The sequence below is a fragment of the Garra rufa genome, chromosome 1 (genome assembly GCF_049309525.1).
Source record: "Garra rufa chromosome 1, GarRuf1.0, whole genome shotgun sequence".
Classification (NCBI taxonomy): Eukaryota; Metazoa; Chordata; class Actinopteri; order Cypriniformes; family Cyprinidae; genus Garra; species Garra rufa.
Genome location: NC_133361.1, coordinates 54135168 through 54279346, shown reverse-complemented (window position 1 = coordinate 54279346; position 144179 = coordinate 54135168). Strand labels below are relative to the sequence as shown.

The window sequence follows — 144179 nt, the reverse complement described above, 5'->3', positions numbered from 1 at the left end:
GGGCATAGATTTTTTCCCAATTACGTCAGCTAAATGCACTATTTTTCAGGCTGTTTGAGATAATAGAATGCCTAAAAATCTATACACTATCTGGGAAAATGATGATAGTTAGGGTACTCAGTAAAAAAAAAAAAAAACAAAAAAAAAATTCACCCAGTAGAGCCTACAAGAGGAAATGAAACAGAGTTGAAGTTATTTTAAACAAGTAATAAAAACTCAGTGAGTGTTTTAGCGCAATTTTCTCACGTCATGGGATCACAACACTAAGAGATAGTAAATGTTTTCCTGGATTTTTTTTTGTGCGTTCCCGAGATTAGACCTTCCTTAACATAATGCCGAAAACCCGAAGTCTCTAGGTGGTCTGGTTGAGGAGTAGATAGAAGTGCAAGACTGGTGCACACAGACAGAACAGAAATCATGAGTTAACAATCGCAATTTTGTCCGGTGGAAAATTGCGCTAAAAACCTAAAAGATTCGGGGCTTTTGACAAAACATTCGGGGCTTAAGCCCAATTGCCCCCCCCCTCCCGCTCCGCCCCTGCTTTATGTTAAGTTTAAGTTTAATGAACTTCCAAAATGCAGTTTAAATGCAGCTTCAAAGGGCTCTAAATGATCCCAGCCGAGAAAAGGGTCTTATCTATTTTCTAAAAACATTGACAATTTATATACTTTTTTTATCTCTACACAGAGTACACACAGAGCTGGAAAAGATGAGTATTTGAGGTTAAAAATTATATAATTTTTTTTTTTTTTTTTTTTTTTAGAAAATAACTGATAGTTTTGCTAGATAAGACCCTTCTTTCCTCGACTGTGATCGTTTAGAGACATTTGAAGCTGCATTTAAAGTTCAAACTTGGGGGCACCATAGAACTCCATTATATGGAAAGAAAACCTGAAATGTTTTAGTCAAAAAACATAATTTCCTTACGACTGAAGAAAGAAAGACATGAACATCTTGGATGACAAGGGGTGAGTACATTATCTGTACATTTTTGTTCTGAAAGTGAACTACTCCTTTTACTTGTTGATTTTTCTTAAGTACATAACTTTACGTGAGTATTCACAGGCTGTTTTATTCACGGTATAAATGGTTGGAAATAATATTTAACGATTTTAAGTCCATTCATTATCATTAAGCCTATAAATTCTGTAAATTTTATGATAAAATACAAACACTTTAATTTGCAGTGATATAGCTATATTCGCCAAAAAGATCAAGCAGCATGTGAATCAACGATCTTTGCCTTTTTAATATTTTTGCAGCATGATATAAAAATGAAAAAATATTTGAATGCATGTTAAAAAAATTAATAAACACAATGTTTCATGAAATCGATCAGAGTTTAAAAAACATCAATAAAACATCTTGTGAATAAGTCATAATAATAGTAACATAACATTTAGCCTACCTCAGAAAACCAACAAGCCTATAACTTTGCCAGCACTGTTTTATTTTTCTCATAAATCAGAGTTGAAAAGAGTTGAAGCCTACGTTTTTATTGCGGTTTTTCATGTTAAATTTCAAGACAGGTTTGATGCCATTGACTTTTTTTTGCGGTGGAGTAGAATTTTCACATTAACTTTAGCAATATCACATGATTTTATTACATTAATTCTTTTGTTTTAGTAAATTAAAGTAATAATTTAAAGCATTCTATAGATACATTTATCATGTCTGTGAGGCAAATATTCGCTGAGTTTCGGATCATTTTTGTGAAGTGCTCCGCCGCAAGACAGAGAAAGCAGAAATGCTTTTGTAAAATAGCTTTAGCTTTTGTTGATATTGTAAGTGCACACAATTAAAAGTAGACCTTTTGTGGTTCCAAAAGATGTATTACTCTTACATTTATGAGCAAAAATGATGGCGTATTTTAGGTTTCCACTGTTTTTAAGAAAAAAATGCACGTGACTGCGCTGGCACTTCCAGGTCCTGCAAAGCGCTTTTTGCTTCCACTCTCTGCGCAAACGATTGGATATGCATCTAACAGCGCACATTTATCTAGGTTAAATGTTTAAATTAATTTTTTTTAATGCATCAAGTGTTTTATGTCTATAGATTTTATTTTAGGGAAGGCTAAATTGATCAAACATTCTCAACTCATTGCCGCTGGCCGCTTGGTCAATACTTTAAAAAACGAAAGCTTGCATTTAACAAACATATTTCTAAATTAAATTAATAAAGAAACTAAACAAAATCTAGTCACTTTGCCATTAAAATCCAAAACGTAACTATTTTAATGGCTGCAACACGGGCTCTGTTCTGATAAGTTGTCGGACAAGGTCAGAGCTTGGGCCTGAGCGTTTCGGGACAGGGCTGGGCCCGTGTAGGACTCTATCCTATATGCACCTGTATAACCCTGCATACCCAGAAGCTATGCTAAAAATGATGGCGTATTTTAGGTTTCCACTGTTTTTAAGAAAAAAAATGCAAGTGATTGCGCTGGCGCTTCCAGGTCCTGCAAAGCACTTTTTGCTTCCACTCTCCACGCAAGCGATTGGATATTCGTCTAACAGCGCGCATTTATCTAGGTTAACTGTTTAAATTCATTTTTTGAAATGCATCAAGTGTTTTATGTCTATAGATTTTATTTTAGGCAAGGCTAAATTGATCAAACATGCTCAACTCATTGCCGCTGACCACTTGGTCATTACTTTAAAAAACGAAAGCTTGCATTTAACAAACATATTTCTAAATTAAATTAATAAAGAAAAGAAATCTAGTCACTTTGCCATTAAAATCCAAAACGTAATTACTTTAATGGCTACAACGCGGGGTCTCTTCTGATAAGTTGTCGGACAAGGGCAGAGCTCGGGCCTGAGCGCCTTGGGACAGGGCTCAGCCTGTGCAGGACTCTATTCGTTCCCTCGTTTCAAAAAAGTTCCCCCTTGGCTCGGCGGGCCCCCAATTTGCCCAAGCCCATATGCACCTGCCTACCCTGCGTACTCAGGCACTACTCCCCTGCTTCATACATCCACTAAAAATGAAAAAATGAATAAAAATCCAACTGAATAAAAAAAAAAAATGAAATTATGAAGAAAATGTAAGTTTTGAGGAATGATTCTTCAGCATTTGTTACCACTTGTTTTGAATGTTTAGTCATCTAATGCAATGACATTAGATGATTAATGACATTTCTATGGCCTCACTGTACTGTAGGCTACATTCCTCATAATTATAGGGTTTGTGCTCCCAAAAGTTGGTGTCAGTCATTTGTTTTCTATTAACACAACATTGAGATGGTAAGCTACTCGTGCCCCAATTCTACCCTTAAAAAATACCCACCCCCTAATCACACACACAAACACACACACAGTCGCATTCACATGCAAATGATGCATTAATCTGAGCTCTCTAATAGACCACCATGGCAACAGAGATACAGCACTAATGAGGAAGAGGTACAGGTTAATGGCAGCGTGGCGCATGAGCGATTCTCTCACTCCCTCACACACACTTTGCACCAAAATCCTTATAAACATCAAACCTCCTTATAACACACATCATGCATTAAGAGAGGATGCTGTTAAGAGCAATGTGAAGTGTTAATAGGCCTGTCAGTCTCACCTTGTCACCATGCGTTTGACACTACAGCAGGGCTGACGCTCATTTACAAGCGAATTAAAACCATTAGGCTAATACGTGATTTTGCGAGACTCTCTCACTTTAGACTGACAGTGAGGAAATGCTCATCTGCAGGGTGACACACACACACACACACACGCACACACATGCAGAGATTGCTGTGGGATGTTATCAGTATGTCCTTGAACGGAGAATGTAAAGTGAGGTGTGGTTCCCGCGTTCTGCCCCGTCCAACACCTGCTCTTTACAAGCAACAAACACACTCACATACCAGAACAGAACTGAGTTTAATTTTGGAATAACTGAATCACAAGTTCACAACTGTACATTACAGCTTCACTGGTGAGTCACATGAGGTGGACTGTCAAATAAGAAGTAAAAGTGAGATTTTGAGTTGATTTTGAAAATGAAATATGTATTTTATTTACGTAGATATGTCTACGATATTTCAAATTTGTTATTATTTATTATTCATCCTTATTATTTAGCATTTAGATTCAAATGAAAACTACAATACATATAAAACATTGTATTTAATTAGAAAAACACTAAAAGCAGTCATTTTTCAAAATATACACTACCAGTCAAAAGTTTTTGAAGTGTAAGTTTCTTCTGCTCACCAAGCCTGCATTTATTTGATCCAAAGTACAGCTAAAACTGTACATTTTTTTATATTTTTACTGTTTAAAATAATTGTTTTCCTTTTGAATATATTTTAAAGTGTAATTTATTCCTGTGATCAAACCTACATTTTTAGCATCATTACTCCAGTCTTTAGTGTCACATGATCCTTCAGAATTCATTCTATGCTGATTTAAGAAACATTTATTATTATTATTATTATTGAGTACATTTTCAGGATTTTTTGATGAATAGAAAGATCCAAAGATCAGCATTTATCTGAAATAAAAAAGCTTTAAACTTTATACACTAGTCATTCAAAGGCTTGAAGTATATATTTTTTGAAAGAAATGTTAGATATTAATACTTTTATTTAGCATGGATGCTTTAAATTGATCAAAAGTGATGAAAAAGATGTTCATAATGTTACAAAAGATTTCTATTTCAGATAAATTATGTTCCTCTGAACTATTCATCAAAGAAACCTGAAAAAACTCTACTCTTTTACTGTTTTCATCATCATCATCATCATCATCATAATAATAATAATAATAAATGTTTTTGAGGAGTAATATTAGAATATTAGAATGGTTTCTATTGGATCATGTGACTGGTGTAATGATTTTGAAAATTAAGCTTCAAAATCACAAGAATAAATTACATTTTAAAATATTTTCAAATAGAAAGCAGTTCAAAAACTTTTGACTGATAGTGTATATACATATAATCAATGTATATATAATTTATTTATTAATTGCAATTTATTCCTGTGATTACAAAAATCTATTAAAATAGAAAACAGTTCATTTAAACTAGAATAATAAACGCAGACTTATTGAGTAATATTATATTTAATCATTCATAATAACAGCATGCATAATTATTTATCAAATAGAATTTAGCATGTAACTGAAGGAACTGGAAATTTTCTTGAATCAACAACTATGTACTAAAATGCATTCCTACAAATAATACTAAATACTAATAGTACGATTTGATTTCCAAGCATTTCGATCTTTTAATGTTTGGAGAAAACCAAATGATTGTTTGATGATGATCTGAATAGCCTCCTAATTGGAATCATTACTCGCTGTAATTGCTTTTCAAGACTGTATAATGGTCAAAGACACTTTCACCAGACTAGATGCACACATTGTTCCTGTAAAACATCCTGAACACTCCAGACAGCATTCCGAAAGACTGAAAACAGAATGTCCCTACTCTATACGAGAACTTTTAGTCACTGGCAGTCCTGTAACTAAAGTGTGGCTGAAGTCACGTCTCACCATGCTGGGATAGCAGCGTCCCTCTGCATCCTCCTTTGATGATCAGAAATGAGTTCCAGGTGTTGTCGTCCCACTCGCCGCATCTGTTTAGTTGTGGTTGCCAGTGGCAACGCTGGCATGTGCTCCGAAGGCTAGACATAGGGATGAAAGAGAATGAAGCGAGGGAAAACATGAATGAATGTATGAACAGAAGCCCATACAATGCATTAAAAGATAATGTCTGAAACATAAGGATTAATTAGAATTTTTGGCTAATAAAATGAGACCTAAACAAAAAAAACTAAATAAAATAAAGTTATATATTCTTATTCTTACTCCCAGGGCATCCAAGATTTAGGTGACTTTGTTTCTTCAGTAGAACACAAATGAAGATTTTGAACTCAAACCGTTGCAGTCTGTCAGTCATATAATGGCAGTCAATGGGATCCATGGCTTTGAGAGTCAAAAAAACATACACAGACAAAACCAAATTAAACCCTGCGGCTCGTGACGATACCTTGAGGTCTTAACACACGAAACAATCGGTCTGTGCAAGAAACTGAACAGTATTTATATCATTTTTACCTCTGACCCACCGCAATGTTCAACTGTCCTGAGCACGTTCACAACAGCCAGCATGTGACAAAGAGCAAGCGACCAAAACTTCAGTCGATTAGCCTCAAAAGTTAAAAAGGTGAAAAGTCAACACTCCCGGATGAGTTCACGCAAGCAAATGTAATTTTTTTGTTTTTAATTGGTTGCAACAATCACGATAAGCACAAGTAATTACCATTTTGAGTAGCCGTCGTACCCACAATCTCTCTGCACTGTATAAACAATAAGTGACGTATGCACACGACAGATCGCTTCCTGCTGTTGTGAACGCGCTCAGGACAGTTGTACATTGTGGTGGATCAGAGGTAAAAAAAAAAATATATAAATGTTGATTGTTTGGTGTCTCAAGACCTCAATGTATCGTCACGAGTCACCTACATCTTGGATGCCCTGAGGGTTAAGCAGAATAACATCAAATTTAAATTTTTGTATGAACTATCCCTTTACGACCTCAATGTATCGCCAAGAGCCAGAGGGTTTAATTTGGTTTTGTCTGTGTATGTTTTTTGACTCTCAAATCGTGGAGCCCATTGACTGCCATTATATGACTGACAGACTGCAAACAGACTTGAGTTAAAAATCTTTGTTTGTGTTTTACTGAAGAAACAAAGTCACCTACATCTTGGATGCCCTGGGGGTAAGCAGATAAACATTTTCATAAAAATTTTCATTTTTGGGTGAACTATCCATTTAATGCAAAACATGTTTTACTGTAATCATGGAGGTTCTTTCCAAAACTAGGGTTTTGAAAGGATGAGTTCAGTTGCAGAATGAACATTTCCTGCTAATTTACTCATTCCTATGTCGTCCAAAATGTTCATGTCTTTCTTTCTTCAGTTGAAAAAAAAAAATCAAGGTTTTTGAGGAAAACATTCTAGTATTTTTTTTTTCTATATAGTGGACCTCAATGGGGATCAATGGGTTGAAGGTCCAAATTGCAGTTTCAATGCAACTTTAAAGGGCTCTACATGATCCCAGCCAAGGAATAAGGGTCTTATATAGCTAAAAGATTGATCATTTTCTAAAAAAAAATTTCTTATAAAAAATTATATTCTTTTTAATCACAAATACTTATCTTAAACTACCTCGACCTTATTACATAATTATGTTAGAAAGGTCACACGTTATATAGGTGGAAATTCTGACCCAGTGTTTACAAAGCAAACATGCAAAAAAAAGTCAAAAACCCCTTCAAAATCAGCAATTTTGGACAATTTTGAAAGTAGGAGGAGAAAATTAGTTGTAGTTTTTTGCCCAACACTCTTAAAAATAAAGGTGCTTCACGATGCACCTTAAATGGATAAATGGTTCCATAAAGAACCTTTAACATCTGAAGAACATTTCTGTTTCACAAAAGGTTGTTTGTGGCAAAAGAGGGATTTTCAGATTATGAAACGGTAAGAAAGAGATGGTTCTTTAAAGAACTTTTGACTGAATGGTTCTTTGTGAAACCAAAAATGTTTCTTCTATGGCATCACTTTTGAAGCACCTTCTTCACGATGCCATAGAAGAACCTTGTTTTGTCTAAATGGTTCCATGAAGAACCTTTAACATCTGAAGAACATTTCTGTTTCACAAAAGTTTCTTTGTGGCAAAAGAAGGTTTTTCAGATTATAAAAAGAAAAGAAAGAGATGGTTCTTTAAAGAACTTTTGACTGAATGGTTCTTTGTGGAACCAAAAATGGTTCTTCGTATCACTGTGAAGAACCTTTTGAAGCACCTTTATTTTTAAGAGTGTACCCTACCTTTTTGAACCGAAGTACACAGATGAAGAACTAACCACACATGACCTTTCTAACATGATTAATGCATGAAGTCGAGCTAGTGTAAGATGAGGATTCACAGTTAAAAAAGTATTTACCATTTTATTTTTTATTTTTTTTAGGAAATGATAAGACTCTTACTCCTCATCTGGGGTCATGTAGAACCCTTTGAAGCTGAACTGAAACTGTAATTTGGACCTTGTTCCCAATTGAAGTCCACTATATGGAGAAAAATCCAGAATTTTTTTTCTCAAAAACATTGCTTTTTAACTGACAAAAGAAAGACGTGAACATCTTGGATGACATGAGGGTGAGTAAATTATCAAGAAATGTTTATTCTGGAAATGAACAAATCCTTGCCAATATTTGGACAAATGTGATGAATTCTTCTGATGTATCATACAGAATTTATTTTGACTGAGAGAAAAATTAAGAAAAAATAATCAAAATCCTTAAAAATACTTCAACTAAAATACCTGCACAACATGGTCTACTTATTAAAACGTTGAAAATGAAGCAGACTAATCACACTGAGGAAGGTCTCTGGAGACGGCAGAACTGAAAAACAACGGAAGTAGTGCTGGGGAGGGCAGCCATGTGTGCTCAGCTGTTTGTTATGTGGCAACAATTGCTTTTCCCAGCTTCATTTCAGAAACCACAAATCGTTCTCTAGGCTTTGGACAATCTGTTCTTCCAAGACTGTTTTCTCAACATGAAGTGAGTGTCAGACATCAGATCTTACAAATTACATTTTATCCAACATATGGGGCTTAGTCCCACAGACAAAGACAAATCAATTATTCTGAATCTACATAATACACATTTTGGACCAACAATATTCTACTTACTCTTATCCAAGTTGCAGAAATGCAAGCTTTTATCATGCATTTCAATTTTTTTTGAAATTATACAATACTGAAATGATGAGAAATTGCATCAAAGAAGTTTTTTTGTGTTGCAATTTTGCACTTAGATAACACAATTTTAAAATAGGCTAAACTAAAGTAGTGTTACAAAAACACTTCCTCTTTTACAGTACAGTTTCTAATCCACCGTTGAAATGAGCACACCCTTTTATGGCAAACGCAGAATCGGTTTCACGCCCAAAGTGTGTAAAACACACTAATCCTGTGAACACTGCATTGCTGAAGGAAATGAAACGGATGACAAGAAAAGGCATGAACTGTGGTAAACTCATTCTTTTGCATGTATTATTCACGTTGCTGCGTCACGGAAAGGACGGCAGGTTTTTGCTGGGTCTCAGTGCTGACTTTGGCTCCCTGGAGGGACCACGTGAACAATGATTTACACTGGAACAACAATAATCAGCCGTGGAAGGCTTAGAGACAAATCTGTGCAGATTTGACAATGTTTTGAATAAGCTGAATCAGAAACTGGAACAACCAAAACATTTGCGCTCTGCCAAGATCATCGCATTCTCAGATGAAGAGCTCATCCAATGACTCCGAACTCCATCCCGAATCAGTCAGTCAACAGGCTTATTTGTCTGATTAAGGGTGGTGCTCCAATGCTGTCCTAAATCCTAAACACATCTCAGATATTTTAATGTCCATTAAGAAAACTGTAGTATTAGAGACATGTGTGACCTTGAATTACAGTGGCCTGAAAATGTCTCATGGTCAGTGCAGTGTAAGTAATAAAATATCACAAATGTGTAAATATGTGACACTGGATGACAAAACCAGTCTTAAGTAGCACAGGTATTTGTAGCAATAGCCAAAAATACATTGTGAGATTTGTGCATCATCTGAAAGCTGAATAAATAAGGCCGAGGTACAACTATTTGAAAAAAAATCTGGAATTTGAAGGTGCAAAAAAATCTAAATACTGAGAAAATTGCCTTTAAAGTTGTTCAAATGAAGTTTTTAGCAATGCATATTACTAATCAAAAAATAAGTTTTGATATATTTTCGGTTGAAAATTCACAAAATATCTTCATGGAACATGATCTTTACTTAATATCCTAATGAAGTTTGGCATAAAAGAAAAATCTATAATTTTGACCTATTGACTCTTATGACTGGTTTTGCGATCCAGGGTCACATATATAAGAAATCTGTTCTGAAATCTGCTTTAATTCATAAGAACAGTGTGGGGGAAGCTACTTTGTTATTCATAAGCTTTTACAGAGACAACTACTGTAAACTCATACATTTACTATTTGCTATAAAATAAAAAGATCTAAAATGCCATGTAGGGACATCAGCGAATCTTTCTTGAATCTGAATCTGTCTGAATGAACTGATTCACTAAAATGAGTTGGACTTCCCATCGGTAGCTTACAGATGGAGGACCGTTTAAGACAAACTGATTAACTAGAATGAATCAGAGTACCATTCACTCTCAGAAATAAAGATGTCACTGGGGCAGTAACTTTTCAAAAAGTAGCTTACACTTTTGTACCTATTAGGTTTAGGCCTAATACCTTTAAGGTACCAAAATGGACCTTTTGAAAAGAAAAGAGTAACCGCTTTTGTACCTTTATTTCTGAGAGTGTTGCCTAAAATAAATCAGATCTGTCATGAAAGAGAAAGAACTATTTTGGATGAACCGATTTACTAGATCGTTTTTAGTGAATCCATTTAGGCTATTAGAGTTACTCAGACATTCCAACACTACAAATGAAAGAAAAAGAATCGTTTAGGACGTACCGATTTACTGGAAGGATTCAAACTTTCAGCCGTTAAATAATGAGGGAAAAACATGCACCTTATTTTTCCCAAAAGATGGCCACGTCCATTTTATGGGTCTGGCTTCCAGCCAAATCCATGTTTAGCTATTTTTAACTGTACAAAACAGCTCGTTTTGCTGCTTGATATTGCAAATTGGTGAGTCTTACCATATTATTTTAATATGTTATCTTAATTATGAGCACGGGTTTGTATTCCAAACAGTTTTACCATTCACTGCATGTTGTTATTCTTATTATTTTGGCTAATGGACTGGAAGTCTGGCCCATAGAAGAATAAAGTTGATAGAACGAACCAATTCAATAGAATGAGTGATGAGTCAGACTTTCCAGCGCTTATGAGAGTGAAAGCGAAATGACCATTTAGGGCAAACCGATTCACTACAATGAATCACCTTGCGATACAATACAGTGTGGGAGAGACAAGGCCATATAGGATAAACCGACTGATTAGAATGATTCGTGTTTCAGCAGTACAAGCTACAACAGAGACAACAGTTGAATGGAACGGATTCAGTAAAATAATTTAGATTTTCCAGCACTTCATTAAATAGAACGTGAGTCGTTTGGAACGAACCGATTGACTAAAATGATTCGAACTTTACAGCACAACATACAAGCGAGAAGAGTCGTTTAGGAACCAATTCACGATTAATTCCATCGCAGAAAACAGTGGTTTGTAAGTACACAAGGTGTTTAACGTATAATCTGCCACTTTTAGTTAGTTATTCCTCAGTACTGGAACTTTGAGGTGAACCCTCAGGTGCACCACGCGTCGAATGCCAGCTCATCCAGTAACGTTACGTGTTTCAAATGACTCACTTTACCTCAGATTCCCACTGCATCAACCCCCACAAGCGACTACAGTCACGCTCACGTCCCTCTCAGGGTGTTTTCACGATCTTGCTCTGCTCTACATCGGCACAGCATCGCATTTACGAGCGGTTCGTCGTCATAGAGTGATTTCAGAGTGGTTCCTGACAGAGAGGGGACAGAGTGACTCTGAGTGAAGGTATTTTTCCGACAGAAAGGATTCCCTGTGAGAGGCTCCAATTACGGTGGAAACCCCCGACCCGTCATGAATACAGAAGATTGTGACTCACAGAATCACGTCAATCCTGCATATGTATAAACAAAGATAGCTCTATTTGAAGGAAATAACTCGCATTACCATCTTAGGCTATATACCACGTATAAAGACAATAAAATTAACCTAGAAAATTTGTGTATTTTCTGTTCTGTAACCTACTTTTCCACTGACATCATATTTAAATTCACAGTGACTTTTACATATAATGACATCAACAAACAAATTTTGACCACATAAACAGAGCTCCTCTTTGCATGTCTTGCTATTCTCATTTATTTCATTGTCTTCATTTGAAACTCAAAACATTCAGAAAATAATACCCTTGGCATAAAATATTCCAAAAGAGAAATGTCCTTGGCTATTAATGTTTGTTTCAATTATATGAGTGTGAAGGCACACTGAAACTGAGATACCGTTAAGATCAAAAGTTTGCATCCCCCTTTTCAAGAATCTTCAAAAATAAGGGGAATCATACAAAATGCATGTTATTTTTTATTTAGCACTGACCTGAATAGGATATTTCACATTAAATATGTTTACATATAGTCCACATAAAAAATAATAGTTGAATTTATAAAAATGACCCCCTTGATTTTAAATACTGTGTTGTTACTTGAATGATCCACAGCTGTGTTTTTTTATTTAGTGATAGTTCTTCATGAGTCCCTTGTTTGTCTGAACAGTTAAACTGCCCACCGTTTTTCAGAAAAATCCTTCAGGTCTTACAAATTCTTTGGTTTTCAAGCATTTTTGTGTATTTGAACCATTTCCAACAATGACTGTATGATTTTGAGATCCATCTTTTCACACTGAGGACAACTGAGGGACTCATATGCAACTATTACAGAAGGTTCAAACGCTCACTGATGCTCCAGAAGGAAAAACCATGCAGGGGGTGAAAACTTTTGAATTTGAAGATCAGGGTAAATTGAATTTATTTTGTCTTCTGGGAAACATGTTTTTTGTATCTTCAATTTTGTATTTTCTTTTGTAGCCTCTGAAGGGCAGTGCTAAATAAAAAAAAGTATATAATATTTAGGCCAAATAAGAAAAATCATTATCTCCATTTTGTTCAAAAGTTTTCACCCCCAGCTCTTAATGCAACTTTTTTCCTTCTGGAGCACAAATACACCAAAGAATTTGTGGGACCTGAAGGATTTATCTGAAGAACAGCAGACATTTTTTACTAATTCAACTATTATTTTCTCTTGTGTTAACATCTTTTATGTGAAATATCTTATTCAGGTCAGTACTAAATAAACAATAGCATACATTTCATATATACAATTCCCTCTTATTTTGGTGAAATACCTAACATTTTGCAGATTCTGAAAGGGGGTGTAAACTTTTAACCTTAACTGTACTCGCACACAGTCTCAATGTTCAGAATAAATACCTAATGGCAATGTACTTTGGGGGACAAAATCAGCAGTAACCATTTCACATGAATTTCTTAAAAATAATAGTTTCCTTAAACAAATCACACCATTTCCTGAGAATTACCCCTTTAGAGTTCCAGTGAAGTCATGGTTTGTACTACCACAGTATTGGCATGTGTAAGACACAAGCTTCTGGTTGTTCACACCAAAATTATACCGCATAAGAAGATCATTCAAGTAGACCTTAATAACAGTTTAAAGTCATTAGGCTGGATTTTAAAAAGCTGCTTTTTAAAGTCTTTTCACAGCCCAGAGCCAGGCAGATTACAAAAGCAAAAAAAAAAAAATTAAATAAATAAATCAACATGGTTTCTTCTATCCCTCGTGTGGGTGGGTGTCCTGCAGAGATCTGTGCAAGAGTTCAGTGAATAATCCTTGATAACATCTGTGCGTATGATTCATAATTACACTAAGCGAGAAACAGAGAAAACCTCTTTTCTCCAAAACACATGAGGGGCGATAGCCTGTAGCATAGATTTGTGAAAGACCTAAAACACATGCATGATCCTGAAAAAACACAAATGTGACCCTGGACTGTAAAACCAGGCGTAAGTAGCACGGGTATATTTGTAGCAATAAGCAAAAATACATTGTATGGGTCAAAATGATAGATTTTTCTTTTAAAGATCATGTTCCATGACGATATTTTGTAAATTTCCTACTGTAAATATATCAAAATTTCATTTGGACAACTTTAAAGGCGATATTCTAAATATTTTGATTTTTTCGCACCCTCAGATTCTAGATTTTTCAAATAGTTGTATCTATTCTAACAAACCATACATCCTTTCATATAATGTATGAATCTCAATTTTGGAAAATTGACACTTATGACTGGTTTTGGGGTCCAGGGTCAAAGCATGTGGATGAATTTCAGCCATAATTGAATAAATGTAAATATGACCTTCCTACTGTCAGCTGATCAAGATCTGATCAATCAATAGTAATTGATTAAAAGGGGTTCAGATAGAGTGGAGAGGTGAAGAAGAAGGGTTATGAAAGGTCAGAAGAACAATTAATAACATTCAACTAGACTCTTAAAAATAAAGGTGATTCACGGTCCCACAGAAGAACCTTTTTTTGTCTAAATGGTTCCATAAAGAACCTTTGACATCTGAAGAACCTTTCTGTTTCACAAAAGGTTCTTTGTGGCAAAAGAAGGTTCTTCAGATTCTAAAAAGGTAAGAAAGAGATGGTTCTTTAATAAACCTTTGACTGAATGGTTCTTTGTGGAATCAAAAATGGTTCTTCTATGGCATCGCTGTGAGATTATTTTGTCAAAAATATTATAATATTACAATATTTTCTTCAACAATTGATCCCACTGGAGAAACTCATGAAATATTGCTGCATAATCATAACAACTATTATGTATGGGTGTGTCTCGGTATTTACAAGCCACTTTAACCACTCAAGTGCTCTTGTTTATCTGACTTGTGTTGATCTGGGAGTTAAAAGTGGCTCCCTGGAAACCGTCGCCAAGGAAATAACCAGCTGGAAACACACCAGGACCGCTGGGAACTTTCTCCAGCTTAAATCTCATAAAGATTTGATACGTCTCTCCGCTGTTGAGCTTAAATCTTGTTTATTGAAATTCATGAATGCTCAGGATTTATTTCAAGGCCTGTCCTGTTGAATAATTAAATGTATTCTTTCTAATCCTCTAATGCGAACGACAGAGCGTAGCTCATCATAACAATGACTTTTATGCTTTGCTTCAAGACATAGCAAGTTTGACCTTGATAGTCGTATTAAATGTTTCATAAAACAAATTCTGTGCTATTCTAATAAATCAATGTGTTTTTCAACTATTCCAACTTTGATTCAAGTTCAGTTCAACAGACTGCACTATTGTGACTTAAGTTAAATATAACCATTTTTGTTTTAAGCCATTTCTCACATCTGTGTCAGGGTTACTATAATTCATTAAAATGAAAACCTTTAAAAACATTTTGTTCCACGAAATACAATAAATGTTAACTGAAATTAAGTATTAACTTATTTTATTTCACCTAGTTTTCTTGGAAACATTTCTAATTTTTTCTCATAACTTGATATACTAAAATAAAATGATATAGTAGCCTATAATAAACGTATATTATAAATCCTGCATGCATCCTTTTAGACCTACATTTAACACATTAATCATGCATTCACATGGCAGGCAACAAACTGAAAGAGTGATTCTCACTGTGCTCATCTGATGATCATGATGCCTCTTTATACTCATACTTACTAACAATATGAACTTGTCTTTCTAGTCAACCCTAGCTTTCTGAAAGTTTTGATAAAGTGTAAAAATATATTTTGTGTCATTTTGCTCTCTCAAACACAAATGCACACAAAAACATTTACTCTGTCAGGTAGTCTGGGATTGTATGTTGCTAATAGTATTCATGTAGAACTACTCTTATGCATTAATTAACCCAATCAGGCTGTTTAAACACACAGACCACTGATCTTTTAAATTGCTTTCAATAAATACATGCAAATTTGCAAGATCAGAAATGAAGGCTAAAATTTGCTTAAAGGATTAGTTCACTTTCCTGACCATTTACTCACCCCTATGTCATCCAAGATGTTCATGTCTTTCTTTCTTCAGAAATGAAGGTTTTTGAGGAGAACGTTACAGGTTTTTTCTCCATATAGTGGACTTCAATGGGGATCAACGGGTTGAAGGTCCAAATTGCAGTTTCAATGCAGCTTCAAAGGGCTCTACACGACCCCAGCTAAGGAGTAACGGCCTTATCTAGCAAAACGACTGGTTATTTTCTTTTTTTTAATATTTTTTCGGCTTTTATGCCTTTAATGGACAGGGCAGTAGAGAGATGGCAGGAAATCAATGGGTAGAGAAAGGGGAGCAGGATTGGCAAAGGACCTCGAGGCAGGAATCGAACTCGGGTCACCGTTAGCACAGTTGCGCTATATGTCAGCTTACTAACCACAAGGATATCAGAGCCAAACAACTGGTAATTTTCTAAAAAAAAAAAAAAAAAAAAAAAAAAAAATTACATTTACAATCAAGCCCGAATTCTGACTTAAAGTTACTTTTATTCAACCAGCAAGTTTTTTTTTTTGACCGGAAATGACACAGGCTTCTCCCAAAAGATAATAAGACGATGTACAAGAGGCATCATTGTGGGAAAAAAACAATTCTCAGCTTTTATTTACATTTGAACAAAAAGTGGCATGTCCAAAATTATTCATACCCTTCTCAATAATCAATAGAAAAGCCTTTATTGGCTATTACAGCAATCAAACGCTTCCTATAATTGCTGACCAGCTTTTTGCATGTCTCCACTGGTATTTTTGCCCATTCATCTTTAGCGATGAGCTCCAACTCTTTCAGGTTGGAGGGTCTCCTCGCCTTCATCCTGATCTTTAGCTCCCTCCACAGATTCTCAATCGGATTTAAGTCAGGACTCTGGCTGGGCCACTGCAAAAAATTAATGTTTTTGTCTGCTAACCATTTCTTCACCACTTTTGCTGTGTGTTTTGGGTCGTTGTCGTGCTGAAATATCCAGTGGTGCCCAAGGCCAAGTTTCTCTGCAGACTGCCTGATGTTGTTGTTGAGAATTGTGATGTATCGCTCCTTTTTCATGGTGCTGTTTACTGTGATTAGGTTCACTGGTCCACCGGCTGAAAAACACCCCCAAAACATTAGGTTCCCACCACCATGTTTGACAGTAGGGATGGTGTTCTTAGGGTTGAAGGCTTCTCCTTTTTTACGCCAAATGAAGGCTACATCATTGTGGCCAAACAATTCAATTTTTGTTTCATCTGACCATAAAACAGAAGACCGGAAGTCTTCTTCTTTGTCCAGATGAGCATTTGCAAAGGCCAAGCGGGCTTTTGTGTGCCTTATCTGGAGAAGTGGTGTCCTCCTTGGTCTGTGTCTGTGGAACCCAGCGGTGTGCAGTGTCTGTTGGACTGTCTGCCTTGAGATGTTGCCACCAGCAGAGCCCAGATTCATCAGAATGGCTTTGGTGGTGATCCCTGGATTCTTTTTCTACCTCTCTCACTATCGTCCTGGCCAGCACAGGTGTCACTTTTGGCTTTCAACCACGTCCTCTGAGATTTTTCACAGTGCGGAACGTCTTGTATTTTTTAATAATAATAATAATAATACTTCCAATCATTTAGATATGGTCTTATAGCCCTTTCCTGACTTGTGAGCAGCCACAATGCGCAGCCGCAGGTCCTCAGTGAGCTCCTTTGTCTTAGCCATGACTGTCCACAAACCAACAGCAGAGAGCTTCTGTTTTTCACCTGGTGAGTTGATTAAGACAGCTGTTCCCAATGAATCAGGGTAATTAGGATGCTTTAGAACAGCTTGGACTATTTGGAATGGTATAGAACTTTGGATTTTCCCATAGACTGTGACAGTTTGCAAAGAGTATGAATAATGCTGAGAAATATTTTTTTTTCACAATGATGCCTCTTGTACATCGTCTTATTTGGGAGAAGACTGTGTCATTTCCAGTCAAAAAAACCTTGCTAGTTGAATAAAAGTAACTTTAAGCCAGAATTTGCAAGGGGTATAAATAATTTCGGGCTTGATTATATATAAACTGTCAATACTTTTTTAGAAAATAACTGCTTTTTTTTGCCGGATAGGACACTTCTTCCTCAGCTTCCTTCCTTGAGCCCTTTGAAGCTGTGTTTAAACTGCATTTTGGAAGTTCAAACTCGTGGGCACCATAGAAATCCTATAATGTTTTCCTCAAAAAACATAACTTCTTTACAACTGAAGAAAGAAAGACATGAACATCTTGGATGACAAGGCAGTGAGTATATTATTTTTATTTTGTTATAAAAATGTCCTGATAATTTACTCAACCTCATGTCATCCAAGATATTTATATTTTTCTTTCTTCAGTCGAAAAAAAAATAAAGGTCCAAAGGATTTTTCTTCATATAGTGGACTTCAATGGGGATCAACGGGTTGAAGACACAGTTTTAATGCAGCTTCAAAGGGCTCTACACGATCCCAGACAAGGAATAAGGGACTTATCTAGCGAAACAATCTGTCATTTTCTGAAAAATAATAAAAATGTATATACTTTTTAACCACAGATGCTCCCCTTTCACTAGTTTGACCTAACCATTTTGGAAAGTTCACATGTGACGTAGGCGGATGTCGGACAGTTTTGAAGTTGGAGGAGAAAATGAGATGACTTTTTTTTTTGCCCTACCCTACCTTTTTGAACCTAAGTACACAGACGAAGAACTAACCGCATGTGACCTTTCCAACGTGATTACGTAATTTTTAAGAAAATGACCTGGAATGAAAGAAAAAATCCTGGAATGTTTTTCTCAAAAACTTGAACTGAAGAAAGAAAGACATGAACATCGGATGACATGGTTTTTATTCTGGAAATGTACTTATCTTTTAAAAGAGAGAGAGAGAGAGAGAGAGAGAGAGAGAGAGAGAGAGAGAGAGAGAGAGAGAGAGAGAGAGAGAGAAAAGGTTTCTATCACTAGAATAAATCACATTTTTAAATATATTAAAACAAAAAATAAGTATTTTAAATCTTGCTAATATTTCACTATATTTTCATCAAATAAATGCAGCCTTAGGGCTGATCAAATGTCCAGGGTTTATTTGTACAGCAGTCTGCTGCAGGTGGGCCCGTCTGGTCTTGATAATTGATTAGGGGTAATAACACAGCAGTCAGTGCAGTTTCACTGTAGGGGGCTTTGCCTGCAACCAGCCCTGCCACTTAAAGACAGAGGAGGAGACCCGCAGCGGAAAAACCAAATACTTTAAGTAGGTCAGGGTGGAAACACACACACTCATTAAAATCCACTTTCACAAAGTCAGACATTTTTTTCAAAAAAGCTTTTTGCGCTAATCCATGGCAAATGCAATATTAAATCAGTAATGTTAAGCGAGTACACAGGTTTCATTTAATAAAAGCAACCTGATACTTCTAGGACTACGATCAAAGATGGACGTCAAATGGCTTCGTGTTGTTACCTGCACTGTGTTTTTATCAGATTTAGCTTTCCAGAAATAGCTCGCTCTCAGGAAATGGAAATATTCCTGACTTCCATTATGGAAAGCCAAAGGAAATTAAAGCTTATCCCAAACCGCCGACCTGTATATTTTAACAGTCCATTGGCTAAATGCACATATTAGCTCACAACATCTAGGTCTTTTAGTCGGGTAAGTGTTTGCTTTTAATGTGTGTGCTCGTTCATGCTTTTACCAAACAGAGCGAGTGAGAGACGGATCGCCATTATGTGTTCTGACGTTCGTGCACGTCAATGAAAAAACAGATGATGCAAGCTAATTTGCTGGTTTTGCAAGACAGCAAACCAACCTGCAACTGTACTTCTGATCTAGGCTTTCACAATCATACTGATTATGATCTAATCTTCTTTCTGTTAGACGAACAACAACAAGCAAACGTGAACAAATTGCTTGAAGGAAAATAATTTTCCACAACAAACAACATTTGACTTTTTTCAAATTAAATAATTAAGCACATTTTCCTCACAAATTACTGTAATGCATCTGGACATTTTACCTTTAATTGTTTTTGAAGGCAAGTTCTTATTCTATATATATATATATCAGATGCATATGGATCCCTCGGTTGTCTGCAGTCATTGTTGGAAAGAGTTCAAATACATAAAAATGCTGGAAAACCAAAGAATTTGTGGGACCTGAAGGATTTTTCTGAAGAACAGCAGACTGTTCAGGACAAACAAGGGACTTATATACAACTATCACTAAACAAAAAAGCTGTGGATCTTTCAGGTATACAACACTGTATTTAGAATCAAGGGGATGTAAACTGTTAGTAAATCAGGTTGCGTGATTCATTTGAATACTCTCCACTCATCATTTTCCCCCTGAAAAGGAAACTCCTACCAATGCATATTCGAATAGGTCAGGCGCAAGAATAACTGTGTCCATGCCTTTTCAGCGCTAATTCTTCACTGCGCGTCTTTAGTAAATCCTGACAGTACTATTTTAACGCCAAAAGGCAGTTTGCGTTGGTGCAAGCTGTTAGTAAAACTGTAAGGACCCCTAAAAGGTCCACTGAAGTGCTTTGAAACACAGCGTTATTCTATGTGATGACGTAATTTCAACTCAAACAGGAAGACAGGGCGGGCCATATCAAGCAACCCCGCCCCCTCTTTAAAATAGCCAATAACGTTTCATTTATATAACAGCTTGGGCTAGATCCGTTCAGCTCGGTTAAGTCGAATTTGACAGCATACCACAATCTCATCCGTATAGCTATAAAATATACCATTATGTGTAGAATTCAAATGGGTCCAATGCGCTTTCTGGTCTGCGCCGACTCACGCGTATATGATCCGGTCCATGCCATCATGTCTTTGGACCAGAGTAGACTGTGTGCGTGCTGCAGTGGTTTTCGTAAACCAGTTTCATTCACCCCAATGGAAAGCATATTTACATCTGAATCGTTCCCTATGTACAGAAAATACTAATTCTGTGAACAAGTGACAAGATTTCAGCCGCAGCTTTACAGTCTATTTATAGTGTAGGAGGTGGGATGTTTTGGATTCTAGAGAGCATTTGATTGGACAGAAAGTTTGATGAGGAGCTGAAGTGCAGGGCGATGTCATCAAAATCGTTGATCCAAATTGGCGGAAGTTAGAGACTGTAAGTTTTAAATGCTTGTATCTTCTAAATGCAAATTTTTGTCACTGTTTTGATTCACACTAGCTGACAGATAACTTTAAGGCTGACATATTCATACTAAAAGCCAAAAAATTTCATGGAGACTTTAAAATGATGATTTTTGCATATCAGGCAAGCAGATGTCACGTAAAGAAGCAGCACAAACACATAATACACATGCGCATGTGTAACGGGTGTTTTGGGTTTTGTTTCATGTTCATGTTTTCATGTCTTTTATTATGTAGTCTATTCATGCTGTTGTGTCTTGCTTGCCTTTCCTTGTTGTATTCCTGTCATTGGTCCCTTACGCCTTGTTCAGACTGTCAGCCCAAATCCGATTTGTATGCAAATCCAATTGAAATCCAATCATATTTGTCTGAACAGCAACGAACTACATGAAATCCGATTTGGTCAAATCAGTTTCGAGCTACATTCGTATGTGGTTTGGAATCCTATTCAAATCGGATTTCCGCTTAATGTTTTCATGCCACGTAAAACGTAAACACGTCAGACGGTTTTGTGGAAAACATAACAAACGTCTTTGCAGAAACAAGCTTGTGTTGTTGTGAACTGCAAATCAAGCGGGAAAAGACAATATACAGCTAGTATACGCACCTCTTTGAGTTTTGAATCCAGCAGAGAAGTCAGCACAGAATAGAGTCGCACATTCTAGCTTCCTGTGTTTCTGCCGCTGCTTTAGAAGACGAAATATAATCCAGCGCTACGGCAACGTTGTCATATCGCAAGACATCAGCTATATTGCAAACTGTATTGCTCTTATTGTTGTTTTTAGCGTTGGCATAATAAGCAACGGCATTGCCATAGAAACCAACGCACATTTCGTGAAACGAAAGAGTGCTTATGGACACACAAATCAGATTTGAACAATTGTGATAGGACTGTGTGGACAGTCAGTTATTCAAATCTGATTCCATCCAGATACGGACAAAATCGGATTTGGGCTGACAGTCTGAACGAGGCTTTAGTTCCAGGTGTCATGTTCTGATTGGTTGTCTTAGTCATGTGCCTTGTTTCTTATTGGTTTGTGTCATGTGACCTGTATTGTTTAGTATAAGTAGCCCTTACGTTTCAATTGTTTCTTGTCGTGTATTGATGTTGTATCCGTTGTCTGGTGAGTCTATGTTTCAAGTCAAGTTTGTTTATGTTAAGTTCATTTAAGCCCAAGTCACATCTCTGTTTGGATTTAGTTTTTGTTTGGATAACTTCAAGTCTCTTGTAAATAAAACTGCAATTGGGTTAATCTCCAACTCGCCTATAAGTCGACTATCATTACAGCATGACATCACATTTTTCACAAATTCACATTTCAATAGTGAGTCTCATTTTTAAACCCAAAAATGCCTTTGTCGTTTCAGTGTGGATGAGAAACTTTTGAAGAATGCTTGTAAATGCTAATGTGGACAGAGTTTTAAAATGAAAACTCTGTTTTCAAATGTATCTGGATTAATGTAGATTTAGCCTAAATCTGAAATAAGTATTAATAGTATGTCTCGAGACCTTGCTTTTGCTTTATGCCACCGCCTTACATTTTGCATTTTTAAATGCAAAAAAATGTGTTCTGCATGTTACGTTAATTAGAATGTTAACCCAAAAATGTTTTTTTTTTTCTCACCCTCATGCCGTTCCAAACCTGTAGGACCATAAGACATCAGTGGTTCAACCTCAATTGCATGAAGCTTTAAGAATACTTTTTGTGTGCGTTGTGATACTCTCATGAACGTGTGGCATGGACGAGAAGAAATTGTATAAGTCTATACTACCTTTCTGAGGCTTAAATGTGTCAGTTGCATTGCTGTTTTTTATAAAAATTCTTAATCTTTGTTTTGAAGATCCTTGCTGCAGGCTGGTTGGCTGGTCTTAGCTGGTTTAAGCTGGTTTTAGCTGGTCTCCCAGCCTGGCCAGGCTGGTTTTAGCTGGTGATCTTCCAACCTGACCAGCTAAGACCAGCCTGGCCAATGGAAAGTGGCCAAACCCCCTCTAAAACCAGCCTGATGACCAGCTATGACCTGCTAAAACCAGGCTGTTTTTTTTTTTTTTCACCACGGGAAGGTCTTACAAGTTCGGAACGACATGAGGGTGAGTAATTAATGACATAATTTTCATTTTTGGGTAAACCATCCCTTTAGTTGGGCTCAAACAAACAAACAAACATCCTTTACGAGTCACTTGGTGTTGCTTAAACAGTAGATGAGAGAGCAGACGTGATATTTTCTCTGACGTTAGAAACAGTAAATATAAAACGACCGCGTAATCAGCCACAGCTTTGATGCATAAAAACATCACCGTAAAGCAGCAGCAGGCAGATAACGTAAATGGAAAGTGGCTCAGCACCCTTATGCACATCCTCTAATTATTTCACAAGCATGTCATAATCCCATAACTCTTTTTAGATCCCTCGGCCGAGCCTCAGTGCTCTCTGGGACTTGAGAGAGCAGCAGCCCGTTTGCCTAATGGCTAGCGAAAGCCCATAATGCCCGTCATTGACGGAGACTGCATGTTTAGAGGCAACGTTGGTCTTAAAGAGTCTAATGTTACCTTTTGACAGCAATTTGCCGATACCTGCTCTTAAAAGAGACCCTGGGGAACCGCAAAGACGCCAGGCTCCTTCACGTTCACGCGCGCTCAAGCACGGTGTCTAATCTCTGCGAGCGCGCACTCTCTTTCAACCATTTAACCGCCATCGCCAGATAAACTAATTAAAGTCAAACTCCCTCTTGGGTTTTTGGATTTAAGCTCATTCTGTTCTGGAGAAGAAGATTAAGACCTTCTGCTATAGCTGCAGGTTTACCACATCAACACACAATATTTCACAACAAAAACACACAGAAATGCAAATCGCTTTTTACGTAAATCAGGTAGGTGTAATGTATTTACGTTATTTATTTAATCCAATATCCTAAAATCGACTTAATGTGGCATAATGCTGAACCAACCCTTACGAAAATTTTAGATAGTAAAAGTATTAAGGTGTTTTTTAGTGCATTGACTACCATTTGTAGAACCACAGTTTTACCACTGGGATTAAACTATAGTTAGTGTAGCAAAATCATGGTTAATTTATGTTTACCATGGTTCAACTATAGTAACCATGGTTTGCTTATAGTAAAAGTGTAGTAACCATGTTTTTTGGCGTATTGACTATCGTTATAACCAGTTTCACCACAAATACCATGGTTAAACTATTGTTAGTGTAGCAAAACCATGGTTACTTTATGTTTACCATGGTTTTATTATAGTTAAAATGTAGTCCCTGCTAAAAAAAAAAAAAAAACAGCTAAAACCAGCCTAGGCTGGTTGGCTGGTTTTAGCTGGTCAACCAGCATGGTTTTAGCGGGGTTTTGGCCATTTTTCCAGCCTGGCCAGGCTGGTCTTAGCTGGTCAGGCTGGGAAACCACCAGCTAAAACCAGCCTGGCCAGGCTGGGAGACCAGCTTAAACCAGCTACTTCCAGCTTAAACCAGCTAAAGACCAGCCAACCAGCCTAGGCTGGTATTAGCTGTTTTTTTTCAGCAGGGATACCAGCCTAGGCTGGTTGGCTGGTCTTAGCTGGTTTAAGCTGGTCTCCCAGCTTGGCCAGGCTGGAAAAGTGGCCAAAACCCCTCTAAAACCAGCCTGCCTTCCAGCTATGACCAGCTAAAACCAGCCAACCAGCCTAGGCTGGTTTTAGCTGTTTTTTTCACCAGGGGTGACTGTGTTTTATTGGCGTATTGATTACTATAACCACAGTTTTACCACAAATACCATGGTTCAACTACAGTTAGTGTAGAGAATTATAGTAAAAGTGTAGTAACCATGTTTTTTTTGGCGTACTGACTAGCATTAATAACTACAGTTTTACCACAAATACCATGGTTAAACTATAGTGTAGCAAAACCACAGCAACTTGTTTACCATGTTTTTTTATAGTAAAAGTGTAGTAACCATGTTTTTTTTGGCGTACTGACTAGCATTAATAACTACAGTTTTACCACAAATACCATGGTTAAACTATAGTGTAGCAAAACCACAGCAACTTGTTTACCATGTTTTTTTATAGTAAAAGTGTAGTAACCATGTTTTTTTTGGTGTACTGACTATCATGACCACAGTTTTACCACTAATACCATGGTTAAACTACAGTTAGTGTAGCAAAACCATGTTTTTTTATGTTTTTCATGGTAATTTATGTTTACCATGGTAGTACTCATGTTTTTTTAGTTGTATTAGTAGTAAAACCATAGTTAATTCATATTTATCATGGTTTAACTATAGTAACCATAGTTTTATTATAGTACAATTGTAACAACCGTGCTTTTTTGGTGTATTGACTACCATTATAACCAGTTTTACTACAAATACCACGGTTAAACTATAGTTTGTGTAGCAAAACCGTAGTTAATTTATGTTTACCATAGTTTAACTGTACTTACAATGCTTTTATTACAGTAAAAGTGTAGTAACCACATTTTTGAGTGTATTGACTAACATACCAAAAATACTATGGTTAAACTATAGTTTGTGTAGCAAAACCGTAGTTAATTTATGTTTACTATGGTTTTATTAAAGTAAAAGTATAATAAATACTTTTTTTAGTGTATTAACTACCATTATAGCCTCAGTTTTACCACAAATACCATGGTTGAACTATAGTGTAGCAAAACCAAGGTTAATTTATGTTTACCATGGTTTAACTATAGTACCCATGTTTTTTGGGGTTTTATTAGTAGTAAAACCATGGTTAATTTTCGTTAGGGAAAAAAAAACAACAACTCATGATAAGTGAAAGATCTTATCCCATCTATATATCATCATATTTATTGTGAGGATATGAAAGGCATAGATGATCATAAAACAATGTTGTGATTTCAGAGACTTCATTTTGGCTGATTGTTTGATTCATAATTGAGAATGTCACACAAAATGAACAAAAATATGCAATCAAACCCAAACTAAACAGAATAAAGAGTCCTTCGACTGTGGTAACAAACCACACAAACATTAACACATGCACACATTGTAGACATAAAAAAACTAAACAAAACAAAGCCAAAAATATTCTGAGATGTCGGTCCGCACAATGTGACTTCATGAAAGATTTACTCTTGATTGTTTGTGATAATTTTCCTTGTGAATTATTGATGAAACACAAGTTGATGAAGTTCCTCAACCTCCAAAAGAGGTTGTCAACATTGGTACCCTATATGCACAAGGCAGTGTTTCATACCAGACACAATGGAGACCTGAAATGCGGCTCAAAGGCTAAGCCTGGGCTATGGGTGTTCCTGAGGCGTGCTCGAGTCAGGAGTGCTTGCGGAAAGTGAAAATGTCTCGTGTCTTGGAGCCCCTCTTGCCCTCGTTGGGCTGGTTGGGGCTAGGTAAAGGTGGGCTCTCGGGGGTGGCGGTGCCTCCATAGGGGCAGCTCTGACAATCAGGATGCTCTCCAGAACATTCGATGGCAGGGATGTAACGGCTATCCCACATTCCGGGCCCGCACAGCTTACACAGGTCATGCAAGCTGCAGGGAATTCTGGGAAGAAGGCGGAACTGATAGAGCAGGCTACGTGCCTAGGATTAGAGACAATGAGAGAGAGAGAAAGACGGACTGAGAATTAGAAGGAAAAAAAAAAAACCAGGAAAAACTTACTTACATTACAATTCACATTTAGCTTTTTCATTATTTAACAAAAGCATTCTTTGATGCAAGTTGCTTTGTACAAGTGTCTGCCAAATGCATAAATGTAAATGTCAATAAATAAATGGTGCAAAATAAATAACAAAAACTGCAAAATAAATAGTGCAAATTAAAAAAAATTAGCTAAACAAATAAATAGTGCAAAATAAAAAAAATGAAAACTAAAATAAATAAATAAATTAAGATCAATAAATTAAATCAAAATAAATAATATAAATTCAATAAATAAATCAAAATAAATAATAAGTGGAAAATAAATAAATAAAGAGTGCAAAATGAATAAATTAATTATAAAACAATGCAAAAACAAATTAAATCATGAGATAACTAAAATAATTTAGTTAAATAACAAAATTGCTAAACAGATAAATAGTGCAAAATAAATAAATAGAAATAATAAATGTAAAAAAGTGCAGAATAAATAAAACATCACAAATAAAATAAAAAATAAAGTGCAATAAATTAAATAAAAAGTAAATTCAATAAATAAATCAAAATAAATAATAAATAGTTGAAAATAAATAATGCAAAATGAATGAATGAATGAATGAATGAATTAATTAATTAATTAATTATAAAACAATGCAAATAAATGCATAAATACTGAAAAAAATCAATGTACATATAAAAAAAACTAAGATAACTTATTTAGTAAAAATTTAGTTAAATAACAAAATTGCTAAATAGGTAAATTGCAAAATAAATAAAACATAAAAACAAAAAAAAATGTAATTAACGTAAATACAATAAAAAAGTGAAAAAAATCTAAATTAATTAATAATTATAAAACAGTGCAGAATAAATAAATAAACCAAATAAAATAAATAATACATAGTGGAAAATAAATAAATAGTGCAAAATTTCATAAATTAATTAATCATAAAACAATGCAGAATAATTAATAAATACTGAAAAAAAAATCTACATGTCAAGAGATAACTAAGATTATACTTATTTAGTAATAATATTAGTATATAAGATAACAAAATTGCTAAATAGATTAATAGTGCAAAATAAATAATACAAAAACCATAAATTAAAATAATGTAAATATAATAAATAAATCAAAATAAATAAATAGTGGAAAATAAATAAGTAATGATTTTATAAGTAATGACTAAAAATTTATTAATTAACCTATTTAAAAAAATGCAGAATAAATAAATAAAACAACAAATTAAATAAAACAAAGTAATGTGTATGTAATACATAAATCAAAATAAATAATAAATAGTGGAAAATAAATAAATACATTTTAAAACAATGCAGAATAAATGAATAAATACTGAGAATAAAATTCCAGATCAAGAAATAACTGAGATAACTTATTTAGTAATAATTTAGTTAAATAACAACATTGCTGAATAGATAAAAAATAAAACAAAAAAATTAATAAATTACAATAATCAAATTAAATAATGTAAATACAATAAATAAATCCAAATAAATAAATAGTGAAAAATAATTAATTTATAAATAAGAATAAATAAATACATAAAGTAAAATATTAAAGAAAGTGCGATAAATTAAATAAAAATAAAAATGTAAATTCAATGAAAAAAAAATAGAGGAAAATAAAGTGAAAAATGAATGAATGAATGAATTATAAAACAATGCAGAATAAATTTTAAAAAATACTGAAAAAATAATCAATCTAGATGAAGAAATAACTAAGATAACTTATTTAGTAATAATTGAGTTAAATAACTGCTAAATAGATTAAATAAAGCACAAAAAATAATCAATAAATTAAAATTAAATAATGTAAATACAACAAATAAATAGTTGAAAAGAATTAAATAATAATTAATTACAAAACAGCGCAGAATAAATAAATACATAAATAAAACAAAGTAAAATATTAAATAAAGTGCAATAAATTAAATAAAAATGTACATTCAATATATAAATCAAAACAAATAAAGTGGAAAATAATTAGCAGAAGTGGAATTAATTAATTAGAAAACAATGCAGGATAAATTAATATATACTGAAAATAAATAAATCATGAGATAACTAAGATAATTTAAGTAATTAGTTAAAAAAGCAATTGCTAAATAGATAAATATTGCAAAATAAATAAATACAAAAACAATAAATAAAAAAATCTAATATTGTAAATAAATCAAAATAAACAAATAGTGGAAAATAAATAAATAATGCAAAATTAATTAATTAATTATAAAACTGCTAAATAAATTAATAAAAACTGAAAAATATAAATAAATCTACTTACTACAATAATTTATTCAGTAATACTTTAGCATCTCGTTATAAAGAATAATTTGCTTAAAAATGAGTAATGTGTCATAATTTACAACAATTTCTGATATTACTGCCTTATTTTTTTTTCCTCTGTGGAACACAAATGATACATTTTAAATTGGTCTCAACCTTATCTTTTTTTTAGCTTCATTGACAGTTCTCATTAACTTTTATTTAATACATTATCAGTTGCTCAACCTAATGTTTGCTGGTATGATGACTTTAATGCCAGGTTGACCAAAACAGGTTGTGACTGCTTCTGTCATAATCTGTCCGGTACAGTTTTGATTTCGCAAGATGTTTCTTCAGAGATGATAGCATGCATAGCATACTAACTTTTGTTGCTGTGAGCAACATATGTTTTGTATGCAACGCTAGAAAAGATGCATCACTTCTGGATGACACAAAGACACAGCATACATAACCATGAGGAGCTCTGTCAGCGTGTGTGTGTGTGTGTGTGTGTGTGTGTGTTTGTACCTTCCTCAGCACCAGCTCTCCATTCATGTGCATGGAGAGGTTACTAAAGTGCAGCAGCATTTGATCTGTAGCGAGCTGCTGCTCTGTGACATCATCGCCATACAGCACGATGATGGCGACACACAGGAACAGGTGGAAGTAGTCCGTCTGTCACAAAACATACACATACGAACACAGAAAACATGTAATTGCATCCCTGCACCAAACACTGAGCCAAAAAGCAGCCAATAAAAAGACAGATTCTAGAAGCTAGACCAATCACAAAGGGCCAAATGCATACAGAGCCAATTAAAAATGGGTAATGCTGATATGCAAATGAGGGGGCAACGAGGAGACAAACCACTTTGCTCCCCAAAATCACCTCGTTATTACCATGCCAATGTATGCAAATGGATTCTGTGGAAACCTGATAATTAGCATCTCATCTTCATTAGACACTCTGCAGATCCTTAAAGTGATACAGACACCCATTCGTTTATCTAAAGGGGAAGAATTTGCATTTATCCAGCGAAAGTGCATTTAGGGAACAACTTGGTCTTGGTTTCCATGGCTTCAGAGATTTCTACATCATGCGTCGGGTTGAACTTTCACCCAAAACCTCCTTGAATTTTTATAGCAAGAACCATGAACAAGTCAAAATGAATAAAGGAAGTCAAAAAGAGAAATAAACTTCTGTTGTTATACAGTTAGTTTTCATTATTTTCGACACATAACCACACATTTAACCCCATAAAGGCTTTTGTACGTTTGTATGCACATTTTAATGTGAGATTTAATTTAACAAATCAGAATGTGAGTCAAAAGTATTTGAACAGTGAGATTTTTAATGTTTTTTTGTCTCACCAAGCCTGCATTTATTTGATCCAAATTACAGCAAAACAGTACAATTTTCAAATATTCTTACTATTTGAAATAACTGTTTTCTATTTGAATATATTTTAAAATGTAATTTATTCCTGAGATTTCAAAGCTGAATTTTTAGCATCATCACTCCAGTCACATGATCCTTCAGAAATCATTGTAATATTCTCAAAAACATTTACTATTTTTATTATGTTGAAAACAGCTGAGTTTTATCAGGTTTCTTTGATGAATAGAAAGTTCAGAAGAACATAGAAATCTTTTGTAACATTATAATAAATGTCTGTATCAATTTAAAGCATCCTTGCTAAATAAAAGTTTTACTTTCTATAATTTCTTTCTAATTACTGCAGTAATGCTAAAAATTCAGCTTCGAAATCACAGGAATAAATTACATTTTAAAATATATTCAAATACAAAACAGTTATTTTAAATAGTAAAACTATTTCAAAATCCTACTGTTTTTGCTGTATTTTGAATCAAATATATGCAGGCTTGGTGAGTTCCTTCTAGACTTTAAAAAAAGATTTTGACTAGTAGTGTATATATAAATTTTAGTGCGTCCACTGAAGGAAAACATTTGAAAAATAATTTTCCCCAAGGTATTGTTATAAAGAATAAGTTGAAATAATGAATCTGTAATGTTCTGCATCATAAGCAATTAAGGGGCCAAGCGCAACAGAGGTAAAATGAAGACCTAATTAGCTGTTTTTAATTACTCCATAAAGACCAGGGTTCCCCAACCCTGCTCCTGGAGAGCTACCTTCCTGCAGACTTCAGTTCCAACCCTGTCTGTAATTAAAGGGCGCCTATTATGCAAAATCCACTTTTACATGGTGTTTGGACACATACATAAATGTGAGTTGGCAGTGTGTGAACACAACCACCACCCTACAATGATAATGAAAATCCACCCACTACTTATTTTCTCCTTTTTTTTTTTAATCTCCCTTAAACCAAACCAGTCTCATTAGGTATGCGGTTTTAATTCTCAAAGCAGTGTGATGTCACATTAATTAGGCCCCGCCCACAGCCGCTGACTGACAGTCCTGCATTGCCATATTTTTCGCCCTCAGCGAGTTGTCTTTGGTTGTACGCTATCCTCCATTTTCTCTCTTTCTTTTGCACATGTTGTAATAAAAGATCTGTGGAGTATTTTCAGATGAAACTTCACAGACACATTCTGGGGACACCCAATATTACATCTTGTAAAAAGGGGCATAATAGGTGCCCTTTAAGCAGCCCTGAACACTTTAATTAACTGGTTCAGGTGTGTTGGATTAGGGTTGAAGCTGAACTCTGTATGCTAGGGTTGGAGACCCCTGTTGAAGACATGTTGACAACATTTTACTACAAAACCCAAAATGGCTGACACCCAAAAAGGCAGACACAGGAATTGATTCATCTCCAATGAGATCAATCTTATAATTTTTGGTCAAACTGTTCAGAAATTATAAACAAAAACGTCAATTTTTTTCTATATCTTTTGACCAGTAGGTGGTGATGTGCCTAAACCATGTGCCCTCAGGTCATGCTTGGTATAACCAAAGTCCCTTTAAGATCTTATGATTTAAAGTCATATTTAAAAACACCAATGAAATTTGAGAACAACAAACTCATAAAGATTGTTTCATAGGTTCAAATACCATTAAAAAAAAAAGCTTGTTTTTGATGCTAGACCAGCCAATGCGCAAAAATTTGCGAACGCTGCTGTTACTATAGGAGCTTCTACACCGCAAAAAATGCTTTTCTTAGATTTGTTTGTCTTGTTTCCAGTCAAAATATCTACAAATTTTTCTATTTTCTGGACGAGTACATTTTTTTTCTTGTTTTCAGAAAAAAACAGGTCAAAATTAAGTGGGTTTTATTTCAAACAGAAAACAAGAAATTATTTTTCTTATCCCATTGGCAGATTATTTTGCTTGTTTTCAAGCAAAAACGCACTTGTTTTTTCAGAAAAATCTAATTTTCGTCTAATTTTCGCTCGCCTAGAAAATACTTCCTGATGTAAGAACTTTTTGATATTTTGGCTGGAAACAAGACCAAAAAATCTAAGTAAGAAAAGCATTTTTTGCAGTGTAGCAGCAGCTGCAGCGACTTTACTAATCAATGACTGGCTCTTTTATTTAGAAGGCGGGGCTTATTCGCCATGTTGGGCGTTGCACTTTCTCCTATTTAGAAGTAAAAAGTGAAGCAAAAGCGTCTCAATATGGCCGCTGCCATCTTGGGGGAAATTACGTCATTTGGAGCCAGAGACTGCGCATTAGAGATTCGTTTGGAGCCAGAGTCTGCGCAGTAGTGTCGCGAGGCGGAGCCGCGGTATCAAAGTCCCACCCAAACTCTCGCAGACCCAATCGCAAGATCACAATCATGACACCACACTTCGTTTTTATAGCATCAAATAACTGCCTAAAAGCGAACTTATTAGAAAAAAGAACACTTGAACATGAATCAGCATTATAAGAACTACCTCACACGATGGAAACCATCTTTGGAAAAAAGTTATTTGAAGTGTAAATCGATTATTTAGTTTGTCTCACGTCCCATTAGATTACATGGAGAGGGCAGGGTTTATGACCTATACTGCAGCCGGCCACCGGGAGGCGATCGAAAACTCTTGGCTTCACTTTTCGGGACTCGTGCGGCACACTTGGGTATAACGCATACCAAGTCTGGTCAGAATCAGCTAATGCATTGCAAAGTTGTAGCCTCATGTCCATTTTTGTGTCAGCTCGTCAAATTCGCTTTACACAAGAACAGTTCGGTCTATTGAACTCCTTTAGAAAACTTTTTGCCAGCATTGTCTGAAGATGATTTGAGCCTATTTTGGTAAAAAATTGTCTAGGTTGAGTTCGAAAAAGTAGTTTAGTAAAATTTTAAATTGCAAAAAGTCTTGACTCATTGAAATTCAAATTTTGGTATGCATTCGACTCAACATGAGCCAAGGAATTAGAGGAAAAAACTATTTTGCTTTTAGACCTTAATAAGGCTGCCCCTGTAATACTTGACTAACTGTTAGTCGACAAGAAGAGGCCAAAATTTTATTAGTCGCAGAAAATAAAAAAAAACACAGGAAGTGGCCAAGTCATGCAGTCCATGACAGACAGATCTTTAACGGCTGGTCTATGTAAGGGATAATCAACGGTTTGCCGTGCGTTTAAGGATTTTAAATGCACGACGTGGAGGCTAATAACCACCCGACGCGAAGTGCATAATGTGTCCCATGATTTGTTCCGGAGTTGTTTAATTTGGTTCATTCACAGTTGTTTTCCGGAATCTGTGCGTGCTTTACACACAACCCATAAAGACATGTGACGTTTGGATGTGAGATGTAATGCGACACATATGTTTCACTATACTGAAATTAACCTGAACAAACTGTGCTTCAGCGCTGATAGTGCGGAGCTGGCTCTGTCTGATCGCCGCTTCATTCCACTTTGCACGTATTTTTTCGTCGTGAAGAGTCGCATGATAACGTGCATCATCACTATAACACTGCCTTTATGGTTCTGGCTTTTGTTCACACAGCGCTCTTTCCCGTAATTTTCCAGAATCAGCGCGCATTGTGAAAGGGGCTTTACTAAAGCAACAGTTATGTAGCTTACTGCATTCGGTGTTTGAAAAAGAAAAAACATTAATGATCGTTCTGAAATATCCTGTTGAGTATCAGCAGGCTAGGCTCTCTCTATGGCTCTGGGCTGGGCTAAAGCATACATGACCGTAGTTACCTGTGGTTGGCCTGGCTGTGCGTCACTCAGAAAACAACAGGCCAATCAGAAGAGAGGCTCATGAATATTAATTAGATGGACCAAAATCGACCTGTTTTTGACAGAGCTCCTAAAAAAGGAGCTGTAAAAATATACTGAGATGGATTTTGGCACTAATACCGCAAATATATATTCTTAAGGACATCAACAACTAAAATAAACCTCCAGAAATGTGTACAATATGGGACCTTTAACCTACAAAACCAATTAAAAGTTATATATTAGATTCCAGTATTTGCACAAAACATGCCAAGAAGTATCTGTTTCATGCACAAGCCTTTTATAGCAACAATATTAGTATATGGGGGATCTTAACTAATACCTGAGACATATATAGTTAACAAATAAAGTTAACAAACCTGATAATGTGCCCAGCAGGCCTCCCACATGCGCAGGGCTTCAGCATCAGGGAACTCACGCTTGAAACACAGAAGAACCCAGCGGTGGCAAAACAGCAGCTGAAGGCCGTCCTCACCCAAGCGGGTCAGATGCTGGTGGAAGCGAGGCAGCATCAGCCGCAGGAGCTCCCTCAGGTACATCTGGACACATACGTACATGGCAAATAACATGCAAGATATTAACACTACCAACATTTACGAATTATTATGAATTATCCATTGACTAGGCACTTGTAGGGGAGATATCCTCACCAGTTGCCTCTCCATATCCTCATCTCTAGGAGAGCTGATGAAAATGGTGTTTTCCATGAGACCCACGAAGCACCAGAACGTGTCGCTCTCATCCTGGATCTCAGTCAGAAGAGGAGCCACCAGGTCTGACATGCCCTGACAGTAGCCCATGTCTGGATTAAACACAGCGTAGTTCAACAGGATACGTCTGGGAGAGAGATGGAAAACACAACTTTGGTAAACCATATTTAAATAATTAATCATGTAAAACAAACACGGGCTTTTTGCTGAATGAATTAATATTATGTATTATTAATGGAATGGCACAGATTTATTACATAATACACTGAAATAGACATAACCAAAGGAGAAAATACTCATCTTATCTATAGCCACAGTGGCTTCAAATGGCATTTGGATACTTCAGATATCCGTAGTAATGTATAAATGTCAACTGAATTAGATAATAATGAAATTATAAATTACTCTTAATGAATATTTACAATAACATAATTATTTTAATATAATATAATGACATTTGAAAATTTCTTTCAATTTTCATTTTTTCAAATACCAGTAAATCTTCAAAACGAAACATTCATTAGTATTAGTAAAATACAAATTTTATATTATATTAATATTATTAATATCAATTACTATTATATAATATACAATGCCATTTTAAGTGTGCCTTAGTAGCATACATTTTTGTTTTCAATTTTCTGTTTTTTTCCCCCCCAAATAACAATAGATTAATAATTCATTAATATTATTAAAATAACAAATTATTATTATTAATTACTAATAATAACATAATTCATATTTACAATAATATAATGACATTAAGCTTCAATTGTTTTTCAATTTGTCTTTTTTTAAATGACAATAATTCATTAATAAGAATAATTCATTAGTATTAGTAAAATATCAAATTATTAATATTATAAAATTTTCAGATTTTTCCCCAAACAACAATTCATTAATAAGAATCATTTATTAATATTAGTAAAATAACAAATTAATTATTATTATTATTATTATTATTATTATTATTATTATTATTATTATTATGTATTACTTTTAATTACTATTAATAATACAATTCATATTTACAACAATATAATATATATGACATTAAGTGTGACTTTGTGAAATAGTTTTTCCAATTTTTAAACAACAAAATAGAACTATTATTATTATTATTATTATTATTATTATGTATTATTAATCACTATTAATAGCAATCATAACGTTCATATTTACAATAATATAATATGATATAATATACAATGCCATCAAGTGTGACTCGGCAGCTTCAACTGTTTTTCAATTTTCATTTTTTTGCAAATAACAATATTTCATTAATAAGAATAATTCATTATTAGTAGTAAAATATCAAATTATTAATATTATTATACAATTTTCAGATTTGTTTCCCCAAATTAACAATAATTCATTAATAAGAACAATTCATTAATATTAGTAAAATAACTAATTATTATTACTATATATTCTTTTTAAATTACTATTATTAATAACAAAATTTCTATTTACAACAATTTATAATATGACATAATATAATATAAAATGACATTTTAAGTGACTTCAATTTCTTTTCAAATTTCAATTTTCAGCTTTCAAACAACAACAATTCATAATCATCAGAATAATTAATTAATATTAGTAAAATAAAATTATTATTATTAATTACTAAAATTCATATTAACAACAATATGGTACAATATGGTACAATGCCATTTTAAGTGTGACTTAGTAGCTTAAATTTTCTTTCCATTTTATTATGTTTTTCAAATAACAATAGATTCATTAATATTATTAGAATAACAAATTATTATTATTATTATTATTATTATTATTATTATATATTGTTAATTACTATTAATAATAATAATTACTATTAATAATAATAATATTATTATTATTATTATTTGTAGTAATACTTTTTAAATATAAATATAATAAAACTAATTAACAAATAAAGTATTACAAGTATAAAATAATTAAATTAAATTATTATTAGGTCAAAAAATAATTTACTATAATATAATATAATAAATTGTAAGCACATATTTTTATGGGAAGAATGACATATTTCTGGTTGAGTGTTAATGAATATGTTTCTCTAACCTCATGATTTCTACATTGGGGTTGTTCTCTCCTCTAAAGAACATGTTGCTTCGGTCAGTTCTGACTACATCTTTATCAACAGTGAACTGGACTTTCCTCCAGAACTCACTGTGTTCCTCCGGACTCATGGACAATCTGCGAAGGGAAATGGAGAAACGGAAAAGATCAACCACTATGGAAAAGAGGAGAATGTGAAGAAAGAGGCCAGTTATGAAGAGTTACGACAAGAAGCACAGAACAAAACAACAAAGTGGAAGAAAAAAAAAGAAAGGAAAAGAACAGAACATTAGAGAACAGAACATGAAGCACCATGTCTAAGGTGGTAAGTAACATTCCCATCCTGAAACATGATGGCGGTCCCTCTGGCTACAGACATTCTCATAACAAGCAGGTGGGATTTCATTAACACTGTTTGTTTTGCTGGAATTGCTGCCAGACCTGATGCAACTTCATGTAAGTGTTTCGAGACCTGTGTTTGTGTGAACTATTCCCACATCGCTCTCTGACTCCCTCTCTGGCCCCTCGAGGCTCAGAGCTCTCACTGCTCAGCAACACCCTTCACACACACAAACACTTTCAACTTATTCATTATTAAAACACCCACGAAAATAATCACAGAGTGTTGACATTATGGCCATAAAATACAATCATTAACTCACTAGGAACAAAGAAATACTGTACATATTTTTAACGAGTTTTATACCATATATATTTACTTTATCCAGATAGTTTTGTTATATAAAAAAAGCATAATTATAACCTTAATAAACATATACGATAATACACATTGAAATATATATTTGCTTTTCTTTTCATATATATATATATATATATATATATATATATATATATATATATAGACAGATAGACAGATAGATAGACAGATTTTTTCTCTTTTGTTATTTTCTTTTCTTTACTGTGGTAAAATTCATGTCTATACACACAAACTATAACCTGTTTATTATTAAAATAAAAATAACTTGCAATATAATATCTCTTTACAACATTAATTCATGCAATTCAATGCCTCAATGACACTAATAATCAAAAAGGAAATACTTTACATATTTGTACTGTATATATTTGACTTTTTCCACATTTTAAATATATATTAAATATAATAATGTTTTTTTATTACAATTTTCATTTTTAATTTAATTTCATTACTGTGTCTCTTTATCAAGCTCTATATGCTCTATATATTTTACCACAGCGAAGAAATAAAAAATATTGTAATAGTAATAAATAATAATAATTTTAACAATAAGAAATAATTGTTAATAATAAAAAATAATAATAATTTATGCACATTTGTATCAATACGAGGTTGTTTTGTGTCAATTTTGTGATTGACTAATAGCTAAAACTAATGGGTCAAAGATGAAAAAAGATTCAAGAATAAAAACAAAGTGTAACACCGCTTTAAATTGTTGTTGTTTCAAAAAAAAAAAAAAAAAATTCTTTAAAATTCAAAATGTGTTTTTGTTTTTTGAGCAAAAAATAATAATAAATATCATACATTTTCCCTTAATTTACAGAAGACACCCACTAAAATATATCATTCAGTGTAACAATCTTTTCACAGGCATATTTACAACAAAAATCAATTTCTGACATTAAAAATTTGTTGTAATTCTACATTTTTCAAATTTGCCACTCTCCTATTTGTCAGTATTTTTTTTTTTTTACTCAATTAAAACACATTTTATTTGACCTTTGACATTTTATTCTTCAAAAACGTTTTTGAAACCTTAAAAGTAGACACTTTACTTACATTAAATGTGCTTTCTATGGACATAAAATCACTTTTGTACGTTTCTTTTGACGTGGACATCTGAACGTCTTTGACCCACATGTAATTTTATTTTATTTAGTGATTTACTAATGTACTGTTTTTAATTTTTAAAAGCGCTGTAGTATGTGCACTACATTATAAATGAAGAATGCAAATGTGCTTGAATCTGAAACACGAGCATTAGGCTTCAAAAGTGTTCTGTCAATGGCTTGACAATGATTTAATTGATTAACTTAATTATTTCCTCGGAAACTCATTAAGCCCCAGAGCGCATATATCTGCACACATTTATTGATTGGTTATGACTCGGCTGTTAAACAATCCTTTAGAGACTCAGAGTGGGTATAAAGACTTACTGTATAAAAAGACTAGGTACAGCCATGCATGCAATAATCACTTTCAAACGGCCATGCAATAAATATAACTCTACCTACAGAGTAGGAAAAATAGACATTCGTTGCCAAGACACAACAGTTCTCAACAAATCTGACTATTTCCAGCCGAAAAGTGCTTATCCAGACATTTTCATAAGATTGCAGCAGAGATGTGACTGAAAACAACAGCAGGCGGTTAAAGTGGTTAAAGGTGTATTTAGCCACTGCCACATTGATTTCATGTAATGATCCCAATGCTCTGAATGATTCACCAACCGCAAACCTAAACACCATCTAGCTAACTAGAAAAGCTGAAGGATCATCTAGTCTAATGTGTCACAACAGCTCAGTTTACATAACAAATCTCCAGTTTCAGACTCCAGAAATATCACATTTAGTAAACAACAGGTTATGTCAACCAGCCAATTCAAACAAAAGTGAGCCATCTAACAACTGGGTGTAGCTCCGTATTTTTAACATTGCATCACCAGAAGTAAGAGGTAGCAATGGTAAGTCACAGAAGTTACAGTGGTGACATTAATGAAACGTACATGAATAAGGTTTTACATTAAATACAGTTTAGGTTTGGACAGAATTATATGGTAGCTAAATTAAAATTTTAAACTTGACACTTAAATCCCTAATGAAAACATTAAAAAACAGGTTTCATTATCATTTAATGATAATAAACCATTTTAAATTATATAGTTGAGGTAAAAAAAATGTACATCCTCCTTTCAGAATCTGCAAAATGTTAATTATTTTACTAAAATAAGAGGAATCATAGAAAATACATATAGTTGTTTATTTAGTACTGACCTGAATAAGATAATTCACATAAAAGATGTTTACATATACTCCACAAAAGAGTTTTTTGCTTGGTGATAGTTGTTCATGAGTCCCTTGTTTGTCCTGAACAGTTAAACTGCCTGCTGTTCTTCAGAAAAGTTCTTCAGGTCCCATAAATTCTTTGATTTTCCAGTATTTTTGTGTATTTGAACCCTTTCCAACAATGACTGTATGATTTTGAGATCCATCTTTTCACACTGAGGACAACTGAGGGACTCATATGCAACTATTACAGAAGGTACAGAAAGATGATGCACTAAGAGCCGGGGATGAAAACTTTTTGAATTTGAAGATCAGGGTAAATGTAACTTATTTTGTCTTCTGGGAAACATGTAATTATCTTCTGTAGCTTCCAAAGGGCAGTACTAAATGAAAAAATATGATATTTAGGCAAAATAAGAAAAATGGACACATCTCCATTCTGTTCAAAAGTTTTCAGCCCCCGGCTCTTAACGCACCGTGTTTCCTTCTGAAGCATCAGTGAGCGTTCAAACCTTCTGTAATACTTGCACACGAGTCGCTCAGTTGTCCTCAATGTGAAAAGATGATCTCAAAATCATGCAGTCATTGTTGGAAAGGGTTCAAATCCACAAAAATGCTGAAAAACCGAAGAATTTGTGGACCTGAAGGACTTTTCTGAAGAACAGCAGGCAGTTTAACTGTTCAGGACAAACAAGGGACTCATGAACAACTATCACTAAACAAAAAAACCCATCTGTGGATCATTCAGGTAACAACACAGTGTTAAGAATCAAGTGTATGTAAACTTTTGAACAGGGTCATTTTTATAAATTCAGCTATTTTCTCTTGTGGACTATTTGTACATAAATAAACAAAACTCTTATTTGGTAAAATAATTAACATTTTGCACATTCTAAAAGGGGGATGTAAACTTTGGACCTCAACTGTATGTGACAAAAATATGCAAAAATATACACTGAAACAGATGGTCAGTGCTTCAGACATGCTTCAGACAACATGATATTTTTTGCAAAATAAATTATTTTTATAAATAATTTATATATTTATAAATATATTTTTATAAATAAATTATTTTTATAAATAATTTATGATTTTAAATTATGAAAGCTTGTTTGTTTCTGACCTATTCAACAAAATTTAATTTTGTACCCAACAAATAACTTAATAATATGTTCAGAACTTAAACATATTTTTGGAACTGATTAATCATCACTTTAAAAAAAAGAAAGAAAAAAAAGTATGTATATTTTATAATATTTAAACGCATGTTTTTGTATGGCAGTCATTTTTTGACCAGAAATGCATTATTAAAATCAAAAGTTGTGTTTGTTAACATTAGTTAATGCACTGTGAACTAACTATGAACAACTGTATTTTTGTTAACAAATGACACCTTATTGTAAAGTATTACTAATAAAAAAAAAAAAAAAAAAAAAAAAGTTTTTGTTGTTGTTGTTATACCCTGTGTGAGGTAATTTCAGAGAGTTTTAGGCCAAAGCGACAACATTACCTAGCATTTTTGGGAAAAAGAAAATCCTCTCTGGGTCAAAATGACTGAAACATTTAAAGTTAAAATTAAAATAAAGGTGAAAGACATAAAATGCCAACTAAAGTGAAGTCGGTACTTTTGACAACAATAGTAGGAAAACCAAGCCAGACTAGTAAGGTTCAGGCAAAAACGGTGTGGAACAAGCTTCTAGATCAGCACTAGTCTCTCCACTAACCTCCTCTGCTGGACCTCCTGGTACTCCACACGCTTCTGCAGTCTCCAGGCTTCCCGCTCCTCAGACGTGGAGTCGTAGCTGTAGTAGTGTAGCAGGAAGGGCCATACTTCACCACGGATAGATGGGTCAATGCCCCCGAAGAAGATCGCCTGAGAGAACAAAGACATTGGGTCAGTTGAAAGGCCTGTCAGAATGAATCCCATCATAACAGAACCTTTAAACATGACCTAAATAGTACAACAGTATGCCATTCAAATATAAAGCAGCTGAAAAGACCAATTTAGACAAGTAACGTTGATTCTTATTTGATTGACAGCTGTCAGTCAGTCTGACCTTCCTGAGCTTGTACTCCTCCACCACCTGTCCGTTGTTGTTAAGATGCCGGAGCCAAGAGCTGACGTCCAGCCGGCGATACAGACGCTCCTCTGGGTGCATCTCGGCAGACGGTAACGTGGGTCTACGGATGGAAAACTGCATACATGACTTCTCATCCGACACCTGGAGTGAGAAGACGGCGATACAGAACAGGAAAAACTGCATGAATAATACAGCCTACATAAATGATACAAACATATAATCACACGTTTAACTAACTTAACTTTTAAGTTCATTTCCAGAATAAAAATGTCCTGATAATATACTCACCCACATGTCTTCCAAGATGTTCATGTCTTTCTTTCTTCAGTCGAAAAGAAGATTTTAAAGGAAAGGATTTTTCTCCATATAATGGACTTCAATGGAAATCAACGGGTTGAAGGTCCAAATGGCAGTTTCAATGCAGCTTTGAAAAGCTCTACATGATCCCAGCTGAGAAATAAGGGTCTTATCTAGCCAAACAATCCGTCATTTTCTAAGAAAAGTACAAATTTATGTTCTTTTTAACCACAAATGCTCATCTTGCACTACCTTTTTGAACCAAAGTACACTAACTAACCACACATGAAAAACTAACCACACATGACCTTTCCAATGTGATTACGTAATGCTTGAAGTCAAGCTAGTGCAAGACAAGCATTTGTGGTTAAAAAGTATATAGTTTAATATTAAGATAAGACCCCTATTCCTTGGCTGGGATCGTGTGGAGCCTTTTGACGCTGCGTTGAAAATGCAATGTGGACCTTCAACCCGCTGATTCCTATTGAAGTCCACCATATGGAGAAAAATCCTGGAATGTTTTCCTAAAAAACCTTCATTTCTTTTTGACTGAAGAAAGAAAGACATAAACATCTTGGATGACATTGTCTTAGACTTTCTAATATAATAAAACTATCTGTTCTCTATAGCTTTTGTGAGGGCTCTGTTGACTTGGGGTGTTGTATGTGCAACACCCCAAGCTAATTCTGTTTTTAATACAGTTTTTAAAAAGATTAATTGTGTTTTTTTGGACAATTTTGTTCCCCACCATCAAAATAAGTGATTTAAAACAGCAATGTTGAATATGGGTTGAATAATTATGACATAGCTGTGTAATAAAAAAAATCTTATAACTCAAAAACATTACATTATATATTGACTAGGGCTGTCCCCGACTATGAATTTTCATAGTCGAATCAGAATTTTCGAATCTTTCTATAGTCGACCGATAGTCGAATCATCTAGGCTTATGTGCGTGTGTGAATGGGTTGGGAGGGGCACGACACTATAGTCAGCAGGAGGGTAAAACTATTTTTATTTTATTTTACACACTGCACACAGCAACAACTTTTAATAAAGCGACCAAAACTGCCTGCCAACTGACAGACGAACTTATTTAGGTTTAAATAAAAACACAGAACGCGTCTTTTAGTTCTAAAAACGCGAGGCGCACAGCACTGCCTTTTTTGGTGACTTTTAATAAAAGATCAGTGTGCTGCGGTCTTTTTATGTTGCTAAGCAACGACCAAAACAGCTGTCCTGTCAGTCAATTCAAAGGATTATAGCGCGAGCGCTCTAAAATCTTAGTTTTTTTGCTGTTAAGTAAACTGTCATATTAGCAGAAACCCTAAATAATACAGCTCCGGGTTACCCACGATAGACACCAAAGGTTTCTCCTCCATTTCTTGCAGTCTCCGGACTTTTTAAGCAACGGTAAACTTTCGCCATCACAACAGAAGGCCCGCCTCTCCATTCATTCGATTGGACAATGGAAAAGAACGCGAATGACGTTGGGCGTTTTTCCGCTCAGAGTTGATTTTTTTTTTCAACTTCAGGCGCTCAGAGCGCTCCTGCAAAAACGCCAGGCGCAGCAGGCGGCAAAAACGCGAGGCGCCGGGGGTGCATAAACAGCGCGTGGAATGCTCACTGCCAACAGAAAACCATTCAAAAGAGGCGCCTCAAACTGCAAAAACGCGTTCGGTGTGATCGCGGGCTAATCCCTGCCGTCAAGATGGTCCTCATCTCGTCATGCATCAGGGAAAGTGAAAATTAAATTTGTCACAGGGGTGGTTGGAATTATTCACAAACACATTAAAGATATTTATTGAACGCTTCTTTCTTTTCACTTTTGTTTTTACTGCATTATCATAATCAAAGGCTGTATATAACTTAATATAACCGTACAAAACCAGTAGTTCTGTGTGCAATTAGACATTGAGCACCCCCATATTGGCAAAATGGTATGATGCTCGTTTCACCCGCGAAGATTCGACTGTGAGATCGGTGGTCGAATCAGGCTCCGCATATCGATGCATCGAATCTTCGACTATTCGGGGACAGCCCTAATATTGACATTATCATCATATTTCAGGATCTTTAGAAAAGCTTGTATTTGTAAAGTACTGCATTCTCTGGGGGGATGAATAATTTCGATTTCAACTGTATTTAATCAAATGAGCATAAGAGACTTCTTTCAAAAACAAACAAAAATCTTTTGAGCATATGTGTATATGAGAGTGTGTTCCTTGCAAATAAATGTGTCAAACTGATAACAGGTGTGTCAGACTCTCCAGACCTGGTCTTTGAGCTGCGTCTCCCTGCAGCATTTCCACTGCTGAAACACCTCGGCCAGTTTATCCAGCCCCGCGTGGTGGAAGTGAAGGATCTTGTACTGGCTCTCTCTGCTGGCGATGACCAGCTGTCCACACGTGCAAGCCTCATCGCTGGAACACACACGAGAAACAAACATTTTCACAAGGCTGGTCTGGACACTAAAAAATGAACAGTGATATGAGTTCACTAAAAGACCAGGATGTGCTTTTCTCTCAGTAATGACATTTGTTATATTGCATTTCCTCTTCATAAAAGAACTATTAATGCATATTTTCCCTAAACCCCAGAAACATTTGAATTTTATTCACACCATAGAAATATTTTAATATCTTGAACAAAATCAGCCTGGGGTTAAGGAATAATGATTTATAACCTGCAGCTATGGCTATAACTAAATTCTCTAAAATGAGAACGGTGATGTAAAACAAAGAGGTGGATTAAATTTACGAGGTGTTTCATAAAACAAAGACTTATGAAAAAGATTTAATACAACAGTGTAGAAAAATAATAATAAAAGCCAGAGGCTTTTCAAATAAGGTGACATACGTTTCAAAGAGGAGAGATATTAAAAAGAATTGTTTACTGAAATAATCTCTGAACTCTTATAGGATCTCGTCTGACCTGAAGAAGAGACGAAGTGACCTCATGTGACCCAGGTCAACCCTGAACACCCCACATAGGTGCTCTAACGCCATGACTTTCTGCTGCTCCTCCCACCGAACTCCCTGTGGTTGGCTGCTTTCAGAGGGGGCGTGGCTGTCCAGACTGGAGGCGGAGCTTGCAGAGTGAGCCATGGGTTCATCGCACTCCCTGGAAATAATGGTATTTCTATTAATATTATTGCAATAAAAAGGAGAAAACTTAAAAGACACTCCTTGAGAAAGCTGTATATAATGCAAAAAGTCTATTATGAACAAATTTAAGATAGGTGTAAGTCACAATTATGAAAAAACACTGCAATTTACGGAACAAAAATATAAAATTTTCTACAAATAGAAAGTAAAATTCAAAAGCTAATTTGATTTGATGAATCTTTTCTATCAAGTTAATGAACTGTTATCTATCTGAAGCCTTTTTGATAAGCTCTACATGACAGCTTAATTCAGCTGGTCTCTCTACTATAAACCCGCACATCAATTCATTCGTTCTGCTCTGTGTTTCTAGTGTGAAACTCGGCGACAGCTGTAGGTATGGATACGCACGCATGTGAGAGAGGACACTGGAAGTGAAGAGGAATGGAAGGAATGCTGGGAGGTTATTGTGCTGGCAGGAGGCGAGCAGAGACACAAATCAAGCAGCCAGGCAGCCAATTTCCCCTGACAACCCTCCTCTCTCTCTCACTGTGAGAGATCTCCCTGTAACTGTCTCTCGACCTCTCATGTAGCCAGGGCTGTAACCTGAACCGTGGGACCTCTGCTTCTCTCTCACACTCGTCATTTTCTCTAACAGAGCACGTCTAACAGGGCAAAAGCACCTCCAGACACGTCCCCTGTCACAGATCCACTGTGGGAGCCGAAGGTTTATGGGTCATGTGGTATTTGAGAGGTCTCTCTGAGTCCACACTACAGCAGGATCACACACACGAGGCCATATGGCGGGCTGAGGCCGTGACAGACAGCGTGCGGTGCTAAGTTACATCTCATGTTCTTTACAGACCCTTGTTTTCTATTCGGTGAGCCTCACGGTGGCTTTACAAAACAGGAAAAATAAGGTGACTAAACTTAACTAACCAACTAGATGGTTAGATGGATAGCCACATAGATGTTTGTTAGGAACTGGAAAAAATATATATACTGACTGAATCTAACTAACCAACTAGATGGATAGTAAGGTTGGGTGATTAGTTAGTTAGATGGATAGGCACACAGATGTTAATTAGGAACAGGAGAAAGTACTAAACCAAATGTACTAAACTAACCAACTAGATGGATAAAGTTATTTGGTTGATTGGTTGTTTGGTTTTACAAAACATGAAAAATAAGGAATAGCTAAACTGAACTAACCAACTAGATGGATGGATGGAAGTTATAGTTAGATGGTTGGATGGATAGCCACATTGAAGTTTTTTAGGAACAGGAAAAAATAGTAAATGACTAAACTAAACCTACTAGATAGATAAAATTAGTTGGTTAATTAGTTAGTTAGATTGATAGGCACAAAGATGTTAGTTTGAAACAGGATAAACAAAAAAAGTAAGATAAATGTACTATATTAACCAACTAGATGGATAAAGTTAGTTGGTTGACTGGTTAGTTAGTAGTTCAGAACAGGAGAAAATATAGGGTAACTAAATTGAAATAATCAACTAGATGGACAGGTAGAAGTTGGTTTAATGGTAAGATTGTTGGATGGATAGCCACACAGATGTGTGTTAGGAACTGAACTAAACTAAACTAACCGACTAGATGGATAAAGTTAGTTGATTAGTTATACAGATAGGCACAAATATGTTAGTTAGGAACAGGGTAAACAAGAGAAAGTAAGGCAAACTAACTAAACTAACCAACAGGATGAATGAATTTAGTTGGTTGATTAGTTAGCCAACTAGGTGGACAGATATAACTTAGTTGGTTCAATGGTTAGATGGATAGCCACATAGAAGTGTGTTAGGAAAAGGAACAATTATAGTTCCTTATAGAAGTTAGTTGGTTCATTGGAAAGATAGATACTCAAAGTTGTTTCTTAGGAACAGGTGATGGTACCTGAATTGAACTAACCAACTAGATGGATAAAGTTAGTTGGTTAATTAGTTAGTTAGATAGATAAAAAGAATGTTTTACATGTTAGTATAGGAACATGATGAACAGGGGAAATTAAAGTAAATGTACTAAACTAACCAACTAGATATATAAAGTAAGTTGATTAATTGGTTAATTGGTTAGGATAAATGTATACCCATAAAGATGTTAGTTACGTATAGGGGGAAATATGGTAACTAAACTAACACAACCAACTAGATGGACAGGTAAACATTAGTTGGTTTAATGGATAGATGGCTGGATGGATAGCCACATAGATGCACGTTAAAAAACAAACTAAACTATCCAACTAGATAGATAAAGTTAGTTAGTTAGTTAGATAGATGGATAGACACAAAGATGTTAGTTAGGAACAGGACGAACAGGAGAAAGTGTGGTAAATTGACTAAACTAACCAACTAGATGGATAAAGTAAGTTGACTGACTGCTTAGTTAGTTAGGACAATAGATAAATGTATACCCATAAAGATGTTAGTTAAAGGTTGTATCAGCGATTTCTAGCCTGAAACATAAAGTGTCAAATTCAGCTAACCTTTCTACACGATCCGCTCGCTGCCTGCCCCATAAATTGTCTGTGAAAAAACCGCGTCTCTCTGGTCAGCCTAGGGTCCGAGATATGCCAAAAAAAACAATCGGCACTACCAACCTTTCCACACATAAACAAACAGTGTTCCAACCAATCAGCGTCAGGGGTTTGGTGTTGTGGACTTTCGCTCCGCCTCCCTCACATCCCTGCACCAGTAGGAAAGTCCACAACACCAACCCCCTGACGCTGATTGGTTGGAACACTGTTTGTTTATCTGTGGAAAGGTTGGTAGTGCCGATTGTTTTTTTGGCATTTCTCGGACCCTAGGCTGACCAGAGAGACGCGGTTTTTTCACAGACAATTTATGGGGCAGGCAGCGAGCGGATCGTGAAGAAAGGTCAGCTGAGATTGACACTTTATGTTTTAGGCTAGAAATCGCTGATACAACCTTTAAGAACAGGAGAAAATAAGGTAACTAAAGTGAACTAACCAACTAGATGGACAGATAGAAGTTAGATGGATAGTCACATAGATGTTTGTCAAGATAAATTAAGTTGATTAATTGGTTAATTCGTTAGGATAAATGTACCCATAAAGATGTTAGTTAAGAATAGGAGATAATATGGTAACTAAACTAACCCAACCAACTAGATGGTTGGTTTAATTGTTAGATGGCTAGATGAATAGCTACATATATGCATGTTAGAAACTGAACTAAACTAACCAACTAGATAGATAATGTTAGTTAGATAGATGGATAGGCACAAAGATGTTAGTTAGGAACAGGATGAACATGAGAAAGTAAGGTAAATGCACTAAACTAAGCAACTAAACTAAGTTGACTGACTGATTAGTTAGTTAGGACGATAGATAAATGTATACCCATAAAGATGTTAGTTAAGAACAGGAGAAAATAAGGTAACTAAAGTGAACTAACCAACTAGGTGGACAGATAGAAGTTAGTTGGTTTAATGGTTAGATGGATAGTCACATAGATGTTTGTCAGGAACAGAAAAAAAATATGGCAACTGATTTTAACTAACCAACTAGATTGATTAAGGTTAGTTGGCTGATTAGTTAGATGAATGAGCACAAATAATTAGTTAGGAACAGGACAAGGTAAGGTAAATGTACTTAACTAACCAACTAGATGGATAAAATTAGTTGGTTGATTGGTTAGTTAAGAAGATAGACGAACTTATACCCATATAGATGTTAGCTAAGAACAGGAGAAAATAAGGTAACTAAACTGAACTAACCAACTAGATGGACAGACTGAAGTTAGCTGGTTGAATACTTAGTTTAATAGATGGATAGCCATTTAAACATTAGTTCGGAAAAGGAGAAACATGAGGAAATAAGGTAACTAAATTTAACTAACCAACTAGATGGACAGATAGTTAGTTGGTTGATTAGGTAGAGGAATAGATCGGCAAAAAGGTGTTAGGAACAGGAGAAATTAAGGTAATTAAACCGAACTAACCAACTAGATGTACAAATAGAAGTTAGTTGGTTGAATGGTTAGTTCAATAGACAGATACATAAATGTTAGTTAGGAACTTGAGAAATATGAGTAAATAAAGTAACTAAATCTGAAGTAACTAAAGTAACTAAAACTGAACTGAATCCACTAATTCAACTAATTGAATCCAACCAAATGATAGGTGGGTAGATGGATAGGCAAGTAAGTAAGGAACATTAGAAAATAAAGTAACTAAACTGAAGTAACTATGTGGACAGGCAAAAGTTAGTTGGGTGATTTTTAAGTTGGATGGAAAGCCACATAGATGTGACTGACTGAATGAATGACAAAATAACCAACTACAGCTACTCAGAATCAACTAATTACATTTCTGTGTGGCCAGTGATCCATCCATCCATCCATCTGTGTTATGAGTGGTAACGCTAAGAGTTTATACTAGTGTGAGGTGAGGGAAGTTTTTCCAGGGACTAAACTCCCACAGAGACTACAGCCACTACCTCTCAGGGCCTGTTTATTACATCACACTGAAACAAATGCCCCAGAGCCAGAGCTGTCAAACACAGTTAACACATTACTATTACATCATCCTCAAGCAAAACATGACCTCAATGGGACTGGATCTACAGTTTTGTATGGCATGGTCCAGCCTTGAATTTTCCTTGATTTTCTTTATTTACTCTAACAAAATCTAGACAGATATATTGAAAAGTAAGCTAATTTCTCATACTAAGACCCTAGCCAGTCATAACACAGATCATTTACATATTTCATATAATTCTAAAAATCTGAGGCGGGGTGGAAATGGTCATAAAAAAAAACAACAAAATCTCTAAAGGTAATGAATATATAAAACAGACACCAAAGGTGTCTACACTGAGCCAAACCACGACAAGGAAGAAAAAGAAAAACAACAGAGAAGGAGGGAAAGAAAACATCTAGTAGAGAAAAAAAGCACATGAGTGAGAAGCGAAGGAGGAAGAATAAAAGAGAAGTCAAACATAAACACTGAAGGATCCAAAGAGGAAGTGCAAGCCAGAAAACGAATGGCAATAGAGAGCGTTCTCCAACCAAAGGAACAGAGAGGAATGAAGCTGTTCATCACAGACTCAGTCAAACACAAACCACTGATATTTATGATCCGATGGGCAGCTCATGTCCCGGCCTCACCCCCGCAGCTCAGGCCAAATAACAAAGGGAGGAAATCATGCTGAAAGAGGGAATGTTAGATGAAGCAGCTGGGGGAGGGAATCTGGAGAAGATCACAGACTCTGAGACTCTCACTGCCAACCTGCTGAAAGCAGCACTTTCTTGCTCTCTCTCACGCATATCGCCTTGTAATGTCTCCACCTTGTGGTCACAGTGGAGCATTACAAGTATAACATTCAGAGTGACAATATGTGACCCTGGACCACAAAACAAATCATAAGGGTCAATTTTTTGAAATTGGAGATTGAAAATCTGGAATCTGAGAGTACAAAAAAATCTAAATTTGAGAAAATTGCCTTTAAAGTTGTACAAATTAAGTTCTTAGCAATGCATAATACTAATCAAAAATTAAGTTTTGATATATTCACCATAGGAAATTTACAAAGTATCTTAATGGAACAAGATCTTTACTTAATATCCTAATGATTTTTGGCATAAGAGAGTCATGTTGGTATTACATTACAAACACTGATTGTGAAATAATGTCGTTGACAAAGCGTTATATCATTACATCTGTGGTAACACTTCTGACGGTCTGTGATCACAGGATGCTGTAGAGGTTCAGAACAGGAACACATGATGCTGTGTAATAAGGCATGCTGAGCTGATCTATGAATTATGAATAAGCTCTAAGCAGCTCCTCTTACAACACACAGACCTGCAGCAGCACAGCGTGTACATGACAGAACCATGCTAACATTAACATCTACTCAAAACACCTGCTGTAATGCAATGCTACATATGTAGTTCCAGTTTAAAAGGTTGCATGCTTATAGTTTTTACTGTTTTACTATTGCAAAAATCATAATATTTAACACAGTTCAAACGTTTAAGGTCAGAAAGATATTTTTTTTGAAAGAAATATTCAGCAAGGATGCATTAAAGGGATGTTTGACCCCAAAATTAAAATTCTTTCATTAATTACTCACCCTCGTGCCTCATTTGAAACCTGTAAAACCTTAGTTTACCTTCAGAACACAAATTAATTTTTGATGGAATTCGAGAACTTTTCTGACACTGCATAGACAGCAACACAACACAAATATCTTAATTTGTGTTCTGAAGATGAATGAAGTTCTTATGGGTTTGAAACGACAGAATTTTCATTTTTTGTGCTAGCCCTTTAAATTCATCAAAAGTGCTTTTTATTTTGTAACTCATGCATAACTGTTTTCAACATTGATAATAAGAAACATTTTTTTGCAGCAAATCAGCATATTAGAATGATTTCTGAAGAATCATGTGACTGAAGACTGGAGTAATGATGCTAAAAATTCAGCTTTGCATCACAGGATTAAATTACATTTAAAATATATATTCAAATAGAAAACTTTTTTTTTTTTAAATGTCATTATATTACAGTTTAAGTATTGTTGATCAAATTAATACATCCCAAAAATACACTTTTAAATCTTTGTGACTCTAAACTTTTGAGTTTTAGCATACCATATTGGATGTTTTTTTCTGTTCTTTATCAAAAATATTATATGTATTATTAACAATAAAAAAAAAAATTGTTAATAAATGCTATATCTGTCAGCTGAGAATAAACGGCTAAAAAAAGCAGTTATGCAGCTCAGATTTTTTTCTGAAGAAAGCTAAATGTGTGATAAAGACCAAAATATTAAATGTCATGGATGAATATTTACTGAGTAATCCACTATTTTGTTTTCAAGCTTTAGAAGAATAATAATGTTTATGGCACTCAAACACATTATCAATACAGCCATCTTGACAGAAGGAAATGAGATATATCTCTAGTTTCAACATTATTTGTTCTTCAGACATTCCTCTTTAAAAGAAAATCAGTCTCATGTTTTTACAAACTGACCCACATTTGGTTTTTGACCACTGAAAATGTGTACAATTTAATGATTTACTCCTGGAGCCACACAGGTCCTTAAAAATAAAGATGCCAAAATAAAGTCGAAATGTTTAGAGAATAAAGTCAAAATTATGAGAATTAATTATTAACAATTACAAAATTAAAGTTATAATATTTTGAGAGTATATTTTAGCCTATTGCGCTCAAAATATAACTTTAATTTCTACAATTTCCATTCTCAAAACATTTCGACTTTATCCTCGAAGCGTTCCAACTATATCCTTGAAGCGTTCAGACTTTATCTTCGAAGCATTACAACTTTATCCTCGAAACGTTTCCCGACTTTATTCCCATAGTATTCCTCTTTTATTCTGGAAGTGTTTCCCGGCTTTATCCTCGAAGCGCTCCGACTTTATCCTCGAAACATTCCAACTTTATTCTCAAAACGTTTCCCGACTTTATTCTCATAGTATTACGCTTTTATTCTCGAAGCGTTTCTCGACTTTATTCTCGGAGCGTTCCGACTTTATCCTCAAAGCGTTACGACTCTATTCTTAAAACGTTTCCCGACTTCATTCTCAAAGTATTCCGCTTTTATTCTCAAAGCGTTTCCCTGCTTTATTCTCGAAGCGTATCCTGACTTTATTCTCGAAGCGTTTCCCGACTTTATTCTCGAAGCGTTTCCCGACTTTATTCTCGAAGCGTTTCCCGACTTTATCCTCGAAGCGTTTCCCGACTTTATTCTCGAAGCGTTTCCGACTTTATTCGCGAAGCGTTTCCCGACTTTATCCTCGAAGCGTTTCCCGACTTTATCCGCGAAGCGTTTCCCGACTTTATTCGCGAAGCGTTTCCCGACTTTATTCTCGAAGCGTTTCCCGACTTTATTCTCGAAGCGTTTCCCGACTTTATTCTCGAAGCGTTTCCCGACTTTATTCTCGAAGCGTTTCCCGACTTTATCCTCGAAGCGTTTCCCGACTTTATCCTCGAAGCGTTTCCCGACTTTATCCTCGAAGCGTTTCCCAACCTTATTCTTATACTATTGCACTTTTATCCTCGAAGCGTTTCTCGACTTTATCCTCGAAGCGTTTCCCGACCTTATTCTTATACTATTGCACTTTTATCCTCGAAGCGTTTCCCGACTTTATCCTCGAAGCGTTTCCCGACTTCATTCTCATAGTATTCCGCTTTTATTCTCGAAGCGTTTCCCGACTTTATCCTCGAAGCATTTCCCGACTTCATTCTCATAGTATTCCGCTTTTATTCTCGAAGCCTTTCCCGACTTTATCCTCGAAGCGTTTCCCGATTTCATTCTCATAGTATTCCGCTTTTATTCTCGAAGCCTTTCCCGACTTAATTCTTGAAGTGTTTCCCGACTTTATTCTCGAAGCGTTTCCCGACATAGTATTCCGACTTTATTCTCATAGTATTCCAACTTTTTTCTCGAAACGTTTCTATTTTATTCTCTTAGTTTTTTGACTCTATTCTCGTAGTATTTAGACTTTATTTTCATAGTATTCCGCTTTTATTCTCGAAGCGTTTCCCGACTTTATCCTCGAAGCTCTCTGACTTTATTCTCAAAACTTTATGCTCAAAGAGTTCCGACTTTATCTTCGAAGCATTACGACTTTATCCTCGAAACATTTCCCAACTTTATTCTCATAGTATTCCGCTTTTATTCTCGAAACGTTTCCCGACTTTATCCTCGAAGCCCTCCGACTTTATCCTCAAAACGTTTCCCGACTTTATTCTCATAGTATTCCGCTTTTATTCTCGAAGCGTTTTTCCCGACTTTATCCTCGAAGCGTTTCCCGACTTTATCCTCGAAGTGTTTCCCGACTTTATCCTCGAAGCGTTTTTCCCGACTTTATCCTCGAAGCGTTTCCCGACTTTATCCTCAAAACGTTTCCCAACCTTATTCTTATAGTATTGCTTTTTTATTCTCGAAGCGTTTCCTGGCTTTATTCTCGAAGCGTTTCCCGACTTTATGCTCAAAGTATTCCGCTTTTATTCTCAAAGCGTTTCCCAAATTTATTCTCGAAGCGTTTCCCGACTTCATTCTCAAAGCGTTTCCCAAATTTATTCTCGAAGCGTTTCCCGACTTCATTCTCAAAGCGTTTCCCGACTTTATCCTCGAAGTGTTTCCCGACTTTATCCTCGAAGCGTTTTTCCCGACTTTATCCTCGAAGCGTTTCCCGACTTTATCCTCAAAACGTTTCCCAACCTTATTCTTATAGTATTGCTTTTTTATTCTCGAAGCGTTTCCTGGCTTTATTCTCGAAGCGTTTCCCGACTTTATGCTCAAAGTATTCCGCTTTTATTCTCAAAGCGTTTCCCAAATTTATTCTCGAAGCGTTTCCCGACTTCATTCTCAAAGCGTTTCCCAAATTTATTCTCGAAGCGTTTCCCGACTTCATTCTCAAAGCGTTTCCCGACTTTATTCTCGAAGCGTTTCCCGACTTTATCCTCGAAGCGTTTCCCGACTTTATCCTCGAAGCGTTTCCCGACTTTATCCTCGAAGCCCTTCGACTTTATCCTCAAAACGTTCCCCGACTTTATGCTCAAAGTATTCCGCTTTTATTCTCAAAGCGTTTCCCAAATTTATTCTCGAAGCGTTTCCCGACTTCATTCTCAAAGCGTTTCCCAAATTTATTCTCGAAGCGTTTCCCGACTTCATTCTCAAAGCGTTTCCCGACTTTATTCTCGAAGCGTTTCCCGACTTTATCCTCGAAGCGTTTCCCGACTTTATCCTCGAAGCGTTTCCCGACTTTATTCTCATAGTATTCCGCTTTTATTCTCGAAACGTTTCCCGACTTTATCCTCGAAGCGTTTCCCGACTTTATTCTCATAGTATTCCGCTTTTATTCTCGAAGCGTTTTTCCCGACTTTATCCTCGAAGCGTTTCCCGACTTTATCCTCGAAGTGTTTCCCGACTTTATCCTCGAAGCGTTTTTCCCGACTTTATCCTCGAAGCGTTTCCCGACTTTATCCTCGAAGCGTTTCCCGACTTTATCCTCGAAGCGTTTCCCGACCTTATTCTTATACTATTGCACTTTTATCCTCGAAGCGTTTCTCGACTTTATCCTCGAAGCGTTTCCCGACCTTATTCTTATACTATTGCACTTTTATCCTCGAAGCGTTTCCCGACTTTATCCTCGAAGCGTTTCCCGACTTCATTCTCATAGTATTCCGCTTTTATTCTCGAAGCGTTTCCCGACTTTATCCTCGAAGCGTTTCCCGACTTCATTCTCATAGTATTCCGCTTTTATTCTCGAAGCCTTTCCCGACTTTATCCTCGAAGCGTTTCCCGATTTCATTCTCATAGTATTCCGCTTTTATTCTCGAAGCCTTTCCCGACTTAATTCTTGAAGTGTTTCCCGACTTTATTCTCAAAGCGTTTCCCGACATAGTATTCCGACTTTATTCTCATAGTATTCCAACTTTTTTCTCGAAACGTTTCTATTTTATTCTCTTAGTTTTTTGACTCTATTCTCGTAGTATTTAGACTTTATTTTCATAGTATTCCGCTTTTATTCTCGAAGCGTTTCCCGACTTTATCCTCGAAGCTCTCTGACTTTATTCTCAAAACTTTATGCTCAAAGAGTTCCGACTTTATCTTCGAAGCATTACGACTTTATCCTCGAAACATTTCCCAACTTTATTCTCATAGTATTCCGCTTTTATTCTCGAAACGTTTCCCGACTTTATCCTCGAAGCCCTCCGACTTTATCCTCAAAACGTTTCCCGACTTTATTCTCATAGTATTCCGCTTTTATTCTCGAAGCGTTTTTCCCGACTTTATCCTCGAAGCGTTTCCCGACTTTATCCTCGAAGTGTTTCCCGACTTTATCCTCGAAGCGTTTTTCCCGACTTTATCCTCGAAGCGTTTCCCGACTTTATCCTCAAAACGTTTCCCGACCTTATTCTTATAGTATTGCTTTTTTATTCTCGAAGCGTTTCCTGGCTTTATTCTCGAAGCGTTTCCCGACTTTATGCTCAAAGTATTCCGCTTTTATTCTCAAAGCGTTTCCCAAATTTATTCTCGAAGCGTTTCCCGACTTCATTCTCAAAGCGTTTCCCAAATTTATTCTCGAAGCGTTTCCCGACTTCATTCTCAAAGCGTTTCCCGACTTTATTCTCGAAGCGTTTCCCGACTTTATCCTCGAAGCGTTTCCCGACTTTATTCTCATAGTATTCCGCTTTTATTCTCGAAACGTTTCCCGACTTTATCCTCGAAGCCCTTCGACTTTATCCTCAAAACGTTTCCCGACTTTATTCTCATAGTATTCCGCTTTTCGAAGCGTTTTTCCCGACTTTATCCTCGAAGCGTTTCCCAACTTTATCCTCGAAGTGTTTCCCGACTTTATCCTCGAAGCGTTTTTCCCGACTTTATCCTCGAAGCGTTTCCCGACTTTATCCTCAAAACGTTTCCCGACCTTATTCTTATAGTATTGCTTTTTTATTCTCGAAGCGTTTCCTGGCTTTATTCTCGAAGCGTTTCCCGACTTTATGCTCAAAGTATTCCGCTTTTATTCTCAAAGCGTTTCCCAAATTTATTCTCGAAGCGTTTCCCGACTTCATTCTCAAAGCGTTTCCCAAATTTATTCTCGAAGCGTTTCCCGACTTCATTCTCAAAGCGTTTCCCGACTTTATTCTCGAAGCGTTTCCCGACTTTATCCTCGAAGCGTTTCCCGACTTTATCCTCGAAGCGTTTCCCGACTTTATTCTCATAGTATTCCGCTTTTATTCTCGAAACGTTTCCCGACTTTATCCTCGAAGCCCTCCGACTTTATCCTCAAAACGTTTCCCGACTTTATTCTCATAGTATTCCGCTTTTATTCTCGAAGCGTTTTTCCCGACTTTATCCTCGAAGCGTTTCCCGACTTTATCCTCGAAGTGTTTCCCGACTTTATCCTCGAAGCGTTTTTCCCGACTTTATCCTCGAAGCGTTTCCCGACTTTATCCTCAAAACGTTTCCCGACCTTATTCTTATAGTATTGCTTTTTTATTCTCGAAGCGTTTCCTGGCTTTATTCTCGAAGCGTTTCCCGACTTCATTCTCAAAGCGTTTCCCAAATTTATTCTCGAAGCGTTTCCCGACTTCATTCTCAAAGCGTTTCCCGACTTTATTCTCGAAGCGTTTCCCGACTTTATCCTCGAAGCGTTTCCCGACTTTATCCTCGAAGCGTTTCCCGACTTTATTCTCATAGTATTCCGCTTTTATTCTCGAAACGTTTCCCGACTTTATCCTCGAAGCCCTCCGACTTTATCCTCAAAACGTTTCCCGACTTTATTCTCATAGTATTCCGCTTTTATTCTCGAAGCGTTTTTCCCGACTTTATCCTCGAAGCGTTTCCCAACTTTATCCTCGAAGTGTTTCCCGACTTTATCCTCGAAGCGTTTTTCCCGACTTTATCCTCGAAGCGTTTCCCGACCTTATTCTTATAGTATTGCTTTTTTATTCTCGAAGCGTTTCCTGGCTTTATTCTCGAAGCGTTTCCCGACTTTATGCTCAAAGTATTCCGCTTTTATTCTCAAAGCGTTTCCCAAATTTATTCTCGAAGCGTTTCCCGACTTCATTCTCAAAGCGTTTCCCAAATTTATTCTCGAAGCGTTTCCCGACTTCATTCTCAAAGCGTTTCCCGACTTTATTCTCGAAGCGTTTCCCGACTTTATCCTCGAAGCGTTTCCCGACTTTATCCTCGAAGCGTTTCCCGACTTTATCCTCGAAGCGTTTCCCGACTTTATTCTCATAGTATTCCGCTTTTATTCTCGAAACGTTTCCCGACTTTATCCTCGAAGCCCTCCGACTTTATCCTCAAAACGTTTCCCGACTTTATTCTCATAGTATTCCGCTTTTATTCTCGAAGCGTTTTTCCCGACTTTATCCTCGAAGCGTTTCCCGACTTTATCCTCGAAGTGTTTCCCGACTTTATCCTCGAAGCGTTTTTCCCGACTTTATCCTCGAAGCGTTTCCCGACTTTATCCTCAAAACGTTTCCCGACCTTATTCTTATAGTATTGCTTTTTTATTCTCGAAGCGTTTCCTGGCTTTATTCTCGAAGCGTTTCCCGACTTTATGCTCAAAGTATTCCGCTTTTATTCTCAAAGCGTTTCCCAAATTTATTCTCGAAGCGTTTCCCGACTTCATTCTCAAAGCGTTTCCCAAATTTATTCTCGAAGCGTTTCCCGACTTCATTCTCAAAGCGTTTCCCGACTTTATTCTCGAAGCGTTTCCCGACTTTATCCTCGAAGCGTTTCCCGACTTTATCCTCGAAGCGTTTCCCGACTTTATCCTCGAAGCGTTTTTCCCGACTTTATCCTCGAAGCGTTTCCCGACTTTATCCTCAAAACGTTTCCCGACCTTATTCTTATAGTATTGCTTTTTTATTCTTGAAGCATTTCCCGACTTTATTCTCGAAGCGTTTCCCGACTTTATTCTCGAAGCATTTCCCGACTTTATCCTCGAAGCGTTCCGACTTCATTCTCAAAACGTTTTCCGACTTTATCCTCAAAGCGTTCCGACTTTATCCTCAAAGCGTTCCCGACCTTATTCTTATAGCATTCTGCTTTTATTCTCGAAGTGTTTCCCGACATAGTATTCCGACTTTATTCTCATAGTATTCCAACTTTTTTCTCGAAACGTTTTCTACTTTATTTTCTTAGTATTTTGACTCTATTCTTGTAGTATTTTGACTCTATTCTTGTAGTATTTCGACTTTATTCTCATAGTATTCTGACTTTAGTCTAGTAATCTTAGTTTTTTTAATGTGGTACTAAAAGGTTGTCATAGTCTACACACTGCTAAGAAACATTTATATGTGAACACAATGTAAAAGTGAATTTTGCATTTATCTCACCTGCTCTCATTATCCAGGAAGACGGAGCTGCTGCTCTCACCCAGAGCCTCGCTGACTGGCGACAGACAGAAGGGTGAGGAGAAGGTGTCCGAGTCCGAGCCGAGGGTGCTGTCCCGACTCACCTCGTCCGCAGAGAGCTCGCAGGAGCCTTCATCGCCCTCTTCCAAAAGCTGCTGGTTTTGCAAGGCCGGCTCCGGCCCCTCTTCATCCTCCTCTTCCTCGGGGGCTGGCGCAGGGCGAGAGTGGCTCCGGTGGGCTCGGCGTCGAGGGTTGCGGCGAACGGGTGAACTTTCGGGCGTGATGTAACGAAGCGCCTCCTCGTCCTGCCGCTGGATGCGAGAGTTGGGCACCCAGGTGAGGATGAGGGTGGAGCCGAGGGTCTCGTCTTTCTCCAGGTGTACACAAAGGTAACCTGAAAGAGAGGAAAATTTTGCAATTTTAATATAATAACATATAAAAGAGTTTTTTTGTAAAATAAAATAAAATAATTTTACAATCATACTGTTTTTATAGAATACATTCTTTCCAAACATTAAAAAAGTATCACGGGAACATCACAGGAATAAAATAAAATAAAATAAAATTTTACAATTATACTGTCTTTTATAAAATAAATTATTTCCAAACATTTAAAAAAAAGTATCACAGCTTTGCCATCACAGGAATAAATTAAAATAAAACATTTTAATAATAAATAATAATTTAAAATAATTATAATTTTATTTTAATTCTTCCTTTGAATGCAGCACTGTTTCTGCTAAAATTCAGGAATAAAATAAAATAAAATAATTTTACAATCATACAGTTTTTTTATAGAATAAATTCTTTCCAAACATTTAAAAAAGTATCATGGCATTGACATCACAGGAATAAACTAAAATAAAATAAAATAATTTTACAATCATAATGTTTTTTTATAGAATAAATTCTTTTAAAAATATTTTTTTAAAGTATCATGGAATAAATAAAAATAAAACGTTTTCATAATAAATAATTTAAAATAATTAATATTTTAATTATTTCTTTGAATGCAGCACTGTTTCTGCTGAAAATTCAGCTGTGCCATCACAGTAATAAAATAAAATGTTACAATCTTACTGTTCATTGATTAAATACATTTTTTCCAAACATTAAAAAATATATAAAAAATTATATATATATATATATTACATATTAAGCAGCACAGCGGTTTCTGCTGACAATTCAACTTTGCCATCACAGGAATAAATCAATTTAAAATTGATTTAATAAAATAAAATACAAATTATTTTGCAATCTTACAGTTTTTTAATCTAAATACATTTTTTCAAAAAAAAAAAGAAAAAACTTAACCAAGCCTAAAAGTTTTTTTTGAAAGGTAGTGTATCTAAGCAGTGCTCAACATCATTCATATTGGATGTTTTAAAGCTATAACTCAAAACAAAAACATTCATAAAGACATGAAAAGTGAATGCAAAATCTTACAGTATTGATATTCACATAACGTGTGAATAACTAAAGTGTATTTCAGTTCATGGGTGCGTGGTACCTGGGTGATGTTCAGGCAGTCCAGGCAGGGGCTCAGCCGGGTGCACACACACATTGTTCTTGGAAAAGATGATCTCTCCATCCAGCACGGTCCTTGATCCTCCCGTGCCCACGTTAAACGTCAAAAGGTCAGAGGCTTTGGAGGATGCACGTCGCAAGAGTCGACCGAATGACATCTCCTCCAGTGACCGCTCACTGCTCCCATCCTCTAAAGGAGAGAAACAACAAGGCAACCTCCAATCAGGTGGCTTCTTACTTTTCTAAGCAATCAGGTTTACAATCCTCACTTGCCATACAATAAAAATGATACAATGAAAATGCAAATCTTACTTTGGAGACATTCATAATTGAGGCGGTTTCATTTATGAAAAGTAACGGTGATAAAACTGACCTAATTGATCTAATCATGACAACATATGAATAATTTATGAAAGTCACAGTCGATCCATGTCACCTTCTTCAAACTAACTGCATGGTTATTCATGACTAAGTCAAACATAGGCACACCTTAAAACAAACACATACTCACACAAATGTGCCAAGTCAGAGGAACCCAAAGCTGCAGCTGTGTGTGCCATCCGTTCAACAGAGCGTGCCAAATGTTATAAGTAAGGACAACGTTTGTAAAACACTTTGTGGTATATTCTCTTTTACTGCCAGAGTCTAAATAATGTTTAAATGCTAATAAGCCATTCAAGAAAGGCCAGCTTCACGTGGCATTTCAAGCAGTTATATTTTATCTAAATCTACTTTAGACACAATTGTCTAATTCTTGTATAATTATACATTCATGTTTTATGACCTATCGAATACTGTAATTAGACATGTCACTATCGAGTAATCAGTCGATCATTCTGATGATCAATCAAGTAATCAGATAATTATAATTATTTTTTTGTGGTAGAAAAATAGACCTCAGTGAACAATATCCTTTGAAATGACTTTAAATACATATGTAATAGCAATGAGGCAGTGACAATGAGTTCAAATAAAGTATCAAACGCAAGTAATCATGGTTTCATTGAACAAAACTACTAAAATACAAAATATATTACAAACAATAGAGCTAATGTATATTACGCATTATATCGACTGCAGAGGGCGCCAACGGCCTGCGCGATTTAATCCTTGTTTAATAATATTTACTAAACAACATTTAATTCTAATGTCCACTTAATATGTAATATTTGGACATTTGTTTGTGACAGAAATGCTACAGCCGTTGTAATTTCTTGAATATGTGAAGAGAGAGGGTTTGAGCTTCTATTTTGAAATCGCGATAAACACTTAGCATATTGAGAAACATAACGATGTATTCGGCTGTTTGTGTAGGTTTATAAACGATTTACCTTATAAATCTGATGAAATGGCGTTCCCAGATGAAAAAAAAAAGTTATAACAGACTCAAACTCACAGTAAAAAACAGAGGTGTTTGAGACGCTCCACACATGTAAATGATATCAGCTCATGTGGAGGAGCATTCACTGTGAAAGCACGTATGCATATATTAAACCTGCATTGCATACATTTATTTAATTGAATCATAGTGTTTGTGAATTCACAGTAGCATTATGCTTATGAATTTAAAAAAAAATCCTTAGAAAACGGCCTAATAATTCCTTTCATGGATTCTCGTCAGTGTAATAGTCGACGGCTACTGGACGCGGTCAGTACAGGATTTATTTATTTATTTTAAATCGAGTAGCCTACTCGAATTAAACTGATGAATTGTGACAACCCTAATTGTAATTATATTTTAAAAACCCCACATCCAAAGTACTTAAAGTCAGCGACTTGTTCTGTTTGTGCCCCTGATACCACAGTTATGCTGCGTTCCAGGCAGGTTTTTTAACTGGTAAATCACCACTTCAAACCACGACTCACGACTTTGTAGCGTTCCAGGCAAGTCACGCCAAACTGCCTGGGCACATTTATGAATTACTATTATTTTTATATTATTATTAATTTGATTGCAATGTTATATTGTCCTAAGCTCTGTTTTTCCACCGTGTGCCACTTGCATGAACACCGCACGCATTAGGGCTGACATTTGTTGTTTCGCGGGCTATGTGACGTCAGAACTCGTAACTGGGAGTACATCGATCTAGTACGAGTTCACGAGTGGGAAGTCACGGATTTGACTGCCGTTCCAGTGCACTTTCACGGGTAGAAGGTTGGAAAACACGGGTTACGGGTTGCCTGGAACGCGGCATTAGTTTTACATACATTCTATTTCATAAACATCTTATGCTGATGATACACGGGGCAACTTTTTGAGCAATTTTATCAAGCAACTTTTTTTTTGCAATATTGTTTGGGCACTTTCTCATTGAAAATGGGTAACAGATTTCTATCTGGATAATTTAGATCAATCGTGGGCCCTGTATCTCACCTGGTTGCCCATTGACAGCAACATTTGCCAAAGTTGCCCGGCAACATTGCTCAAAAAGTTGCCCAGTGTATCATCAGCCTTAAAGACATCTAATAGACGTCTACAGGAAACATCCAATAGACTTGCAGATGTAAATGCAACATCCGAGATGTTCATGCTGAAAAAAAAAAAAAAAACAGCTAAGGTTTTAGAGGGGTTTTGGCCACTTTCCCAGCCTGGCCAGTCTGGTCTTAGCTGGGAAAACACCAGCTAAAACCAGCTACTTCCAGCTTAAACCAGCTAAGAACAGCCAACCAGCCTAGGCTGGTTTTAGCTGGGGGTTTTTCAGCAGAACATCTCGGATGTTGCATTTACATCTTACAGACATTTGTACACAGCAGATGCTTTCCAGATCAAGAGATCTTTAACAGACATCTTGCAGACGTATGTGTGCTATCTGGGGCTAGAGTCATAAAAAAAAAAAAAAAACTAAAGCCAGCCTAGGCTGGTTGGCTGGTCTTAGAATGTATTCAGCTTTCAGAGTGTGCATAAATCTCAATTTAAAAAAAACAAAAACTGACCCTGACTGGTTTTGTGGTCCAGGGTCACTGGTTTCCCTGCTGAAAAAACTGCTAAAACCAGCCTAAGGTGGTTGGCTGGTTTTTAGCTGGTCAACCAGCCTGGTTTTAGCAGGTCATAGCTGGTCAGCAGGCTGGTTTTAGAGGGGTTTTGGCCACTCTTAACTGGTCAGGCTGGGAGACCAGCTGGAATGTCCAGCTTAAACCAGCCAATCACCTTAGGCTGGTTTCAGTTGTTTTTTTTTTAGCAGGGAAACGTGACCCTGAACCACAAAACCAGTCATAAGGGTCAGTTTTAAAAAAAAAATTGAGATTTATGTATACTCTGAAATCTGAATCAATAAGCTTTCCATTTGACTTATGATTTGTTTGGATAGGAAAATTTTTGTCCGAGATACAACTATTTGAAAATCTGGAATCTGAGGGTGCAAAAAAATCTAAATATTGAGAAAACCAGCTTTAAAAGTTGTCCAACTGGAGTTCTTAGCAGTGCATATTACTAATCAAAAAATTAAGTTTTTATGTATTTACGGTCAGAAATTGACAAAAATATCCAAATATCAGAGTCTGTTAAACATTCATATTTCAACATTCATTTTCAAAAAGCATATTTGTCAACTACTAAAAACAAAGTATGCAACATTCAGAGTCATCCATCACTCGTGACACCAACTTCCTCAGTCAGGACGGATGTTTTGTTTCAATCTACCTCTTCTGTCTCGTGATTTTATTTTTTCCCTTCCCTTGTCTTAATTACAGAGAGAATCTCAAACCTTGTTAAAGGCTTAATTATCAAATAACCCCAATACTACTGAATTTAAGAAAGGAACAGGTTTGTCCAGTAAGTCACCTTAGGACTAGGAGTTCAATTTACCTTCTGTTTTACAGTGACTATTCAGCATGGCCTCATGTATCATATGGCTATAATTGCAGCGCAAACATGACTCCAGTGAATAAACATGCCACATCACTGCACTGAACTAGCAGACTCACAGGCCAAATCAGGAGAAAGTGAGTTCTATCAGAAGCAGTGTACTAAGAAGAGAGAGTGTCAGTAGTAGAACCATGTGTCGCTTCTCCTCGGAGCTGTCAGCACTGCTGCAATCTCTCGCTCTGGCAGATATCAAGCTCCATACAACAGAACAACAACTTCACCAGGAATGCACACAGACGATAATCTGCTGTTCAATTCTTGCCATTCAATCCTATATTCATTACAAGCACAATAATACTACTACACTCTAAAAATGCTGGGAGGGGGGGGGGGGGTTTATATCCCAAATGCTAGGTTCAGCTGGTTGAAAAGCGATTATAGAGAATGGTTGAATACACTTAAATTAAAATACTATTTTTAAAGGAGTAGTTCACTTTCAGAACAAAAGTTTACAGATAATGTACTCACCCCCTTGTCATCCAAGATGTTCATGTGTTTCTTTCTTCAGTCGTTAGGAAATTATGTTTTTTGAGGAAACATTTCAGGATTTCTCTCGATATAATGGACTTCTATGGTGCCCCCGAATTTGAACTTCCAAAATGCAGCTTCAAATGGCCTTAAACGATCACAGCCGAGGAAAGAAGGGTCTTATCCCGCAAAACGATCGGTTATTTAAAAAAAATAAATGAATAAATAAACAAACAATTTTTTATACTATTTAAAAATTTATATACTTTTTAACCTCAAATGCTCGTCTTGTCTAGCTCTGTGTAGAGATTAAAAAGTATATAAATTGTACATTTAGAAAATATGCGATCATTTCACTAGATAAGACCCTTCTTCCTCGGTTGGACACCATAGAAGTCCATTATATGGAGAGAAATCCTGGAATGTTTCCTCAAAAAACACCATTTCTTTACGACTGAAGAAAGAAACATCTTGGATGACAAGGGGGTGAGTACATTATCTGTATGTTTAAAAATATAAATATAAAAAATTCTGTGTGTGATTTTTAATTTTCCAGCCCACTTTAAGCCAGCAATATAATACATTTTAAACAATAGTTAAATAAAACAACTCAGTATATTCGGTACAAACATTTAGCCCATGAATAACCCAGCATGTGTTCTGTCCAATATTTACCCAGTGCTGGGTTGCCAAATAACCCAGCATTTTTTTAGAGTATAAATGAGTCTCAGCTCACCCCAAAAAATAAAAATTTCCTCCAAAGATGACTTTGAATCTTAAACACAAATGGAATTCTAAAGAATGACCAATGTAATGATTTAATTGCACTAGGCAAGATATGACACGACACTTGTCTTTTAATAAATCAGTTGACGCATATCAGAAATGACAGCACATTTGGTTGCATTGGTCTAGGCAAAGAGTGTCACCTCTTTCAGGATCTGTCACTGACTACACATATTGTTTGCCAACTAAATGGATTAAAAATAAATTAATTCAAAATTTAAAAATACAATACTTTTTACTTACATTGAATTAACATGCTAGATCATTCTAGATCATTCCAGCCCAAAATTATTTTATTGTCTCTTTTTGCCATTTTTGGAGCTTGAAAGCCCCTGATCAAAAATGGTGTCGAAACAATGTTCACAATTACAATAACACAGAAACAGCAAGACATTTTCATTTAAAATTTTAAATTCTTTAGTAGAAACAAAAGGACGCTTTTTTGAGCAGCAAATAAGAATATTAGAATGATTTCTGAAGGATCATGTGACACTAAAGACTGGAGAAATTATGCAAAAAAAAAAAAAAAAAAAAAAAATCAGCTTTGAAATCACAGGATAAATTACATTTTAAAATATATTTGAATAGAAAGCAGCTATTTTAAATAGTAAAACTATTTCAAAATGTTACTGTTTTTGCTGTGCTTTGGATCAAATAAATGCAGGCTTGTTGAGCAGAAGAGACTTAAAAGGCATTAAAAATCAGACTATTTTGCATAAGCAACATAGCAAACAGCAAAACAGCAAAAAATGGTGTAGGATTTCCTTCAAAACAACGTTCAAAATTACAACTGCACAGAAACAGCAAGAAACGCTGATTTAAAAATGAAATTCTATAGTAGAAAGAATGAAAGTATTTCTTATAAAAACTTGGCACTGGCAGTCTTTTGGTTTATTTTGTACTTTTTCCAAAAAAAAAAAAATGCTTCATTCTGGGAAACATCTCTTTGGGGTCTACTTTATACATTATATATAATATTATGAGTGTCTTTAAATATTGTTTACTAAATTACTGTTCATTTCAATAATTTGATACAGTTACATGTATTTGCATTGCACTGTGCATACAAACTGGAAGCTTATTTTGTGTTCCACAAAACAACGAAAGAAAGAAAGAAAAAGAAGCGTGTGTGAACGTGAATAAATGATAGAATTTCATTTCTGGGTGAACTATTGGTTTAAGAATTGTCATAAAATTATTTACTTGGGTAAAAGCACATTTTGAAAAGTTACAAGCCTTCAAGAATAAAGTCTATGCATCTCCTAACATTAACATTACAGCAGGTGAATACAATTAAAAAAATTGGATCATGTCCAGGCCTGTATCAGCTATTTTGTCCTTTTATCAGGGAGACTGACCTGTATCAGTATTGTATTTTAACAGACGAGCCTTTTTGTCCCACTTTGAGGGATCAGGTATCTCGTGTGAGGATTGATATCAAACGGAAGTCGCGCTTGCGTCCCGTTATATCTGCTATGATAGAGATATACAGTATGCACTGCCTGCTGTACCCATATGGGACGCTAACTAAACTACTTGCAATGATGACAGCCGCAGGAATACATCTGCAATCGAAAAGCACACATGTAGCGGTCTTACCTTCAGTACCAGAAACGATTACAACCGTCGCTACACGTCCATATCAGAAGTGGCGCGTCCGACTCCTATATTACAGATCCAGGCTACGCTGAATGACGCCTATGTTTATTGGTGACACTTCACTCCGCACGCCGCCGTTGACGCCAGACTTCAAGGTCCGCCCACTGACATTCCGCTGCTTCCGGAACGACACTGCGCTTCCTCTGAATGCAATGCTCGAGGCAGGACTTTTTCGCCCTATTCATAATAATAATCAGTGGAGGACAGAAAATACAATAGATACAAGTTTCTGATGTTAATGAGTTGGAATTAGCATTTATAAAAGTATATAAAATGAAACGCTCCTGTAATAATAATAAAAAAAAAATCATACAGACGAAACAAAAAACCAAAAACAAAATCTTATTATCATACTTTTTTTAATTTATAATTTATATATAATATATAAATTTCATCTTAATTTTAAAAATGCAATGCAATTCATTTTTATGCAATGCCCTTAAGATTATGAATATTTTTATCTGTTTAGTCTAGACCAAAAATAATTTTTTTGAGCAGCAAATCAGCATATTAGAATGATTTCTGAAGGATCGTGTGACACTGGAGACTGGAGAAATGATGCAAAAAAATCAGCTTTGAAATATATTCTAATGGAAAACAGCTAGTAAAAATATTTTAATTGCTTTTTTTTTTGCTTTGCTGTGGATCAAATAAATGCAATCTGACAAAAAAAAAGACAAATAACATTTATTTTTCTAATATCGTTCTTTACATAATTTATATATAATATATAACACTCATCTTAAATTAAAAAATGCAATGCAATTAATGTTTTATGCAATGCCGCTATATGAATATATTTATCTGTTTAATCTTGCAAGAAGAAGAAAAAGAAGACCAACAACAACAAAAATAATATATATATTTTTTTATTATTAGTTCTCTGACATTTTAAAAATAAAGGAAAAACTTATGGGTTATGTGAAATGCTGATTTTTCTGATTATTGTATCAGTGTCACACAACAAAACATTAAGAACATTAAATAAGAATAAAAACAAATTATATTTTAGAGCAAAAACAATATTTAAAGGGCAATATACAGCAGAAACATTTGACACTTTACCAGTCAAAAGATTTTGAACAGTAAGTTTTTTGATGTTTTTAAAAAAGTCTCTTCTGCTCACCAAGCCTGCATTTATTTGATCCAAAGTACAGCAAAAACAGTACAAATATTTAGAAATTTTACTATTTAAAATAACTGTTTTCTATTTTTGAATATATTTTAAAATGTAATTTATTTCTTTGCTTTCAAAGCTACAATTTTCAGCATCATTACTCCAGTCTTCAGTGTCACAGGATCCTTCAGAAATCATTCTACTATGCGGATTTGCTGCTCATGAAACATTTAATATTATTATTATCAATATTTAAACAGTTGAGTACATTTTTCAGCATTCTTTAATTAATAGAAAGATCCAAAGATCTGCATTTATCTGAAATAAAATACTTTTGTAACATTATACACTATACCATTCAAAAGCTTGAAGTCTGTATATTTTTTCTTCTTTTGGGAAAGAAATTAGAGAAACTAATACTTTTATTTAGCAAGGATGCTTTAAATTGATCAAAAGTGATGATGAAGACATTTATAATGTTTAAAAAGATTTCTATTTCAGATAAAGGCTGTTCTTCTGAACTTTCTATTTATCAAAGAAACCTGAAAAAAATAAATCTACTCAGCTCTTTTCAACATAATATTAATAATAATAATTTTTTTAAGCAGCAAATCAGAATATTAGAATGATTTCTGATGGATCATGTCACTAGAGTAATGATGCTAAATATTCAGCTTTGAAATCACAGGAATAAATTACATTTTATAATATGTTCAATAGAAAACATCTATTTTAAATAGTTAAGATTTAGTTGCAGAAGAGACTTCTTAAAAAAACAAAACATTAAAAATCTTACTGTTCAAAAACTTTTGACTGGTAGTGTATGCCATTGCATAAGCAACATATACACAACAGTAATTTCTCATCAGCTCCACTGTACTGTGATCATGGCTGTCATGGGTAAGTCCAGACCAGGCACTGTAAGAACCTGAAACACATACATGAAATACACAACTTTAACACAGCACCTTTATTAAAGATTCATATTAAGAATCAATGTGAAACACTTGTTGCATACCTTGGTGTCTGAGGAGTAAGAGAAGTCATGAACCTTTTGCCCATTGGCCCACACAGCATTAGGTCGAGTCTGAACCCCAAAAACACGTACTTCCCCGAGGACCAAATGATCGAGAGATCCATTTAACTTGACTGGCTTACTGACCACATAAGACTACAGGGAAATATTAAAAAAATCAAATAAACAACAGAATACATTTCAAATGAACACACATATTGACCATAACTTTTGAGTACTCTTCTAAAGTCCATTTGTTTGATGGGTTTCATTCAACTGTTCATCTGGAGTTTGATTGACAGGTGATCTGGCCAATCATAATGCCAAATCTAACATTTTGTCCAACAAACAAACCAGACAAAAGAGTTTGCTACAAATTTCCTCACCCTCAGGCCATACAACATGCAGATGAGCTTGTTTCTTCATCAGAACACATCCTGAGAAAGGCGTTTTATCTTTAAATACTCACTTATGACCATTTTGCTCCTGTTTCGGACACACTTTTTGACAAGAGAAAGCAATATTATGGATAGAGGATTCGTATTTTAGCCAGAAGCAATGGATTTAAGTTAAAGATTTAATTAGTTTTTTTTTTTTTATTACAAACACACAGCTTTTCACATTACAAGACATTATCTTACGGACTTAAGTCATTGTGAATAATTGTTTTGCTTTTATCAGCTGTTTGGACTCTCATTCTGACGGCACCCATTCACTGCAAAGGATGCATTGTTGAGCAAGTGATGGAACGCTACACTGCAAAAACAGGCTTCTCTTACTTAGTATTTTTGTCTTGTTTTTAAGTCAGAATATCTAAAAATTCTTAAATTAAAATGCATTTACTAGATAAGCAAAATGACACAAGATATTTAGTCTTTTTCCAGGAAAAAAATTTAATTAAGCGCAGTTTGCTTAAAATAAGTAAAATGATCAGCCAGTGGGGTAAGTAAAATTCTCGTTTTAAGAATATATTACTTAGCCTACTGGCAAATAATTTCACTAAATTAAGTACATATTGCTTAAAACAAAACTAAATATCTTATGTCATTTTGCATCTAGTAAATGCATCTTAATTTAAGAATTTTTAGATATTTTCACTAGAAACAAGACAAATATACTAAGTAAGAGAAGCCTTTTTTGCAGTGTAAAAGTCTCCAGAACTTCTCTACATCTTGGATGGCCTGAGGCAGTGTTGTTTTCGATGACGAAGTGATTTCGTTGACGCAACTTTTTTTCATGACGATAACGAGACGATGACGAGATAAAAATGGCTCGTTGATGACTAAAACATGACGAGACGTGTGTGAGTTTTCGTTGACGAGACGAGAATAGACGAAAATGTTAGTGGGTGGTCCGTCAGACGTTTAAAATGCACAAATTTCTGCTTATTGTGCATGCCAATTAAAACTTAAAAATTATCTGACGCTATGGCAAGCCGTTTTAGCATTAAATACTATTTGCCATACTAGTATGGCAAGCAGTTTTAACATTCTATCCTTGTTTGGTTACGCCCACCACATGCTCAACATGTCACATTGTTGTCACTCAGACAGATAGACGATTAACCATGATGGCGGCAGTTTGCACATTATTTCAAATATATGTCTTTTATGTTCTAAAACATTCCTTCATTGTTGTAATTATTGGTGAAAATAGTCGATCCGGAAGCTCACATTGTGTTGAACTATAGATCTGCTATTTTCACAACTTATAAGTGACACTACCCAACAGCAAAATACTTACTGACCTACATTAATTTGTTAAAAGACTACTTTTCCCCCTTTTTTTGACTAAAACTAGACTAAAACCTTTTTGACTTTTCGTAGACTAAAATTGGACTAAAACTATCACATATAGAAGTGACTAAAATTTGACTAAAACTAATAAGCATTTTAGTCCAAAAGACTAAGACTAAATCTAAGATGGTTGTCAAAAACAACACTGGCCTGAGGGCAAGTACATTTTTAATCAATATTACATTTTGAATTAAATATTCAATGTAATTGTCTTTACTTCCACAAACAGTGAATTAAACCATCTTTCAATGCTTTGGCAAACACAATCCTTGCTGTTCTCCAATTTTAATACCCCATGAAGCAATTCACTTTGGTTTGCTCCAACGCGGAACAACAATGGGAAACAGATGTTCAATAGAAAAATCCTCATCCAAACCATTCAAGGCAACATGAAAATTCAAAATTCACCCTATTTTGTACCTCCTTAGCAAAGAAGAGAACATATGAATAATTTCCATGCTCAAAAGTGTCCAGACTTTCTCCATCGTCCCAGAAAAGCTCTCCTTTAGCCCAGTCTCTTTCAGATAGTGCCACGATTAGGGTGAAAGGGTTTCTGCGAGATGCTGTAGTCGTCAATGCAGGAACCTGAGAAACAAATAAAAGAGAAAAAATTCACTTGATAAGCAGCATAAATTAAATTGGATCAAATAACAAATAACAAATCTCGCTAGAGCTAGGCTTTACTCCACCTGCTGTGGGATGATGCTCCCCTCTCTCACATGAACGTTTATGGTGTCTAAAGGAGCAGGGAACAGAATGTATTGGCCTTTACTGTAATATACTTCACCCTATATGAGGAAAAAAAACAAAAGATTCAATCTCACATAAAGAGTCATAAAGCAGTCATTTTAAAAGCTTCTGAATTACATTGTATGATAACAACACACTGTAGCTTTGTAAACATATTACATTGTGAAGCAGGCTTAAAATTTTTATTATTATTTATTATTTAATGGGCTGGAGCTAACATGAACTAAAAACAGTTAAAAATGTAAAATAATCAGTAATTTTATTATATTCACCATTTGTGCTTTAGCATTCATAATAACAGGAAATGTTTCTGAAGCACCATATCAGCATATTACAATGAAATTACAACTAAAATATATTTTAAAAGAATACTATTCTTATTCAATAAAATTATTTAAAAAAATACTATTAAAACTAATATTTGTTTTATTTTTTAACTTGATTAAGGCAATAAATAAATAATAAAACAGTCATGATAAATGTGCTTTTTTAAGAGTGCATAGTATCAGAGAAAGTATTACATTGTGCAGACTGTACCAAGTCCCCGGGGGAAGATAGGCTGTCACCTCCAGCGCTCCCTCTTCCAGAACAGGACTGATAAGCAGTGAACTCCCCCACAGGAACTGCTTGTCAATGGTCTGGCAATTTGGATCAGTGGGAAACCTGAAAGAATGAGTCAGTAAAAAGGTCATCGCCGAGCTCAGATCGCGAGATATCGAGCTGAAAGTGTTTGAGCGTGTGTACTCAAGGAAGAGAGGACGGGCCACGGTGCTGCCGGAGGTGTGTGCCTGATGGAGCAGTGTGTAGAGGAAGGGCAGCAGAGAGTATCGCAGTGTTATCACAGTCCTCATGGCATCCTGGGCTTGTTGGCTAAATACATACGGCTCTTGGGGCTGGGAGAATGGAATATAGAAAGAAATATTCATGTTCTACTAATATTGTATCATATTTTGATCACACTTTAGTTTGCAGACCAGTTTTTACTATTAACAAACTATTAACTCAGACTTTTGCGTCAATAAACTCCCTATTTGCTGCTTATTAACAGTTTTAGTAGTAAGAAAAATACAAATTCTGTCATTAATTACTAGCTCTCATGCCATTCCAAACCCTTAAGACCTTCATTCATCTTCAGAAAACAAATTAAGATATTTTTGATAAAATCCAAAAGACATCAGTGCATCTGACACATTCAAGACTATGTGACAACAGTAAGGACATAATGTCCTTACTAACTTTCTGGACCTTGAACATGTCAGTTGAGCTGCTGTCTATGCAGGGTCAGAGTCAGAAAGCTCTTGGATTTCATCAAAAGTATCTTAATTTGTGTTCCAAGGATGAACAGAGGTCTTATGGGTTTGGAACGACATGAGGATGAGTAGCTAATGACAGACTTTTTTTTATGGATGAACTAACCCTTTATGTTTAGGTATGTGGTGGAGATTAAGGGATGTAAAATATGGTCATGCAGAATAAGCCATTAGTATGTGCTTTATAAGTACTAATAAACAGCCAATATTTAAGTAATATGTATGCTAATAACCAACTAGTTCATAATTAGAACTGGTCCCCAAACTAAAGTGTTATATTTTAAATGTAAAAAATATATACAGAAAATGTCCAGAAAATTATTAAGCAGCACACTAGTTTTTAACATTAATAATAACATGAACAGTTATTTGAGCACTAAATCAGCATATTAGAATTAAAATACAATTAAAATGTATTAAAATGTAATATTTCATAATATTACTGTATATATTGCACATTATTATAGTATAGTAGTTTTGATTAAATATAGTAGTTTTTATAGTATAGTAGTTTTGATCAGCCTCAGAAAACACAAAAACATTGAGAAATATTACTGATCTTATGGGTTAAATACATTAAAACAGCATTAAAACAATAAAAGTTTAATACATCTTAACATTTTAAGACATTTATCATACATTTTTACTAGTGCTGTTCAAACAATTAATCATGATTAAAAACAATCCAAAATAAAAGTTTTTGTTTATATATGTGTGTGTACTGTGTATATTTATTATGTATATATAAAGACACAGACATACAGTATATACTTTGAAAATATTGACATGCATATATTTAAATTCATATAATTCATATTACATATAAATATATTTAATATAAATATATTTGTGTGTATTTATATATACATAATAAATATGCACAGCACAAGGGACAAAGTTCAAGGGACAATACTATAGAAATGAAACTTGGATATATTTTAGCGTAGTCAATTTGCAACTTGTATAGCAATATAGTTTAATTGTCCTCTGAAAATAACTCAACATACAGCCAACAAAAATTGTTTAACCATGCAAAGCCACATGTCCTCTGCATCATGTGTTAGTTATTGGCTGCTTGACAGGACCATACAAATTTGTGTATCTTGTATTAGAGCAGTTAAAATTTGGTGCTTTAAGTACAATTCTCTCATACTGATCACTGGATGTTCAACATGGCATCTCATGGCAAAGAACTCTCTGAGGATTTGAGAATTAGAAATGTTTTTCTCCACAAAGATGGCCAAGGCTATTAGAGGTTCAGTAACACCCTGAAACCGAGTTAAACTACAGTGGTCAGGGTCATACAGAAGTTTTCCAAGATGGGTTCCATTCAGAACAGGCCTTGCAAGAGTCAATCAATGAAGTTGAGCATTCGTTCTGTGCGTCAGGTGCAAAACCTGGCTTTAAAAAACAGATGCATGAGTGCTGCCAGCATTGCTTTAAAGGTTGCAGAAGTAGAAGGTCAGCTTGTCAGTGCTCAGACCATACGCCGCACACTGCAACAAGTCGGTTTGCATAGGTGCAGTCCCAGAAGGAAGCCTCATCAAAAATGTGTCTTGCCTACAGTCAAGCATGGTGGTGGTAGCATCATGGTCTGGGGCTGCATGAGTGCTGCTTGTACTGGGGAGCTGCAGTTCATTGAGGGAAACATGGATTCCATTATGTACTGTACTTTTTTTGAAGCAGAACATGATGCCTTCCCTCCAGAAACTAGGCAAAAGGCAGTTTTTCAACATGATAACGAGCCCAAACACACCACCAAGATGACAACTGCCTTGCTGAGGAAGATAAAGGTGAAGGTGATGGGGTGGCCAAGTACGTCTGCAGACCTGGGGTCGGATTCACAAACATCTTCTTAAGAAATAAAGATAAATTTTAAGAAGTTCGTAAGAATGTTCTTAAGTGCAATTCTTGAAGAATTCTTAAGAAGTTCTTAAATATGTTCTTAAGAACATGTATAATTTTTTTCTTAAGAAGAAAATTATACATCTATCTGAGTAAATACATGGCTGAAGACGCATTTATAAACTTGCACTTCAAAGATTGTCTTTTTTTGCAGTTTCTGCAGATTATCCTAATAATCATAATAAGCACGCATACTATTTTCATCACGACCTTGACTGGCGCTCGGCTTCACGTTTTTAATGCACTGTGTTTTTGAACAGTTACTTTTAAAAGCTCTACCTTAAGTCTTGCGATCTTAATTAATTTTTGTGCTGTTTTTGTGCCCTCATCCAAATAAATGCTTCCGGTGTGTTTAATTAAATCTCCCTATCTGACTCGTTTTTGTAGAGTTGCTGCTGAGTTTTGACATCAGCAAAAAGTAAAGTACATGGGCTAATATGACCGATCATTGTTTACGTTATCAGTCATCGCTGTCACTTCAGAGAACTCATGCTCATCTCTATTAATAGTCCTAATATGTATTATATGTAGCTAGTAGAGTTGCAATGCTTAAATATAACAATTAATTTGAAATACCCCAATAAATTCATTAAATAATTCTTACTATTTGGGATTTAAGACAAGTCTCGGGCTATCCTAACTTTAAGTTATTTACGATGGTTTTTAAGAAGATTCTTTTCAAGAATTTGAATTTTCTTAATTTTTGTCTTAAGAACAATCTTAAGACAAATTTTTGGGAATACAAAATATTCTTAACTTTTTTCTTATTTTAAAAAATAAGATGAAAATGGCAGTTAAGAAGAAATTTCTTCTTAAGAAGGTTTCGTGAATCTGGCCCCTGAACCCTATTAAGCACCTGTGGGGCATCCTCAAGCATAAGGTGGAGAAGCACCATGTGTCTAACATCTAATCATTATAGAGGAGTGGAAGAGGATCCCAGCAACAACCTGTGCAGCTAAGGTCAATTCCATGCTCAGGATGATTAAAGCAGTGCCAGATAACAATGGTGCTAACACAATATATTGAGACCTTGGACAAGTTCACTTAGGGTGTACTCACTTTTGTTGCCAGCTATTTTGACAATAATGGCTGTATGTTGAGTTATTTTCAGCGGACAGTAAATCTATACTGCAATACAAGCTGCACATTGCCTACTCTAAAATATATCCAAGTTTCATTTCTTTAGTATTGTCCTTGAGAAGATATACTAAAATGGTTGCTGAAATATGAGGGGTGTACTCACTTCTGTGACACAATGTATTGTGACCACAAAAACTTTTTTGGATGTGATTAATTGTGATTAATCATTGCCCAGCACTCATTTTTACCATGATTTATAGAAGATACCCACTAAAATTACCCTAGAAATCCAGAGGTCTCGCGAGAGCACAATTTAAATTGTCTCTGCAAGACACTCTGGCATCGAGCAATGATGCAGGTTACTGCAATACGTAAGCAATTGTGGGAACCAATCAAATCGGTGTATCTGATGTAGGCGGGCCAGAGGCGAGCTAAGCTGATGATGACAGCACTGCGACGTCCAAATCATGTAGTAAACTTTGAAAGATCGCTGTCTCTACAGATGAACACAAGTTGTTTGAAACGGCTTTGGCCGCTACAATGAACGAGTTAGACTTGGCTTTCCATATAAAAGAGGAACAGAAAACCGAAAACTCGAATCGTTCCTTTGCAAGAAGGACGTTTTTGCTGTTTTGCCGACTGGATACGGCAAGAGTTTAATCTATCAGTTCACGAGTTCACGCTTACATATAATTAGCCGGAGAATAGTAGTGCATGTTTGGCGTGCTGTCCGGTGAAGGGCTCCGAGCTCGGGAGTGGCCCGAACGCAGAGTACGTTACCCCTCAATAGGAGTAGCCAGAACTCGGAGTGATGAGATGGGGTGGTGGAGGTTTACTGATAAACCATCGAGTGAATTGAGGTGAGTCAGCTGTATTTAAACCTATGGCGCTGATTGACTTGTGATGTTTACGCTAAGCATCTGACGCGCTTCTCCCGAACTTTGTTAATGAAACATCATTTAGCTCTGCTGGTAGCTAAGCGTGTATTGTTGTGATTGGTCGTGGCTTATCCAATTGTGTGCAGTGAGAGTTTCAAATGCATGCTTGGTGCCGCCCCTCGAGTTAGGCAGTTTTCATTGCTCGATCCCAGACCCATAATCTTAATAGATTAGGGTCTGGATTTTTCCAGGCTACACTAAAATGTCATTCAGTGCCAATCTTTTCCAGTCTTGGCCACCATCGTTCAAACCAATTTTCGTTCAAAAGGTTTTACCCATTTAGCAAAAAGAAGCTTTTAGTTATTTAAAATCTAATAAAATTTAGTATAATCACTTTTCCTTTTACATTTACAATTCAGAATAAGTGTAATATGTTGTTTAATTTTTACATAAATACTGTGTCTGTTACGCTGAATGACAATGGAACATTACTTCACCCATATCTTATTTTCACACAAGTTTATGAAACATTAAAGTAGATACTTTACTTGCATTTAATATGCTTGCTGTGTATATGAAATCACTTTAGTGCATTTAATTCAATGCTGAAACTAAAATCGGATGTCTTGTCTTTGATCCATGTCTATGTCTATCTCTATATATACATTTTCTAGCTGGCTTTAAATTGTTGTTTGATATCTCACCGCATTGGGTTTGTCATTATGGTTTCTCATAAAGGGGTAAAATGCTCCAAGTTGCGTCCAGCGCACACATAGCTCTTCAGTAGTGTCTCCACCAAACCCACAGATGTCAGCTCCCACTAACGGGACACCAAAGAGTCCAAACAGCAGCACACCTGGTACAGACAAAGAAACACAGCAATAAGCAAAGAACAAAGACAAAACATGCTTTGCAAGCATTAGGAATAAAAAAGACGTGAAGATGTGAAGGTCAATTTTCAGCTCATGTTCTATAAAATTGAAAATCCACACATTTTCAAAAAAAAAAAAAAAATCTAAATACTTACCTGGGTGGCCAGTTGCATTTTGAACATTAGAATTTCTCTATATAGTACACTCTAACTTTAAGGAACATTAGGAAAAAGTAAGAAACATTTTTTTAGCATAAATGGATGTTAGAGCAAATACTAAGTAAAATTGAGCATGTGTGATATTTTCTCTTTCTGGTGTTTTCTCTCACCAGGTATTGAAAAGTGCAATTGTTCCCAGTCGCTCCGCACATCTCCAGTCCAGTGTGCGGAGAAACGGCCCAGTCCTGGAAAAGACGATCGGGATAGGACAAATGGCCGAGTACTCTTCACTTTTAACAGTGCCCTGAAATATAAATGAGTGCAATGCTGGAAATAATATGAAAAATGCATCCCAATGAACGTCAGATATTTCCCTGTGCCATGTGAGATATATATAGTGCTTTTATGAACTGAAGGGAGATTTCTCTGACCTCTGGGTAGCAATGGCCTCGGTCAGCCCATATAGATTATGCAGATTGTAATGATTGGACACATACTGTTGTGCGGACATACACAGAGTTCCTGAGTTTAACTGACCTCCAATCACACCTGTAAACCCAGACAGATTTCTTCATGTAGGCCACATCAAATCAATAACAGTCATTTTAAAAGAGTATATTTAGGCCCAATCCCAATTCTATTTTCTACCCCTTCGCCTACCCCTCGCCCCTTCCCCTTGTCCCTTGAAACAAAGTGTAAAGGGGAAGGGCTAAAATATTTCCCCTAAGAAATGGGACACCACTACAACACTGTGATACGTCATCATACGTTGTCGCTAGTTCCTAATGTTACGTCAGAGGACATGCGCAGATGTTTATCACTCATTCCAAGATGTCAAAATGTTGTCATGTTGCAAAAAGTACAAATGTACGGTGTACGCACCGTTCATTCACATGTGGCCGTAAGCAAAACAAAGAACGCATTATCACATGCGCGGCAAATTGCTAATCAGTGTAGTGGTGCCTGGAGAAGTATATATGCTTCATTTGTGAATTTCGTTTTCAACTTTCTATTTGAACGCGTTCGTTTTCTGGATCCTTGGACTAAAATGTTTACAGGGGTTCACTGGTTTAAGAAATTTCTGATCGTAAAAATCAGCTTCTTTTTATTTGTAAGGTATCGTTTTTATTATTATGTACTGATTTAAATTACTGGTGCGGTGAGCGGGCGCAGGTGCATTAGGCGCAATCATCAAATACATTTCAAAGCAAGCCGGCTCCACGGTCCTGACTGCATCATCACTGCCTTTATTGGGTGTTTTGAGCGAATATTTACATTTATTCACATGACTGGATGTGGTGGACTGCCATGATTTTGGCGAATGCAGGACACTACTGAATAATGCGCATCAGAGGGGATTTAAAAAGTGGAAGTGTGTATACACCGTATACCTGCGTACACCCTCCACTACACCACCGTTGCAAATTGCCGTGCCACTGGTCTTTCATGTTTCTAACATGCAGTCAAGTGTATATGACATAAAAATATATTTTGTAATATCGTGTAATCAGTGCTATCTGCTAGCAAACTTTAGCGATTTTTTTGCAAACGTTTATTTACAAAACAACACCATAAACACAAACACAAGATTGAAGGTAATATACATATAATGAAACATTGTCATCAAAATCCTTATTAAAGGCAAAAATTACTTATATTTACGAGTCTGCTTGCTCGAGTGAGCAGCCATGTTGGAAATTTCTCTTAGCCCTTCGTTTGAAGTGAGGCCCTTCCCCTTACCCCTACCCCTCCAACCAAAAGAGAAATGAGACACCCCTACCCCTTCACGTGAACGCGCCAAACGGAGGGGTAGGGCTAAGGGGTAGAATTGGGATTGAGCCTAAGAGTTTACTATTCTGACCTGGAGTATAAGGTGGTTTCTCCAAGTCAGAATCAGGACATCCATCCACAGAGCCCTGCACAAAATTTGATGGCTCATTCATGTCCTGTGAGGAAAAAAAGGCCACTTTTTTTTAACAAAATAAATGGCAAACTGGGTCAAATTGGTTACTAAAGGTTACTAAAAATGAAAATAAAACTTCAAAAAAAAACTTTTACTTGTTTTTAAAAAATATGCCAGTTACACATATTAATCTTAATGTTACACTAGAAAACTACAAAAAATATTTAAAACATTACAAATATATTAAAAGAAATAAGAAATAACTTTAAATAATAATAAAAAAAAATTACATTGTTGCCCCTTTAAAATCATACATTGATGTTTTGTTGCCTTACCCTTTATATATTTAAAATGTAATTCATTAGTACTTACTATCCAGAGTCCATCCACAGGTACCTTGTTGTGAAAGACTCTGATACAGTCCATCCACCAGTCCTGTGTTGTAGGATTGGTGAAATCTGGGAATGCAGTTGGACCTGGCCATACCTGGTTAGAAATAAAGATACAAATCCTTTACACTCCTTGCCATATTCTATAAAAAACACAATACTGGTAATGATGATACAATGGTTTAGGAAATAATACATGATGCAAATGGCATTTTTTTCATGTGTGGCACTAACCTTTCCAATAAGTATCTGTCCAGTGGAGTTTTTGATAAACACTCCTCTCTTCAGCCCTTCATCAAAGGGTTTGTATGAACCAGGAGGACTCGCACTGCTGATGCCTGGATCCTAACACAACACCACATACTATTCATTCCTGATTTATGTGTATGTGTGTGTGTGTGTTTTATTATTATTATATTTTTTTTTTTTTACTAAAGACACTAATATCACAAGCATCCAGCACAAACAACACCAGGCGGAAGTGCTTCGATAACAAAATATCATCCACGTACCAGAATGAGCACATACTTCATGCCCAGCTGATGGAACTCCTCAACCATTTGGGGTAAATCTCCAAACCGTTGCGGATCAAAAGTAAAGATTCTTCTTTGGTCTGCATAATCAAGGTCATTCCACTGTACATCCTACAAAAGAAGATAAATCTCCACTTCAGTAACATTTACACACAACAAACGTTACGTTTTTATTCCTGTCTATATTCTGAAGGTTTTTACAGAGGGATTTGTTCATATATAATTTGCTTGATCTTATACAACATTTTATTCCCCAAAAAATATTAAAAAAATACACAGTTTTCTATCTGTGCTAAGTTTTTTATGAATTATGGAGTGACAATATGGGACATCCAAAATCCCCTCTGTAAAACATTTGATTCTAATATGTCAAAACAATTAAACAAGAACTTTGAAACTGACTTCATATAGTGTTTAGATTTTTGTACTAAAAATGTATGCAAATTAGTGCATATTTTATTAAATAATGCCTAATTTGCATAATTAAACCTAAGATTTCAGAAAACTTGTAATACAAATATTTTTGCAATTATTAATGTAATCAATCATCTGGATAAGTAAGGTGATAACTATTAGTTGTTTTTTTTACCCTATACACCTGCAGTGTTCCAACTTAAATGAAAAAAGTATTAGCTGTATGCAAAGAGACCCACATTTGGTTTTTGACCACTGAAAATGTGTATAACTGAACAATTTACTCATGAAGCCACATTGAGATTTCTAAAATTTAACCAGACATGGCTTTAAAAATTAAGTTTCCAAAAGAAAACTTTCATCAAAAACCTCACTTGTTCCCATTTGTGGTCTCCATTGGCACATAATGCAACAAGTGAACATATTTTACTAATAGGCCTGCGGATCTCTGAGTAAAAATAAAATTTGATATAAGTTAGTTTGCCCCTCCTGTAATTTAGCCATTGCTGTCTTACAAAATAAAAAATTTAGCAGGGGATGTTTCTGAAACTTGGTTGATTTGACATGGAATGGCCCTCTAACATTTAACATATAGACTTCTAACTCCAAGCCCCCCTACAACAATATTCAAGAAATATTCCATATTTAAAATGAAAAAAAAAAAAAAAAAAAATCCTCACAATTTCCATTAAAATATATTAGAACAAAATGTATATTAATCATAAATGTAGTTTTAAGATTTTATTAATTGACAGGATTTTCAAAAGTTAAGTTCTTTTTTAAATGTTCATATGCGTTTTCTCGTATTTGTCAAAATTTGTCACGTACTGAATGTCACGGTGGCTCTGAATCGTCAAAACACCTCTTAAAATGCTTACTACAGATGTGAAAAACGCAGAAAATTTAACCCGATCCAAATTTTTTATGAAGTTTTGGAGGCAGTTTGTTCAAATTTTTTGCACGTTAAAAAATAAATACTCAAGTTGTGTCAGTCACGATTACAAACTGCCTCCAAAACTTTCGCCAAAAAAAGTTTGTGCAAAAAATGTGAAAGTTTTGGAGGCAGTTTGTAATCGTGACTGACACAACGTGAGTATTTATTTTTTAACGTGCAAAAAATTTGAACGGAACCTTCCTACTTTCTGAAATGAATGAAAATGTAAATCATTTTAAAAAATCATTTCAAGTAATCTTGAGGCCCACTTGGAAGTTTTTGCCCAGATTTTCCGCAGATGTTGTCACTAGTTGCTGTCTACAGTCTACAGATTTTGAAGTTGACAGATTCTACAGAAAATCGCATAGTGTATGATGGTCACTGACTTTTTTTTAGCTCCAGATTTAGTTTCCAACCAGTCAGAGGATATCAAGCATATTTGATATTTTCAGCCGATTTTAGAACACATACTGTTTTCATTTGACATGCATCTCCTAGCAACAAGGCGCACATTTTTGCATGAGTTTGTTCAGAGCCATTCTCAAAGTCTGGTATCTTGTAATCCTCAGTCGTAAGTTTATGATGGCCAGTTTTTTCCTATTTACGAAGTCGGTAAGTGTATGAGTGTTCAGATTTTAAAAGTCATGTCATGGATTCCAGCCTTAATTTGGCACCTAGATTGAAAACCACTGGTATATACTGTTTAGTAAGCAGTATATTACTTCCAAACAAAGCTATTACTAATTTTATTGACATACTAGCGGGATCTTGGCCTGGCGCATGAGCTGTACCACGGTTCTTGTTATGTTGGTGGACGTATAACCCCAGCGACAGAGGTGGAAGCCCAGTGACCAGTAGGGTGTCATCATAGGATAACCTTTAAGTGACAAGATACAACATCATAAGTTGCCCTGTGGGAAAAATGCAATTCTAACACAGCATGTAGACTGTTAAATACCTATAACCTCATGGTACTGCTGAATCACATTCTGAGGACTTGGGCCTAAGAAGATGTAGAAGTCCAGTATTCCTCCGATGGTCACCCATGTTAATGCTGGAGCGGGCTGCAGAAACACTTCTGCAATTGGCAAGTTATAAAGACTTTTAGTCTTAAAACGGAAACTCACATAAGAAGCCATTTTAGACAACAACAAAGCACATACCCATCGCATTGCTGTTGAGAAGAAAGACTCCATGTGCCTGTCCATCACCTTCTTGGACCAGGAAGAAAGGGTGGGAGCCATACAGGTTGGCACTTCTCTACAAAGGCCCATATAAAACATTAAATACAGATGTGAGTAAAAGGAAGGTTAAAGAAGAATTTGAAATGATGCGAAGCTCTTACATGTGGTGCCATGTCTCTGTTCCATAATGAAACAGAGCTCCAGTTGAGATCCAGCGTGATGGAGGTGTAATGTTCACCCAGTCCAGATATCACAGAGGAAGCCATGCTGGTGGAGAGCTGTAGATACTGATCTGCAAACAGGAGGGGGCCTATCGTAGTATTCAGACTAGGAACAAGAAACATACAGTGTATTTATTTAATGTTGTGTAAGCGAAAAGAACACAACTTTTTATCATATGCTTCCATGGGCTGTCACTGACCACCAGTCGGAAACAAAACAAGTAAAATAAGCAGAAAACTTACACATCAAAGCAAGAAAAGAAAAATGGTCACTTACAGAACACGGCCATTGGATTTTCGCCGTACAATAAATCCAAATGGATCTGGTTGGAAGTCAACATCATAGAGCAGGTTTTGTTTATGTTTGTTGACCTTGCACTGGGATGTCACAAAGGGGACCTCATATCGTGGAGATGCTGGATTCTTTAGCTGTTTTAAAGTGAAATTGGTAAGGTAAAGTAAGATTAGGTAATCTGATAGGTCACTTACAGTTGCGTAAGTATTCATACTCCTTTACTTTTTCACGTTTTGTTATGTTGCATCCTTATGCTTTAAATAACTTTCCCCACATCAATTTACACTCCATACGCCATAATGACAAAGCACAAAACAGGTTTGTAACCAGTTTGCAAATTTATTAGAAATAAAAAACTGAAATGATTCCATTGCATAAGTATTCATACTCTCTGGGAGACTTGAAAATGAGTTTAGGAGCACTAATATTGCTTGTAGAGTTCAACTGTGGCAAATTCATTTGAATGAGTATGATTTGGAAAGGCACACATCTTTCAGAAAAGGTCTAATAGCTGAAAATGCACATCAGAGCAAAAACCAAGCCCTAAGGTAAAAAAAACTGCCTGTAGAGCTCAGAGACAGGATTGCGTCAAGGCACAGATCTGGGGAAGAGTTCAGAAAAAAATGCTGCATTGAAGCTTCACAGAAGCATGTAGCCTCCATTATCCATAATGGAAGACGTTTGAAACAACCAGGACTCTTCCTAGATCTGGCCTCCTGGCCAAACTGAGCAATTGATGGAGAAGGGCCTTGGTTATCTTGTGACCAAGACAAGAAGCTGATGGTCTTGGCCTTGGCTTGAATGCAATCAAATATTTCTGGGGAAACCTGAAAATGTCTGGCAGCCCCCATCCAAGCTGACAGAGCTTGAGACGTGAAGAGGTGAGGAGAAGAATGGCAGATAATTGTCAAATGTTGATCTGCAAAGCTTGTTGCATCATACCTGAAAAGACTTGAGGCTGTAAAAGTGCTTCAACTAAGTACTGAGTTAAGGGTATGAATACTTATGCAATGTACTTATTTCAGTGTTTTAATTTTAATACATTTGCAAAGTTGTTACAAATCAGTTTTTTGCTTTGTCATTATGGTGCATGGAGTGTAAATTGATGTGGGGAAAAAAGTCATTTAAAGCTGTTTAACATAAGGCTGCAACATAACAAAACGTGAATAAATGAAGGGGTATGAATACTTTCGCAAAGGCACTGTATGTCACTTCTGAATAGATTTTAAAACACAAGGTACTCGATAAATGGTTACAGCGAAAAACTAGCTATTTCACACTTTTGGCAGGTTAGTGTTGACTAAGTGCTTTACAAAGTATACAGTATTATAAAGTGAAAGGAGGTCTTTCACCAATTTGGTCACTTGTTGTTCAGCACTTTAAAGTTAATGTGAAAGACGTCTGTGTTTAATTGTAAAAAAAAAAAGAAAGAAAGAAAAAAAAGTAATTTATTTTGTCTACATGTTAGAGAATGAAAAAGAAATAAGAAATAATTTACAAAAAAGCTAAGACTGTTGTTAATTTGAAGAACTGATGTGATGCTAAGACATTTCTCATTGGATGGTGAAGATCTAGTATTTATTTTTTGGATTTGCTCATTAATATTTTCATAAAGTCAAATGTTGGAAGAAGAAATTATTCTAATATTCTGATTTGTTATTAATGTTGTTGTTTTTTGGAACTTGTGATACTTTTTCAGGATTCTTTGATGAATAAAATGAAGGAACAGCATTTATTCAAAATAGAAATCTTTACTATTACTTTTTATCAAGTTAACACATCCTTGCTGAATAAAAGTATTAATTTCTTTTCAAAGAAAGAAATAAAAAATGTACTGACCCCAAACATTGAATGGTGGTGTATATTGTTAGAAAATATTTTTTATTTTAATTAAATGTCGTTTTAACGTTTTATTCATCAAAAGAATCCATTAAAAAGTTTCACTGGAAGACTGGAGTAATGATGCTGAAAATTCAGCTTTGCATCACATGAATAAATTGGAAATTGACTAGGAGACAAGAAAGCAGTGGATTTATTGATTTATTTACTGTATATCACGCTGCTGCCACACAGATCTAATATAAACATGTGATTCTTTCCCAGCTGTTTACCTTCACAGACATAACCGACTGTTTTTGTAACTCTTGTGTGCTTTTAACATAAACTTGTGTGTATTTGACAGTTTAAGCGCAATAAGACATGAAAGAGAACTTAGAAGTTATATATCAGAAGTTTAAACTAATATGGTTTAAAACGCAATAACAAAGCAAAAAACACTATTTTAAATCGCAGTAATATTTCACAATATTACAGTTTTTTCTGTATTTTTAATCAAATAAGCACAGAGAAATACTTAAAAAAAACATTAGAAAATCTTACAAATCCCACACCTTTGTGTAATGTATTCCAACCTTAAAAAAAGATAAATTAAATAATAATAAAATTGATATTTCTGATGCTAATTTATAACAGATTCATGTGTTTATATTACCTAGAATTTAAGGACAGATCATGTGACTGTACTAAATTCCTCCACAAATGACAACATCTATATGATTTGTAATTGAAATGACTGAAAGAATTTCTCACAGTGAGATGAAGACGACCCAAAGTCTCAGCCATCACATCTAGTTGCAGTGTGGGGATGTCCCCGGGCAGATATGAGGGTGCAGAACGGGTCAGGGTGGCTCTTTGGCCCTTCTCTGTGGGCAACAGAGGCCCCATTTTATAGCCAGGGTAACGGACTGGATAGAAACACCATGGTGGTCCTCTGAATCCAGACTGAGGCAACGGCACATAGCAGCATCCTCTGCCCTCACAATCAGCCCGACTCAAAGATCGATCACGGCCACAGTCGATGCGGCCCTCCACAGCTATACTACACTGATCTCTGACAGAACTAGTGTGAGTGCTGAGATCAGCAGTAAAATAAGCATTATTGCTCAAGGAGTTTTGGAACTGAACACTCCTGTATGAGATGTTTGAACTACGCCGCCATTCTGCTGATGGTGAAAAGGCAAGTGAAACATACTTGTCCTTGTGCACTAAGATAAGAAGTACAGAAATCAGTAGTGCAAATGTGTGCAGGGGCCCACAACAAATACAGGCCATTTAAAGGAGTTAGTTTGACTCTTCCTGCATTAAACACGGGTTAACCAAGCTGCAGTGAGCAATATAATAACTTGGAAATGGCACAGAAAGCAAACAACTCCACTGAACCGAACAAAACTTGCATATTTTGCTGATTATTTCTGCTGAAAATGGTCAATTATCATCATGTTTTGGGCTGTACTAACTGATCGGATCGGGGGAAAACATTTGAAGTACTACAGACTGCCAAAAGTTATAACAAATAAAGTACAAGAGTGCAAAAAACGGTCAACAAAAGGCGTTTGTATTTGGCCAAACTAAATCAGAATTTCCAGGACAAGAATCTTGTCAACATTCGTGTTTGTTCTATTCATTTCCAGTCATGTAGGTGAAATATTAGGCTACAGCTCAGATGTATCTTTACCACCTAATAACTTTAGTTTGTTAAAATATTGTGCCCTTTCCTGCTTACTAAGTCCAACCATATATGATTTAGCAGCTTTTTTTGGCAGCGTGGTTAAAACAGCTTAAATTACCAAAACAACGTATTCAGTTTTCAGTATTGCTGTTTACATCCGGGAAACTGACCAAATCGTGACATGAGTGCAAACCCTTTAAAAATCGCACCCCTTCTTCAAAGCAGGGAAGAAAATAGCGCATGCGCAGTTGCGCAATCACAAAACTTAATAAATGAGTTTACAAATTCGACATGACGATCCAGAGTTGCTTTAAAGACGCATGTAAGATTGCTCTCTAAGCGCCGCCATGTTCCCGTGACGTCACGAAATCGGTGTTTCCTCATTTATTAAAACGTATTTTTGTCTTGTTGTATCATGTAGTATTTATTTACATTTTAGTCGTTTTCTGGTTGTGTTATTAATTGGCTTTGTTAATGCTACATTTATATTGTTCAATTTTATGTGGACATAATTGTTGCAAACAATGCAACAATTTTTTTATTGCATTCCAAATTTGTAACTGTTATATAGACTCTTTTTGCATTTACGTGTGTAAACATACAAATTTCATTCCATATATTTTTGTTTCAATTAAATGTATTGCTACAAGATAATCCCTCTTAGATTCTATTCATTTGAATTTGGCCACAGTGTCCCGCTGACCGAAAGATCGTCACTTCCTCATTGTAGCGCTGGCGCTGCGGAAGTGTTTGAAAGTGCCATTACGAGAGACTAGCGTGAGCTGCACGCTAGACCAGCAGATCGATAGGCCTCCACACGCGGCATGTGTAAGTGAACACGACCTAGTTTTCATTTTTAATACTATTTACGTACTATAAATATATAGAGAGAGAGACTTTAACGCAGTAATAGTTCGTAGCATGGATTAGAACGAGTATGCATGCTAGATCATGTACTAAGATATACACTTCTTATGTGCGAATGCTGTTTTGTGCGATTCGATGGATTGGATTTACTTGTTGCTGTAGGATTTAAAGTTTCGCATGAGGTTTTTCTTTTTATACAGGTCTTATTATAAGGTTATTATTGTGTATTAATGCAGATCGTGTCTGAGGTTTTCAAACTAACGTACACTGTTGCATAAAGTGAAAGACAAGGCCGCAGCATGGTATGCAGGCATGACCATGTGCACTGCTTTCTTCTTTATGCTTTGATGTCTTTACTTAATAACGAACAATCATTTGGTCAAACATTGGATAAACGTTTTTTAACAACTTTATGCAGATTTTAGGACTGTTATTGAATTGCATAAACTCTATGTATAAATTCTTAGTTCGCAAAGTACCGGTTTGTCAATGAATGCTTGTAGATTAAGTGCGCAACAGATTATACGAGTTGAATCGATTTTAAACCGATTTATAAACCGAATTTAGTTGATTAATATAAGTAAAGGCTTTTTATGCAAAGTGTTTTTCTTTTAAATAAATAGAATGCTTTTAGGAAATAGATTTGATACATTATTTCGTTTTATAGGACAATATTTGACCGAGATGCAGCTATCTGAGGGTGCAAAAAAAATACTAAGAAAATCGCCTTTAAAGTTGTCCAAATTAAGTTTTTAGCAATGGTAGAAAATGTACTAAATATCTAAATGGAACATGGTCATTATTTAATATCCTAATGATTTTTGGCATAAAAGAAAAATCAATCATTTTGACGCATACAATGTATTTTTGGCTATTGCTACTAATATGCCTGTGCTACTTGAGACTGGTTTTGTGGTCGAGGATCACATACACAATGTGAAAAAAAAAAAAAAAAGTTTGCAGTGCACAATATGCAAGATCGTAGTAGTGGACTAAATTGCTCTGCAGAAGTACACAGACCACAAAGTGGAAAAAGTTGTTTTGCACTCATAGGTGTTGCAAAATAGTTCTATATGAGGAAGTATTTTATTAAGTCATGAGGATAGAGAATGTAATTGTGTCTTTATGCATAGGATGGAGTGGCAGCCGGATGAACAAGGCCTCCAGCAGGTCCTGCATCTCCTGAAAGACTCCCAATCTCCAAACACAGCCACGCAGAGAGCTGTGCAACAGGTATCCTCATCTAGAAAGCCTAGTATTAGCTGGCAGTTACAGTGCGCAACTTTTTTTTTAATACAGATAACAGTGTGACAAAGATGTTTTAGTAAATGGAAATACTGATGTCATTACATAACTTTACAGCTTGGTTTATTTTAAGAACTTGTGAACTGTAAACCGCCAGGTTTCAAATGCACTCAATGGTTATCAGGCTTTTTCCACAGTGCAGTAATATGTTTAAATACCTGTTAATGTGGCGTAACATGGAAAACAATTATCACCTGTGGGTCTTTTATTGACCTCTAGAGATTTATACATGAATAAATAAAAGAAGCTGAATAAATGAGCTTTCCATTTATGTATGGTTTGTTAGGATAGGACAATATTTAACTGAGATACAGCTATTTGAAAATCTGGAATCTGAGGGTGAAAAAAGTCAAAATATTGAGAATCACCTTTAAAGTTGTTCAAATGAAGTTCCTAGCAGTGCATATTATTTATCAAATTACATTTTGATATATTTATGGTAGGATATTTATTAAATTTCTTAATGGAACATAATCTTTACTTAATATCCTAATGTTTTTTGGCATAAAAGAAAAAATCATTTTGACCCATACATTGTCTACACAAGAATAGTTTTGTGGTCCAGGGTCACATATATACTATAAATACATTTTCATCTGCTTTACCTAAGTAGCATTAGTATACATGTTGAACTGCACCTATTTATCTACAGTCAGTTACCATTTTTAGTACAGTAACCATGTGGTAATGTCATTTATCTTAAAGGAGACCTCTTATGCCTCTTTTTACTATATGTAATCTAAGTCTCAGGTGTCTCTAGAATGTGCCTGTGAAGTTTCAGCTCAAAGTACCTCACACATAATTTGTCAATTTGAAAAAGCTTATTTTGAGTGGGAGCAGAAACGTGCTGTTTTTGTGCACGTGTCTTTAAATGCAAATGAGCTGCTGCTTCCCGCCCATTTTTCTAGAATTAGGCTGTGCCTTTACAGCTCATGCTTTTAATTGTCCAGTGCGCTGAAATCATGCGTTTTAAACCATATTGGTTTAAACATCTGATATATAATTAAGTTCTCTTTCATGTCTTATTGCGCTTAAACTGTCAAATACGCACAAGTTTGTTAAAAGCACACAAGAGTTACAAAAACAGTCGGTTATGTCTGTGAAGGTAAACAAACTGGGAAAGAATCACGTTTATATTAGATCTGTGTGGCAGTAGCGTAATATACAGTAAATAAATCAATAAATCCACTGCTCTCTTGTCTCCTGAGGCTGGGACTCTAAATAGTGTTCAGTGCTCATCTGTGCAGCCAAAGGCAGAACCGTTAGCATGCTTTGCTCAAACTTTTGCCATGGTGTTAGAACTGGTACATCGTTGTCACTTGCGAAAACAAAACGGCGGCACTGTGGGTAAAAACATGCAGATTTAGGGTGCGGCAATTGAGATCTCTTACCGCATCCTTTTTCACATTGTCTGTTCGTACATGCACTGGGGACCTGGTTATAGCACTTACAAATACATAAAAGGTCTGACTTTTATTTGTCAACTTTAATTCTCTTTCATTTTAACTCGCAGAAACTAGAGCAGCTGAACCAGTTTCCCGATTTCAACAACTATCTCATCTTTGTCCTGACGAGGCTGAAAACTGAAGGTGGGTGTCTGGGTTTATTTTTGTGTGAAGATCATCTCATAGCATTTGTTAAATCGTATTACTCATGTGGGTTGTTCCGTGAGGGTTTCAGACAGTCTTTATGTATGACTGATTATGTAACTGTCTGTTTCCTTTCTTCATGCTTCACAGATGAGCCCACTCGATCGCTCAGCGGTCTGATTCTGAAGAACAACGTGAAGGTTCACTATCAGAACTTCCCTCCTGCAGTCGCACACTTCATCAAGCAGGAATGTTTAAACAACATCGGAGACCCGTCTCCTCTCATCCGTGCCACTATCGGTGAGTCTCTCAGCTTGGCCTAGAATAAGCCAAGCATCTCAATGAACTCGAATGTTAGTGGCTAGAAATTGCATTTTGTGAACGCAGTCTTTATAAAAGGGATAGTTCAACCAAAAAATGAAAATTCTGTCAAATTACTCACTCTCAAGTCGTTCCAAACCTGTAAGCCCTTTGTTCATTCTCAGAAGACAAATTAAGATATTTTTGATGAAATCCAAGAGCTTGCTGACCCTGCAAAGAAAGAAACACAACTGACACGTTCAAGGGCCAGAAAGGTAGTGAGAACATTGATGAAATAGTCCACGTGACATCAGTGGTTCAACCAAAATTTTATGAAGCTGCAAGAATATTTTGTGCAAAGAAAATGAAAATACGTGTTGTGGTTTTTTTGGTGAACACACGTCGAAGACTAACAGTGAAGAGAAAGTTATTTTTGTTTACTTTGTGCACAAAAAGTATTCTCGTATCTTCATAAAATTACAATTGAACTATTTATAGTGGCTATTTTCACTGTTTTAACAATGTTCTTACTAGGGCTGCACGATATTGGGAAAAAATTACATTGCGATATATTTTTTTCTTGCGATATATATTGCAATGTGTAAAAATTCATTTGTTCATCAGGTTGTTTTGAACTGCTTAAAAATCAAATAATAATTCAAGAATTGGGGTAATTTTGTAAGCATTTTCAAAGAATAAAAAATGTAAAAGTACAGTAGAATCAAAACCCTGAAATAAAATACTTTTTAAAGCTTATTTTGGGTGGTTTCATAAACAGTTTGACTCACCTTATTCACTGTCAATTCAGGCAATTCAAGGCTCTAATATGAAATTAATAATGAATGTTGCTTTTACCCTGATGAAAGGGAAATCAGCTTCTTCCTTTCACGAAAAACATTAAAAGCTTAGCCAAGATGGAGGAACAGCTAGCCGATCATAGCTGTTACAGGGATAACATTTTTTAGCAGCAGAGCTACTACAAGCAATTTTTAGTTTTGGAAATCCATTTATCTTTGCTGAAACATGGTTGCTTAGCAACGGCAGACGCCACTGGAGCTCAAGTTACAGAGCGCTTTGGAAAGGAGGAGAAAGCGGCGCGCCTAGCGTTTTCCACGCGTTTTTAGGCGCGACATGTGAACGGTCCCTTAAATTCGTAGTGTTTCCGTGAGTTGTGGCAACAACTGCCAGGCACTCCCGACAAAGCACCTGTTTTTGGTCAGCAGCATCCTTTTTTTTATCCAAAATACTTCCATATGACTGTTGCGTTTCTTTTTGCGACCAAATCTTCCATTTCGGCGCTTTTCTCCTGTCCCGCGCTCATTTCGCCATGCGCACGCAGAGACTGCATGCATGAAGTAGGTGAAGCAACGTGTGCATTGTAGTTTTTAAAGAACCCTTATACATGAGTTAATTACTTTATTTTAGACAAATATAGATCCGTGAATAGAAAGTTTAGAAATATAGAAAGTACATTTTTAAATCAGACACACACATTTTTTTTTTTTTGCCCTGCATCGTGACTGCCACGATGTGACTAACGCACATGCGTACATCGCGATGACGATGCTGAAACGATCTATCGTGCAGCCCTAGTTCTTACTACCTTTCTGGGCCTTGAATGTGTCAGTTGTGTTGCTGTCTATGGGTCAAAGAGCTCTTGGATTTCATCCAACATATTTTATTTGTGTTCTGAAGATGAACAAAGGCCTTATGAGTTTGTTTTTGTAACATGTTTTCAGCAATACGTTTCTAACACTTATGTGTTTAGAAACAGTTGTCTGAATTGCCTTTACACAGACTTGCAGGACTGTTTGATGAATAGGAAGTTCAAAAGAACATTTATTTGAAAAAGTAGAACTTGGTAACTATAAATGTCTTTACTGTGACTTTTGATAAATTTATGTGCAGTCAGTGCACATATATCAATTTTATATTTGTAACCTTGACCACAGAACCAGTCTTAAGTAGCATGGATATATTTGTAGCGATAGCCAACAATATATTATATGGGTCAAAATGATTGATTTTTCTTTGGGGAAAAAAATATTGATATTAGGATATTAAGGTCCTACCATAAATCAAAACATATTTTTTGATTAGTAATATGCGTTGCTAAGAACTTAATTTGGACAACTTTATAGGTGATTTTCTCTTTATTTTTTTATTTTTTTATTTTTTGCACACTCTGATTCCAGATTTTCAAATAGTTGTATCTCAACCAAATATTGTCCTATCCTAACAAACCATACATCAACGAAAAGCTATTCATTCAAATTTCAGATGATGTATACATCTTAATTTCAAATTTCCTGTCTCTCTGTGTTCAGGTATCCTCATCACAACGATTTCCACCAAAGGCGAGCTGCAGACATGGCCGGAGTTGCTGCCTCAGCTGTGCAACATGCTCAATTCAGAAGACTACAACACCTGTGAGGTCAGTATGTTTTCTTTTTGCTCTTCACAGCTGTCTTAACTTAAACCTTTCTTTGTTCTCTCACTCTTTTATCCTGCTCTTCCCCTTCTATTTTGTGTACAATTTTCTTACGCAAATGTGTTTGGAAATTATTCAAGACGTAGGCAAAGTAGCCACGATGCTTTCTGAATCAGATCTGCAGATGTCCCTGAGTTGTGTGACTTATCTTAGTTTGTTCTCATGCACACGCAGGGCTCATTTGGAGCTTTACAGAAGATCTGCGAGGACTCATCTGAGCTCCTGGACAGTGACGCTCTCAACCGACCCCTCAACATCATGATTCCCAAGTTCCTGCAGTTCTTCAAACACTGCAGCCCCAAGATCAGGTAAGTCTGCGAGAGAATGGATGGAGTTATTTTTCAAATGTCTCACTAAATTGTTCTGGAACAAAGCGTATGGAAATCGAATGGTTGTTCATGTGTGTGTTTAGGTCTCATGCTATTGCCTGTGTAAACCAGTTTATCATCGGAAGAGCGCAAGCCCTGATGGACAACATTGACCCCTTTATTGAGGTACCTGCAGTTTGAACGTGATTGATTTAATAAATAAATTTGCATGTCACCTCGGCCATGAAATGGCAATTTCTGTGATCCTATGAACTTGATGGTCAAGTGGTCAGTCACATGATCTTCATATGTGACCCTGGACCACAAAACTAGTCGTAAGGGTTTTATACATTTGAAATTTGAATAAAAAAAAGCTTTTCATTGATGTATGGTTTGTTATGCAGGGTTCAGAGAAGGTGCTTAAAGTACTTGAATTTAACTTTTTGAAATTTAAGCCTGGGAAAACCCTTGAAAATGGCAGTATTCCTGAAGAGGTATTTGAAGTATATTGAAAGACGTTGAAAGTGTTTAGAATGTGTCTTTAATATCTTTTCAAGCAAAATTCACACAATTAACAAAAAACAAAATGCTTTTTTCACTTATTTCAATTAAAACTAGTAAGAAAATGCATAAAAATAAAGCTAGCGAGCTAAACCAGTAGTAGCACTGACAATGTCATGTAAACATTGCTGAAGACGTGAAAAGAGGAACAGATGAACTGAATCAATTGAGTGAGTCATTTACACTAGAACCACTCCAGTTGATTCAAACTTGTAACTTTGATCATTCATTTCAAGTGATTCAATAGCAAAAACCGGATCAAATTACAAAAGCCACTGTTGAATTTTGACATTGCTTGTAATGATTTTAAAAAGCATGTACTGATGGGTTTTTCGAAACCACAAATCAGTTAAACCATAGCGTCGCAAAATGATTAACTGTTTCGAAGTGCTCCAGTTGGATCGCATATTGTGAATTATTTGATTTAGACCGGGACTTTGGAGTGGTTTCGCGAATCATTTGATTTAGATTTGAACTTTGGTGTAGGTTCGCAAAATATTTGATTCGGTTTGGGACTTCAGAGTAGGGGTGGGCGGTACACCGGTGTCATAGTCAGCACCGGTGTGACATTGCGCCACGACATGGATTTTCTAATACTGTCAATACCGTAAAAAACAATAATGTGCCTCAAACGGCTGCATTTACATCAATAATAGCTAATTCTAAATTAGCCATAAAATTTTCTTCAAACGTTCAGTTGTGGTCTGAATACCTGTCCTTATACTATATATCTTGTTGTAAATAAAGTAAAACATTCGCATCAGCTTTGCAGGTGGTAGGTAAAAGGGGAGTGGCCATTAAACAACTGGTAAAAAATCGTGAAGAAAAGGTTGGGCCTGTAGCCTATACCAGGGACGGAGTGGCAATCGGGACGGCCGGGACTTCTCCCGGTCAGCCGGCCAAAAGATTTATACAGCGGATCACAAATTGAGCGGGCGCGAGGCGAACTAATATTGTATATAATTTTCGCACTTTTAACTGAGTGCTCCCGCTGTTTACTTTTACTTTCGATTTTTCTTATAATAGATATTTGTCAGTGAGTACAAGATTGCAGCAAATCCTCCAGTCTATTTTTGTCATATCTCTTTACATTCGACCCGTGATCATTCAAATCTAAAGGTCATTGTACACTGAGTCCGATTTTCGTATGCATTTTTTTTTTTTTTTAGTTTTCTCATATTCGCCATCCTTATCAAAATGCTTATGCGAAAATGCAGAAAATCAAACACGATCTGAATTTTTTTTATGACAGACGAAAGTTTCAGTGTGTAAGAGGCAGTGTGTAAACTCGATTAACATAACCTGTATTTTTTTTTTTTAACGTGCAAAAATCTCAGACGAAAATTTGGTACTTGTGTGCAACTCCAGCAGCTCGTGTTGGATGCAGGGTTGCCAAGTCCTCGTTTTTCCCCACAGAATTGGTCTACTTTTAAACTGTTGCCATGGGTTGATTTCCCCCAGTTATTTAAAGGGTTCCGAAACCCCCCTGTTTCAGCACTGGCTACTCTCACCACAGTTTTGAAAAATGCTGCAGAAGTGGGCGTGGCGCGCTCACAGCGCTGCGTGGAGTAGAGGGGAGATCGGGGAGAGAGACCACACAGACAACTTTGGGTTCAGACAGTTTCATTTCGCTCCCCACGAGTTTAAAACACAAATAAATGTGCATTCTTTTGCACTATGCATCGAAAACCTATATATGAACATACTGTTGAACCACTAATAACTATTAAGGCTTATTTTGGCGCGTTTATATAAGCCTTTTGATGGGTTGCGTCAAAGAAAAACTGCTTACACTTACTTTGTGAATGAATCGCGTGTGCCGGACTCTTTCACTCATGAACGTTCCTCTCAGTTAATGTAAGCGATCTCAGAGCCATAGAGAAACAAACGGCTCTGGGCGATCTCATAGACTGAGAGAGACTGAAGCGCCTGCCACAGCAAATCAGCAAGCGCTGTCGTGAATAATTAAGCGAATCGACTTCTCATAGGATAAGAACACGCAGCAGCATGAATATTTATGAGACACCGACGCGTCATCGATGTACTATAGTCCATCGCCGCGTCACAAAAGCTGACGTCAGGACAATGTAGATTTTAAACCCGGAAGATGAAAATAGCGCAAAAAAGCTCAAAATTAACCAGTTATCTCTAACAATTAATATTAGCAGATGCCAACGCTGCTTTCTATGATGTGCAACACAAACACTTCTGCTAAAATCTCAGAAAAAGTTGCCTGGGGTTTCATAAACCTTTAAAGGTTTTAAATTTTGCAGAAATTAAATTTCAATAAAATATTTTTTGTTTTGTTACCACTAATCATCGATCATTTCACTAATTAATCAATAAGCCTTTGAGTTATACATATTCTAGCAAATAAAGGTCACTTCAGTTTTTGAAAATCTTATGTAATTACAATTATTATACAATAAATTGGTAACACTTTAAAATAAAGGTTCATTAGTTAACATCTAATAATAAACAATATTCCCACAGCATTTATTGATATTAATGTTAATTTCAGCATTTACTACTGCATTACTAAAATCACAAGTTACGTGACTGGGCTTTACTGGAGCACCGAACTTGTGCAAACATCTACATCACTTTCACACCGCTGTCAGGTTTTGTTTAGTTCGTTATTGAGAGGAAAGTGGTGCAGCATATATTTACATATTCATCCAAACTCTGGTTGAGGTTTGGCTGCATTTGCTCTGGTTTGCTCTAAAGTGCTGTCTTCTCTTGAATTGCATCAGAATTTACGTTACAGTCTTGCGCTACAGCGCCACACTGGTCAAACCGCATTATTGCAGGCTCTTCCATTAGGTCATGAGATTAAACAACTACTCAACAACAGAAAGATTTGTAGAATAATCATTTCAGCCCAATATCAGCCAAATATGGCCATTACTGCAATTCCGTTGTTTTAATTGGTTTTCCTCCTCGCCTGTTATTCCAGAGTCTGTTTGCGCTGGCCGCAGATGAGGACTCGGAGGTGCGGAAGAACGTGTGCAGGGCTCTGGTCATGCTCCTGGAGGTGCGAGTGGACAGACTCATCCCTCACATGCGCAGTATCGTTGAGGTGAGATGAACTGCCCCTGTCTTGATGACACAGAAGTGGTGTAGATCTTGAACAGTCAGAGATGCTGATGTTGACTGTTTGTGCAGTACATGCTGCAGCGCACACAGGACCCGGATGAGAACGTGTCTCTGGAGGCCTGTGAGTTCTGGCTTACGCTGGCTGAGCAGCCCATCTGTAAGGACGTCCTGTCTGGACATCTCGCACAGTAAGTGACCTTTCCTTTGTCTTGTAAAAGTCTATATAATGGGTTCACTTGGCGCTTAAACGCACCGGGTCAGTTTAATACATGAACATAACAAAATATGTGATTGCAAAGCAATCAGGAAAAAAAGGCTTTACATGCAATTTTCCCCCCAAGTCCATAACATGTAAATTCATATAAAAATGCAAATTAATAATATTGGCCACAAATGCGACCATTTTAGTCGAAGGCTGGAGCTCTGAGACATTCAAATAACTGCAGTATAGCAGAATCTCTACCAATTGACATTTTTGTTTTTGCACGGTATTTAGCAACTGAACTTCCTGCCTGTTGCCATATGCTTTCATTCGTTGCTTAATTGTCAGATGCTTTTATAATTTCATTAACACCCCAGTGACTATTGCATCCATCTACACTACTAGTCAAAAGTTTTTGGACAATAAGATTTTTAATGGTTTTAAAGAAGTCTCTTCTGCTCATCCAGCCCTTTTTTTATTTGGTCTAAAATACAGCAAAAGCAGTAATACTGTAAAATATTTTTACTGTTTTAAATAACTGCTTTTTATTTGAATAAATTGAATAAAATGTAATTTTTCAGAATTCTTTGAATAGAAAAATCTAAAGATCAGCATCTATCTGATATTACAAAAAGCTTTAACATTATACACATTATTTTGTAAAACATTATCTTTCAAAAGCACTTTTTTTTTTTTTTGGAAAGAAATTATAGAAACTTGAGAATTCTACGCCGCTGTTTTTAACAATAATAATAATAATAATGTAAGCAGCATATTAGAATGATTTCTGAAGCATCATGTGACTGGAGTAATGTTGCTAAAAAATCATGAATACATAACTTTTCTATTTGAATACATTTTAAAATGTAATTTTAAATAGTGAATACATTTCAAAATCGTACTGTTTTTGATGTGCTTTGGATTGAATATCAGGCTTGGTAAGCAGAAGAGACTTCTTTAAAAACGTTAAAAATCTTACTTTTCAAAAACAGTTGACTGGTAGTGTATACCAAATATCCTGATGTTCAGTGTTGACTTTTTTTTAGACTGGTTCCTGTTCTGGTGAACGGGATGAAGTACTCTGAGATTGACATCATTTTGTTAAAGGTTTGTTACTTCACTTTACTTCACAAGAACTTCTACACCAGCCTTTCCTTGGGTGTGACGATAACATATCCCTGATTTTCTCTGTGATTTTCAAGTATTCATACTGTCTGACCCACAGCCTTCAACTCAGTCATTGCTATCTAGATTTGGCTGTTCAGTTTCATCACACTGATGTTCTGCTTCCTGTATAGGGTGACGTGGAGGAAGATGAGGCCGTGCCAGACAATGAGCAGGACATAAAGCCACGCTTTCACAAGTCTCGTACGGTCACCCTTCGGCACGAAGGTGATGAAGGCGAAGAAGGAGAGGAGAGTGAAGAGGATGATGACGATGATGACGACAGTCTGTCTGACTGGAATCTACGTAAGTGTCTTGTATTAAAAAAAACAACCTGATTCTGAGGTTTGCTCACATATTTGGTGTTTACTGTGGAGATGATTACACTCAATTTTGTGATTGTCAGTGATGTATTCTACTCATACTGTCTGATCCACAAAAAGCTTTCAAAGCTTGAAGTTGAATTGGAGCTTGGAGAAACATCTAACCCCTATCTATTACATGTGCGTTTCCTCCATAGGCAAGTGTTCAGCAGCCGCCCTTGATGTCCTGGCAAACGTGTTTCGGGATGAGTTGCTGCCTCACTTGCTTCCAGTGTTGAAGGAGCTGCTGTTCCACCCGGACTGGGTTGTTAAAGAGTCTGGCATCTTGGTGCTGGGAGCCATTGCTGAAGGTATGGGACAATGAATGCATGGAGGTGTAAAATTGAACTCTCTTTGCTCTAAATCTAGGCTTTTGTAGGTCAAAAGTTTACACCCCCTTTTCAGAATCTGCAAAATGTTTATTTTTTTTTTCCAAAATAAGGGATCGTACAAATGCATGTTTTTCATTTAGTGCTGACCTTAAGATATTTCACACAAAAGACATTTACATATAGTCCACAAGAGAAAATAATAGGTGAATTTATAAAAATGACCCCATTCAATGATTTTTAATACTGTGTCTTTACCTGAATTGATCCACAGCTGTTTTGTTTAGTGATATTTGTTAATGAGTCCCTTGTTTGTCCTGAACAGTTAAACTGCGCGCTGTTCTTCAGAAAAACCCTTGTTTTTGTGAATTTGAACCCTTTCCAACGATGACTGTATGGTTTTGAGATCCATCCTTTCACACTGAGGGCAACTGAGGGACTTGTATGCAACTGCACCTTATATGCAAAAACAGTCACTGATGCTTCAGATGGAAACACGATGCGTTAAGAGCCGGGGGGGGGGGGGGGGGGGGGGGCTCTTTTTGAATTTGAAGATCAGGGTAAATTTAACTTTTGCATCTTCTGTAGCCTCTGAAGGGCAGTACTAAATGAAAAAGTATGATTTTTAGTCAAAATAAGAAATGTACACATTCTGTTCAATAGTTTTCACCCCCAGCTCTTAATGCATAGTGTCTCCTTCTGGAGCATCAGTGAGTGTTTGAACCTTCTGTAATAGTTGCATATGAGTCCCTCAGTTGTCCTCAGTGTGAAAAGATGCATCTCAAAATCATAGTCATTGTTGGAAAGGGTTCAAATACACACAAATGCTGGAAAACCAAAGAATTACTGGGAGCCGAAGGATTTTTCTGAAGAACAGCATATTTTCAAATGTAACTTACTCCTTTGGTGCAAAGCTAAATTTTCAGCATTCAGTCTTCAGTGTCACATGATCCTTCAAAAATCATTATAAAATGCTTATTTGCTGCTCAAGAAACATTTCTTATTATCTGTGTTGAAAACAAATCTTTATATGGTAGGATGACTACTCTAAACTCATCCTCTTTATTGTCCTCAGGCTGTATGCAGGATATGGTTCTGTACCTGCCGGAGTTAATTCCTCACCTGATCCAGTGTCTCTGTGATAAGAAAGCACTGGTCCGCTCCATCGCCTGCTGGACTCTGAGCCGCTATGCACACTGGGTGGTCAGCCAGCCGCCAGACTCCTACCTCAAACCCCTCATGACAGAGCTGCTCAAACGCATCCTCGACAGCAACAAAAGGGTCCAAGAGGCCGCCTGCAGGTACGTTTGGTGAAAACCACCATAGATAGATTTTTGTGGTGCTTTTCAATCTTTTTCTTTCAGTCTGGATGGTGTTTGTGAAGATTTATTGGCATGTTGAGCTAACCCTGGGGTTTTTCCTTCCATCAGTGCATTTGCGACTCTGGAGGAGGAGGCCTGTACAGAGCTGGTTCCCTACTTGAGCTTCATTCTGGACACACTGGTGTTTGCCTTCAGCAAGTACCAGCACAAGAACTTGTTGATCCTCTATGACGCCATTGGAACTCTTGCTGACTCTGTCGGACACCATCTTAACCAGCCGGTAAGATCACTGTGCATTTGAGTGTTTAAAGATGAAAATGTTCAATATGTTTCATTATTAAATGTAACCGTTTTGTTTAACAGGAATACATCCAAAAGCTCATGCCGCCTCTTATTCAGAAATGGAATGAGTTAAAAGATGAAGACAAGGATCTGTTCCCTTTATTGGAGGTATAGTTTTACGACTTTGGGAATTTCATGCATCAAAATCTGAAATGTTTAAGAATTTGTTTTTAAGTCACTTTTTCTTCTTGTAGTGTCTGTCTTCAGTAGCCACAGCACTACAGAGCGGCTTCCTGCCCTACTGTGAGCCGGTTTACCAGCGCTGTGTCACCCTGGTTCAGAAGAACCTTGCTCAAGCCATGGTCAGTTGACATCAACAGCTGTAGCATGTTGTCTCTTTTTTTTTGCTTCATTTATTTAGATTTTGATGTTTTTTCTGTTGTTGCAGATGTATACTCAGCAGCCTGACCAGTACGAGGCCCCTGATAAAGATTTCATGATTGTGGCCCTCGATCTGCTCAGCGGTCTGGCTGAGGGACTTGGAGGTCATGTAGAACAGCTGGTCACTCGCAGCAACATCATGACCCTGCTCTTTCAGTGCATGCAGGTATGGTATATTAAATCAATGCATTTTAAATATTATAAATATAATATTTCAGTAATAATGATGATAAATATTTGATTTATAACTATCGTTGTTAATAAAATAATTGTGACCCAGGACCACAAAACCAGTCATAAGTATTTATTCAATATGTAAATATTTAATCTATTTTATTTCATATATTTATATTTAAATATTTTCTTGCTCTTTCTATGTATATATACTTTGATCAACTTTTTTTTTAATCCATTTCAAATGTTGACTACTGTAGTATAATTTCATACACTATATTACCAAAAGTATTGGGACACCTTCTAATGAACAGGTTTGACTACTTCCATGAGTACAAATATTAATGTTAAGCATATAATGGTATTCTAGGGTATTGTATGATTTTAATTTTGTAGCAACAGTTTGGACGGGACCCTTTTCTATTCTAACATGACAGTGCATCTGTGTATAAAGCAAGGTTCAAAAAGAAATGACTTGATTCAGTCAGTGTGGAAAAACTTGACTGTTGTGCATAAAGCCAAGTCCTAATCCCAGCTGAACACCGCTGGAGTGACTTTAAATGCAAACCTTGAGCCAAAAACTCATCTCCAAACCCCAATGACTTTTACATGTAGATACAGTCATTTTAGACTCTTCCAAAACAACAACAGAGATGGAAATACAGTTTTTAAATGATTTATGTTTCCATCTTTGTTGCCACAGTTTTAAAAAGTGCCTTTTTCTGTTCTAAAGAAAGTGGTGTCCTAATACTTTTGTCCATATAGTGTATGTACAAGTCATTGGTGTTTGGTGATTAGTTTTTGGCTCAAGGTCTGCATTTAAAGTCACGCCAGAGCTGGGATTAGGACTTGGTTTTACCAGATCAGTCGAGTTCTTCCACACTGACTGAATTAATAGTTTCTTTTTGAACCTTGCTTTATACACAGATGCATTGTCATGTTAGAATAGAAAAGGCTCCTGTCCAAACTGTTGCTATAAAACTGGAAACACAATCCCCTAGAATATTATTAAATACTTAAACATTAATATTTGTACTCATGGAACTTACTAAAGTAGTCAGACCTGTTCATTAGAAGGAAGTCCCAATACTTTTGGCAATATAGTGTATTTAACTTTGATATATTCAAACGCATTTATTTGATGAAGAAAATCGAATTGTCTGCTGTATCAACAAAGCCTAAAAGATTTTTTTCCTGATTATAATTCAAGGACACCATGCCAGAAGTGCGTCAGAGTTCGTTTGCTCTGCTGGGAGACCTGACTAAAGCGTGTTTCCTTCATGTGAAGCCCTGCATCGGTAAGCTGCGCCCTTTGACTCATACTGAGTGAAGTCTGACACATGCCGAGCCGATTTCTCATGCTAGATGTTGCTTCTGTGTGTGTTGTGCTGGTCAGTTTGTCATTGGTGTCCGTTTACCCTCTCTAGCTGAGTTCATGCCTGTCCTGGGCCTCAATCTCAACCCTGAGTTCATATCTGTGTGCAACAATGCCACATGGGCCATCGGAGAGATCGCCATACAGATGGGTGAGCGTTTATGCACTCAGTTATAAGAACACAATGATTTGCATATCTAATATCTGTTCTGTGTAATTTTGAACGGCCATTTGATTTTCTTTTTTGTCTGGGGTTTTTCCAGGTACGGAGATGCAGCCGTTTGTGGCCTTGGTTGTTAATAACCTTGTGGAGATCATCAACAGACCTAATACACCCAAAACTCTGCTGGAGAACACAGGTAAATGAATACAGCAAGAATGCATGCAATCATCTGAGTGAAATCACACTGAACATATGATGAACTCTTTAACAGACATTCGAAATCTGAATAATCTGTGGAAAGTTTTGTTTTCTGATTACTTTAGTGTTGACGAATTTTTAACTTAACTTTAAAACTTTGAAACACACTCATATCCTTTTTTGTACTTGTGTGTGTGAAACAGCTATTACGATTGGTCGGCTGGGATATGTGTGTCCACAGGAAGTTGCCCCCATGTTGCCACAGTTCATTCGCCCTTGGTGAGATTGTGTGAACTATTTCTGGTTTCATGCTATTTTAACAATGAATTTGACTAAACTTCTGAAATAAATGGCTTTTTTTTTTTTTTAATGTGTTCCTTTTTTCAACTTAGGTGCACGTCGCTTAGAAACATTCGGGACAATGAAGAGAAAGACTCCGCCTTCAGGGGCATTTGTGTAATGATTGGGGTAAATCCTGGAGGAGTTGTACAGGTAAGAGGATATAGTGGAAATCATTCAAGATCAAATCAGTCATATAATTAAAAACTCATTTATTATATATTTTTAATATTTACTTGAGTTGATTTTAAACAATAGACAGACATAGTGAGATTAATGTATCCAATCATTTACAATAAATACAATAAAATAACTTTAGATATGATAAACTCTAAGACATTTAAAGGCATAGTTCACCCAAAAATGAAAATGACCTCATGATTTACTTGCCCTCAAGCCATCGTAGGTGTATACTGCCCTCCAAAGGCTAAGTGCAGTAACTACGCGAACAATGAAACTGAGAAAAATGCCTTAAGTTTTTACAACAGCTAGTCAAACATGTTGACACTCTCGTTTCTCTGAAACTGGACAAAATTAAACCAGGAGACTTTGCCACAAGACAAAACAGTTGTCACAAAGTCGATTTTAACCCTTAACGCAATTTTGACCAAATGTATAGTTACTGCGCTTTGCCTTTGGAGGGCAGTATATGACTTCTCTCTTTTCAGGCAAATACAATCAGTTATTTTAAAAATGTTCTGGCTCTTCCATACTTTATAATGTCAGTGAATGGCTGTTGAGATTTTTGAAGCCCAAAAAACTGCATTCATTCATCATAAAAAGTGCTCCACATGGCTCCCGGGGTTAATAAAGGCAGAATCGTTTGCGAATATTTGCGGATATTTTTCACTTTAAAAAGTTTTTATTAACCTCCTGGCGTTGAGTACTTTTTATGATGGGTGGATGCAAAATCTCAACAGCCATTCACTGCCATTATAAAGCTTGGAAGGGCCAGGACATTTTTAATACAACTCTGATTGTATTTGTCTGAAAGTCATGTACACCTAGGATGACTTGAGGGTGAGTAAATCATGGGTAATATCATTTGTGTGAGAATGATTTCTTTAAGGTAAATTGATATTTTAATTTAACTGCATTGGAAATTTGTTGAATTTATAACTCTTATCTAAATGTAATATTCATATTGTATAGCAATATCAGAAACAAAAGCAATATAAATATACAGTGTACATTCTCTGATGTACTTACTACCTAAAATAAAAAATTATATAATTTAGTAAATTTAAAATAAATAATAAATTGGGTTGTTGGGCTAAGGGCTGCATACTGTATAGCAATATTAAAAATAAAAGCAATAAATTAATTTGTGTAGAATTTTCTCTTTATTCTCTTATGTACTTCCACAAAATAGAAATAAAATGTATCTAGTTTAACCAGTTTAAATAAATAATGGGTTTGGATGAATGTTACCAATACTGTATAACAATTATTAAAATATTTATAAAAAAAAATATTATATGAGTTGCTGGACTAAAAGTTACTGTTGTGGCTTTAATGCAACTTCTTTTGGATGCAGGACTTCATCTTTTTCTGTGACGCTGTGGCCTCCTGGGTAAATCCAAAAGACGATTTGAGGGACATGTTTTACAAGGTACATATGGTCTTTTTCTGTAACTAACAACTTTGATTTGATGGGTTTACAGTTGGCCAAGATAGAAGCACAATTGATCTGACCAATCATAACGATTCTGCCATTATTTCCAACTAACAAATCAGACATTAGGGATGAGATAATACACCTACCTCCTGATTCAATACTACCACAATTTTTTCTCTACAAGTATTGCGATTCAATATTGCTATTAGGGCTGGGATGATATGCTAGTCTGCCAATTCAAATGTTCAACAAAATGAGTGCTATGTTACTTTGCAAACTGTTTTAGTCATGTTTTCCTGGCAAAACAAATTTTACTTTGTTTACCGCAAAGTTTATTTTGGTCATCCTATTAAAAATAACATTCAAATTGGATCATTTCAGAGCTTTAAAGTGCTGGAAATAGTTATGTTAAGAGCTGGAAAGTCTTTTAAAAAGGTGTTTGAATATCTTTCTCAAAGGAATACCACAACACCATGGTTCTAGTTCGCATTAATACTTCTGGTTTTCCGGCGTAAGTCAGATCTTTATAACAGAATTCTGGGCAGAATTTGAGTCTCACTAGATCTTACAGCTGCCATTTTCATTTTGTGGTGAATTCAAACACTTCTTACTGGATCTAGCAGCATTGTGCAGTAACAGCGTCACAAAATCAACTTGGCTCCCAAGTAAAGCTTTTTTAAACTTGGACACTTGAGCTGATAAATGATCCTTGCTGTGCAGCTAAAATGTAACTGTTTAGTTTCTCTTTTTTCTGAGGTAAAAGAGGTAATTAATTCTGAGGTAAACCAATTGATTTTTAAATGGTTTCAAAAAGAATTGTGATAGATGATTCTTTTTTTTTCTCCCACCCCTATCAGACAGGAGCATATATTTAACTTCTGTGGACTTAAACTTGAAATATTGTGTATTGACCTCTTTCCGCAGTTGAAATAAAGCATAAAATAAACGTGAATGAACATCAGAATGCATTTTAAGGAAAGAAGAAAAGACAGTTCGTTAATGTGTCAATTGATCTAATAAGGCAATACAGTGATCTGTCACTTTAAAGAGCCACAAAACTGTATTTATTGTTTGAATGTCTTGAAGACAACATTTTAAAGTCTAGACCTTGTTTCATACCAGAAGTAACCAGGGGCGTTTTCCATTAAACAAGTTTACCAAATAAGTCAGGCTTATTTCAGTTAGTCTGACTTATTGTGACTTGATTTGGCTCAACATAAGTCAGACTAACTAAAATAAGCCTGGCTTATTTGGTAAACTTGTTTTATGGAACACCCCTCTGCTCTGTCTTGTCTCTCGATGTTTGTCAGACATGGCAAAAGTAACTAAGAAGGGAGGGTTTTTGCGAAGGGTCAAATGTCTGTTTCAACAATTATTTATTTTTTTTACTTGTTTCTTTTCTAGATTTTGCACGGCTTCAAGGATCAGGTTGGTGAGGAGAACTGGCAGCAGTTCTCCGAACAGTTTCCACCACTGCTAAAGGAGAGGCTTTCAGCCTGCTACGGCGTGTAGAACGCCGCCCCTGCTGACATGGGAACCAACTATTAGGTCAGAATAACCTCAGTGATAAAGTAAATCATCAAACTAAATCAGCTTTGGCCGTTTGTTGAAACTCTTTTTCTTGTTTGCAGGTCAAATCTACGGGAGGGTTACTGGGGAACTCATCCATGTCTGTTTGTGGGAGCTACCTGCTGTTAGAGCCAAAGATGTGTGACGGTTTGCGATCTGGGGCGATCCCGCTTCCTCCGGCTCTGCGAAAGAGGATTTGAAAGAGTTAATGTGAAATCAACCTTCTTATTGTCACAGTTTGGCTTCTGACCTGCTCAGAATGGGAATGAAACCTGAAGCTCAGGGATCTGAGGGTTCGTTCAGGCAAGATTCACCAGCTGCTTTTTGGACAAAACGACGCCATTCAAATAGTCCAGCCTTAGCAAACGCCTGGCTTCTCAGCTAGATGCCAAAAGCACACAAAAAACACAAACTGCAGCGAGCGGCATACACGCTTAAGGCAAAATGTGCCTGAACAAATTATGTTTTCTTAAAGCGACAGATCACCCAAAAATGAAAAGTTTTACACTAATGTCACTCAAAACAAAAGTTATATCGTCTTTAAGATGTTGGATAGCACAATTGCTCTTTTACATTTAACAAAAAGTGCATTATAGCTGCAAAAGTTAAGATTTTTAAAGTAGTTATGCAACTTTTCTGAAGCCATGCAGGGGTTTGTGTGAGAAATTGGCTGGAAGTAGTAGTTATTCGCTAAAAGTCTCACTCAAGTCACTGTCTACTTTTGTGTTGGAGGGAAAATTTTCATTTTTGGGTGTACTTTTGTTTAAAAGTTAATTCTATAACGTTTTTAGTTGGCTAATGACAGAAGCATGCAATCATAATGACGCATTCAGTACATATTTCTGAGTTTTCTGCCTGCTTGATTACTTTCCATGGCTCCACATTACATCGAGCTATATTTTCATTCCATGAACAACCTGCTTGCTTCATTTATTGCTGATAATTCTGCTGTAACCAGTAAAGAAACCATAACGGAGTTGCTGATTATATGATGGTCACGCAATGTTTCATTAAGCACATCTTTTGTTTCCTCATTTTTGCGCATAGCAAGAAAGGCAATGTGGTTTCTTGATTCAGTGACGAGTAATCTTTTTTTCCTTACTGATCGCTGTGATCTGTAGTCTGTATTTAAGCATTATTATTCCTTTTGTGCTGCAAACGTCACGTAAAGACTGATTTAAGAAAGCCTGCGCCAAGAATTCACTGTAGAGATGTTTGCCTCTGCTGCTTTTAAAATAAATTCTAGGGAGTTAAAGAACTATAACGCTTAAGGAACTTTAGTTAGTGGTGTTATTGATATGCACTTTCTCTTATAACGACTGTCGGGTTCCCCCTCAAAGCTTGGGAATCTAGTGTAGTTATGAAGGCCGTTTTGTTAGGAGTAAGAATGCTTGGCTTGTGTAAGGACAATCTAATTAATTATCACATGAGAGAAAAAGCTATTTCTTTAATGAGCTTAAATTTAACACTGAGGAGTATAATTTTAGCAAAGAAAACTAACCTGTGTTAATAGCATGTAATGGTGTAAGATTCTCCAGTCTACAGTCAACACGATATGCAATTGACTAATGAATTGTGGAAAAACATACAGTATAGAATCAGGAGCGCAGTGTTAGTGAGTCCCGCTTAACTTAAAATAGTAAAACAGCATTTGATTTTAAGTATAACGTCATTGGAAGTTTGTCATTCTGTGTCGATGGGGTTTAGAGTTTAGGAAAGGTTTCCCAAATCGTTTTTCCTTATTTTTAGTCGTTTTGATCCTACTTTAGCCGTTGTCGTGGTTTTAAATGCCTGTTTAAGCAATATGCATGTTCATCTCTAAATGACAGTTGCGTCTAAAGGTTTCTTCTCTCATTAAACACTAGCTCTGACAATCTCATTTTTAAAATGTATACTTTTTTTGTAAGCTGCTCCACCCTTTAGGGTTTTTTTTTTTCTTTAATGTTTTTTTGTTTAGATTTATTTCACAGATTTGGTAAGCAACCCTGTTAAACATTTTAATTCAAAAGAATTTAAGTGGATATTGTGGTAAGGTTTTAAAATCATGCTGTATTTGTAAGTATTTAGAATTGGTTATCTATCTAAAACTGTCGAATGGAATAGCGTCACTTTCTAAATGATTAATGCACTGATGCATTTGCTCCTGTTACTGTAATGACAATATGCTGCCAAGCAGACCTGTGTTCCACCAAGACCTTATTTTTTTTTATTTTAATTTGATTTTGTTTTTTTTTTACTTTTTGCATTTTATTTAAATGATTTTAAGTATTTTTGTTTAAGTGTTTAATATACTTTTGTTTAATATATTTTGTTTTGTGCACATGCACAAAATTTTTTTAGACTTTAAAAGTTTTCCTTTTGGTTTCTTTTTGTTTTAAAGAATTTTATTTGTTTTTATTTAGACATTTTGCGATTGAGAAATGCGTTTAGCTTATGATTTTCAGAAAGTCTGCTGATGCATTATGATGTTTTTCTCACCCTTCCCACTCCTCAGTTTCGATGTCGACTTGTTTTTTCACTAATCACCTTTCTTTGAATTCTTTGAATGGGGAAATAAACATTTTCTGTCTAATTAAATCTGTGTGGTCTGATTTTCTCCTTTAGCTGTCTAGATGTTGACATAATGGTCTAGACAGAAACTCAAAATGCATGCACCTAGTGACTTTATTGTTCACTTTATTGCCAAGACATTTCATTCCGTGCTTTACTGCATTCAAGTTTAAGGTATTAGTTAAACAGACTGTTACTGTCACGTTAAGTTCCATTCTAGCAATTGGTATTAATATACTAATTACAAATAAGATACTCTTGAGCTTCCTAATCATCATAATATATACAGTTGAGGTCAAAAGTTTACGTACACCTTGCAGAATCTGCTAAATATTAATTATTTTACCAAAATAAGGTTTTTATACAATTATACAAAATTAATTAACCAACTGTCTTTTCTTATTTCCTTAAAATGCATTCTGGTGTTCATTCACGTTTTTTTAATGCTTTATTTCAACTGCGGAAAGAGGTCAATACACAATACATAAGTTATACAAAAATATTTTTTTAGTACTGACCTAAATAAGATATTTCATATAAAAGATGTTTACATATAGTCCACAAGGGAAAATAAGTTACATTTATAAAAATTACCCTGTTCAAAAGTTTACATACACTTGATTCTTAACACTGTGGTGTTACCTGAGTGATCCACAGCTGTTTTTTTTTTTTGTTTAGTGGTAGTTGTTCACGAGTCCTTTGTGTGTCCAGAACAGTTTTTCAGCTGTTTGTGTATTTTAAACCCTTTCCAACAATGACATGGTTTTGAGATCCATCTTTTCAAACTGAGGGACTCATATGCAACTATTACAGAAGGTTCAAACACTCACCGTTACTTCTGAAGGAAACACAATGCGTTAAGAGTCGGGGGGTGAAAACTTTTGGAATGTGAAGATCAAGGTAAATGTAACTTATTTTGTCCTCTGGGAAACAAATATGTAGCTTCTGAAGGGCAGTACTACATGGGGTAAAAAAAGATATTTAGAGAAAATAAGAAAAGCGTACACATCTTCATTCTGTACAAAAAGTTTTCACCCCCAGCTCTTAATGCATAGTTTTTGCTTCTGAAGCATCAGTGAGAGTTTGAACCTTCTGTAGTGTGAATAGTGTGAAAATAGTGAAAAAAATAATCTTGAAATAATAAGTCATTGTTGGAAAGGGTTCAAATTCACAAAAATGCAGGAAATCGAAGAATTTGTGTGACCTGAAAGATTTTTTCTGAAGAACAGCGGGCAGTTTAACTGTTCAGGACAAACAAGAGACTCATGAACAACTATCACTAAAACAGCTGTGGGTCATTCAGGTAACACCACAGTACTAAATTTGACAAAACATGCCTTTTGTATAATCCCTCTTATTTTGGTAAAATAATTTACATTTAGCAGATTCTGCAAGGTGTATGTAAACTTTTGACCTCATCTGTATTAGAATTAGATGATTTCCGAAGGATCATGTGACACTAAAGACTGGAGTAATGACGCTGAAAATTCAGCTTTGCCACCACAGGAATAAATTACATTTTATTAAAATAGAAAAACGTTATTTTAGATTGAAATTTTTCACAATATTACTCTTTTTACCTTATTTTTGCTTAAACTTGGACTTGATACGCATGAGACTTCTTCAAAAACATTACAAACCTTACTCATCCTACATCCGAGTGTATTGTTCAGATATTTGCAAAATATAAAACTAAATAATACTTAAATCATACACTTCTTATTAAAGTAATGACTATCTTCAGCTTCCATGCTGCAAGCGTCACAAAGCGTCTTTTTCATAAAACGTCACCAGATCCGGCCAATCAGCAAACACTTCCGATCTGATTCGCCCCACCCCTTTCGCAGGAACTGTTTCCTGCTGACGTTTGTGTGCTCTTTAATTTTAATGGATATGTTTTCCCAGAGAAAGGAACTTCTGCAGTCTGTCTTAATGATCCGCGACTAAAACAACGAGGAGGTGTGCACGATGCGCTCCAGTTTGTTATTACATCTCATTTGCTCTCGAGCTGCGTCGCTGATCGTGAGGACGTAATATATATAAGGTGTAATTTATAACGATACAAACCGCCACTTCGCTTGACAAGTCAAGTCGCCTCAAACGGTGACAGGTGAGCCTTAAATATTAGCAGTATGAGTGATTTTAAAAAGTTTTCTCTCGCTGTGGTGAAACAGTTACACTTAAAACATCATAAAGCAGTTGTGTTAAGAAATGTAGCGCATGTTTATTAAATCTGCCATCTCCTTGTGACATCTGCGTGATTATAAATAAACCGTAAACAACGGTTGACGCTAGTCATGTTAACGGTACTCTGGCCTACTTATGTCCCTTTGGCAAAATTGTTGTTCATTAAATACTAAAATTCTGTTTTCTTTCTTTAGGCTGGTGAACTTTCAGTTTTTAGAGTTGTGTTTTTGTCTACGAAGATGCCTGGCGGCATTACAGAAACAGGGGAGCCTTACTCCCCATTTGTGAGTATTTCATTTCACCAACTGCTTGTACATGTAGTAACGTTAGGTATTGATTGACCTACTTTACAAAACAAACTGGTCAGTTTAATTATTCTGTACACTCAGCTCTTTGTCTTGTGACAGTATCAACTGCAAACTATCAGGTCAGGTTGTGTCATGCATGTGACATGGTTTCTGTTGCTTCCTACCGGCATTCATGAAATACTTCAAGATAACCTGTCATTTCTTTAAGAACAGTGATTGACGATAAAACTACAAAAGTTCTGTTTTATAACTAGATCATTTTGATTAACAGTTGACATAAGGGCTTTTGGTGCCTTTATGTCACTGTAAGTCATGTGATTCGAACCACTCACTTTGTGTTACTCATTTAAAGAGGAAATGAAAGCTCAGGGAACAGGAGAAACATGCTTGCACGCTTTAAATCAGCAGAAACCGGCACATGAGCCAGACTCGTGTTTTTGGCATGTTGCCTTGTGGTTTTCTTGAACTCATTTTCCTCTGAAAATATGGGAAATGGCTAGACATTTGTACAGATTAATTGTGTTAAATTTACTAGCAAATAGGGCTATTTTTATAATATATTTAAATAAAACTAACAGATAAAGAGTGAAAACTGTTTCTGTTACGATTAAAAAAATAAATAAAAAAACGTAATCAAGACTTTGCAATTCATAATTTGTATCTTATAATTCTGTCTTTTTTACTCACAATTCGGAGAAAAAAGTCAGAATTGTGAGGAAAAAAGTCTGAATTTGCATGATGTAATCTTGCAAATTAGAGAAAAATGTCTGAATTGTAAAAAGCAGCAATTATGATTTTTTTTTTTTTTTATTATTGTTCTGTAGCAGAAACAAAAACTAAATTGAAAGGCTATAGATTTAGAATTTTTGAGAAAAAAATCTGTATAAATGATAAAATGATGCGAAAAATTAAATAATTAAACATTTTATCTAAACAGGCTTTAGGATACGTTACATCTTTTTTAAGATATACAACTCAAAAGTTCACATACACCTTGCAGAATCTGCAGAATGTTAATTATTTGACCAAAATAAGAGAGATCGTACAAAAGGCATGTTATTTTTTTTTAATGAAGTACGGACCTGAATAAGATGTTTCACATAAAAGACGTTTACATACAGTCCACAAGAGAAAATAATAGTTGAATTTCTAAAAATGACCCTGTTCAAAAGTTTACATACACTTGATTCTTAATAGTGTGTTGTTACCTGAATGATCCACAGCTGTGTTTTTTTGTTTGTTTGTTTGTTTAGTGATAGTTTTTCATGAGTCCCTTGTTTGTCCTGAACAGTTGAACTGCCTGCTGTTCTTCAGAAAAATCCTTTAGGTCCCAAAAATTCTTTGGTTTTTCAGCATTTTTGTGTATTAGAACCTTTTCCCAAAATGACTGTATGATTTTAAGATCCGTCTTTTCACACTGAGGACAACTGAGTGACTCATATGCAACTATTACAGAAGGTTCAAATTCTCACTGATGCTCCAGAAGTGAAAACGATGCATTGAGAGCCGATGGGGTGAAAACTTTTGAACAGAATGAAGAATACATTTATTTTTTCTTATTTTGCCTATATAATCATAATTTCATTTAGTACTGCCCTTCAAAAGCTGCAAAAGATACTTACATATTTCCCAGAGGACAAAATAAGTTAAATTTACCCCGATCTTTAAAAAAAAACGTTTTCACCCCCTGGCTCTTAATGCATTTTTTCCCCCTTCTGGAGCATCAGTGAGTGTTTGAATCTTCTGTAATAGTTGCATATGAGTCCCTCAGTTGTCCTCAGTGTGAAAAGACAGCGCTCAAAATCATACAGTCATTGTTTACTACATAAAAAAACAACATGCTTTTTGTATGATTCATCTTGTTTTGATAAAATAATTAACATTTTGCAGGTTCTGCAAAGTGTATATAAACTTTTGACTTCAATTGTAAAATTAAGCAAAGTATTTTATTGCTGTCAACTACAAAAATATGCATTGGCCTTCATTTGAAAACTCTTTGAAAAGAATCCTCTTGAAGTAAACCAAAATAAATCAATAAGTTTACAGTAGGGTCATAATGTGTCAGTATTAGTGTACAGTACAGTACGTCCATTATCTGTTTCGTTTTACTCGCATTGGTTAATAAGAAGTATTTTTTTAATATAATCAATAAGGGAAGTGCTCATCAGTTTCTAAAGGGATTAACAGTAAATTTTGTAAGTAATGCTCATGACTAATTTACAGTAGACTTTATTGATTTACGTGTGACTTGCACACTCAAGTGGGAGAAAACGCAGGGCATTTCAAATGAGTTATCACATACATCAGCTTATTGAATTGCATGATGGGGAAACATACCAGACACATCCTCTTTGCAAGGAAGTAGAACCGAGAACGTAGACAGCTGATGTGTAATTGTCCCCTCTGTTTGATAAAACTTGAGTGCCTCTTGTAATGCATTTTCTATGCATCTGTTATTTCTGAAAACGGTTTAATCTGCTATAGACATGTTTGTTTTGTGTTTGTGTAGGTTGGCCTGGTGTACATGTTCAATCTAATTGTTGGCACTGGTGCCCTGACCATGCCCAAGGCCTTTGCAGCAGCTGGTTGGGTTGTCAGCGTGTCCCTCATCTCATTTTTGGCTTTTATGAGGTATGTTCTTCCTCTAGGCTTTTTTTAATCCATCACACTCCCTTGCTTCCTCTCTTTGTCACTCTTAAAGGGATAGTACACTAAAATAAAACAATTCTGTCATTTACTCAACCCTCAAATCCTCAGTTTGTTCCAGACTTGTATGAGTTTCAACAAAACAGTTGGTCCCCATTGACTTCAATAGTATTTGGTTCAGATCAAAAAAGTAAATGATTCATTTAGTCCTGGTTTGTGTGCTTAGCATTCACATTCGGTATTTTTTAATACCAAAACTAAAGACACAAAACTATGGAAGCCCATTTCCGTCACTGAATAAAAATAAAAAGTTAATTGGAACTTTTTATCTCACAATTCTTACTTTCCTTCTCAAAGTTGTGAATTTACATCTCACAATTCTTTTTTTCCCTCAGAGAACAGCGTTAAACAAATTGGCAATTCTGACTTTTTTCTCAGAACTGTGAGATATAAACTTGTAATTCTGAGAAATTAAGTCAGCATTGCGAGACAAACTCTAAATTAAAAAAAAAATAAACTTGCGGTTTTGAGCAATGAACTCTCAATTCTGAGGAATGAACTCGTAATTGTGAGATATAATGGCAGAATTGCAAGGCAAATTTGAGAAATAAACTCTGAAATAAATTTGCAGTTCTGAGGAATAAACTCGTGATTCTGAGGAATAAAGTCGGAATTGAGTGATATAAACTCGCAATTTTGAAAAATAAACTCGCAATTCCGAGTAATAAATTGGCAATTTCAAGAAATAAACTTTGAATTTTGAGAAATAAATTCACGATTCTGAGAAATAAACAGTCAGAATTGAGGGATATAAACTCGCCGTTCTGAGAAATTAAGTCAGGATTGCGAGACAAACTCTGAATTTTAAGAAATAATCTCTGAATTTTGAGAAACTCGCAATTCTGAGGAATAAACTTGCAGTTCTGAGGGAAAACTTGCAATTCTGAGGAATAAACTCCCAATTCTGAGGAATGAAGTCAGAATTGAGTGATATAAACTCGCCTTTCTGAGAAATGAAGTCAGAATTGCTAGACAAACTCTGAATTTTAAGGAATAAACTCACAATTCTGAGCAATAAACTTCTCTCTGTGGGAAAAACTCGCAATTCTTAGGAATAAAGTCAGAATTGAGTAATAAAACTCACAATTGTGAGATATAAAGTCAGAATTGCTAGACAAACTCTGAATTTTAAGGAATAAACTCACAATTCTGAGCAATAAACTTCTCTCTGTGGGAAAAACTCGCAATTCTGAGGAATAAAGTCAGAATTGAGTAATAAAACTCACAATTGTGAGATATAAAGTCAGAATTGCTGCTAGACAAACTCTGAATTTTAAGGAATAAACTCACAATTCTGAGCAATAAACTTCTCTCTGTGGGAAAAACTCGCAATTCTGAGGAATAAAGTCAGAATTGAGTGATATAAACTCGCCTTTCTGAGAAATGAAGTCAGAATTGCTAGACAAACTCTGAATTTTAAGGAATAAACTCACAATTCTGAGCAATAAACTTCTCTCTGTGGGAAAAACTCGCAATTCTTAGGAATAAAGTCAGAATTGAGTAATAAAACTCACAATTGTGAGATATAAAGTCAGAATTGCTAGACAAACTCTGAATTTTAAGGAATAAACTCACAATTCTGAGCAATAAACTTCTCTCTGTGGGAAAAACTCGCAATTCTGAGGAATAAAGTCAGAATTGAGTAATAAAACTCACAATTGTGAGATATAAAGTCAGAATTGCTAGACAAACTCTGAATTTTAAGGAATAAACTCACAATTCTGAGCAATAAACTTCTCTCTGTGGGAAAAACTCGCAATTCTGAGGAATAAAGTCAGAATTGAGTAATAAAACTCACAATTGTGAGATATAAAGTCAGAATTGTGAGACAAACTCTGAATTTTAAGGAATAAACTCACAATTCTGAGCAATAAACTTCTCTCTGTGGGAAAAACTCGCAATTCTTAGGAATAAAGTCAGAATTGAGTAATAAAACTCACAATTGTGAGATATAAAGTCAGAATTGCTAGACAAACTCTGAATTTTAAGGAATAAACTCACAATTCTGAGCAATAAACTTCTCTCTGTGGGAAAAACTCGCAATTCTGAGGAATAAAGTCAGAATTGAGTAATAAAACTCACAATTGTGAGATATAAAGTCAGAATTGTGAGACAAACTCGCAATTTTGAGAAATAAACTCTCAATTTTGTGGAATAAGCTTGCAGTTTTGTAGAAATAAACCTGCAGTTCTGAGAAATTAAGTCAGAATTCACTGATATAAACTTGCGGTTCTGGGAAATGAAGTCAGAATTGTGAGAAACTCTGAATATTAAGAAATAAACTCTAAATTTTGAGAAAAAACTCTCAATTCTGAGGAATAAACTTGCAGTTCTGAGGGAAAAGCCTGCAATTCTGTGGGAAAAAACTTGCATTTCTGAGGAATAAACTCAGAATTGAGTGATTTAAACTCACAATTGTGAGATATAAAGTCAGAATTGCGAGACAAACTCACAATTTGAGGAATAAACTTGCAATTCCGAGAAATTAAGTCAGAATTTTGAGACAAACTCGCAATTTTAAGAAAGAAAAACTCTGGATTTTGAGAAATAAACTAAATTCTGAGAAATGAACTCGCCATTCTGAGGAATGAAGTCAGAATTGAGCAATATAAACTCGCAATTTCGGGATTTAAAGTCAGAATTGTACATTTTGAGAAATAAACTCAATTCTGAGGGAAAAACTTGCAATTTTGAGGAAAAACTCAATTCTGAGTAATGAAGTCAGCATTGCAAGATATATACTTACAATCATCACTTCTTCCCTTAGAATTGTGAGTTTATATCTCGCAAATTCGCAATTGTTTTTTTCCTCAGAATTGCGAGTCCATATCTTGCAATTGTGAGTTAAGTCAAAATTTTGAGATACTTGCAATTCTGAGAACATATCAGTCTTTTTTTCCCCTCAAAATAGGACTTTATAGCTTGTGATTGCAAGTTCTGAGAAAAAAGTCTGAATTTTGAGAAAGTCAGAACTGCGAAATTTAAACTTGCAATTGCGGGAAAAAAGTCAGAATTCTAAGATACAAATTCGCAATTGTGAATTTATATATATAGTATATATAGTTCAGTGTGGAAAAAAAAGTCCGAATTGTGAGAAAAAATCGCTTTTTTTTTTTTTTTTTTTTTTTTTTATTCAGTTGCGGAAACGGGCTTCCATAAAAAAAAAAAAAGACATAAGGATACAGTTACAACCTAATTAGACCGCTTTTATGACATATGTTTTGCAAACTAACTGAACATCCAAAACTGTTGTGTGCTGGTCTAAATGCACTCATATATGTATACAAATGATGATATTGTAACAGCTTGTAATTCACAAAGAGCTTAAAAATGTGTAGTCAAACAGCACCAGGATTTTCTGTTGCATACATCACGTCCTGTTTTTGGTTTGTTTAGACACCTTTGGTCCATGCTGCATTTATATTTTAGTCAAAACGCAGTTTGAAAGCTTGTTTCGTGTGCACCAAAGCAACAGACCAATCACACCAGAGTTTGTTTTAATCGAACAAAACCTGTCAAGTGTAAATACACCCTAAAAGTCATTGCAACAAGGGGTCAGAAAGTTAAGCTCTGAGAAAAGCTCTAGAAGCATTTGTTTGCAGAAGCCACTTGGTTTAATCTTATTTTATTTGCCGTTTTCATATTGCGAGTCTTAAGTGCATACCTCGCTGCTAGGCTTGATTATTTGGGGGTTTCACATATCAGGTTTAGGAGGCAGTGTGTATTGGATTTCCTTCAATATTCTTCGTGGTGGTTTGCCAAACAGGGTTAGAATGGGTCTCCAATGTTGTTAGGGCATGAATTTGAGAAGTGTAATTCTCTACCTCATCTCGTCTGCAATGTGTTTTTTTGCATGCTATTTCTCTCCGTCACTCGCTCATCTTTAGCCGACCTCTCAACCCTGTTACCGCTGCTGCTGGTGCTGCGGCCATCAAAACCCATTTATCACCTCTGCCAACCTGCCAGCTGTCTGAGTCACTGACAGAGCCCAGGGGAGAGTTATGAGTGTTTAGATGAAACAGGATGGCGCTGTATATCAGTGAAAAAGCAGAGGAAAGAGACCAGACAACAGTGGTCTTTAAATACTGGTTATAGGAGGAGATGAACGTAATGTGTATGACATACAGTTTTGCATATTTTGCACTAAGATTGAATGATATAGTCTGTGCGTAGATATTGTCAGTTATTACTTTTTTCTTTCTTACCACAACATGTGGTTTGACAACAGTGGGAAAAAAAAGAAAATAATTTAGTCTTAAAGGATTTTTTTTCTTATACCAACCAGTGGCATGTCTTTGTATCATGTTTTCCCTTATTCTTGTTTTCTAAGACATGCTACACGTGTTTTTAACTTTTCTTTTTTCTTTCAGTTTCATGACCACCACATTTGTGATTGAAGCCATGGCTGCTGCCAATGCCCAGCTGCGCTGGAAGAGGAGAGAACAGGAAGAGGTTAGTGACTGCATCAGTTTAATGCCAGCTCTACCCTGAACAGTATGTTCTTATTCAGTCTCAGGTCGTTCCCTATGAAAACTACACTGATCATGGAAATGTTGCACTTCCCACTGCAGGTAATCAAGCCAGAAAGTTGATGAAGCTTTGAACGAGATTGACCTATCAGTGAATGAAACAGGGCAATTTAGGGCAGAAGTTCTAAAATAGAGCCATTATGTGTTGAAGCAGTTTCAGAACGAGGCCAATGCTCAGTATGTTTCTAGTCTGTTTCACCAATACAAATAGAATATAGAAAACGTCTTCTGGCAAACAATCTTGGCCTATAAAAGCTAAAAGTTAAATGTTTATATTTATATTTAATAGATTATCTCTCTTTTTTTTTCTTTTTTCAGCCTTTTCCGCTTCAACATATATAGATTGCCTTGCGCAATTCTTTTTTTTCACATTTTGTTATGTTGCTGCCTTATGTTAAACTGCTTTAAATAATTTTTTCCCACATCAATCTACACTCCCTACTCCATAATGACAAAGCAAAAAATGTTAACCTTTGTCCAAATTTATAAAAAAAAAAAAAAACTGAAAAGATCCCATTGCATAAGTATTCATACCCTTTTCTGGGACACTTGAAATTTAGCTCAGGAGCATTCATAATTAGGCCCATTGTAATTATGATTTCCGTGATGCAGAAACATGGAGGAAAAGCGGAATCCAGTCATAACAACAGAATACTGTATAATGCAGAATATCACTGAATTTGTCAAAGTTTGGATGAATAAATCAAAAGTAGGTCATTACACTTAAATCAAATCACGATTATGGACTAGTATCTGGAAATATTAAGCTGCAAAAATACAATTTAATATGAATCCTGTGTGTCTTTTTATGAATAGCACAGACGTGCGGTTTCGTTTACTACACACATATACTGCTGTCTCACTAAATGAGGACATAAATACATGAACAATAGTCAGTGTCTACTCTATTACAAATAATAATAATTACACATAATTACCCAAAACAGCGAAAATACAAGCTAGACTAGAAAGATATTTAAAATTGCTCTGCCCTTATGTTCCTGACATTGACCCTTTCCAGCAAGCCTTCCAGCTCTTAACGCCAAATGTGCTCTTAGATGGTTAGATACATGATGGGATAATGTAGAAGCAAATAACTTTTATAAAAATAACTTTTAAAAATAACCCTTATTGCATTGCATATGATCAGGGATGACAGATTGATAACCAGACATGCTATGACTGGATGTGACTTTTGGTATACTTTGCAGTAACAGTGGCTGTCCTATTGACTTTGTCCTACAAGTGCGAAAAAATAGTGAGGACCGCTGGCTTACACATGGCGCAGGCCTGATTTCTGCAAATACATTTATTAATTATTTGGATTTCAAATCCAAGCACTGATATTGAGAATGTTTTTTTTTTAGCATTGTGATACATTTTTTTTGTAAATGTACAGTAACAGTAATCTTTCATAGACGAGTTTATTATTCAATGCTTTTTACACTTTTTTTTCTAGATGTATAAATTAGGTTGCTCAAGCAAGTGGCAAAACATTTAAAGTACTTTTCTTATGTTATTAGAAACATTCTAAATTAAAACTTACTATTGACAGAAACAGTCAGTTCTACTGCCTTTTCTTTTGCATTTTAATCTTTATTACAAGCAATCCTGCTGTTAATAAAGAACTTTGTTTTCTTACCTCCATGAGTGGCATCTGTTATTGCCTTGTTTATCTAAAAGTGCTCTTTTCCTTTACACCTAGCCGGAAACCCATATGTGTTGACTGTGAAATACAGTAAACTTTAATTTTATTGCATTTATGGGGTAATTATGAAATTTTCGTGTCAATCCTTGTTCAAATTTACAGCAAACAATGCACTGTCACTTTAATTCTGCGTGTGCAGCGTAGACTTTTTGCAGAAACAAAATCTGCACTGCTGTGCGAGGGAGTGTGCAAGTGGTTAAATGGTTAAAATACTGGAAAGAATTAAAAAGAAATTGCAATTTATAAACTTTAGTGACTATGCAACACTGCCTCTACTGTGCAAGTAACAGTTCCTGTGTCAACTGTGCAGCATGCAGCTCGCTAATAGTCAGATGCAATGTGGTGATTGGAAGCCATTTGCGCACATTGAGAGAGAAAGAGAGAGAGCACTAGGTCATTTACTGAAATTATGTCTCTTATAAGGCTTTCAAATGACTTTCTGAGTTATTTAATGAAGAAATATGAATTGTACCTCACCTTCAGCATTTTAATTGTTTTACCCCTGCCGGACAGAGACTAAGACGGTGCCGCTGCATGTTGTGCCAAACCTCTCACGGCAGGTGCATAAAACTGGCCTTTTATTTATTTATATATATATGTATATATAATTAAAAAAAATCTATTATTTAAAGATGCTATTAAAATTTATTGAAACCATTAAAATTAACACATTTTTACCTATATTTTGTAAAAATATAAAACAGAATTTGAAGAAAAAAATAGCATAGGGCCTTAAAAATGTAACTTGTAACTAATTTGAGATACTTCATTAATCAAAAAGTTTAATCTAACTACCAAAACAAAGTCTAAAAAAAAAAAAAATGGAAAAACGGAATTTGGGAGAAAATTAAAATGGATTTCATAGGGCCCTAATTACTTCACAAAATAGAGTCAATGGGGACGAGTGCTGTAGAGCTCCAAAAACAACAAAAAAATCACCAAAGATGTAAAAAAAAAGCTGTACTCTGCTGATCTAACAGTATTTCAAAATACAATAAAAACAGTAATATTGTGAAATATTATTGCACTTAAATAAACTGCTTTCTATTTTGATATTATTTTAAAATTAAATTTATTTCTCATACAAAGCTGAATTTTCGGCATCATTACTTAAAGGAGTAGTTCACTTTCAGAACAAAAAATTACAGATAATGTACTCACCCCCTTGTCATCCAAGATGTTTTTCTTTCTTCAGTCATAAAGAAATGGTGTTTTTTGAGTAAAACATTTCAGGATTTCTCTCCATATAATGGACTTCTATGGTGCCCCCGAGTTTGAACTTTCAAAATGCAGCTTCAAATGACTCTAAAACATTTCTGTTTTTTCTCTCCATATAATGGACTTCTATGGCGCCCCGGAGTTTGAACTCCCAAAATGCAGCTTCAAAGTGCTCTAAATGATCCCAGCCGAGGAAGAAGGGTCTAGCGAAACGATCGGTTATTTTCTAAAAAAAAAATGCAGAGCTAGACAAGACGAGCATTTGAAGTTAAAAATTATATGAATTGTAATTAAAAAAATAAATAAATAACCCATCGTTTTGCTAGATAAGACCCTTCTTCCTCAGGGAGGATCATTTAGAGCCCTTTGAAGCTGCATTTTGGAAGTTCAAACTCTGGGGCACCATAGAAGTCCATTATATGAAGAAAAAAACAGAAATGTTTTACTCAAAAAACATAATTTCCTTATGACTGAAGAAAGAAAGGCATGAACTTCTTGGATGATAAGGGGGTGAGTACATTATCTGTAAATTTTAGTTTTGAAAGTGAACTACTCCTTTATGTTCTCAGTGTCACATGATCCTTCAGAAATCAATGTCATATGCTGGGTTTTTGGTTGTAAGCATGTTTGCTCAGGGCATAAAATAATTAAATTAACCATTTTTGTGTTCCCAACCATTTTAAGATCAATGACAGCGACTCCAGCTCGGACTATTCAGATGATGAGGTCATTATCCGGGGACGTTCGGAGCCGGTCGAGACGCGGCCCATTCTCTCTGTCCGTAAGTGCTGTTTGTATTGCATTGTGTCTTTGTCGATATAATGGTTTGCAATGTTACCCAAGATCAAAATCTTAAGGTCACTGTTGGTTTTGTCATTTGATGTAACAGAGCGTGCTGCGAATATAGACCACTTTGACATTGTCGAGAGAGTCGAGATGGGACAAATGGCATCCATGTTTTTTAATAAAGGTAAGAGTTCTTGCATCATTATGCATTACAATGTAATCTCCAGTTAAGACATTTAGCTTTATAAGGCTATTAAACAGGCCTTAAAAGATGGCTTGCGAAGGTCAAGTTTTGCCGGAATGTTCAGTCACGGTGAACAAGGTTATTGGCTGCTAATGAGGTATAATTAGAACTAGTTAAATTACTTTTGGTTGTAATCACCTCACTCTAGATCTGTTATCTACTCTAATGTAAAGAAAGGAGAGGCTTGCCTAAAGATGGAGAACCCAGGTAATGAGAATCTTATGATGAATTTAAAGACGACGTGTTCACCTTGAACTACAGACCAAGGTGGCGTTTATACAGATTCCTTTTTTCAGGATTCTTGCCCTCCTAAGCATCATTTCACGAGCGGTACTACACAAAGGCTGACTCAACAGTGCCCAGAGGAGCCTTGTAATATCTCACCAGCATTGCTTTTGGCATCTTTTCTAACCATCTAACAAAGGACGTACATCAGAAATAGCCTGCTGCTCTGTTCCATACAAGGTTGAAAATTTAACTGAGGCTTGGTGCAAAATTGCCACCAAAGTTAACAAAAAATCATCACAAATTCAAGATAAAGGGGTAAAAAGGCTTCTTTACAATTGAACTATATCTATTACAACTGTCGTGATTAACACAAAATGTGACGCAAAATGCAAAGTGACAGTTATGGCATATTTAGATTAGCTCACTGTCAAGCATTAGAATGAATCACATGTTTCTTTTGATCTTGTAAATGTGATGGCCAAACAGTAGGCGTGTCAAGATTATTAAATAACCGTCTGATCGTGCTTATTTCTTCAAACCACGGTCAATTCAGACAACAGTTATTATTGCACTTCTTTGGCAACCACAAAAAAGCCAGCGCATTCATACATAGGCCACTTACACACTAAGTTCCAGGAGTGACAACAGCATTTAAATGCGGGAGCAAAATCCCCTAAAAGTCTCGAAACTGCGAGGATTCACAGCTTGGAATTCATAGCATGCCTTCTCAAATCATCATGACTTGCCTAAAATAAAATCTATAGATATAAAAACAGTTTAAGTATGAAATGATGTTAGTTTAAACGTTACACCTAGATAGATGTGCGCTATTAGGTGCTTATCCGATTGTTTTTTTTGTGGAGAGTGAAAACTGAAGTGGGCTTTACATGCAGGTGCCAGTGTGAACACTTGCATTTTTTCAGTGGAAACAATTTACAATTATTCGTCATTTTTCTCACAAAACTGTAAAGGGTCTACTTGTATTTGTGTGCACTCACAATATCAACAAAACATCACAAACAGAGCTTTTAACAACTTTTAACAAGAACTTTGCAAATTTATTAGAAATAAAAAACGTAAAAGATCCTGTTGCATAAGTATTCATACCCTTTTCTGGGACGCTCGAAATCTAGCTCAGGAGCATTCATATTGCTTCTAGATGTTACTACACTTCGAGTGGAGTTAAACTGTGGCAAATTAATTTGAATGAGTATGATTTAGAAAGGCACACACCTCTCAGAAAAGGTCTAACAGCTGAAAATGCATATCAGAGCAAAAACCAAGTCCTGAGGTCAAGATAACTGCCTGTAGAGCTCAGTGACAGACTTGCATTAAGGCAATGATCTAGGGAAGAGTTCAGAAAAAAATCTGCTGCATTGAAGGTTCACAGAAGCATTATCCATAATGGAAGACGACTGGAACAACTAGGACTCTAGAAAATGTCTGCCAGCCCCCATCCAAGCTGACAGAGCTTGAGAGGTGAAAAGGTGAGGCAAAGAATGGCAGATAATTGCCAAATGCAGATGTGCAAAGCTTGTCACATCATACCCAAAAAGACTTGCGGCTGTAAAGGTGCTTCAACTATGTACTGAGTTAAGGGTATGAATACTTATGCAATGTACTTATTTCAGTGTTTTATTTTTAATACATTTGTAAAATTTGCAAATCTGTTTTTTGCTTTGTCATTATTATGGTGTATGGAGTGTAAACTGATGTGGGGGAAAAACTCATTTAAAGCATTTTAACATAACGCTGCAACAAAACAAAATGTGAAAAAAAAAATGAATTAATAATAAATACTTTTGCAAGGCACTGTATATTTTCCATTTTATGTTGTCCCTAATGACAATCCTTTGTAACAGTTAAATTCACAATGCACATAAAAATCTAGGCCTTTTATTATGATGATTATTTCTTAGACAATTAATCGTCAGCCAAATTTCATAATCGTAACAGCCCTACCAAACAGGTGTTGATATTAGTTGCCAGTGAAGAGGAAATTATCTGAAAACGCAGGATTTAGTTTTGTTTTAAAATGAAATGTGAAGTCAGCATTCATAAATGCATTGTAATTTTAACTGTTCTGTAAAATAAATTGAAGTAAGATAAAAATAATGATAACAGTCATTACACTGCTCTGTCAATACATTTATTATACCATTCTTCTTTGCTGAGCAAAGCTGCATTTATATGCACATTAAAAACACGTGCCTGATTCAAGAAGGGGGTCTTAAAAATGGCCAAATAATATTATTTTACTAACTTATTAATTTTAAGTTAAATTGTGCTTTGTTGATAGGCTACGTCTACTAGAATATTAAAGAAAAGTTCAGTGTTATGTGGATATTTTTAAATTGTTGTTTTGTAAGCAAGACAAAGCTGTAAAAAGCGTATTTGATTTTAATTGCACCAGAAATCAATTCCAGGTGGAAATATTGCATCCTAATGAAAAAGTTCATTTCTGACTATATCCACAGCATGTGATGGCCTACGGCACCCACTAGGTAGCGCACTCGTCACACCTTCCAACAAGCCAATGCTGCACACACTCACTTTTAGTGAACACAAACACCAGCTTAGTGTTCAGCACAGACGTCACACGCTCGCCTTGTCGACTCTTCATTATTCTATTAAGCGTGATGTGTTAAAATAGCTTGCTTTGCCCTGACCTTTCCCAGCATAGACTGGAATGAAGCGGCCACTTTGGAGGTGCATTTGGGAGAAACTAATGACTACCTGAGGAGCATTGCAGACTCTGATCGTAAATGTATTAAATGGAAGCGTAACTCACTGTGAAGGAGATTAGTTTAGTTAGTGTGACTTTAGTATTGACTAGCTTTAAATCTAACACAGGTTTGCCCTCCTGTCTTAGGACATGCTGTCTTTTTAACGCTGGTGCAATTGCTAAACGCAGCCTTCGTAATGGGGGTGATCAATCCATGAGCCGCAAGAAACCGCAGTCTTTTATAGAGCAAAATCAACTGTAGTTAGAGGCTTTAATGTTTGTGAATGGACTTTAGGATTGTCCAGGCAGGTGGGAGGTTGTTTTTAGAGAAAACACAATCAGCCACTATTTGGTTGCAGAAGCAGAATGTGAATCCGCTTTGGTCTGAAATCACTGACGCTTTGGTTGAAAGCCTGGCTTTCAACGTTTCATCATCGGACAGTTTTCTTCATGGCCGCTGGTTTATCAGGGATGTTCACAGTCACTGTAACCTTCCCTCTGACAGGTTGATTAGAAGGCAGCTTCGGATAATGTCACAGAGGAGATAGATTAGTTCATGATTGATTTTGTTTTTAGGTGTGCTTGCTAAGACTATTACTTTTGGCTCATGATGGGGATTTTTTTTTTTTTCAAAACCTCAGTTAACACCAGAGCTGTTAAACTTTGGTGTGTAATTTGACTTGCAGTGTTTATGCCTTATTGAAAAGAGGTATGCTGTTACTTTTCAAAGTGATTGGACTTACTTGTGAGACAAAGTGATACCTGGTGGATAAAACTAGAACCAAATCCTATAGACTTAAGTGAAAAGAAGAACCATAGCCATATTTAATTTCGCACGTGCTAACTTTTTCCTATTTTTTGTATAGTAGTCAACTTTTGAAGTGGATCAAACAAGTTCATCAAAGTTGTCTTTAGACAAGGACATTTGTTGTTTTGGTTTTAGGACAACTTTGTTGAAAAGTTTTGGTCCACTTCATATGTTGACTGCTGTATTTAGATTGCCTCACTTAGCTATGGAAGCCCATTTCCACCACTAAATAAAAAAACTTTATCTTACAGTTCAGACTTTTTTTTTTCTTGCTATTGCGAGTTTATATCTCGCAATTCTTACTTTATTACATGAATTTGCAAGTTAAGTCAGAACTGTAAGATATAAATTATGAGAACATATCTTTTTCCTGTCAGTATTGGACTCGCAGTTGCAAGTTTATATCTCACAATTCTGAGAAAAAAAGTCAGTATTTTAAGAGAAATAGTCACAATTACCTTTTTTATTTTTTATTTAGTGGTGGAAATGGGCAGACATTTGTGAGAAAAAAGTCAGAATTGCAAGTTTTTATTTCACAATCCTGATGAAGAAAAGTCAAAATTGCGAGATACAAACAAATTTGTGTGAAAAAGACAGAATTGGGAGTTTTCAGCTCATTATCAGAATCAGATTTGTGAGTTGTCTCATAAATCAGATGAAAAAATCTGAATTTCGAGGTTTTTATTTTACAATTCAGAGAAAGAAAATCAGAATTGCAAGGTTTTTATTTTACAATTCTGAGGAAATGCAACCTCAAATTTGTGAGAAAAGGACAGAATTGCAAGATACAAACTTGCATTCGTCAGAAAAAAAAACAGAACTATAAGATGAACTCGCAAGTAAAATTCAGAATTACTAGATATAAACTCACAGTTGAGGAAAAAAATCAGAATTGTAAGAGAAAAACTTGCATTTGTGAGAAAAAATTTCACAATTTGGAGTCAGAATTGCAAGTTTTAGTTCATAGTTCTGAAAAAAAGTCAGAATGCGGGATACAAACTTGAACTTGCGAGTTTTTGTCTCACAATTTAGAGAAGAAAAAAATCAGAATCGCAAGGTTTTTATTTAAAAAATCTGAGACACATAAAAGTCAGAATTGCGAGATACAAACTTGAACTTGCAAGTTTTTGTCTCACAATTCAGAGAAAAAAAAATCAGAATTGCAAGGTTTTTATTTCAAAAATCTGAGACAAAAAAAGACAGAATTGCGAGATACAAACTTGCATTTGTGAGAAAAAAAAATCTGAATTGCAAGGTTTTTCACAATTCTGAGAAAAAAGTCAGAATTGCGACAAGCTCAAATTTGTGAGAAAAAAATCTGAATTGCCAGTTTTCATCTTGTAGTTTGGAGAAAAAATTCAGAATTGCAAGACATAAACTCAAATTTGTGAGGAAATAATCAGAATTGGGAGTTTTTATCTCATTATCTCAAAGTTTTCATTTCACAATTGCAAGTTTTAGCTCATAGTTCTGAGGAAAAGTCAAAATTGCGAGATACAAACTTTGTACTTGTGAGTTTTTGTCTCAAAATTCAGAGAAAAAAAAAACAGAATTGCAAGCTTTTTGTTTCATAATTCTGAGACAAAGTCAGATTTGTGAGATACAAACTCGCATTTGTGAGAAAAAAAAAAAGCAGAATTGCGAGTTTTGGTCTCACAATACAGAAAAAACCTTAATTGCAAGGTTTTTAAATATTGAGGGTAAAACACAATTCTGAGAAAAGTCATAATTGCGAGACACAAACCCACTTTTTTGTGAAGAAAAAATCTGAATTCAGAGTTCTTGTCTCACAATTCAAAGAAAAAAGTCAGAATTGCACGATTCAAACTCGCATTTGTGAGGACAATTCAGAATTTTTTTCCCCCACAGTTTTTTTTAAATTCCATTCATCAGTTAATAGCCATAACATGAAAATAATTATTAGTGTATCTAAATCAACCAAAATTTTAGTTATCATTGCATTCCTATTACATTTAGTTGTATATGTCTAATGATGCAAGAAATGTGTTATTTGGTAAACCTCAGTATTTCTATATTTATAGTAACTGACTCACCTTTCCTCTTTTGTCAATTTTGTTTACAAATTTGTAAAATAAGCACTTCACCTCATTTGGTGTTTATAATTTCCCATGTTTTCTGCCACTCATCTTTGTAAAAAGATCTTGAACTGGGTTAAAAATGATATTCTCAATTAACCTCAGTATTTAAAGTAACATGCTCGCTCTTTCTCCTTTTTGCTTAAAAATTTGTAAAATAAGCTCTGCAACTGACTTTATGATTCCCCACATTTTTTGCCACTCATCTTTGTAAAACAAACTGGAACTGATTTGAAAAACTGTATTCTTAATTAACCTCAATATTTAAGATTTATAATATTCCACATTTTCTGCCAGCTTTTCTCCACTCATCTTCGTAAAATGAACTGGAAATGATAGCACCATTTGCTGCATTTTTTGTGGAGGGAAAATGACTCAATTGAGCTTGTAAAAGTGTATTTCGTAATTTTTTTCTTTATTTAAATTTACTTTTAATAGTCTGTTAGCTCTAGTTGCCTTAAGAGAAATTAATGAGCTTGTTGGTCTGTTGGACCGTTCAAGATCCTTGTAGGAGTTTCAGTGATGAATGTGATATTGTAAGCCCATGTGTTTCCTCTTGAATGCTCTCCATCCTTCTCCAACTGCAGGGACTGAGTGATGGATGGATGGAGGAACAGGTGAAGAGGAGTGTGGGGTTAATGAAGAGAAGAGCAGGGGGGAATTTCGTAATGAAGTGCTTGCTTCTTTAATTAGGTTGATTTATACGGCTGCGTTGCGGCTCCATGCGTTTAGTGTTGGGGAGGAACATCAGAGGAATCTTCTAGGGAATGATGCCGCCCATCTTCATGTTCAGTTAACATCTCCACCTGTTTGTATTTGAGGTGATGTTTTATGTAAAGCCATGAATCTTTGGAATGACAAATGCTGGTTCTTTTCGCAGTTGGCGTCAACATGTTCTACATCTGTATCATTGTGTACCTGTACGGAGACCTGGCCATTTATGCCGCGGCTGTACCTGTATCATTGATGGAGGTTGCATGGTGAGTTTATATTGTTCTACACATCAATTAATGAAACATAAGCTGTAATTTTGGAATGTTAATATAGTCCATTAAAACTTGACTTGTTTCTTATTAGTTTCAGATTAAGAAAATTGTTCAGTCATAATTCTCAGCTGATTTCCACAATGTAATTGATATTTTTGACCTATGTCATCTGAAATGTTCATGTCTGTCTGTCTTCAGTCGAAAAAAAATTGAGCTTTTTAACCCTCTGGGCCTCCTCATTAAGGGGTCACACTTGGCTCCCTCGCGGTCAAAAGTGACCGAAGCCTTAAAAAGTAACTTTTTTTTTTCTTCAGGAAAATCAATTAAATACATTTTTGTTCAATAATATTTTGTAATTATTATTTAGAATTTTGAGCATTTTTTGTGAATCTATGCAATATCTATACAGTTTTAATGAGCAATTTTTTCCCAGTAGAATTATATTTTATATTATATTTTTTAATTAATTATGTATTTATTATTTTTCAATAAATACAACATTTCACATTAAAATAGAGTAAAAGCATTTAAAATCCATTTTTTTAAAGTGAAAATTGCACCATCTAGTGGCATAAAAAATAAAAACTTGTGTAATGCCATGTAAACTCCTGTATCTCCCTATATACATATATACAGGGGCTTTGGGATTCCTATTGTTTTTTTCTTTTTACTGTTTCTTCATTTTATTAGGCTTTGCATTTAGAAATATATTCAGACATTCTAAAAGATACATTTTGGCAAGGTTTAGATATTTTTTTGATTGGATAAATATCAGGTTTTGCGTTTTTCTGCTTATTTCTTTGTGTCTGTGTGTGTGTGTGTGTGCGTGTGTGTCAGTTCTGTACTTTTGTTATTTTAGAGTGTCAGTCCTTGCTTGCTGAACACTTCTTTTCAGCACAGTTGCTCATTTGTAGCTTGTATTACCAAAAGATTATCTGAATTATCACATTTTTTCGTATTTCCCATTCATTTCCTATGTTGGTCATTTTTGACCGCGAAGGAGCCAAGTGTGACTATTTTTTTTTTTGACCCTTTAACATATCCGAATCATGTCACTGATTTTTTTTTGTACTCACATAGCTAATGCAACAAAAGTCACCAAGTGTCATCTCATTCTGATGAAGCTACGATTTTTAAAAATTCAAAACATAAAATTTTTCAGTCAAAAATGACCGAAGAGGCCCAGAGGGTTAAGGAAAACATTCCAGGATTTTTCTCCATATAGTGGAGTTCAATGGGAATCAACGGGTTAAAGGTCCAAATTGCAGTTTCAGTGCAGCTTCAAAGGGCTCTACACAATCCCAGCCGAGGAATAAGGGTTTTATCTAGTGAAATGATCGGTAATGCTCTTAAAAAAATAAAAAATGATATACTTTTTAACAAAAAATGCACAAATGCTCGTATTGCAGTAGCTTGACTTCACACATTATGTAATCATGTTGGAAAGGGTAGGGCTCCTCCAGCTTCAAAATCATCCGTCATCGTTTTACCATTTTAAAGGGTGTTTAATTTTTTTTTGGACATTTGCTTTGTAAACACTGGGTCGGTACTTCCACCTATATCGTGTCTGACCTTTCAAATGTGACTATATAATGTGTAAAGTTGAGCTAGTGCAAGATGATCATTTGTGTTTAACAAGTATAGAATTTTTTTAGAAAATGACTAATTCTTTGCTAGAACCCTAGCACCCGTTGATCCCCCTTGAAGTATGGAAAAAAAACCTTGTTTTCTTGGATGGCATAGTGGTAAGTAAATTAGGAAATCAATTCTGGAATGATGTAATCCTTTAAAATGTCATCTTAGACATACTATTGGGAGATATAGAGTGACAACTGACATTTATATGCATTTTAAGTAAGTAGTTGGCTGTTCATTTCGAAAGCTCTCATTGATTTAAATTACAATTTATTCCGAGTTTCATATAAATAATAGGTGCACCAAAGTATTATTTTTGCTCAGTTTGTGAATAAAACGGGTATTTTTTCCTCAAGTGTGAGCACCATATTTTTCTACATTATATATGAGTCATAAAAGCCTAATGTATCCAGTGTTGTTTTCGTCAACGATGACGATGACGAAATCATTTCGTTGACGCCACTTTTTTTCATGACGATAACGAGACGATGACGAGATAAAAATGGCTCGTTGATGACTAAAACATGACGAGACGTGTGTGAGTTTTCGTTGACGAGACGAGAATAGACGAAAATGTTAGTGGGTGGTCCGTCAGACGTTTAAAATGCATGACATTTCCGCTTATTGTGCATGCAATTAAAACTTAAAAAGTATCTGATGCTATGGCAAGCCGTTTTAGCATTAAATACTCTTTGCTATACTAGTATGGCAAGCCGTTTTAGCATTCCATCCTTTTTTGTCTTTTATGTTCTAAAACATTCCTTCATTATTGTAATTATTGGTGAAAATAGTTGATCCGGAAGCTCACATTGTGTTGAACTATAGATCTGCTATTTTCAGAACTTATAAGTGACACTACCCAACAGCAAAATACTTACTGACCTACATTAATTTGTTAAAAGACTACTTTTTTCCCTTTTTTTTGACTAAAACTAGACTAAAACCTTTTTGACTTTTCGTCGACTAAAATTGGACTAAAACTATCACATATAGAAGTGACTAAAATTTGACTAAAACTAAGAAGCATTTTAGCCCAAAAGACTAAGACTAAATCTAAGATGGTTGTCAAAAACAACACTGAATGTATCAAAATGATATTTAAAGGATTAGATCACCCAAAAATGAAAATTCAGTCATGAATTACTCACCCTCATGTTGTTCCAAACCCGTAAGACCTTCGTGCATTTTGGTTCCAAAATGATCGACAAAGTAGTCCATGTGACATCTGTGGTTCATCTGTAGTTTTACAAAGGTACGAGAACTTTTTTTTGCGCAAAGAAAACAAAAATAACGACTTTATTCCACATTTTTGTCTGTACTGTGTAACTTGTGGATGTACATTTATGAGAGCACCACAAGTCCATGACGCATGCATGGTGGCGCCGATGCGGACCCAGATCCAGCCTCGTGTCGTGAACATATGCGTTGTGCTGTGGTTACACGTGGTGAAAGACGCACACTGTGTGAAAGCTATTGAAATATATTGATCTGGGTCAGCGTTGCCACACGTGTCGGGGTACTCACGTAAACGCATCCACAAATAACGCAGTAGAGACGAAAATGTGGAATAAAGTCTGTATTTTTGTTTTCTTTGCGCAAAAAAAGTATTCTCGTAGCTTTGTAAAATTACAGTTGAACCACTGATGTCACACGGACTACTTTGTCGATCATCTTGGTACTTTTCTGGGCCTTGAACCTGGTAGTACCCTTGCTGTCTATGGAAGGGACAGAGACCTCTCGGATTTAATAAAAAGTATCTTAAATTGTGTTCCGAAGATAAAAGAAGGTCTTACGAGTTTAAAACAACATGAGGGTGAGTAATTAATGACAGAATGTTACATTTTGTGTGAACTAACCCTTTTAACAAAAAATACATTTTGGAGGAGGTTCAATAAACCCTTTCAAAAAGTAGATTATTTTGAATGAGAGATCAAAAGGCTAAATTATGCAGATTTATTTTCACATCCACTTTTGCTCATATTTACCAAGGGTGCCAATATTAGGGCACTGTATAAATATATGGTTGTACTTCATAAACTCCTGACATCGATTTTCAGAGGTCAGAAGTGTCTAATTGTTTGCCCTTCCCGCAGTGGGAATCACTCGTGCAGTGCCGGGAGTGTGAAATACAACGACACGGAGTCCTGCTGGGGGCCTGTAAGACGCAAAGACGCCTACAGAGTGTTTCTGGTGAGTGCAGCAGCGCCTGTTAAAAAAAAACACAGTCAAACAAACGCACCTCGTTGGCAGCACTTATGTCTCGGCAGGGTGCTGGACTCACACCGGTTGAAGGCTGAAGGTAAGAAAGACAAACGAGACACTTAATACTTCTGCGTAATCTCCGTGGACTCCTCGCCCCACGCGTATCGGGAGGCTCTTGAGTGCCCTTGAAATTCACGTAGAGCTACAGCACAAGACGCCGGTGTGATTTCCTCCTCTGCTTTAGCATCGCAACAGTGATTGATGTGCTGATTCATTCCGCTCTGCTCCACCCTCCTTCATCTCTGGAAAAGAGGGAAGCGGCTGTCCCGTCTGCCAATAAAAAGCATTGTTTCAGCTTTTCTTTTTTAAATCTCATCGCATGGATAAGCTTCTTATTGCGCGTTAACCAGAGGAAATTATGCTGGTTTTAGAATATGTGCCTATATGTGCTTGCCTTACAGATGAGGAGCTTTTTTCCCCCTTCATGCTTGGTTTGTCATCTCATGATGAGATGTAAGACGAGATCACATGCTGTGACTTTATGTATGTTGTGTATTAGATATAATTGAGTTTAGTTTATTAGATCATTTCTGTACGCAGGCATTTAGGATGTTAGAAGACATAACCCATATCTTCTATTCCCAAACTCTGATAGGAAGGCCATCATTCATTTTGCTACTGGACATGCCCTCAAATAAATCATCTTTTTTTTTTTGATGAAAGATTAATCCACCAGGCTTATGAACCGTGTGTCGCTAGGGCTGTTCTCTTCCTCTCACCTTCACCTCCAACTATCTCCGTTGTTGTGAAAGAAAATTGACCAATTTTGAGTCTGGGGAATGTCCATAGGGCCCAACTGTCTGAGCCACCAACTTTATGAGCTTTATCAGACCTGGTAAATCTGTGCCACAGGGTGTTGTCTTTTTTGGCCATTTAACCAAGCTCTTGGCTATTCTTCTAAAGTAAAATAAAATCTAATTCTTATAACTGTAATATATAAAATGGTACATTAAGTGTTAAATGCATTATTAAAATATTAATGTAATATTATTAATACATTTAAATGATAAAGATTGCTTAGTTGCATTGAGTGTGCTGAATTTGGTTTATTCTGATTAAAATAAAGAAATAATGTTTTGTCTGGAAAGAAGGATTTTCATTACTGTATAAGATTAATGTGAAGAAACTTTTTCTGCATTACAGTAATGAGTGCTTCGGGGCAAAAATGTGCTTATTTGTCATTAACATGAGAATTAAAAAATGGCAACCAATCTTAATGGTCCTAAAAACAGGATTTTTTTTATTTTTTATCTTGTGGTGAAATATGAGCCAGGCATTTTTTGTGAGACTGACCCATAAATAAAAGAAATTCTGTTATTAGTTACTCACCCTCATGTCGTTCCAAACCTGTAAGACCTTCGTTCATATTTGGAACACAAACTAAGATATTTTTGATGAAATCCGAGAGCTTTCTGACCCTGCATAGACCGCAACATAACTGACGGGTTCAAGGCCCGGAAAGGTAGCAAGGACATTGTTAAAATACTCCTACATCAGTGGTTTAACAGTAATGTTATGAAGCTACGAGAATTCTTTTTATGTGCAAAGAAGACAAAAATAACAACTTCATTCAACATTTTCTCACAATTGTGAGTTTATATCTCGCAATTCGGACATTTTTTTTTTCTCAGAACTGCGTGATATAAACTTGCGATTTTGACTTTTTTTTTCTCAATTGCGTGATGTAAAATCATAATTATGAGAAACTCACAAGAAAATTCTGACTTTTCTTGCAATTTGTGAGTTTATATATCGCCGTTTTGACTTTTCTCAGAATTGCGAGAAACTCAGAAATGTGAGAAACTCACAAAAAATCTATTTATATATCGCTGTTTTGACTTTTTTTCTCAGAATTGTGTGATACTAACTTGCAATTCTGGCTTTTTTTTTCAGAATTGCATGATAAACTTGCGGTTTTGCCTTTTTTTCTCAGAATTGTGATATAAACTTACAATTGCAAGAAATAAAAAAGTAACTCACTAATCTGACGTTTTTAATGCAATTGCGAGCTTATATATCGCAGTTTTTACTTTTTTTCTCAGAATTGAGAGATATAAAGTCACAATTAACTTTTTTCCCCCCAGAATTATGTGATGATAACTCATAATTACAAGATAAAACTCGCAGTTCTGACTTTTTTTTTTCAGAATTGCATGATATAAACTCACAATTGCGAGAAACTCAGAAATGTGAGAAACTCACAAAAAATCTATTTATATATCGCTGTTTTGACTTTTTTTCTCAGAATTGTGTGATACTAACTTGCAATTCTGGCTTTTTTTTTTCAGAATTGCATGATAAACTTGCGGTTTTGCCTTTTTTTCTCAGAATTGTGATATAAACTTACAATTGCAAGAAATAAAAAAGTAACTCACTAATCTGACGTTTTTAATGCAATTGCGAGTTTATATATCGCAGTTTTTACTTTTTTCTCAGAATTGAGAGATATAAAGTCACAATTAATTTTTTTCTCCCAGAATTATGTGATGATAACTCATAATTACAAGATAAAACTCGCAGTTCTGACTTTTTTTTTTCAGAATTGCATGATATAAACTCACAATTGCGAGAAACTCAGAAATGTGAGAAACTCACAAAAAAACTATTTATATATCGCTGTTTTGACTTTTTCTCAGAATTGCGTGATACAAACTCGCAATTCTGACTTTTTTTCTCAGAATTGCATTATAAAAGAAAAAAAAGTCAGAAATGTGAGAAACTCACAAATTATTTATATATCGCTGTTTTGACTTTTTCTCAGAATTGCGTGATAGAAACTTGCAATTCTGACTTTTTTTCTCAGAATTGCATTATATAAGAAAAAAAGTCAGAAATGTGAGAAACTCACAAAAAAATGATTTATACACCTCCTGGTCAAAAGTTTGGGGTCAGTAAGAGTTGTAATGTTTTTAAAGAAAGTCTCTCATGCTCATCAGTGCGACATTTATTTAATCAAAGATATAGAAAAAAACTGTAATATTGCGAAATGTTATTACAATATAAAATAATGGTTTCTGTTGTAATATACTTTAAAATTTAATTTATTCCTGTGATGCGAAGCTAAATTTTCATCAGCCATTACTTCAGTCTTAAGTGTCACATGATCCTTCAGAAATCATTCTAATATACTGATTTATTATTAGAATGATCTATATTGGATCTATATTGGATTATATATTGTAACAGTTGCCCTGCAAAGAATTTATTTTGAAATTGTGATATTTTTTTCAGGATTCTTTGATGAATAAAAAGCTCAAAAGAACAGCATTCATTCAAAATATAAATATTTTCTAACAATGTAAGTATTTGCTATCACTTTTTATCAATTTAACACACCCTTGGTGAATAAAAGTATTAATTTCTATCAAAAAAAAAAAGAGTCAAATTTACTGAACCCAAATTTTGACTGGTAGTATATCGCTGTTTTGACTTTTTTTCTCAGAATTGCATGATAGAAACTTGCAATTCTGACTTTTTTTTTCTCAGAATTGCATTATATAAGAAGAAAAAGTCAGAAATGTGAGAAACTCACAAGAAAATTCTGACTTTTCTTGCAATTGCAAGTTTATGTATCGCAGTTTTAACTTTTTTTTTGGTCAGAATTGCATGGTACAAACTTGCAGTTCGGACTTTTTTTCTCAGAATTGTGCGATATAAGCTCACAATTGTGAGTTATAAAGTCAGAATCAAGAGATATAAAGTCACTATTGACTTTTTTCCTCAGAATTGTATGAAATAAACTCAGAATTGCAAGATAAAACTCAAAATTCAGACTTTTTTCTTGCCTTTTTTTTTTTTTTTTCAAAATTTTTTCACTGCATTATAGCAATGAGAATCTTGGGGCAAAAATGTGCTTATTTGTCATGAATTTAAAAATGGCAACAAGTGTTAATGGTCCTAAAAAAAGGATTACATTATTTATTTTTGGTGCAAATTAATATCTTTGTGAGTATAAAAATGACAATTCTCTCAATAATTGAGATTAATTAAGATATTTTTGATGTAATCCGAGAGCTTTCTGTTGTTCAAGGTCCAGGAAAGTAGTAAGGACATCGATAAAATCAGTGGTTCGGCTGTAATTTTATGAAGCTTGTGAGCAAAGAAAACTGAAACAACAACTTCATTCAACGTTTTCTTCTCTTCCATGCCTTCAACGTGGATTTAAGACAGTACCACGATATGCATGTTTACGAAGACTGTTTTATGTACAGTTTTAACAATGTTCTTACTATCTTTCTGGGTCCTAAACGTATCAGTTGCTTTGCGGTCTATGCAGGGGCGGAAAGCTCTTAGATTTCATCAAAAGTATCTTAATTTGTGTTCCGAAGATGAACAAAGGTCTTCCAGGTTTGGAACGACATGAGGGTGAGTAATTAATGCCAGAATTTTCATTTTTGCCTGAACTATCCCTTTAAGACCGTACCATCAAATTTACCGCGTCAGCAAAATTAAACACGCACTGGTGCTTCAGTGTTTTAACATGACCACAAAAATGTCAGGTCGCATTTGCATGCAAATGAGTGACATTTACCTAAATCCACCATCTTTGCACTAACTTTGTTTTCAGTTTCGTCCTATACCTGAGCTTGTCTGAGCAACTTAACTGATGTAAGTTCATTGCTGTGATTGCTTTTTAATCGTGCTGTTAATTAGCAGTTCCTCACTGGCACTCTCTAAACTTCTTTCAAAGCAGAGTCTAACCGAAGTCCTTGTTACTTATCTGGCCTTGCATTCTAGATCAGTGCTGATCATGCAAATCTATCTCCCGTCCTATTAGGGAGACTGCTGCTGAGACGTAGCGCAAATCTATTACAAGCACCATGATGTGAGAAAAATGAGGGGATCTAACAGTTTCACCTGTTATTATATCCTAAATCTTCAGAAATGCAATTTTTGGTTTCTGCTGGAGCATAATGTTTCCAGCAAATATTCCAGATTATTGAATTGCATCTAAGTGCCCCTATGACCTTTTAACATGTCTTGAATATATATTCCTAAATTATCTTACTTTTGAAACCTGGCTTTGAGAAAGTGTGAATTATGACCCTGCAGCTACTATACCGCAGATGCATTAGTTTTTTTTTTTCTGCTTTTTGGTGCGTCTTGACTTTGACTTGATTCTGTACGTGGTCTGCCTGAGAATATTTGAGAGCGATGGTCAGTTGTATCCCCTCTTGGCCGGCGGGATTGATGTTTGACACATTAGTGCAGCCTCATGGCATGAGCTTTAAAAAAGAAAAAGGGAAGATTAAGAGGGATATTATGCTTTCACATAACACTTTGCCTCACTATAATCCCCGAGTGGGTGGCAGACCGTGACACCATTCTTTCTCTACCTGTGACTCACAAAGAGGGATGTTATGGATGTCTTTCTTTAGGGGAATGCGGCCAAAGAGTTTCCTGGAATGGACTGTACTGGACTAAAGATTGTCAAACTGCATATCTCAGCAAAGGCCTTTATAGCTGCTGTTCTGCTTTGTGCTGCTTAACGGCTGTTCACAACTAATACAACACAAGCGAACATTGTGTGAAACGTCCTGCCTCAGCAAAGCATGAATTCAGTGTCTTTATTCTGACATGTTTAGTAGGGATAGGGCAGGATGGATGACTAGGTGTCCTTGTTTTTATTTTATTTTTAAAGTAGTGGTGCTTTAACAGGTATAATGGATTTGGTGATTGGTGCTATAAAACTGGGCAGTTTCTTGTTTAAATTCATAGCTTCAAAACAAAAGCAAATTCAACTCCTAAGGTGTCGTTCCAACTCACAATTCTGGCTTTTTTCCCTTAGAATTGCATAATATAAACTCACGATTTTTGACTTTTTTCCTCAATTGCGTGATACAAACTCGCAATTCTTTTTTATTTATTTTTTTTATTTTTTTTTAATTGCGTGTTATAAACTCGCAATTCTGATGTTTTTTTTTTTTTTTGAATTGCATGTTATAAATGTGCAATTCTGACTTTTTTCCTCAGAATTGCGTGTTATAAACTTGCGATTTTTACTTTTCCCCTCAGAATTGCATTATTAAAAACACAATTCAGATTTTTTTTTTCTCTGAATTGCCTGATACAAAGTCATAATTGACTTTTTTCCTCAGAATTGTGATATAAACTCATGATTCTGACTTTTTTCCTCAGAATTGTGATATAAACTCATGATTCTGACATTTTTCCTCAGAATTGTGATATAAACTCGTGATTCTGACATTTTTCCTCAGAATTGCCTGATACAAACTTGCAATTTTGACTTTTTTACTTAGAATTGCGTGATATAAACTTGCAATCCTGATGTTTTTTTTCAGTATTGAACATAATAAACATGTAATTCTGACTTTTTTTCCTTAGAATTGCTTGTTATAAACTTGCGATTCTGGCTATTTTCCTCAAAATTGCATAATACAAACTCGCAATTTTGACTTTTTTTTTTCTCAGAATTGCGTGATATAAACTCTCAATTCTGATGTTTTTTTTTTTTTTTTCAGAATTGCGTGTTATAAACCTGCGATTCTGACTTTTTCTCAATTTGCGATACAAAGTCACAATTTTGAGTTTTTACCTCCAAATTGTGATAAACTCGTGATACAAACTCGCAATTCTGATGTTTTTTCTTTTCTTTTCAGAATTGCGTTATTAAAAACTCACAATTCAGATTTTTCTCAGACTTGCCTAATACAAACTCGTAATTCTGACTTTTCCTTAGAATTGTGTGATACAGACTCACAATTCGGACTTTTTTCCTTAGAATTGCAATATTTATTTTTGACTATTTCTCAGAATTGCGCGATATAAACTTGTGATTCTGGTGTGTGTTTTTTTTTTTTAAGAATTGTGTGTTCTAAATGTGCAATTCTGACTTTTTTTTTTTTTCAGAATTGCGTGTTATAAACTTGCGATTCTGATTTTTCCTCAGAATTTGCGCTAAAAACTCACAATTCTTTTTTCCTCCGAACTGTGTGATAGAAACTTGCAACTTTTTTTCCTCAAATTTGCGTGATATAAACTCGTGATTCGGATGTTTTTTTTTTGTTTTTTTTTTCCAGAATTGCGTATTATAAACTTGCAATTCTGACTTTTCCTCAGAATTGCGATACAAACTCACAATTCTGACCTTTTTTCTCAAAATTGCGTGATACAAACGCATGATTCTGAATTTTTTTTCTCAGAATTGCATGATATACTCAATTCTGACTACTTTTTTCTCAGAATTGAGTGATTTAAAAACTCACAATTCTGACTTTTATTCAGAAATGCGTGATATAAACTTTTGATTCTGACTTTTTCCCTAATAATTGCGTGATATAAAATCATTTATAAGTTATAAAGTCAGAATTGCGACAGTCACAATTGACACTTTTTTTCAGAATTGTTAGATATAATCTCATAATTGCGACTTATAAAGTTAATTTTTGATGGGGCAAAGGCAACGCGTTGTATTTATATCTCACAATTCTGACTTAATGACTCGCAATTGTATGTTATAAAGTCAGAATTGTGAGATACAAACTTGCGATTTGCAAGAAAAAAATTAACTTTTTTTATTCACTTGCAAAAATGGGCTTCCATACAAACCTGTATGATACTGACTTTCTTCAAAATATTTAGTTTTACAGTACAAATATTAATTAAATTTTTAATAAGATTTAAAGACACTTACTTTCGGGAACAGAGCATTTTTTTATAAAGCTGTTTTATTATAGTATATAATATTGTTTAAAGTATGTAGTTTTGTGCAGAACAAATGGTTTAGGTTATTAATTTGCACAAGTATAACACTAAAAATGTGTCTGATCAGACGAAATCTGTGGCTTTGGAGAATGGATTTGCATCTGCTTTTTGGGTGACCTGATTTAACCTATTTCTGAATAAAATATTCATTGGAAATTAATATCGGAAGAGACTTCATCCTTCAAGATTTGATTGGGTCATAAAATGTTAGACTATTATTTTTCTCAACCTTCACTTCTAGATGAATAGATTTGTATTAAAATATAAATAAAAGTACTTTAACCAGCCATATATAATAACATTTATGATCATTACATTTATGATCCAATTTACACTCCATGTTTTATGACTCATTGCACATTAGTTTTCATAATGAACAGTGTGTATGTAACAGCATGCGCTTAATTCGTTTCATTCTCTTTTCATTTCTTCCCATTTTTCTCCTTTTTAAGTGTTAAGTAGATCACTGCTGTCACTGTTTTATCCTATCATTAAAAAAAAACTATTCCAGCACTTGCCGTTCTAGCGGCACAGCAAACAAAGAGCTATTTTTGAACTCTGGCTCAACAGCTGTCCCTGAGCAATACTATATTTTTAAAGTCCAAGACGGATGACACACAAACCTCTGAAAATATCAGGACTGCGGGACAAGGACACAAAACGGCTAAATAATAGTTATTCCTTTACCACTAAATTAAGCAGTTTTGTCAATTGTGAAGCACTTTGGTAGATCTATTTGGGTTGTCTGAAACTGGTATGTCTAAGGCAGAGTCTTTTTGTTGCTTGTAACTTCAGACAGGCCTGTCTGCCCGGGAAGTGGCGGCTTTGATCAGTAGTAAAGGTCTACACTTTGTAAAACTGCCATTTTTATCTGTCGTGTTCACTCCAAGCTGTTAAGAAGATCAGTAGACTGAGACTTCATCTGCTGCCGATTCATTTCAGTGTCCAGTTTAAAGAGCTTTTTAAAGAACCAGAGTATCTGTTCGTGCTTTAATGGCATCTGACCATTAGGCACGAACACGCGCCTTTTGACCGAAACGTTGTCAAACAAGCACTCGAAAGTTGAAAAGATATACTTGAGTTCAAGTCCAAGACATTGTTGACTCATTTAAGGAACGTATCGAGAGCCTTCAGTGGATCTGCTTATATATGGAAAGGATAATGTGGAGTGAGGCTGTAAATTATATCAAGGACAGAAAGGTGTGGGCTGGTAATTATTCTGAAGGGGAAGCTGGATTAATGGCTGTACATGATCACCTTTATTCTATGGGTCCTTGTTAAATGAGCTCATTTCCTTAACCATCTTAATGGGAGGATCCTTCGTACCAAACGGTCTGCTCATAAGCTACGTTTCTCAGGGAGTCGTGTGATGGTTGTTTAACACAATTAAACTTCTCACTGATCACTGTTTATGCCACAGGAAATTACTTGTTTGCAAAGTCGAGGAACAGTCAAAGCACCCTTATTTTGTAATTTTGTAATTTTATTTTCTCCTAAAGTACACAATTGTAGTCAAGTCAATATTACACAACACTTTCTATTGATCAGTGAATCATGGTTTCCACAAACATTTTGATATTGTGTGACATTGATACTAATAAGTAATGAGTAATGATGGTAAAAATTCAGCTTTGCATCACATGAATACATTTTAACATATACAGTTGAGGTCAAAAGTTTACATACACCTTGCAGAATCTGCAAAATCTTAATTGTTTTACCAAAATAAGAGGGATCATACAAAAAGCATGTTTTGCTTTTTTTATTTAGTACTGACCTGAATAAGATATGTCACATAAAAGACGTTCAAAATAATAGTTGAGTTGCTAAACTTGACCCTGTTCAAAAGTTTACATACACTTGATTTTTAATACTGTGTTGTTACCGGAATGACCCACAGCTGTGTT

General features: G+C 35.5%; 5 protein-coding genes across 7 annotated transcripts in view; 3 read left to right on the top strand and 2 right to left on the bottom strand.

Moving 5' to 3' along the window:
- The window catches only part of cbx4 (chromobox homolog 4 (Pc class homolog, Drosophila)), an 18696-nt gene extending 7130 nt beyond the window's left edge, over window positions 1-11566 (top strand). Inside the window, exon 6 of the mRNA XM_073833155.1 lies at window positions 11389-11566. Within this exon, the coding sequence (XP_073689256.1) occupies window positions 11389-11566 (178 nt within the window). The remainder of the gene's footprint in view (window positions 1-11388) is intronic.
- A 14111-nt stretch (window positions 11567-25677) lies between these two features.
- Window positions 25678-67331, bottom strand: LOC141324867 (TBC1 domain family member 16-like). Its single transcript, XM_073833572.1, has 12 exons — window positions 67195-67331; window positions 60460-60666; window positions 58932-59343; window positions 44899-45087; window positions 44240-44387; window positions 41644-41808; window positions 41311-41459; window positions 36587-36721; window positions 34460-34646; window positions 34169-34348; window positions 29182-29328; window positions 25678-26309 (listed from the first exon to the last, which is right to left on the bottom strand). The coding sequence occupies exons 2-12, from the start codon at window positions 60632-60634 to the stop codon at window positions 26043-26045; spliced, it is 2154 nt and encodes a 717-aa protein (XP_073689673.1). The 5' UTR covers window positions 60635-60666; window positions 67195-67331; the 3' UTR covers window positions 25678-26042.
- Window positions 67332-68148: 817 nt separating this feature from the next.
- LOC141337005 (lysosomal alpha-glucosidase-like) lies at window positions 68149-87864 on the bottom strand. Of its 2 annotated transcripts, XM_073842739.1 has the most exons (19): window positions 86598-87864; window positions 83991-84142; window positions 83654-83819; window positions 83472-83568; window positions 83267-83386; window positions 83067-83185; window positions 80940-81071; window positions 80662-80772; window positions 80411-80524; window positions 79997-80081; window positions 78567-78684; window positions 78306-78439; window positions 77810-77961; window positions 72677-72825; window positions 72454-72595; window positions 71872-71970; window positions 71603-71767; window positions 69390-69542; window positions 68149-69299 (listed from the first exon to the last, which is right to left on the bottom strand). In XM_073842739.1, the coding sequence occupies exons 1-19, from the start codon at window positions 87117-87119 to the stop codon at window positions 69237-69239; spliced, it is 2793 nt and encodes a 930-aa protein (XP_073698840.1). In that variant the 5' UTR covers window positions 87120-87864; the 3' UTR covers window positions 68149-69236. The 2 variants fall into 2 exon arrangements, with proteins under 2 accessions (XP_073698840.1, XP_073698831.1); XM_073842730.1 differs by having other exon boundaries at window positions 72454-72825.
- Window positions 87865-88266: 402 nt separating this feature from the next.
- On the top strand, window positions 88267-110148 carry LOC141337017 (transportin-2-like). 2 transcript variants are annotated; one of them, XM_073842750.1, is made up of 25 exons: window positions 88267-88344; window positions 89517-89616; window positions 91202-91277; window positions 91428-91577; window positions 93905-94011; window positions 94243-94376; window positions 94481-94562; window positions 97894-98016; window positions 98103-98221; window positions 99282-99342; window positions 99534-99705; window positions 99920-100072; window positions 101166-101391; window positions 101521-101692; window positions 101776-101862; window positions 101949-102056; window positions 102143-102301; window positions 103520-103607; window positions 103737-103835; window positions 103948-104043; window positions 104249-104324; window positions 104438-104537; window positions 105922-105996; window positions 107407-107550; window positions 107634-110148. In XM_073842750.1, exons 2-24 carry the CDS (start codon window positions 89518-89520, stop codon window positions 107512-107514), a joined length of 2670 nt encoding a protein of 889 aa, XP_073698851.1. In that variant the 5' UTR covers window positions 88267-88344; window position 89517; the 3' UTR covers window positions 107515-107550; window positions 107634-110148. The 2 variants fall into 2 exon arrangements, with proteins under 2 accessions (XP_073698851.1, XP_073698859.1); XM_073842758.1 differs by lacking the exons at window positions 103948-104043; window positions 104249-104324; window positions 104438-104537; ... (1 more) ...; window positions 107407-107550; window positions 107634-110148 and having other exon boundaries at window positions 103706-103837.
- A 2399-nt stretch (window positions 110149-112547) lies between these two features.
- The window catches only part of LOC141317661 (transmembrane protein 104-like), a 53202-nt gene continuing 21570 nt past the window's right edge, over window positions 112548-144179 (top strand). Inside the window, exons 1-7 of the mRNA XM_073833154.1 lie at window positions 112548-112592; window positions 115126-115247; window positions 119693-119774; window positions 123462-123558; window positions 123667-123747; window positions 130545-130644; window positions 134379-134475. Coding sequence (XP_073689255.1) covers window positions 112548-112592; window positions 115126-115247; window positions 119693-119774; window positions 123462-123558; window positions 123667-123747; window positions 130545-130644; window positions 134379-134475 — 624 coding nt within the window. The remainder of the gene's footprint in view (window positions 112593-115125; window positions 115248-119692; window positions 119775-123461; window positions 123559-123666; window positions 123748-130544; window positions 130645-134378; window positions 134476-144179) is intronic.

Coding starts and splice junctions, on each gene's coding strand:
- LOC141324867 (XM_073833572.1), bottom strand. CDS start 60,634: ATGTCATTCGGTCGACTCTTGCGACGTGCATCCTCCAAAGCCTCTGAC. Junction 41,460..41,643: donor AGGAGTACAAGCTCAGGAAG/GTCAGACTGACT, acceptor TTGTTCTCTCAG/GCGATCTTCTTCGGGGGCAT. Junction 34,647..36,586: donor CCCAATGTAGAAATCATGAG/GTTAGAGAAACA, acceptor TCTCTCTCCCAG/ACGTATCCTGTTGAACTACG.
- LOC141337005 (XM_073842730.1), bottom strand. CDS start 87,119: ATGGCCTGTATTTGTTGTGGGCCCCTGCACACATTTGCACTACTGATT. Junction 80,525..80,661: donor GACAGATACTTATTGGAAAG/GTTAGTGCCACA, acceptor ATTTCTAACCAG/GTATGGCCAGGTCCAACTGC. Junction 69,300..69,389: donor CTTACTCCTCAGACACCAAG/GTATGCAACAAG, acceptor TATGTGTTTCAG/GTTCTTACAGTGCCTGGTCT.
- LOC141337017 (XM_073842750.1), top strand. CDS start 89,518: ATGGAGTGGCAGCCGGATGAACAAGGCCTCCAGCAGGTCCTGCATCTC. Junction 94,377..94,480: donor CACTGCAGCCCCAAGATCAG/GTAAGTCTGCGA, acceptor GTGTGTGTTTAG/GTCTCATGCTATTGCCTGTG. Junction 103,608..103,736: donor TCATGTGAAGCCCTGCATCG/GTAAGCTGCGCC, acceptor TACCCTCTCTAG/CTGAGTTCATGCCTGTCCTG.